Source organism: Periplaneta americana, chromosome 10 (assembly GCF_040183065.1).
Source record: "Periplaneta americana isolate PAMFEO1 chromosome 10, P.americana_PAMFEO1_priV1, whole genome shotgun sequence".
NCBI classification, from domain to species: Eukaryota; Metazoa; Arthropoda; class Insecta; order Blattodea; family Blattidae; genus Periplaneta; species Periplaneta americana.
Window position 1 is genome coordinate 154805913 of NC_091126.1, and position 144179 is coordinate 154950091.

A 144179-nucleotide genomic window follows, 5' to 3' on the forward strand; every position below is an offset into this window, starting at 1 on the left:
AATCTATGAATAACTTGCCATATTTATTCTGCGTTTAATTTCTTCCCGAGTGGCATTTATATTTTTTACTGTTCCTCCAAGATATTTAAATTTTTCCACCTCTTCGAAGGATAAATCTCCAATTTTTATATTCCCATTTCGTACAATATTCTGGTCACGAGACATAACCATATACTTCTCTCTTTTACTTATTTTGCTGCCGTTTTTACAAATTAAGATTTTCTTTTTCTTTTCCATTTATTTTCAGGTCCGATTTCGTTAAATAAATTGAAATTTCGTTAATAGCATTTTGTAGATTAATATTTATTACAGATGAAGAACCCGGTCGCTAAGAGAGGGCTGCAGGTAAATTTCGTCGACCATTTCTCGCCCACGTTGAATTTCAGAGCTAATATCGCCCGCAGCTGAAAGCGTCGTGAAATAAAATACTCGTATGATGTTGTTAAAAGAAGCAGCGCAGCGTTGCATGGCTGGAACCACAAGTCCCGGCGTGACAGGTGATTAGTGAGTAGCACATCCATCCAGCTGGCGAGCGAATCCAGGCGGCCGCTTTGCGGCACGAACAAAATATGCTGGAAAGTGATTTTGGTTATTCGTCCACTTGAAGCAGGATTTATGAGGCTGACCTGATGTGCTGCTGTTTCTTGTTTCTCTTGTAGAGCAGGTGACGGAGCGTGCTGCGTTGCGATATTATTCAACCAGTTTGAGAGAGAACTTCTCTTTCTTGAGCATTTCTTTAATGTTCCGCTTTCAGCCTTAGAGAACCGTATTTACTCGAATATTTCACGCACTTTTTTTCCCGCAATTTCGATCTATAAATTAAGGGTGCGTGAATTAAGCGAGGAATTTCAAAAGCTGGTATTTTTAAGGGTAAAAATCACAAAACTACGCAGTTCTCTTACATATCCTAGTAACTTGTCTTCAAGATCAGGGAATTCTCCACTTTTTGGCCCACGAAATGCTTTCCTTGATGCATTTGTTTCTTGAAGAGCTTGTTTTTGTTTCCTCCAGTAGCGAATATTAAATTCTGGAACTGTGAATTCACGCCCAGCTGCTCTGTTGCCATGTGTTTCTGCATACGCAATAACTTTTAATTTGAAGGACGCAGTATGACTCATATCGGGATTTACCATTCATTGCTAAAACTTTAACAGACGGCTTTTGACAGGTTTCCCTTTTCGAGTCTCAAACTCAACTGATGCGATCCAACACAAAGCTTTCAAACCACCACCATTCAAATGGTAGTGGTAGGTCAATACCCTATACCGGTATTTTTTAAGGACTATCATAGACGAGAAGGGTGCGCCTGTAACAGGTAGCTGTCCGGTCCCAAATACCGCTGTGCACTCTCTCGTTACGGTATTTAAGAAACCATACATTCAGGGCTCCTCAACATAACACACCTCACTACTTCAAGCTTCAGTATGTACTTGTTACAGTATTTCACGAATATTAAATGCGTGAAATATACGAGGAAATTAATTTATTAAATTATATAGTAAATAATTTGGGTGCGTGAAATATGCCATAGCGTGAATTACGCGAGTAAATACGGTATGTAGAATGCGGGCCGATTCCGGGAGGTTAATAACTAGGAACCGGATTTTTATGTAATATCAAGGTGTGAAATATGTACATATTTATGTAAGAAAAATAAGCTGAATATATACCAAAATATGTGAAATCATGAAAATATTTAATATCAATATCTGGCAGGTGGATAGGTAAGACTCTCCAGTTGTGATTTCATAGAGCACCCGACTTTTTTACCGCACACTTGACACATTACTATTTTTCCATCTGTAGGGAAAGCTCCGGCCATCGCAATCCATGATTTAATTTTTGTCATTTGGTTTGAATATACAGCGGCCATTTTAGTTAGTTAAAAACAGTAGATAAAATCACTTGCACTTTATACTTAAACTAGAGAACTGAGTGAAATGAATGACACAACAGTACTGCAAGCACTGTTTCGCTTTACTGGATTAGGAGGAAATAAGAGGAGATGTGGGACACATGCATTTAGCTGCTCCCTGTAAGAAACAATGTACCTACTACAACCTCAAACTATAGGCATTTACAAACTGTTGTTTGAAAAGTGACATTCCTGCCTATTCAGAAGGGTAGGATTATTGCAGCCGAGAACCATAGTTTCTAATTCCTCGGAAAATTCCATTTCTGTATAGGTCTACTAAATTTAAAGTAAAGAGGTCAAGCAATAACTTGAAAAGCTATTTCTTTTAATATTTCAACATCTTTCCAATTTGTTACTTTACTCCAGCTTCTTTTCAAAAGTCGGCTACTTTATTGCGGCTCATGCCAGACTTGACACGGGTTTTTCCCTGGAAGGATTAGGAAGAGGGTGGGTAAGGTTGCAAATTGCATGGGAACGGCTTTTAAAGACGTATGCAGAACAATTATAGTTAGAGACAAATCATGTCATCCTCGTCCCACTCCACCGCATGAAGACAACGCTACTTTCTGAGTAATGATTACAATACAAGGTAGTTGTATGAGAAAAGTTGCCTTTTGTTTACTCGTGTTTTCAGTGGGCGGTATGGGGTGAGATCCTCTATTAATTCCTGGAACTAAGGACGTTATGTTTAGTCCCGAAATATGACCTTTCTTGGGTAGGTAGAAATGCTTTCTAAATCTGTGTATTTCAAATTGTAATCTTTCCCAGCAGAATTTTTTTTTCCTTTTAAAGAAGTGAAAATGAATAAAACTCCTAAATAAGTAGATTTATGTAATATCGAGCCATATTATGTAATGTGGGATAAATATGTAAAAATATGTAGTATCAAATTTTAATATATTAATGGCAATTACAAGATTCGCAAAGATTTGTTATTTATATACGGTTTGGTTGAAAACAATATAATATGTAATTACATAAAAATTAGGTCCCTATTAATAACATTGGGCAACAATTGAAGACATTTTATCTGGTTATTGAACGAGAGAATCTGCATGCATAGTACAGTTTAATATACTGAACAAGCAAATTAAAATAAGCTATATATATATATATATATATATATATATATATATATATATATATATATATATATATTGGCTCTTGTTTGTGCGATTACGGTATTTTCGTATTTCCCACCCAATGTGAGTGCATATTCAGCATTAACCGAAATTAATATCATAATTGTTTACTCACGTAATTCTCTTTTATTTATTTACATATTTACTTACTTATTAATGACTCTTCATTACACCACACGAACACACCCTCACAGGAAACAAAATAAGATGCGCCAAGACCAACAACGACCAGTTCTGAGGATGACCCATAATAGGTCGAAACATGTAAACCAGGTACGATAGAATTTAACACAAGAAAGTCTTATAATGCATATTCCGAATTGATACAGTGTTAAAAGTTGTGTAATCAAGATGAATAATTTTTAATTATTTTACTTATTTCCAGTAGCGTGCAAATTAATCCGAACAATGTAATTACTTATGCAAAAACACTCAAACGGGATAAAAAAAAAAGGATCTAAGACATACCTCAGTAATCTATGTGGCCTCCCTTGTTCCTAATAACAGCTCTGAGTCGATTTGGCATGGATTCCACTAATTTCCCACAAATATTCTTCATTTCTTCATCGCGAAACCATACACCAATGAGGGCAGAAATCATCTTCTCCTTTGTAGAACAATCCAGTTTTTGCATTCTTCTTTTGCAAATTGACCACAAGTTCTCAATGGGGTTGATGTCGGGTGAGTTGCCTGGTCAGAGGAGTACCTGAATTTTCTTCTTGTTGAAGAATTCTGTAGTTTTTCGAGACGTATGGCATGGTGCCAGGTCTTGTTGGAACACACCTCTGCCATCCGGAAATGATTTTTGCAGCTGGGGTACGATTCTGGTTTCCAAAAAGTGAATATATTTGTCAGAATTCATCATTCCCTTGATAGGTATTAATGCTACAGGCCCTTCATGTGTAAAACAACCCCGAAACTTTACTTTAGGGGGGGTATGTATTTGGGTGCTTGTTGGAGATGAGTTGCTGTTACTTTTCCGGATCCTTTCCGTACGTAAGAAACACGGTGGCCGTGGACCTCGAAATGAGACTCATCGGAAAAGTACATTCTTCCAGTCATTCACTGTCCAGTGTTGATGTAATTTTGCCCACATTAAGCTTTTTTTGCACATAACAGGGGTTAGCAGTTGCTTCTTAATAGGCTTACGAGCCCTTCGTCCAGCTTCCAAAAGCCTACGCCGCACTGTTGTGACGTGAATATTCGCCCCAGTGGTAGCCATTAACTCTCGGGTTAAGTCGACAGCAGTTAGTCTAGGATTTAATTTACTTTTCCTGACAATTAAACGATCAACTGCAGGTGAAGTCTCCCTTTTCCGGTCACAAGTTCCTGTTTTCTGGTGTGTGATGGATCCAGTCTCCCTGTATCGTTTTATGATCGAATTAACAGTAGCCAAACCGATGTGACATTCTGCAGCAATTTGCCTCTGTGTCGTAGAAGAATGATCTGCTAATGTTATAATTTTAGACCGTTTTCGTAGAGTTGTATCCATTTGTGAAGACGACAGAATGTAAACAGGATTTCAGTATTAAGCCTTCAACACAACTGAAATGCTTATAAGTACAAAACGACAGGCAAAAGTCACATATTATAAAAAAAATAACGACATACCTTCAACAATGGAATTACACGTACTACAGATGTCAATTAAAGCTGTATGAGCAGCTGTGAGGCCAACAATGGCAGAAAATGTAAAAATATGTCGTGTTCGGATTAATTTTCACGCTGCTGAACTTATTCATTCACTTATTTATGAATTTCTTTACTTATATTTATGTACTTAATTGTTCACTTATGTAATTATTTACACATTTACTTATTTATTGGCTTATTATTTTTTATTGAATTGCTCATTTTTTAAATTTTTTTACGTACGTATTTATTTACATATATGGCTCCTTAATCGTTAATTAATTTGTTTATTATATATAGTCTGTATTTAGGCCTATATACAAGGTGATTCACGAGGACTTACCGTATTTTACGGAGCATAGTTCCGAAGAAAAAATGTCATATAAACATTTGTCCTAATCTCAATATTTTCAAAGTTAAATTAACTTGAAGTTGTTAGTAAAATACCTTTTATCTTTAGTTTTAAGGATAAAAAATATTACAAATATAGAATGAACTATTCAGAAGTGTCACTTCTTTAATTTTCTAGTACTCAGAAGCTAAAATTATTTTGTCGTAATTGTTTTGCACAGATTTTATTTTTCAAATTTTTACTAAAAAATACATAATTATTCTGCACTTATTAAAATTGTTACAAATTATACGACTGTAGGAACTTGATTCTTTACAGTTTCATTATGCATCCTAATATACAATCTTTAAGAATTTACAATAGTGGTGTGATTTGTAATAATTTTTGTGATAAATGCGTAAGGAAATGCAATTTTGTAATTAAATTTAAAAAAAATCTGTACGAAGCAACTCTAGGATTCACAACACATTTTTATCTTCTGAATATTAGCTAATTAAAGAAATGATAGTCCTGAATTGGTCATTCTTTACATGTAATATTTTTACCCTTAAATCTCTAGAATAATGGCATTTTACAAACAAATTCGGATTAGTGTAATTCAGAAAATATTGAGATTAGGACAAATGTTTATGTGACATTTTTGCTCAGAATGTCTTCGAAAATAAGCTCCATAAGGGACGGTAAGTCTTCGTGAATCACCCTGTATAGCAAATGGACAGCTCCAAATACTATGGGTGTACTATAAGCAGTAACATGAGCTGCTGCCAAGAAGTCAAAAGTAGAATAGCAATGGGATAGGAAGCTTTTAATAGAAAAAGGAGAATCATCTGCGGACCTCTGGAGAAAGAACTAAGGAAGACACTAGTGAAGTGCTTTGTGTGGAGTGTAGCATTTTATGGAGACATTACGACGAAGTTAAGAGAAACGACTAGAAGCATTTGAAATGTGGATATGGAGAAGGATGGAACGTGTGAAATGGACAGATAGAATAAGAAAAGAAGCTGTGTTGGAAAAGAGTGGGTGAAGAAAGAATGATGCTGAAAGTGATCAGAAAGAGGAAAAGGAATTGGCCGGGTCTCTGGTTGAGAAGAAACTGCCTTCTGAAGAATGCACTAGAAGGAATGGTGAACGGGAGAAGAGTTCGGGGCAGAAGAGGATATCAGATGATAGATGACATTAAGATACATGGATCATATCAGGGGACAAAGAGGGAGGTGGAAAATAGGAAAGACTGGAGAATGCTGGATTTGCAGTGAAAGACCTGCCCTTGGGCAGAACACTATAAATGGATATGAGTTGTGTGGATATAAATGGAAAAGTTGAGACAGTGTCGGGTGGATTTCCCGGGTAGGTCAGTTGGCAGAGCGCTGGTACGTTCAACCAGAGGTTCCGGGATCGATACCCGGCCCCGGAACAATTTTTCCCTTAAAGTTATTCAAATCTGCTTTACAGGAAGCTTCACCTGAAAGACTAGATTTGCATGATATATACGTCACTGTGTACGTTAACAGAAAACCACAATTCCAAGTCACACAGAGATTGTGTGCACTCGATGTGGGTCTCTGACGTTTCGTCAGCCCACGCGAGTTGTGTGGATATAAAGGGAAAAGTTGAGACAGTGTCGGGTGGATTTCCCGGGTAGGTCAGTTGGCAGAGCGCTGGTACGTTCAACCAGAGGTCCCGGGATCGATACCCGGCCCCGGAACAATTTTTTCCTTAAAATTATTCAAATCTGCTTTACAGGAAGCTTTACCTGAAAGACTAGATTTGCATGATACATACGTCACTGTGTACGTTAACAGAAAACCACAATTCCAAGTCACACAGAGATTGTGTGCACTCGATGTGGGTCTCTGACGTTTCGTCAGCCCACGCGAGTTGTGTGGATATAAAGCGATAAGTTGAGACAGTGTCGGGTGGATTTCCCGGGTAGGTCAGTTGGCAGAGCGCTGGTACGTTCAACCAGAGGTCCCGGGATCGATACCCGGCCCCGGAACAATTTTTCCCTTAAAATTATTCAAATCTGCTTTACAGGAAGCTTTACCTGAAAGACTAGATTTGCATGATACATACGTCACTGTGTACGTTTACAGAAAACCACAATTCCAAGTCACACAGAGATTGTGTGCACTCGATGTGGGTCTCTGACGTTTCGTCAGCCCACGCGAGTTGTGTGGATATAAAGGGATAAGTTGAGACAGTGTCGGGTGGATTTCCCGGGTAGGTCAGTTGGCAGAGCGCTGGTACGTTCAACCAGAGGTCCCGGGATGGATACCCGGCCCCGGAACAATTTTTCCCTTGAAATTATTCAAATCTGCTTTACAGGAAGCTTTACCTGAAAGACTAGATTTGCATGATATATACGTCACTGTGTACGTTAACAGAAAACCACAATTCCAAGTCACACAGAGATTGTGTGCACTCGATGTGGGTCTCTGACGTTTCGTCAGCCCACGCGAGTTGTGTGGATATAAAGGGAAAAGTTGAGACAGTGTCGGGTGGAGTTCCCGGGTAGCTCAGTTGGCAGAGCGCTGGTACGTTCAACCAGAGGTCCCGGGATCGATACCCGGCCCGGGAACAATTTTTCCCTTAAAATTATTCAAATCTGCTTTACAGGAAGCTTTACCTGAAAGACTAGATTTGCATGATATATACGTCACTGTGTACGTTAACAGAAAACCACAATTCCAAGTCACACAGAGATTGTGTGCACTCGATGTGAGTCTCCGACATTTCGTCAGCCCACGCGAGTTGTGTGGATATAAAAGGAAAAGTTGAGACAGTGTCGGGTGGATTTCCCGGGTAGGTCAGTTGGCAGAGCGCTGGTACGTTCAACCAGAGGTCCCGGGATCGATACCCGGCCCCGGAACAATTTTTCCCTTGAAATTATTCAAATCTGCATTACAGGAAGCTTTACCTGAAAGACTAGATTTGCGTAATATATACGTCACTGTGTACGTTAACAGAAAACCAAAATTCCAAGTCACACAGAGATTGTGTGCAACTCGATGTGGGTCTCTGACGTTTCGTCAGCCCACGCGAGTTGTGTGGATATAAAGGGAAAAGTTGAGACAGTGTCGGGTGGAGTTCCCGGGTAGCTCAGTTGGCAGAGCGCTGGTACGTTCAACCAGAGGTCCCGGGATGGATACCCGGCCCCGGAACAATTTTTCCCTTAAAATTATTCAAATCTGCTTTACAGGAAGCTTTACCTGAAAGACTAGATTTGCATGATATATACGTCACTGTGTACGTTAACAGAAAACCACAATTCCAAGTCACACAGAGATTGTGTGCACTTGATGTGGGTCTCTGACGTTTCGTCAGCCCACGCGAGTTGTGTGGATATAAAAGGAAAAGTTGAGACAGTCTCGGGTGGAGTTCCCAGGTAGGTCAGTTGGCAGAGCGCTGGTACGTTCAACCAGAGGTCCCGGGATCAATACCCGGCCCCGGAACAATTTTTCCCTTGAAATTATTCAAATCTGCTTTACAGGAAGCTTTACCTGAAAGACTAGATTTGCATAATATATACGTCACTGTGTACGTTAACAGAAAACCACAATTCCAAGTCACACACAGATTGTGTGCACTCGATGTGGGTCTCTGACGTTTCGTCAGCCCACGCGAGTTGTGTGGATATAAAGGGAAAAGTTGAGACAGTGTCGGGTGGATTTCCCGGGTAGGTCAGTTGGCAGAGCGCTGGTACGTTCAACCAGAGGTCCCGGGATCGATACCCTGTATATATATATATATATATATATATATATATATATATATATATATATATATCGACGGGAATTGAACTCGAAGGGCACTAGGATGAGGGCTAAGGGTACTTGGTCGCGCCGAGCGATCTTAAGGACGGGGAGGTGGCTGTCCCCTTCATTAGCGCGCAGAGTCTTCCTAATCCGCGACTCAGACTCCTCCATTTCAATATGACACAAATGCGCCATTTGTGTTTGAGATGAAGAGGGGATTATAAGGGGAATGTTGGTCTAGAATCGCTCCTCCAGCCTCTTCTTTGCCAGCACGGCGATGCGAGACTCCTGATAGGAATTTTTATGTCAAACTGAGTTTATTTTTGGACGAGCAGTTGCGGTACATTCTCAGGAATTATTCTGTAACCCACGTACGAAGTCTGAAAAGTGAAATCGCCTTTGAAGCTCAGTAGACAGAATGATAACTTACGACTACCGTGGACCTGACTACAATTTCCAATCTAGGCAACGACGGAATTATACGTACAGGGTTAGTCACAAGTCCGTGAAGCATTTAAAAAATGCACAATTACTAAACTACACAACGAATAACATTTCACTTTACACTAGAGTAAATACAGGGGCATTATTTTATTTTTACTTCAATTTTTTTGTACCTGAGTTTTTTAATGTACTTCACCCCCACCCCTTCTACTAATGAAGTTCAACCGTCCTCCACACAGAACCAAGACCGCATTTACAGTCATAGTAGCCTTACGGTTATAGTAAACGGTAAAGTTATCCCCGTAACATGCCATGAAGGCACTTGGGGGCATGGAGGTAGAGCCCCATGCTTTCCATGACCTCGGCACTAGAATGAGGTGGTGTGGTCGGCACCACGCTCTGACCGCCTTTTATCCCCGGGAAAGACCCTGTACTCAATTTTATAGGAGGCTAAGTAAACCTCGGGGCCGTTCTGAAAGTTTTGCAACGAGAAAAAAATCTATAGTAAACGGTACGTTTCAAAAATATGTTCGCGTTTTCCAGTGACGAAAGAGCTTTCAATATTGCATCATTTTCCATTTGCCTACGTCGCATCCCGGTTTCCCCCACTTACTTCTATTCGCCTCTCTGTAAATTTTATTTTTATTTTTATTTTATTGGGTTATTTTACGACGCTGTATCAACATCTAGGTTATTTAGCGTCTGAATGATATGAAGGTGATAATGCCGGTGAAATGAGTCCGGGATCCAACACCGAAAGTTACCCGGCATTTGCTCGTATTGGGGTGAGGGAAACCCCTGGAAAAAATCTCAACCATGTAACTTGCCCCGACCGGGATTCGAACCCGGGCCACCTGGTTTCGCAGCCAGACGCGCTGACCGTTACTCCACAGGTGTGGACGCCTCTCTGTATATGCTAGTGGATGGGCTGTCTTAGCTCTTTTCTGAGAACAATAATTTCTGTTAGGAATTGCACGTCTACGTAATATTATACCCAAAGAATTCTTTAAAATAACTTAAATAAAAGGACCTCGTTAAGTAATTAACTGTCACGTGATTTCCTCCCTTTTGTACTACCCTGCGATATAACCACTTGGACGGACAGTAGATAGCATGTCTGTGTAATTTGATCTTTTCGGATCGGGCAGAAGTGAAGATTGAATTTACAGTACGTAAGGTCTCTTTTATAGAGTACGTACAGCATTATTTCAACATGAGTTACTGATACGAAATACGAACCTGGTAATTGGAATTACGTACAACTAGTCTATATTGAGATAATATGCACGTTAGAACCGAAGCCTGTATCGAAATGAACGGCCACTATTTTCAAAAATGTGTTTAAATATCGATATTATGATTAGTTTTCTATTTAACTTCATTCTCTATAGTGTACGCTAATGTGCTGTAGACAGTATACTATACACTGCATAATGAATACGTTCGCATGGATAACTCATTTCGTGAATAAAACAATTATTCTTAATACAGTACTGTATTTTGATTAAACAAAAACCCAATTAAAATTATCAAACTCAAAATCGCGATATTTCCTAGTTTACGTAAATGGATGAACTACCTTTGTTCCCTCCTATACCTAGTAAAGTGATTTGTTTGTATATTACTCCAGTATCCTCGAACTGCAGTCGTGGAAGGGGGTAGCAAACTGTGTTTCCGGTTCTCTAAATGTATAGCCAGGTTAATATTAAAAATGTTAGTAAAAATAAAATGATGTCCCTGTATAAACTCTCCAACTTTTGTTACATACCTCACAGATGCTCAGTGTTTCCATCTTTGCTAATACACCATACACCCATGCGGTAATCCTTTTCACTTTTCCGATGAGATGGAAAGTTGCTTTGTCGCCATGAGCAACTCAGCAAAACCGTCTACTTCGAATCTTTGACGAGTTTACCTCTCAAATTCACATATCACATAACGGAGTTCACTTTCCACAAACCACAGAAAACTGATTTGTTCTCTTTATCATACTAAACACAACCTTCATATACAAACTCAGTACGGAAACTACAACTGCAAAAGTACTACGGTCGAAACAGAAGACTGGCCCTTATTGTAATCGAATTACCAGATTTTAAAAAGAGAACGTAATTACGCTCTCGCTTGCACACAGTGTAGACATGGCCATTTTAAAAGGGATGAGGGGGACGAAACCGGAAAAGTATGTATTTCATATGCTAGGAAGACCATCTGACAAGGTGGTAAGTTTTCTTTGAAAACCAGAAAAATTAATAATAATAATAATAATAATAATAATAATAATAATAATAATAATAATAATAATAATAATAATAATGGCTTTATTTAACCTGGCAGAATTAAGGCCATAAGGCCTTCTCTTACACTCAACCAGGATTAAAACTTGCTTACACAGTTGAACATACAACTGAATCGGAATTAAGTAATTACATACTGGTACAATTTAGGTACATAATGAGATCAAAAGAGGTAGTTACATAAAAATTTACCTCATAATATAAAAATAAACATAGTGGAATACATATTAATGATGTTAGAATCAAATACGAATATCTTAAAAACAGAAGCCGACAATTCAATAAAAAATGTACACAGTAAAAACAAAAATAGACACATTAGTATACATATTAGTATTAGATTGCAATTAAGTAGAATTCACATAATTAAACCAGAAACCGACAATTTGAATAAAATGTACACAATTGAGTTTCAACTTTCAATAGAGGTAGACTTGGTCACTGTCCTCATATTTCCATTTCTTTCTGAAGTGTTTGTGCGAAGATTTTCATGCGATGGAATTATATAATTCAATTAATATATAACAAATTTATATTTAAATATTCTAATCTTGTCAATTCTAATAGTTCTAGTATTAAATTTAAAAAGTTATGTATGGATTTTATAAAAATTGAAAAATCGTAAATTTAAATTTATATACTATAATTGCACAGTAGACATAAGACAAATTGTATTGTATAATTATTAATTTCAATTCAGGAATCCGCCCCTGAGCACGAGTTCTACTCTTTCAGGGGCGAGCTAAAGTTTTTCTGTATATATTATATTTTATGCTCGACCATGCCGAAATGTAGTAATTATACACCTTGTAGCAGTCCTTTAATGCATGTCATTAAAGTATACCTACTCATTAAAGTACAGGTGTTTTCAGCCAATGACAACTCAGCTTACAGGTGTTCAGCCAATAACAAGTCAGCTTTGTACCGTTATAAAACCTCAAGTATCGATTATTCTCGGATATGCAATCGAAAGAGAATTACCGAAAAGTCGCGGAGGCTGGAAATCCAATACTGTCGCAGAAGGTTATGTTCTGTTACTATAATAATTAGCGTTAATTGTAAATAATATTCAAATAAATTCAATTTGTCATCTCGTTTTTCAATGTCGAATTCAATAATCAAGGTTATAATATTATAATATTTTCAAGTTTAACGGGACTACGTCATGGTCAATGACATTATTGTTCCTCGGAACAAATCAATACTTTCGCGTCTGCGCACATCTCACAATTCACGACCTACAACAAGGTCACTTCCGATCTTGTCAGATACAAATAAAACGTATACATCTGAATACCGGTAATTTCAAGTTAGAAATATGGTCGAGCATAAAAAGTCATATGAAACTCGCCTATAATGATAATTAAGAAGCTCGTATGAAAATTATGAAACTCGCTTGCGCTCGTTTCATAAATATCCATACTCGATTCTTAATTGCTATCATTATAGGCTCGTTGCATAATGTACTATTTTGTTTTCGTATATTAGTGTGATGTATTTTTTGTGTTCTTGTGAGTGTGTTGTATTCTTCTGTTTTTTTGTGTTTTTTCTTTGTCTTACGTATTATGTTGTCTGTTATGTTGGGGTTGTATCAGTTTTCTTGTGCTATATATTTATATATTTGTGCTATGTATTGTTAACAAGGTACGTTAAAATTTAACACAAAGTCTTATCATACATATTCCGAAGTAATACGATAGCATTTTGAAACACTGTTTACAAACATTTGTAATCTTTTACTTGTTATTTGTAAATTGTTAATTTGTAATTTGTTAGCATTGTGAAAAGGGCCCCTGGTCATGTCTGTTCGGAATTTTTTTTTCCAATTCGAATTCCTTCTCAGTACAGGAAACCTAAACTTTGTACAGCCCTGGCTCCGGACAAGAGCCGTGATGCGATGGAAAGCACCCTCGTGCCATCTTTCTCTCTCTACGCCATTCGTCTCTTTCTTTTTTCGCCCTCCAAAGTGATTTTGTATATATAAGCGACATATCAAATCTTCATATGACGTCATAGCGCTAGGTTGCCGTGGTTAACAGCTGTAATATAAAACTCGTTAACCGTAGAGACACTGGCGCGAGTGTCCGCCGCTGTCGACCTCGCAGATCGAACGTTACGGCACTCATGCCAGAGCGGACCGGACCGGACAGGTTCCGTTAAATTGTTAAAACGTTTCCCTCCGTGAAGTATGAACCACGCGGACGAGGAGACTTGTCAACGCCGGTTGCCGATCCTGTTTGGGTGGTCTGCCGTTTAGTGCTGCCTCGGGCGTCCCTGCCCAGGCGCGTTCCTCAATAAGGGATCGCAAGCTGTAATTTGCAGTAATGGGGGTTTCCAAACCATGCATGTTTCCCCCAAGTAAATTAGAAAGAATTGTTTTAAATAACATAGCGCTCTCTCCCTGAAGGTTGCTTTACACTGTAGATACGCTGACGCTCATGTCGTGATCAGGACACATTACTGAGAAAGTGGGGGAACTAAGAAAGAGTTCTCGCGACTCGTCTTTCATCTGTGTCACTTCCCTCCGCCCCGTTTGTTTTCGTAAAACTGAGAGACAGTGTTGTCAAATCTTGGATAAATATTTCCGGAGGTGGTAATGAAAAAAATCCTTAGATTTGTCCACAATTTCAGTGACACTCTCGAAAATCAGATGAACTGTTATTATAACCTTCTAACTATTACAATACATGATCCTATAATAAAAAGATTTTTACTTTAATTTTTCTACTCACCAATTTGATTAGTAGTCACCACCTTCCTCTCGTAGATGTTTCTGCAGACCAGATTATGTTCGTTTTTATGCGTAACATATTTTATATTTAGGGAAGCATTAGTAGTTAAGTTACAAAATATTAACAAAACTTTAACTATATAATGTTCATCTACCAGTTTTAATGTATGCCAGAGATTGGTTTTTCTAATAAATAAATAAATAAATAAATAAATAAATAAATAAATGAATAAATGAATAAATGAATAAATGAATAAATGAATAAATGAATAAATAAATAAATAAATAAATCCGGAGATTACAACTTTATTTCCTATTTTTCCGGGAAGTTAAAAAATTTCGAAGATTTCTGGAAATTTCCGGAGACCTGGCAACACTGGAGAGATATTAAAGTGATTTATTTCGTATTAAAAAATTGTGAGACTACTGGGACTCGAGATCCTTTGTCTTTTTTTAGTTTGTATTTTTACAAAGATTACAAAGATTTTATTGCAAGCAAAAATTACATACAATAACAAATATTTTACAATATTATTGTAATAATTGTATATGAATATTCTTCAAAATTCGAAATTGATTACCAATCTCAGAGTAAAATAGCCTACATATTACAATTTATTGTATAAATACAATGTAACTGGATCACACTCGAAAAAGCAAGATGCTTGAGGTCGGGTGTGACCAAGAATGAAAACTGGATAGAAGAAAAAAATAAATGAAAAATAATAATACTAATAATAATAATAATAATTATTATTATTATTATTATTATTATTATTATTATTATATTTAATTACTTACTTACTTACTTACTTACTGGCTTTTAAGGAACCCGGAGGTTCATTGCCGCCCTCACATAAGCCCACCATTGGTCCCTATCCTGAGCAAGATTAATCCAGTCTCTACCATCATAACCCACCTCCCTCAAATCCATTTTAATATTATCTTCCCACCTACGTCTCGCCTCCCCAAAGGTCTTTTTCCCTCCGGCCTCCCAACTAACACTCTATATGCATTTCTGGATTCGCCCATACGTGCTACATGTCCTGCCCATCTCAAACGTCTGGATTATATGTTCCTAATTTTGTCAGGTGAAGAATACAATGCGTGCAGCTCTGCTTTGTGTAACTTTCTCCATTCTCCTGTAACTTCATCCCTCTTAGCCCCAAATATTTTCATAAGAACCTTATTCTCAAACACCCTTAACCTATGTTCCTCTCTCAAAATCAGAGTCCAAGTTTCACAACCACACAGAACAACCGGTAATATAACTCGTTTATAAATTCTAACTTTCAGATTTTTTGACAGAAGACTAGATGACAAAAGGTTCTCAACCGAATAATAACACGCATTTCCCATATTTATTCTGCGTTTAATTTCCTCCCGAGTGTCATTTATATTTGTTACTGTTGCTCCAAGATATTTGAATTTTTCCACCTCTTCGAAGGATAAATCCCCAATTTTTATAGTTCCCTTTCGTACAATATTCTGGTCACGAGACATAATCATATACTTAGTCTTTTCGGGAATAATAATAATAATAATAATAATAATAATAATAATAATAGCCTAATAATAATCAGAACTATGATTAAACTGTTAAATGCAATTAAACATAAAGTTTAAAAAGAATTAGAATAAAAACAAAAACAAACAAACAATCCAACGGTACTATAGCCTACTGTATACGTAAACATACCAAGTTAAGAATACAATATTCTTAAAGTGACAGAAAAAATTAAATGAATTATAAGAATTTACATGATTATAATTTTAAAAACAGTTCAAGCACTTGTTTTTTGAATAATGTATTGTTTAGTAATTTTAGTGTAGGATTCCTCTTTTAAAATCATTATATAATCTTGGACCGTAATTAAAACTGTGCCTTAGACCTGCTTCTGTCTTAACGACGCTGTATCAAATAGAAGGTTATTGAGCGTCGATGAGATTGGTGAAAGCGAGATTGTATTTGGCGAGATGAGGCTGAGAATTCGCCATAGATTATCTGACATTTGCTGTACAGTTGGGGAAAGTCTCTGAAAAAAAAACCTAACCAGTTAATTAGCCAAAACGGGAATCGAACACTCACCCGAGCGTAACTTCGAATCTTCACGTAAAGATTAATTTGTGATCCTACCGAATTCATCTGTTATGGTAACAGTGATTATTAGTCCATGTCTTTTACTGTTCATGAATTTCTCGCATAATAAATTCGGGAAACTGAATAGTAAATGAAATTCGGGATCGTTGCTTCTGGAACTCGGCTTCGGGAAAGTAGCATTCGGGAAAACGTCCATTCGGGAATGCAGATTCGGAAAAATGGGTGGGAACCAGAGGTCTGCATCGGACGTTTTCTCTCGAGCGCCAAGTAGTTCATAGCATAATCCGATAGGTAACGCACATGCATGATGGGTAAAATTGTCGCAAGCGACAAATCCTCGAATGGTGTAAGCCGAACGTTAGACATTCGTTCTTGTTACAGTGATGAACTGTGTAGCAACATCATAGATGTTTATCATTTCAAAACTTTGCAGTGTTGAACTAACCTCTCCATAGTACAACTACAAAACTTGCTTCAAAATGTAATATAAATGCTGAAGGTAAATGTTTCCCCCCCTGGAGTGATTTTGTTTTTGCCATATCTGATAGATGTTATTGGATGTAAATATAATTATCATAAACGGAGGACAGAATCAAGATAATGCAAGAAATGTATCAAGTTTTCTAGTAATAATAATAATACTGACTTACTTACAAATGGCTTTTAAGGAACCCCAACGTTCATTGCCGCCCTCACATAAGCCCGCCATCGGTCCCTATCCTGTGCAAGATTAATCCAGTCTCTATCATCATACCCCACCTCCCTCAAATCCATTTTAATATTATACTCCCATCTACGTCTCGGCCTCACTAAAGGTCTTTTTCCCTCCGGTCTCCCAACTAACACTCTATATGCATTTCTGGATTCACCCATACGTGCTACATGCCCTGCCCATCTCAAACGTCTGGATATCAAGTTCCTAATTATGTCAGGTGAACAATACAATGCGTGCAGTTCTGTGTTGTGTAACTTTCTCCATTCTCCCGTAACTTCATCCCGCTTAGCCCCAAATATTTTCCTAAGCCCCTTATTCTCAAACACCCTTAACCTATGTTCCTCTCTCAGAGTGAGAGTCCAAGTTTCACAACCATACAGAAGAACCGGTAATATAACTGTTTTATAAATTCTAGCTTTCAGATCTTTGGACAGCAGACTGGATGATAAGAGCTTCTCAACCGAATAATAACACGCATTTCCCATATTTATTCTGCGTTTAATTTCCCCCCGAGTGTCATTTATATTTGTTACTGTTGCTCCAAGATATTTGAATTTTTCCACCTCTTCGAAGCATAAATCTCCAATTTTTATATTTCCATTTCGTACAATATTCTGGTCACGAGACATAATCATATACATTGTCTTTTCGGGATTTACATCCAAACCGATCGCTTTACTTGCTTCAAGTAAAATTTCCGTGTTTTCCCTAATCGTTTGTGTATTTTCTCCTAACATATTCGCGTCATCTGCATAGGCAAGAAGCTGATGTAACCCGTTCAATTCCAAACCCTCTCTGTTATCCTGAACTTTCCTAATGGCATATTCTAGAGCGAAGTTAAAAAGTAAAGGTGATAGTGCATCTCCCTGCTTTAGCCCGCAGTGAATTGGAAAAGCATCAGATAGAAACTGACCTATACGGACTCTGCTGTATGCTTCACTCAGACACATTTTAATTAATCGAACTAGTTTCTTGGGAATACCAAATTCAATAAGAATATCATATAATACTTCCCTCTTAACCGAGTCATATGCCTTTTTGAAATCTATGAATAACTGATGTACTGTACCCTTATACTCCCATTTTTTTCTCCATTATCTGTCGAATACAAAAAATCTTATCAATAGTCGGTCTAAGTAATAATAATAATAATAATAATAATAATAATAATAATAATAATAATAATAATAATAATAATAATAATAATAATCTCTAATAATTAGTGTATCAATCTTTTCGTCTGTAACAGTTGTGCAGCATGATTATTCGTTTTATTATATTTTCTGTGACGTTATCTCTGTACTAATATTATTATCAATCTACTGCTATATCAATTATATTTTGTAAAACGTTTCTATATTATCGCATTATATAGGCGGAACACTATGTATGGACCTATCATATTATATATGTGGTAAATCATATATTGAATAATTATTAATTAGCAATAATAAGTGTATATCGAACTTTTTCAGACTATTTTATTTATAACTTCATGTTCCTGTTTTGGTACGTTCCATTGACTGTTCCATTAAACGTTTGTCATAAACTCAGAAAATAAAGCCTTATTTTTACCGTGTGAATAAGACATATGTGTATCTTATCTATCGCCTTCCATACAAGATCAGACATGTCGGTGAGATGACCTTGTGCTGTGCTTCTATTTATTACGAGCGTATCACGACCGATCTCGAGCGTACGACATTCGACCGAGTTCAAGCGAGCGATTTAACTCCAATGCAGCACTCTGGTGGGAACAAAGGCGAACATATGGAAGACAAGGAGAACAAGGGGACTACAGGGAGAATAAGAGGTATACAAAAAGAAAAGGGAGAACACAAGGAGAATAATGGGAATGCAAAAAAAAGTTTAATACAAGTGAAGATGGGAATATAAGTAAAACAGGAGGAATACTAAATGAACATTTGGAATAGGTCTTTTACAGAAGAAAAAAAGGAGACAAGCGAACACGGGGATTGCAAAAAATGTGCAATAAATATGCTCCAGGATAGTGACTTCGTAGTAATTGTAGGAGACGGTTGTGCACTGAAGGTGCTCCACAATCGTTAAGTGATTGTCGTCGAATGTTCAATAAAGATGTTCCAATATTGACATGATAATCAATGTTGGAGCTGAAAATTCAATGAAGACGCTTCAGAATAGTGATGTGATAATCGTTAATGGAAGTGGATGTACTTTTAAGATGCTCCATAATCGTAACGTGATAGTGGTTACTGGAGCTGAATGTGCACTGGTAATGCTCCAGATTATTAACGTGATATTTCTTATTGGTGCTGAATATGTAGTGACGATTCTCCAAATTGGTGACGCGATATCCGTCATTCATTGGAGCTAAATATTCTACGATTATGTTCCGGAATAATGACGTGATTGTCAATATTGGAGATTGATTTGCACTGAAGATATTGCAGAATCGTGACCTGGCAGTCATTGGAGATGTATGTACACTAAAGATGCTAAAGAATCGTGACCTAACAGTCATTGGAGATGAATGTACACTAAAGATGCTAAAGAATCGTGACCTGACAGTCATTGGAGCTGAATGTACACTAAAGATGCTAAAGAATCGTGACCTGACAGTCATTGGAGCTGAATGTACACTAAAGATGCTAAAGAATCATTACCTGACAGTTATTGGAGCTGAATGTACATTGATAATGCTAAAAAATCATGACATGACAGTCAATGGAGCTGAATGTGCTCTAAAGATGGTAAAGAATCGTGACCTGACAGTCATTAGAGCTGAATGTACATTAAAGATGCTAAAGAATCGTGACCTGACAGTCATTGGAGCTGAATGTACACTAAAGATGCTAAAGAATCGTGACCTGACAGTCATTGGAGCTGAATGTACACTAAAGATGCTAAAGAATCATTACCTGACAGTTTTTGGAGCTGAATGTACATTGATAATGCTAAAAAATCATGACATGACAGCCAATGGAGCTGAATGTGCTCTAAAGATGGTAAAGAATCGTGACCTGACAGTCATTGGAGCTGAATGTACACTAAAGATGCTAAAGGATCGTGACCTGACAGTCATTGGAGCTGAATGTACACTAAAGATGCTAAAGAATCATTATCTGACAGTTATTGGAGCTGAATGTACATTGGTAATGCTAAAAAATCATGACATGACAGTCAATGGAGCTGAATGTGCTCTAAAGATGGTAAAGAATCGTGACCTGACAGTCATTGGAGCTGAATGTACACTAAAGATGCTAAAGGATCGTGACCTGACAGTCATTGGAGCTGAATGTACACTAAAGATGCTAAAGAATCATGGCATAACAGTCATTGGAGCTGACTGTACATTAAAGATGCTAAAGGATTGTGACCTGACTGTCATTGGAGCTGAATGTACATTAAAGATGCTAACGAATCATGACATGATAGTCATTAGAGTTGAATGTGCATTAAAGATGCTAAGGAATCGTGACCTGACAGTCATTGGAGTTGAATGTACACTAAAGATGCTAAAGGATCGTGACCTGACAGTCATTGGAGCTGAATGTACACTAAAGATGCTAAAGAATCATGGCATTACAGTCATTGGAGCTGACTGTACATTAAAGATGCTAAAGGATCGTGACCTGACTGTCATTGGAGCTGAATGTACATTAAAAATGCTAACAAATCATGACATGATAGTCATTAGAGTTGAATGTGCATTAAAGATGCTAAGGAATCGTGACCTGACAGTCATTGGAGTTGAATGAACACTAAAGATGCTAAAGAATCGTGACCTGACAGTCATTGGAGCTGAATGTACACTAAAGATGCTCAAGAATTATGACATGACTCATTGGAGCTGAATGTACACTAAAGATGCTAAAGGATCGTGACATGATAATCATTGGAGTTGAATGAACACTAAAGATGCTGAAGAATCGTGACATGATAGTCATTGGAGTTGAATGAACACTAAAGATGCTAAAGAATCATGACCTGACAGTCATTGGAGCTGAATGAACACTAAAGATGCTAAAGAATCGTGACATGATAGTCATTGAAGTTGAATTTACACTAAACATGCTAAAGAATCGTGACCTGGTAGTCATTGGAGCTGAATGTGCACTAAAGATACTAAAGAATCGTGACCTGACAGTCATTAGAGCTGAATGTACTTTAAAGATGCTAAGGAATCGTGACCTGACAGTCATTGGAGATGAATGTACACTAAAGATGGTAAAGAATCGTGACCTGACAGTCATTGGATCTGAATGTGCACGAAAGATGCTGAATAATCATGACCTGATAGTTATTGGAGCTGAATGTACACTAAAGATGCTACAGAATCATGACCTCATAGCCGTTATTGGAGCTGAATGTGCACTGAATTGTTACATAATCGTGTCCTTACAGTCGTTACGGAGATAGAAGTACTCTGAAGATGATCCAGAATAGTGACGTGGTATTCGCTATTGGTGTTGGATATACGTTGAAGATGCTTCAGAATAGGACATGATGGGCGTATGAGAGTTGGATGAGCACTGAAGACGCTCCAAAAGCCATAATTGTTATTGGAGCTGACTGAACACTGGAAATGCTTCCTAATTTTGACATGATATTCGTTATTAGACCTGAGTGTATACTGTTGCTGCTCCAGAATCGACACAAGGTACACGTTACTGGAGCTGACTAAGTTGTGAGCACTGATAATGTTCCACAATAGTGACTGTTATTGGAGCTGAAGGAGCACTGAAAGTGCTTCCTAATATTTACGTGATAGTAGTTATTGGATATGGATGTATACTGTTGGTACACCAGAATCGTCACAAGGTACACGTTACTGGAGCTGACTAAGTTGTGAGCACTGATAATGTTCCACAATAGTGACTGTTATTGGAGCTGAAGAAGCACTGAAAATGCTTCCTAATATTGACGTGATAGTCGTTATTGGACAAGGATGTATACTGTTGGTGCTCCAGAATCGTTACTGGAGCTGACTGACTTGTGAGCACTGAAAATGCTCCGCAATACTGAATGTTATTGGAGCTCAATGAACACTGAAAATGCTTCCTAATATTGAAGTGATAGTCGTTATTGGACAAGGATGTATACTGTTGGAGCTTCAGAATCGTTACTGGAGCTGATTGACTTGTGAGCACTGAAAATGCTCCACAATATTGACTGTAATTGGATCTGAATGAGCACTGAAAATGCTTCCTAATATTGAAGTAATAGTCGTTATTGGACAAGGATGTATACTGTTGGTGCTTCAGAATCGTTACTGGAGCTTACAGACTTGTGAGCACTGAAAATGCTCCACAATAGTGACTGTTATTGGAGCTGAATGAGCACTGAAAATGCTTCCTAATGTTGAAGTGATAGTCGTTATTGGACAAGGATGTATACTGTTGGTGCTTCAGAATCGTTACTGGAGCTGACTGACTTGTGAACACTGAAAATGCTCCACAATATTGACTGTAATTGGATCTGAATGAGCACTGAAAATGCTTCCTAATATTGAAGTGATAGTCGTTATTGGACAAGGATGTATACTGTTGGTGCTTCAGAATCGTTACTGGAGCTGACAGACTTGTGAGCACTGAAAATGCTCCACAATAGTGACTGTTATTGGCACCTGAAGGAGCACTGAAAATGCTTCCTAATATTGACGTGATAGTCGTTATTGGACATGGATGTATACTGTTGGTGCTCCAGAATCGTCACAAGGTACTCGTTCCTGGAGCTGGATATGCACTGAACACTTAACCACATGCGCTCACTGCATGCTGAGTTGGTTTTTTATTGTGACTGCAGCAGTTAGAACCTGGAGGGCAAAGACGAGTTCTTCTACCCCTCCGCCCGTCCGTCATGGGCTGGAACGACCTGTCACATTACACATCCTGCTGTTTCTTTCAAGCGTTTGGTCCACATCACACTCGACGTAACGTGCTTAAAATCAACAAGTCATATTTTCAAAGGAGCAAGATATATAGTCAATCAGGAAGGATATTCTTATTACATATCAAAAGGCCTATTCGTTCACTTTCTTTTTGTGGGACAGTTAAGCCTTGGTTTTTTCTGAACCAGCGCATGCGAGGTCCGCCTCACAAAATCCGGACTACACGAGAGATAGTGACGTAAGTGTAGTTCCTAAAAGACTAATTTCGTCGTCTCTTCAGTGTTGCCAACTAATACAAGATATCACCTAAAAGGGTAAAATCACAATGTCAAGTATAATAATAATAATAATAATAATAATAATAATAATAATAATAATAATAATAATAATAATAATAATAATATAGTATTAACAATAACGATGTCTTGCTTATTTACCACATCTCATCTTTATGTAGGGGAGGTGTTTTGTAAAAGGTTCAATAATTTCTGAAAGAGTGTATTTTCCTTCTGGACCTCTCTTGCACATTATGTTAGTAGTTAGTAGATTAGTGCATGATCTACTATTACAGTATAATGTATGTTGTGCGAGATCGTGCGTATTTGCTTGGTTTCCGCACAAAACCAATCCGCGGAAAGTATAAAATTCCACATTCAGTATTCCCAACCTAACACACATAACAATTTCCCTCTTCTTACCGCTTAAGTGAATATTGATTTTACTGCTTTAGGCTTTTAACATATTATTTTTAAAGACGTTCAATATAGTAATAATTATAAATTGGAAACTTAACATTGCAATTTCACCTAAATTGCACTGTTAATTATTGTTTTTAAATATTTGCAAAAATTAAGTAAACTCTACAACTCCCCTAAAGTTACTGCATTCGTGATAAAAGTAACATTAAGGAAGCAGTGAAAAAATTAACAAGATTCCAGACTCATCATAGACTGGGGAAAAAAAGACAGACGTATATCACGGCCTGCTGCAGTATAGTAAACACAGAAAACATTTTAAAGCAACAATGTTGAAGATAGATATTTTTGTTTTGCAAATTTGCCGTCATTGAACAGAAACCAAGATGGAGATTTCATTGCAACTAATTAGAAATTCCTCTTTCAGGTATGTAATAAACGATCTTCGGACAAAATAATGTACGATACACGAGCGGTATGTTTTCTTTCAATTCTCGGAAATTAAAAAAGCTCAACTACGTTTCGGTTTTTCAAACGTTTCCTCGAACATGAAAACTTCAACATACTGCTCTTGTAACGCATATTACTATTGTCTGTCAATATGAAATTCATTACTTTGATTAAACAGGTTACGATTCACGAGACCTAACCAAAAATGTATTTTGTTTGATCGCGTGAAATTGATTAGTACGAATTCCGGAAACGAATGGCACTTTGAAATGTATACTTAAGAATATTTACTCCATTATAGTAATAAAAGTGTAAACACGAAAGAAATTAATTAAAATGTGACATGGTATTTCTATCGATTACTCAAGGGCATGTATCACACCACATGTTATATTTATTTACACTTAGCCTACCTGACTATAATCTTGAATTGTAACCACAACACAAAGCAACACATAAAGTAAGTATTATGTATTAATATTAATCCTGATATTAATTAATTATTAGTATGTTCAAATTTCACTAGCTTCCAGTGATCTGCTCAGAAATATAGAGCAATTTGAATTTTCAGAATTTAAACTACCCAAAACTTGTGTCACTGCTACCAACATAACAATTATAAAATCACTACCAGTTGTAGTATTTGTCAGTACCGAAATTCGAAACAAAGTTGGCAGAAGAAAATTCAACCTGCAAACTAGAAAATCACCATAATCCACTAGCTTATGTAGTAATGGGGGAAAAATGGTTAGGTTTCACCTTAGGGTATGGAGTAGGCCTAAGCTGATCCGGACTATTGTCCGGATATGTGTGAGACGGGCCTCGCACCTCGTACGTCGCATGTGTCAGTTCAGAAAAATCAAGGCTTTAGAGGTGTAATCTTCGAAGAGATATTTTAAATACTATAACCTTGGAAAATGTGTATTTCAGTAATGGAAATGTGCCAGATAAGTTAATATATCTGATTTGACTTCATAATGACACTTGCAAAATATCGTTTTTGCGATTGTAAAGAGAAATAAGTCAACTTGGATTTATAGAAAACTTCAACTAATTATGAGTCTTTAGACTTTGACGGTGACTTTGATCAGAATTACGTTCTTGGGCATTCCACCATATCCTAGAAACTGACATATCCAACGTATCGGAACTACTTACAGGTTTCATCATTGGGACAAAATTACTGTGAAATTCCTCCCCATGGAAGCTGATTGTATGAGTTTTTAGGCTTTCATCGGGTCCTGTTGATGTTACATACAAGTAGTTCCGAAACGTTGGAATGTTAAATTCCTGGACACGATGGAATATTCAAAAACCTAATTCATCAATTTGTTAAAGTATGTGTGATGAATCTTGTCTCACTGTCAAAAGAGAGACAAAGGAGTTACGTCTTACCTCGTCTGTGTTGTTATTGCGATGAGGGGAGTGAAGCGATGCCAGTGGCGGAAGGGACTAGTTGATAAATTCTGTAGCGCAAAATAAAGTAACAAAATATCTCTCTTCGTACTGTATAGTTCAGTCACTGAGCTTGTCTTTCAAGAAACTGAGTTCCGGTAGTCTGTACAATAACAAGATTTTGAAAGGAATCCTGAAAATTAACAACCCTCCTATAATATCCACCCACATCTGAAGGGACTTGGTTTTATTGCTGCTGAGACAAGATAAACCTTACCAGGTATAGCTGAGGCTGAGAAGAAATGTATGTGTGTGCTTAAAGTCTGATAACCACTTGTCTCACTGCGATTTCCTCGTTTTTGATGCATTATTTTACGTCCATTTATCGACTGCTACAGTTATCTAACGTCTGAGTGAGATGAAGGTGACAATGTTGACGAAATAAATCCAGAATTCGTCGCCGAATGTTAACCTGCATTTGATCTTAATGGGTTGAAGGAGAACCCCGGAATAAATCTCAAACAAGTAACTTCTTCCAACCAGGATTTCAACGCGGGAATTTTCGTCTTTCCATACGAAGGAACATTAGAGTATTTTGAAAAGGAAAACCGAAAATTTACAGTAGTGGCAAAAAAAAAAAAAAAAAAAAAACCGAACCGACCCTTGTAGCTGATTTCAGAGCATTGTTCACAATGACATCAAGATAGACTGGTAACTAAGACTTTCGTGGCCCGAAGCCCTGTCTGGAAAGGAAACTTTTTTGTTCCCTATTCAAATTTATTCCCAATACTTTTCGATTGCAGCGATATTTTACTACTTAATTGACTTATTATTCCCAGAACATGAATTTTACCAGCTTATTTTCTAATGGCTTTCGAAATGGGCTACGTCAGCAGTCTAAACTACAACAATTTCAATAGATTGCTCGGTATCTTGTGAATGCGGGCGTGGCATGCGCAGTGGCTCATTTCGGAGACTTTGATTATTCCGTCGGTTCGGTTTTTTTGCCACTGCTGTACGTAACCTAATAACTATAACATGAAGGAGGAGGAAGAAGCACGGCAAAAGAGAAAGAGGGCAGGATCGCCGAAGTTGTTAAAAGTCTCCACAGACCGGGGTTCTTCGTGTGGTGAACCGCAACTGGGGAGACTCGAGGTCGACCTGTCGTGGACCGTGCCGGAAGACCGGGGTTCGACGTGCAGTGACCTTGAGTGAGTCCGAAAATGTGGCAGTATCCAGGCGAGTGCGACTCATCCGGAGGACCTGAGTTCGACGTGCAGTGAACTTAAACAGTAAGCTAGAAGAACTAGCCAAGGCAAACGAACTGTGAACTGAGAACTGACAGTTTTGTTCTGCACATGGTGCATTGTGAACATTAATTTAAATTAGCAATACATTGTTGTTCTTCTCAATAATATACGTTGTGCATTGTCATTGTCGTCATGTGGAGTGCAATAACGACTTTTGTGTTGCTGTGTAGAGTTAAATACTCATTATTGCCAGGTGAATTGTTAAAAAGAAAGTCACATTGTTGTCGGGTGTATGATGGCTAAAGAAGAATAAAAATTACAATATTTTTTCGTGAAAAATGACGTTATTTCACTTCTGTGTCCCCTTAAAAATAAAATAACTCGAAATCCAGTTTAAGTACTAAATTCAAAATAATTCTGTATTGAAATAGAATTAGAATATGGTATTAAAAACTATGGTGATTACTTCGTTCATATGACGTCATTCCATCTTCGGCCAAGTAATGAAATTTTGAATTCCAGTCAATCACATTCATAAATTGCGATAATTTCTGTAGCTCGATTTATCACTATCAATTTATCGCGCATGCTAATTCCTTTGTTAGATGAGTTGTTTTTTTTTTTCAAGTAAATCGATGAGCATGAATCCATTGTACTAAATAAAGTGTGAAATCCTACTTCCACATCTACATCTTCATCTTCTAATTCCATGTGTGCTGGGTAACTTTCGATGCTGGATCCTGGACTCATTTCACCGGCATTAATAATAATAATAATAATAATAATAATAATAATAATAATAATAATAATAATAATTTATTTTAGCTGGCAGAGTTAAGGCCGTAAGGCCTTCTCTTCCACTCAACCAGCAAAAAGTGTATATACATATGCATGAACTTACAAAAGAATTCAACAATTTCATTTAGATGAGAGTTACATGTATACAAGAGTTATTTACGAATTAAACAACAAAATACTATGAACTATTAATTAAACACTGAAATAAACTGTGTAGCAGAATTAAACTAAAAAAAAAAAACAGAATTTTAATATATTTCAAATGATATTAGATAATAGAAAGAGATTATTATGAGACAATTTTGAAAATACAGCACAATCAGGATGATGTCTAAAGAAAAAAGCAACAGTGTAGTCAGTGATAGTTAAAATCAGTATGATTGGGGTGAAATGCTAATAAGGTTATCTTTTAAGCTGTTCTTAAAGGTGTTTGTTGTCTTGCAGCCCCTGATACTTTGTGACAAGGAATTCCATTGACGCGAGGTGGATATTGTAAAAGATGATGAATAACAAGATGTTCTATGAAGAGGTATATTTAGCGTGCCACAGATAAGTGATCTGGTATTTACGTCGTGGTTAGAGTATAGATAAGAGAAACGAGACGAAAGGTAATTTGGTGTTGAGGTGTGCAGAATTCGAAAGAGTAAAGACAAAGAGTGTAAAGTTCTGCGTTCTTTAAGTCGGAGCCACGAGAGACTTGCGAAGGACGGTGATATGTGATCATATCGTCGGATGTTGCACACGTATCTGACGCACATATTCTCAGCTCGCTGTAACTTGACTGACAGTTCAGAACTTAGGTCACTTAACAAAACGTCACAATAATCACATTATCACCTTCATTTCATTCAGATGCTAAATAACCTGAGATGTTGATACAGCGTGGTAAAATAACCCAAAAAATAGAAAAAATCCATGTCCTTTGTATCTAAAGAAATAAAATGACACTCCTTCATAACGATTGTTCATTTAATTAATGTATTAATTAGGTTATTTGTAATTACACTATAAAATGTTTGAACTAAATTATGATTTCAGTAGATAATGAAAACGTATTTCTGTTATAATAAAAAGAGAAAAGCGCAATACATGTAATTAACCTTTTTAAACCTATATTTTGCTTTTCTCAAATCACATTACTGAATACCATTCAATTTCTTTATTGCAATAATCGTTATTCGTCTCTTTTGACGTCACAATATCTGAATAGTTTAAGTATTCATTTATATAAAATTATTAACATTTTGTGAGAGAATTTTAGGGATATAATATTTTCATTTTTTATTATATTCACGAAATAGTCCTAATAAATGAGGGGCTTACAACCAGAGTGGAACCAAGTCCAACTGTCGTCAGTTTGTATATTAATACAATCTCGGATGAAGAAAACTTAGCTTTATCCATTGCCGTAACAAACCAAGTCCATAACTCATTTGTTACTCCACAGAGGGCAGCATTTCCTATGGAAGGTGAAGGTTGCTAAGCGTGAGCTAGGAACTTTGAGACTCAATATCTCAGAACTATTCCAGATGGACTTGGTCCACTCTAGTTGTGAACCCCTCAAATGTCACTCAAGATCTGAGATTTCCCAAATATATCCACGATCTTCGCCTCTTGTGACATTAATAATAATAATAATCCGTGGAGCTACAGCTCACGAAGGGCGAAGACCGACGAGCTGCCCGCTGGCCTCACGGCCACATGCCGAAGCAGAGGTGGACGATCATCCAACCAGAATGAATGTACTGTGTGGTTGGCTCGATGAGCTCCCCAGCCGTTATAGCTGGTTTTCGTAACCGGATTTCGCTAACTATTGTTGCTCCCCAAGTGCATCACGATGGTGGATGGTCACCAGTCCCATACACTCGCCGAAATTTCATGAGAAAATTTTTCCCCCATGAGGACTCAAGTCAGCGCGTATTTCGTAACGCGAGTCCCAGGCAGGATGCCTTAGACCACGACGCCACGGCGTGGGACTGTGACATTAATATAGATAAATATTCTCTGGGCACTTTACATTAAAACTTCGTAAAAAATAAAATCGTTTGTGAAAAACAATAATTTAAAATAAATTCGTGGAAAAAAAAGGAAAAAAAAATTCGCGTATACGTACAATTTCGCCTTAATTCGCGAGTTTAAAATATTTTTAATCTAGAAAACATAAACTTTTTTTTAAAGAACAGAACAATTTATTTACATTAATTACATTTTACTTCTATCATCTGAAAAAAATTGTATTAAGCAAATCCTTTGTATGCGAAAACCAGGTATCTCTATTCGTGTCTCATGAGTCAGAGAGAGCTGCAGAATTCCACAGAGCGTCACCGTGGAAATTCTGTTGCGTTTGGATCGTGGGAAGGTAATCGGGCTGCACCTAAACCCGCCACTCTTTATCCATAATTCGCCAACACTCCCATCACAGATTCGAAATACACCGGGAAATTGCTGTACTGTGTCGCATACCAGTGGGATTGGTAACTTATAATACCGAAATTTGGGGAAAGCTTCTAGACAAGAATATTTTCGCGGTCTATTCTGAAGCTCGAAATTCGCAAAATTAGGCCTATATAGGGTGTTTCAAAAATACGGAGCATAATTTCAGGTATGTATTTCCCACATGTAGACAATAAAAATAGTTCATTACAACATGTGTCCTGAAATGCTTCATTTCCGAGTTATGGCCTTCAAAACATTGAAATTCATCGGAACGTTTTTCTTTCCGCAGATGTTCAAAATGTCCATCTCCTGCTTGAATACAGACCTCACATCGATGTCTCATTGACCTGCCAACACAATCCCAAACTCCAGGAGTATTGCGTATGTCCTCAGAACATGCCACAATTCGATTCCGGAGGGATTCCAAATCAGGCACCGGAGACTAATAAACCAATGATTTTAAATGGCCCCACAAGTAGAAATGGAGAGGGTTCAGATCAGGTGAGCGTGGAGGCCAAGCAATTGGGCCACCTCTACCTATCCATCGATCAGAAAACCTTCGATGCAAGTACCGGCGAGCCGTACGACTGAAGTGTGCATTGGTTTATTCTTCTCCGGTGCCTGATTTGGAATCCCTTCGGAATCGAATTGTGGCATGTTCTGAGGATATACACAATACTCCTGGAGTTTGGGATCGTGTTCGCAGGTCAATGAGACATCGATGTGAGGTCTGTATTCAAGCAGGATGTGGACTTTTGAACATCTTCTGTAATGACAACGACCTGCGGAAAGAAAAACGTTCCGGTGAATTTCAATGTTGTGAAGGCCATAACTCGGAAATAAAGCATTTCCGGACACATGTTGTAATGAACTATTTTGATTGTCTACACGTGGGAAATACATACCTGAAATTATGCCCCGTATTTTTTTAAACATTCTGTATATGACAGATGAAATAACACGTCTGGCTTACGGTAAAATGCAATAATTTTTGCTTTATAAATATAATAAAATAAATGTTATTAAACTACACTTTTATTTGCTAAATTAACTTAAGAAATCCAAATCTGATTTTTAGGTAGTAGTCCCCTGTAAAACAGGTTTGAATAATTTAAAGGAAAAATTGTTCCGGGCCCGGGTACCGATCCCAGGACCCTTCGCTTAGCGCACGAATGCTCTCCCAACTGAGCTACCCCAGGAACTATACACGACACCGTCACAACTTTTCCCTTATATACACACAACTCAAATGGGCTGACAAGGCGCCAGAACCAAAATTTGAATGCACACAAATACTATGTCACTTAAATTGTGGCTTTATGCCAACGTACCTCCAGTAACGAATGTGCAAATCTGGCTTTCAGGTAGTAGCGCCCTGTAAAGAAGGTTTGAATAATTTAAAGGAAAAATTGTTCCGGGGCCGGGTACCGTTCCCAGGACCCTTCGCTTAATACTATAGGCTATATATTCTTCTATGTGTTCATTAACTGGGTTACCTTGTTGACTAGTTTCAGCCGGTGGGCTATCATCAGAACTGGGTGGTCTTCGCGCCTTCTAATTTCGTTTCCTGTGGGGGTGTGTTTGTGTAGTGTAATGTGGAGTCAAAAAGTGTGCGTGTTCTGAAATTGAGTTGTGTGTTGAGGATTTGATACGGGTGTGTTTTTGTGTGTTTGTATATTTCGTATTGTTCTAGTGTGTTTATTTTCTGGTTTTTCGGTTCAAGATGCAGAATTTCCATGTCTGTGTTTATGTTGCTGTAGTTGTGGTTGGCATTTGTGATGTGTTCTGCGTATGTGAAAGTATTTTGTGATTTTGTTATAGCTGTGATGTGTTCTTTGTAACGTGTTTTAAATGTCCTATGTAGAAGTTGTTGGAGGTTGTATACGCCTGTGTGGTTGTATTTGTTTGTTTGTGTTGTTTGTGTGTTGAGATGCTTTTGTAGAGTGTTTTTTGCTCTGTATGCGATGTTGTAATTTAATTTCTTGAATGAGGTTGCAATCTTGTGTGTGTTTTTATTTTCGTATGTTAGTGTGATATTTGTTTTGTGTATATGTGTTTGTGTTGTAATCCTATGATTTTTTGTAATTGAATCGGTCATTTGTAAAACCACATCAGTCACAGAAAATAAGTTTTAAGAAAATTAGGAAGAACTATTTATAGCTAATGGATTTTATGTTAGCTCTATGAAATTTTTGCAGGATGACCATACTTTAGTATGTCTGAATACAAAATCATTGTATCTTAATTATCTCATTTCATACCATTTTAAAATATTTTTTAAGTTCTTGGAATCCTGTTGCTTTAACTAGTACCAATAAGAACAACTCCAGTATCCTGTTACAATATGTAGTGTATTGTTTGTTGCAGTGTTAAATACATTATTATACAGTTTTCAATCAATATATTTTGTTTTTTTTTTTACTTAAGATTCCAAATGGTTCATTTCATTCACAAATTAAATACGAAATATCATAGCTGATTAAAAAAAAAGTTATTTCTGAGTAATTTATTTTCAAAGCAGTGTGTCACATGTTTAATGGAAAGGTATCAGTACACACATATTTTTAGTTAACAATAAATAAATAACATAAATTGCATATTATCCCTCCAAAAAAGACGGTGTTTCTTGCTTTGGGATCTCTTTTTTAGGACGTTTCCTCTTACCATCATGCACTTCTACAATTCTCAAAGGTACAAAGCTTGCTCATTTTTGCTGTCATATGATGCAGTTTTGTTAAAAATGTCTATTCTATCTGGTACAGGTATTTTCATAGAACACTGTTCTTTGGACATGAAAGCAACAAAAATGACAATAATATTATCTGTGCCATGTTTCTGAACATAACTCTACATAATTTCAAATAAATGCTTCTCGTTGACAGAACTAACAACCAGATCTTGTGACAATGTAACATATTCGCATCAAAACTTCATACCGATAACATAAATTAAACATTCGTATTGTACTTACATGCATGGATCTTCTTGCTTCGTTGCAACTATATCATTCCCTCTGGTGGAGACCCTTCTCTTGGCAATGCTTTATCCTCTCTTTTATACACATCTCTGATAATGACATATTTTTGCGTATTTTTTCTTCTACAGAACTCTTGGAACTACACTCACTGTCCAATATATTGACAAAGAAGTGCATGGTAGCAAATGCGTCACGGGTGCATCATGGTGTTATTAGTTGAAACCATATGAGTCCGGGACTGATGTGGTTTTGAAAGCAATTCAATATTTTAATATTTTATAGACTGCTTAGTAATGATCGGACTCGTGTTGCTTCAACTTGAAATGATGCGTCTAACCGTAATGCTTGCTATAGTACCAGTAACTCATTTTCGTAAACATGTGGACTCATGTGGTTTTACAAATTACCAATTCAATTCTGTTTTGACTTTTCTGTTATGTTGTCGATTATGTTAGGTTGTATCCGTTTTCTTGTGCTATGTATTTGATTGTGTTTAACTCTTCTTTGTAGTCTTGTAGTTTTAAAAGGATATATACCGTAGAAGAGGGTAAAGTCGATCAAAATTTTGCAATTGTTTTTATGATATTGAGGTTATGCAATGGAGCGAATTTCCTCAGAAAATAGAATTTTGTAGTCATATCCTTCACTTATGAAGGCACGTTACAAGAAGTGAATTACAATCTATCAAAGACTGATTTTTTATTTGACTTGTGATCGAAGTTACCTGTTTAAATAGGGTAAAGTCTATCACCATTGAATTTTTAGTTTAAGATCGATTTTAAAATATTGCGGAGTAAAGTCGATCACTGTTTATGTTTTTAAACAAGAAATTAAGTGTATTACATATATTTTATTTGTTATAAGGGGTGTAGAAAACAATAATGCGCAATATATGCTTATAGGATTATATAGTGTATCTTTTGTTACTGTGATCATAAAATTCGATACAATTAGGCCTATAGGTCTCCACTGTACAAACGTGACTATGATTGCCAACTTATAAAACATAAAAACGCAAATTAATACTTCACATACCAACAAACAAAGATTTAGGAATTCAAAATTTACATTGAAATAGCACACTTCAATTATAAACTAAAATGCTATTCAACATTGCTTATATTTATGTCAGATGTTATTTGAAATCTTCCCCTCCTCATGCCACTTTAGAAACTACGTTGCTCCCTTCGTCAGGTACAGAGGGGTGTACAAAATACGTTCCTTTGGCAGTGCTTCTCTTACGCAAGAAATTCACTATCATTTCGTCTTCCTCTTTCCCCACTATCCCATCAATATAAGCTATACTATGACACTTTTCTGTTTATAAGTGTTATTTGGAAGTATTTCGGTGAATAATTTTTTCTTCCTGCTGGTCCTATCTGCTTCGAATAGATCGATGGCATGATCGACTTAACCCTACAAAGGTACAAGTTTTCTTAAAATAATAAGTTTTAATACTAACATTTACGAACTGCAAAACTATTATTTCAGAATACAATCTCTACGAAAAGTACTTACGTATACTTCCTGTGTCCTTTCACTGCTGACGATAATTTAGAGTTTGTAAGACTTTGTTTTCGTTTAAGAGAAGAAGTTGGGAATAACAGTTTTGACTTCAACGGTGATTACACCGTGTTCCCATTGTTGGCATTCGCAGGCTTTTTGTTGTCCCTCTCGCTTACATTTGCAATGTCAGGCAATGAAGATAGGATAACAAAATTTTAACAAGTAACTGAGAGAATATATAATTTTCAATAAAAATTGCAAATGATCGATTATCCACCCACTGATTGACTTTACCCACTTCTACAGTACTTTATATGTAGAAGTGATATAGTGTTAAAAGTTGTGTAATCAAGATGTATAAAAATAGAAGTTGTGAGTTGAAGATGCTGGAGAAATTGTGCAAAAATAATGACTGGAGAATTATATGAAGCACTGCAAATTATAGGTAGTGACAAAAGCAGAACCACTTCCAGCCAGGAAGTAATGGGGTGAATTAAATAGTTATGTCAGCTAATTGGGCAAGAGACAGACTAGAGTTAAAAGCGGATGAATAATAAATCATACACCGCGTTGCATGAAATTGCCATGGTGTATGCGGAACAGGAGCAGTAGACCATTCCTTACCATCGAGAACTGATGTCGATTACTAGCTTATACCTTCAGAGAATGCGATTGCAGGGCAATTTGTTTTAAATTTGTTTCTTCTGTCGACAGAAATTTTAAAACCGGATAGCATCAGCAACGAGAAACCCTTAATAGACATATGCCTTCATTAATATTTTAATAAATACCACCCTTTGAAATTTATATCGCCGCATTCCAATGCGGTTTAGATTTAATATGATGTGATATATGAATGGTGAATTTGCAAAACGACGTAAGTCCCTAGAAGAGGTTTTGAGGAAATTAAAGAAAACTGTTTTTGGCCTCTCTGAACCATATATTTTTAGAATATAATTTTTTTTATATGTAAGAGTGATGTGAGAGAAATACTTTTTGTATAAAAAATCACACTTCTTGTACTCTTTTTCAGGTCGTAAAAAATTTAATTATCTTCAGGACTTAAGTTGTTCTGCAAATTGACTTCAATCCTGGATCATAATTATTAGGTTACTGACACATAAACAACTTTAACTAAATGTATTTCGGAATATGTATGATAAGTCTTTCTTGTGTTAAATTCTAATTTACACAGGCGTATACAAACTCAAATGTAACCCCTGCAACAAATTTTACATAGAACAGACAGGCAGATCATTTGAAACACGTTACAAATAACACATCACAGGCAAAACAAAATTACAAAACACCTCCACATATGCAGAACACATCACAGATGCTAACCACACACACAGAGACATGAACACAGACATGGAAATACTGCACATCCAACCAAAAAGCCAGAAACTAAACACACTAGAACAATATGAAATACACAGACACACGAAAACACACCCCAACGAAATTCTCAACACACAACTCAATTTCAGAACTCACACTCTTTGACTCTACACTATACCACACGAACACACCCTCACAGGAAACAAAACAAGAGGCGCCAAGACCAACAAGGACTAGTTTTGAGGATGATCCATAAATAGGTCGAAACATGTAAACAAGGTATGTTAGAATTTAACACAAGAAAGTCTTATCATACATATTCCGAAGTGATACATTGTTAAAAGTTGTGTAATCAAGATATATAAATGAATTTATACCAAAATCATAAAATAACCTTATTGCAATTGTTGAACAACTTTATTTTGAACAAATTGTTAATCACAAGAGCACAGACCTCTGATGGAGAAATGTTTTTGAGTACTTATTGCCATTAAGAATTTGATTAGTGTGTTGTTCTTATTTTGTCCCGAACTATCTGCAAAACAAACACAATTTTTCAATATACTGGATGGGACACAGTTATTAACGTAGTGTGCAGGAGAAAATTACATACCTCATTAAGACTTTTCTTGGCCTGTCCCTCATGGTAGATACAAAAGGACATTTCAATAGTTTTCATGTTGTGCACAGAGAAATCTGCGACGGTAAGCTGGCCATAGTAGTACATATAGTGAACTGGTGTTTAGGCAAGCATACATTTTTCATGTATTCAAATTTGACAGCAAGAAAATCCTCTCTCTCGATGCCTAACTTGTCTCCATTTTGCAATAATTTTTACTTCAGCTACAAGTTTAACACGATTACTGAGCATATTGCTTTTCATTTTCATGCTCTGTTCTTCAAACGTAATAAATTTTCTCAACTAAACAATTACCAATGGCAACTGACAAAAACATTTTGTCAGATGATTGTATGATTAAAATTGCATATTATGTAAGTTTCTTAAGTACTTCACAGGCGAAACAACTTAAGTCCAGGACTAAAGTCGTTTTACCCCTTAACCAAATATTCTGCTGCCAAGAAAAACTGTACAAGAGCCGTGGACTAAAGTCATTCTGCTACTAAACGATGCCCCTAGCACACTGTGACATAATAATGCTCTCAACTCAAAACCCCCAAACTGTGGACTTAAGTCGCTTTGCAAATTCACCATTCATATGATATATCAGTTCTGTAGTTCCAAAACGTGTCTTATCTACTTTTGATGTTTTTTTTTTCACAAATCAAGAAAAAACATTTTTCCCCTTTTTATATTAGAATAAGAATTTGTTCAATATTTAAAATAAATATTTTATAGTATATAGATCAGGAATAGAAGCTCATTAGGTTACTTTGTCCAGTAAGGTTTATATTTAAATGTTAAAATTGGGGAAGACAAGTTTTGGAATTGTACCTAGGAGGAGACAAGTTTTGGAAACAACCTAGTTGGATAAGGCATGATTATAAAAAAACATAGAAATCGTCAACGTAAATTAAATTTTGTATTGCAAGACTACAAATCAGACGTTATACATTGTTAAGGAAATAGTTTAAAGTCAATGCTTATTAAAAAACTAACAGCTTATTACAAATTTCAAAATACTCTCATAATGAAACGGTTCTCAAATGTTCTTAAGCTCAGCATGCTTCGCAATTAGGTCGTTACAACAATTTCTAAACAGCAGTATCTTAAAGACAATATATTTTGCCTATTTTCATTCCATTATGTCCTACGGAATAATATTTTGGGGAAATTCTGTAGATAGTAAAAATATATTCTTATTACAAAAAAGAGCCATTAGAATAATAGTTGGAGCAAAGGCTAGAGAATCATGTACATTATTTTTTTAAAAAATTAGAGATTCTAACCTTAACAAATCAATACATGTACTCTACAATAAATTAACTCTTATGTAATAAAGAAAATTTTCCAACTAACTCAGCCATACATAGTATAAATACCCGCAGAAGGAATGATTTTCATACGCCATCATCAAATTTGTCGTGCTTTCAAAGGGGAGTACGTTATATGGCGATAAAATTGTTCAATAGTCTTCCTGAACACATTAAGAATCACAGCCAAAACCCTGCATTATTTAAGACAAAACTAAAAAATTACTTAATATCTCACACTTTCTATTCTGTAGATGAATTCTTGACATTTCACAGTACTGTGTAAATATTATAATAATATTAAATGGTAAACATATTACATTGTATAAAATATTATTGTTAATAAGGTATTAATTCTGTACATATTTCATATTTGCATTTTATATGTATTGCATTTTATTGTTAAACGTAAGAATTGGACATGTTCTTTATTCTATGCTGTAAAGCAAATGTAAGAATATTATGGAACAAATAAATCTATCTATCTATCTATCTATCTATCTATCTATCTATCTATCTATCTATCTATCTATCTATCTATCTATCTATCTATCTATCTATCTATCTATCTATCTATCTATCTATCTATCTATCTATCTATCTATCTATCTATCTATCTATCTACCTATCTACCTATCTACCTATCTATCTATCTATCTATCTATCTATCTATCTATCTATCTATCTATCTATCTATCTATCTATCTATCTATCTATCTATCTATCTATCTATCTATCTAAATCTAATCTAATCTAATCTGCCTGCCTGCCTGTCTGTCTGAATGATTCAACATTCTGGGCTTCATCAGCACGGTTTGCATTCAGGAGGTTCATGTAGAAAGATAATTCGACCAGATTTTTCCACCCATCACCGAAACGTTTTGTAAGAATTTTGTTAGTATTTAATTTTGCTTCTTTAAGATGTTCTCTTTCCGAATAACTTCAGGCTCAATATCCGAAATATTTTGCCCCTTTTTGACAACAATTTTATGGAGTGTTGGGTCTTGTGTTCTATGGTTCCACTTTTCTCCTAGCGTTATTGAAACATTTCTTCATAATTAAGTTTTTGTGAGAAATTCCTCTCATAATTCACAGCAGACTATCAAATCCTGATACACCAAATTTCTGCAATTTATGGCGGAAAAAATGCAAGGGGCAGTAAAGGAGCGGAAGAACATTAATTGAATAGTGATTTGAATGTTTTGTGGTCGCGGTGGGCCGGGTACCAATAAAAATCTCGAAGTAGTGAGAAATAGGCGTGGGCTAAGTAACTGAAGGAGAGAGCGAGAAATGCTGACAACTAAAGAGACTCAAAATCAGACAATACCGTAAGCATGAAGGCGCGGGGAATACAGGAGTAAAGATGTGATGGGGTTCTGGTTCTAATGGAATTTACTGATTCACTTTTATTGCCCAATAAACTTTTTCCGAGCGTTCAAAGCGCTCTGTCTGAGCAGACTACGGAATTCGTCACTCCTTTTCTCCGGCTGCGGTGACGCCAGGCAAGGCGACTGTTACGGATGCGTTGTACATCGAGTATTCAAGCAATCGATCTTTCTAGACACGTACACGCCACTTTTTATGGGCTCACACTTAGGAAAACAAAATTAATTACTCTACGTGCCGACAAGAGTATTTAAGATGGTTCACTTGGATCCTCCGTAATGACGGTCTTCACCGTTTTCTCTGCGGTCTCGACGAACTCGGTCCATATTAATGACTTCTAATCTACCAGGATTTGTCATCCATATGCAGGGATTCAATCCCACACCGTTACCGACACTGAAGTTGTCTTTGATCGCCCGGATGCTGCATGATTTTCTCAGTTATTACTCCGTTTTGATACGAAGACACGAAATTAATTCATTCAATTCAATTTATTTGCCCATTAGACATACAGTTTTAGGCTTCGTCAGAATACATTGAAAAGCATATAAATACATTTTAAAAACACTAATAAAAGAAACAGTAAAATTTAAACAATACAATGAAAACCTGAAGTAATTTGAAACTTTTAGATTAAAGAAAACTAATTAAATTGCAATTAAACTTATTTATTAAAATGCAATTTCATACAAATTTGTGTTGAAAAACTTAGCAACAAAATAAAAGGATTATTTAATAACCAATTGTAAAATCTAGTTTTGAAGCTATTGATTGGTAATTTATAATATTGACTGGGGAGCTTATTATACAATTTCATCCCCATAATTTAAAAGTTTGTGTTGCTCTTGTGTAATCTACAATATGGGATATTAATTTGTTCACTATTTCTAATTTCATGATCATGTATATTGGCCACTAATGAGTAATTGTCGATATTTTGTCGAGTGTAAAGTACTAGATCATATGAAGACATTATTACAAAAACAGCCCTAGTCATTTTAATGAAACTGAGTTAAGGACACATTTACTATTATTTCAATTGTTTATAAATTCCAAAAAGGACACATATCAGATGCAATAGCCTCAAGGATAAACACTAGTTGTACGGAAACAGTTGTTGTTCTATTTATTTTTATTATTCTCCTGAAAAATAGCAATTTTGACAAGGGTTGTTTTTGTAATAATGTCTTCATATATATACAAATTTATGATTGTTAAAATCCGTGATTGTCTGAAAAGTGGCCGACAATGTTCCAGATAATTTGATTTACATAAAATTCTAATGCCTTTCTTTTGTAAAATCAAGACGCTTCCAATTTCGGTTCCATTTCCCCAGAAAATTAGGGCATATCGGATTATCGACTGAAAGAAAGAAAAGTAAGCACATCTTAAATAATTTTGAGAAACGGAAGTCGTTAATTTCTTTAACAAGTATAAAACTCTTGATAGCTTTGTGCATATGTATTCGATGTGCTTATCCCTTGTTAAACTGGAGTCTACAAAAAGTCCTAGAAATTTTGTGTAGTTGAGTCTGTTGTCCTTATTTATTAGATAATTTAGGCTGAAAGTTATGTTGATAGTTTCTTCTTGATTAAGCAAGAAACCATTAGATTCAAACCATAAAGCCATCTGTGATAGAGTGTCGTTGTTGAGAGCATGTAATTGATTTAGAGCAGAGGAAGAACATAGGAAAGTAGTGTTATCTGCATACATAATTGTTATTGCTTTAATGAATTCTGGAAGGTCATTTATTGCTATTAGGAATAATAGAGGACCAATTATTGATCCTTGTGGATCCCCGTAATGTGTAGTGGTGAGACTTAACCAATTTTCACCTACAGCAACTAATTGACTTCTGCCATGAAGATAGGTTCTAAAAATATTTCGTGTGTTCCCTCGAATACCATGAAATTCTAATTTTGATAAAATGAAATTATGATCAACACTGTAGAACGCTTTGGTGAAATCACAGAATGTAGCATTAACTGGTGACCTATTTTCAGAATTTCTTAAGATTTCCGTTATTAAAAGCTCAATTGCATCATTTGTTGATTTACTATTCCTAGAGCCAAATTGGTTAGTACTAAGGAGTTTCGAATTTTCAAAATAATCATAATGTATGTATGTAGATGTGTATATACGGGGGACAGTCAAAAAGTAACCTTAATAATTGTTTTATTAATTGAATATGTACAGTAGTGGCAAAAAAACCGGACCGAACCTTCTAGCTGATTTCAGTCACAGATTCAAAATTTGCTAGTCACAAAACACATCCATCTTGTTTAATTAATTGTAACAATGAAATTTATTACATTTGTTCGATTCTTACCGTCTTTTGTTTCCTTCAGTGCCTCAAATTTACAGACGAAAAAACTTTGAGAGTTTTATTTTCATCTGGCATCAATATTACATTTCTACCTCTATTCGGCAAAGATAACTGCGTATTTTTACATTAAGTAGCAGTACATACCTCTGGCTTCACGATCCATATTGAAATTACCACAGTTTGACACAATACACAGCACAGGATTCTTTTGTATCAGCTACAAGGGTCGGTCCGGATTTTTTTTTTGCCACTACTGTACAACAAGAATACAAACATCACTTTTCAACATAGTATAACGGGAACACTTGCATTGAACGTAGTGGAGACTATGTTAAAAAGTGATGAAGTGCTTGTAGTCTTATTTTTAGTTGGTTATTTAACGACGCTGTATAAACTACTAGGTTATTTAATGTCAATGAAATTGGTGATAGCGAGATGGTATTTGGCGAGATGAAGCCGAGGATTCGTCGTGTATTATCTGGCATTCACCTTACGGTTGAGGAAAACCTCGGAAAAAACCCAACCAGGTAATCAGCCTGAGCGGGGATCGAACCCACGCCCGAGCGAAGTTTCAGACCGGCAGTCAAGCGCTTTAACCGACTGAGCCACGCCGGTGGCTTTCTAGTCTCATTGTGCATAACTTAATAAAATAATTATTAAGGTTACTTTTTGACTCTCCCTCGTGTATGTATGTATGTATGTATGTATGTATGTATGTATGTATGTATGTATGTATGTATGTATGTATGTATGTATGTATAGTGTATCGCGAAAAAGTGGGCAAAACTTCAGATATGAATTCCTCAAATGTATAGAAGGAAAATGGTTTTATCAATATGAGTCCAGAACTACATGGTTTGAGTAGAGCTTCCAAGTAAGAACATATTGCACTCCTGTACGTTTGTTTGCTGGAATTACTATGATGTAATCTGTTCATATTTTCATACATGACCTGTTAAAAATGTCCACCTCCTTCTCGAATACAGACCTAAGGTCTTTGTCTACTCGGGATCCCAACATGCTCCCAAAGTCCTGGTATAGTTCTTATTGTTTCACAGTCTTGCGGAATACGTCGACGAATTATTATCGTTATCCACAGAAGTCGGAAACACTAAGGACTTTGTCCCCCATGGAAAGAGTTCAATGGGTTGAAGTCTGGTGAGCGTGGAGGGCAAGCATGTTCAGATCTCGAGAAGGCAACAAGTGGACAATTCGAATAGTTCATCTATGAAAATATAAACAGCAAACCAACGTACTATGAACATACTTGCAAGCCCTACTCAGACACTAAAAATTTTCAGACACATGTTGATATAACCATTTTATCTTCTATACATATGAGAAATTCATACCTGAATTTTTTTCCCACTTTTATATTCGGTTATTATAAAAAACGGTAAAAATTCCTAAGATTACACAAAGGAGATATTTGAATTTTCTTAACCGTTTGAATTATATCATGAACATTTGTACACATTGCTGTGATGCATATAAATAGCCTCCGTATAAAATTTCATGTCATTTGGTTCAGAATTGTATGTACTATCCTTGTTTTACTTGTCTTTGAGGTAACTTGGGAAATCACCGTCACATTAAAATGTAAACTCCCTTATTTTTCTTGTATTTCTCTTATTCTCCTTACATTAACCTTACAAGTCTTGCATGCCCGTTGTTCTGCTTGTCTTTTTTTTTTCTCTTTGTATTCCCTTTGTTCTCAATGTGTTCTCTTTATTCAGCAATTTTTCTCCTTGTATTACCCTTTTATCCTAGTATTACTCTTTTCTCCTTTTATTACTCTTTTCTTCTTGTATAAATCTTTTCTCCTTGTATTACCCTTTTCCATTGAATTACCCTTCTCTCCTTGTATTAAAAGTTTCTCCTTGTATTACCATTTTATCCCTGTATTACCCTTTTCTTCTTGTCTTATCCTTTTCTCCTTGTTTTACACTTTTCTCCTTGTATTACCATTTATCCTTGTAATTAACCTTTTCTCCTTGAATTGCCTACCCTTTTTTGTATTATTCTTTATCTCTTGTATTACTCTTATTTTACTTCTATTCTCCCTGCTCTCCTTGTATTCTCCCTGCTCTCCTTGTATTCCCCCTGCTGTCCTTGTATTCTCCCTGCTCTCCTTGTATTCTCCCTGCTCTCCTTGTATTCCCCCTGCTGTCCTTGTATTCTCCCTGCTCTCCTTGTATTCTCCCTGCTCTCCTTGTATTCCCCCTGCTGTCCTTGTATTCTCCCTGCTCTCCTTGTATTCTCCCTGCTGTCCTTGTATTCCCCCTGCTGTCCTTGTATTCTCTCTGCTCTCCTTGTATTCTAGCTGCTCTCCTTGTACTCTCCCTTCTCTCCTTGTATTCTCCCTGCTCTCCTTGTATTCCCCCTGCTGTCCTTGTATTCTCCCTGCTCTCCTTGTATTCTCCCTACTCTCCTTGTATTCTCGCTGCTCTCCTTGTATTCTCCCTGCTGTCCTTGTATTCCCCCTGCTGTCCTTGTATTCCCCCTGCTGTCCTTGTATTCTCCCTGCTCTCCTTGTATTATCGCTGTTCTCCTTGTATTCCCCCTGCTGTCCTTGTATTCCCCCTGCTGTCCTTGTATTCCCCCTGCTGTCCTTGTATTCTCCCTGCTCTCCTTGTATTATCGCTGTTCTCCTTGTATTCTCCCTGCTGTCCTTGTATTCCCCCTGCTGTCCTTGTATTCCCCCTGCTGTCCTTGTATTCTCCCTGCTCTCCTTGTATTATCGCTGTTCTCCTTGTATTCTCCCTGCTGTCCTTGTATTCCCACTGCTGTCCTTGTATTCTCCCTGCTCTCCTTGTATTCTCGCTGCTCTCCTTGTATTCTCCCTGCTGTCCTTGTATTCCCCCTGCTGTCCTTGTATTCCCCCCGCTGTCCTTGTATTCTCCCTGCTCTCCTTGTATTCTTGCTGCTCTCCTTGTATTCTCACTGGTCTCATTGTGTTCTCCCTGCTCTTCTTGTATTCTCCCTGCTCTCCTTGTATTCTCCCTGCTCTCCTTGTATTCTCACTGGTCTCATTGTGTTCTCCCTGCTCTTCTAGTATTCTCCCTGCTCTCCTTGTATTTCTCCCTGCTCTCCTTGTATTCCCCCCAGCTCTCCTTGTATTCCTCTTTCTCTCCTTGTATTCCCACTCCTCTCCTTGCATTCTCCCTGCTTTCCTTGTATTCCCCCTGCTGTCCTTGTATTCTCCCTGCTCTCCTTGTATTCTCGCTGTTCTCCTTGTATTCTCACTGGTCTTTTTTTGTTCTCCCTGCTCTCCTTGTATTCTCCCTGCTCTCCTTGTATTCTCCCTGCTCTCCTTGTATTCCCCCTGCTCTCCTTGCATTCCCCCTGCTCTCCTTGCATTCTCCCTGCTCTCCTTGTATTCTCCCTGCTGTCCTTGTATTCCTCTTGCTCTCCTTGTATTCTCCCTGCTCTCCTTGTATTCCCCCTGCTCTCCTTGCATTCCCCCTGCTCTCCTTGCATTCTCCCTGCTCTCCTTGTATTCTCCCTGCTCTCCTTGTATTCCTCTTGCTCTCCTTGTATTCCCACTCCTCTCCTTGCATTTTCCCTGCTCTCCTTATATTTCCCTTGCTCTCCTTGTATTTCCCTATCTCTCTTTGTACTTCCCTTGTTCTTCATGGATTCCCCTTCCTCTCCTTGTACTCCCATTGCTCTCACTTCATTCCCCTTGCTTTCCTTGCGGATAAGTAATCGCACGTAAAGATATGCAACATGTAAGTCCATTCACCTGTAGGAAACTGATCAAGCCACACGTAATTAAATTTGTGTGACTCAAAATCTGTTCTTTACTTTTCGTTTTAATAGTTCATTATGTTTATTCCGTTATTATTATTATTATTATTATTATTATTATTATTATTATTATTATTGTGCGACCGACACTATGTCGCACTGATTGCTAGCAGGATGGCTACTGCGTTCGTCTTCTGCTCATTCTCGTCAGGATTTCTGACACCACCATTGTACACAACAATGGAAAACTACTTTTCGGGAATATCTGGAGCTCTCAGGATACTATAGGAAACTACATGGCTACTAAACTAAGTCTGAAAATGATTTCGTTATTGTACACTACTTGATTTATTCTATATTTACAAAAAAATATACAAGGTTACTTACAGGGTATTTCATCAGATGACGCCATGCCGCTTTTGAGTCTCTCAAATTCACACTCTCTACCAGTCTTCTCCAACTTCCCAACTGCCGCGTTTCCTTTCCAACACTTTTTATGTTTCGGTATCCGTTTCCCGCCCGGGGTACCGACCACGCCATCCACCAAGTGAGATGGTCTTAAAACACTTTTGACTTCACGTACTTACAAATATCGTCTTAATCAATCATTTCTTATACTTAATTTTAATTTAGTGCATTATAGTGACAAGTGACTATAATGAGATTACGCGCAAGAAAAGAGTCCGAACAATGCGTGATATAATTTTACCAATTAAAATGCATGCTTTGTCCTACTGGACCAATGGGATTGGGCCAGCAACGATCTGAAGCGTAAGAATACTTTCGTTGTAGGCAGTGATTTTACCACACGCCCGACAAGACTGTCTATACCGCTGGCTAAGTATCTCGAGACCGTGTATTCCGCTGACACTGTTCCTGGTTCCAATTTAATACTCCACAGGAAATCATGCTACAGGGCGTTCTTTAGCCCTGGGGCATAACATTATTATTATTATTATTATTATTATTATTATTATTATTATTATTATTATTATTATTATTATTATCATTATTATTAAACACAAATATGCATGTTTTCAAACAAATAATGAAAAGAAACACAATATACTTGTTTACTCACAGAATCTCGAGTACGTTTGATGATTGCAAGGACCATGTAGAAAATTAAGAGCATCAAGCATTCCCTTCAGAACGAACTTATGGAGAAGTTCAGAAAAGAATATTTTCTTACTAATGGGAGAAAAGCACTGAATTTTGCAAATTGCTAAAAAAAAGTATAAGGGCATATTGTACTCGATTCTTTCAAAAGCAGTGTAATAGCAAAAAGTACATGGAAAATATTTAATTATATAGTCAAATCTGGTATTCAAAATCAGATATTAAACATGGAACAGAATATCGTCGACATTTGTGTATAATGTTGGTACATACAAACATCCTTTACAACAATATTTCAAAGCGTTTCTTGGGGGGGGGGAAGTTGCGAATGTACCTTGTAATTCGGTGTATTGCATTGTATTTTATGTAAGAACTATATATATTTTTCTTTTCTGCTCACATACAAATGATTATTTCATAATGTTAACATTTGTAGAGTATAATGTAAATTGGAACATGTAATTCTAGGCAATTATTTTTTGTACTGAAAATGCACTGTATGAGCTATTCCATCTCAAATCGACCGAAATATAGAGAAAATTGACCTTACAATTTCTAAATACAATAAAACTTTTCTTGTACGTAGAGAACTGTGATACAATGCTTTGTGCAAAGTTTGAGGCATCAGAACTTCATAGGGTTTAAATTTAAAATATTTAAATTTACCGTATTTTCATAAAATTTGCAAATTTAAACTGTTGCAGCTCCGAAACCCTTTCACCCAATGATCAAAATCATGGTTTATTTTGATGCTGAGAAATTAAAGTTAATATTGACATATAAACAGATTTTCTTACTTTTCATGGAAATGGAGAAATTTAGATTTTTCTCATTAAGACGCCTTTGGTAAGAAAAAATATTTAAAAAATATACAGTTAGATTCCGCATTGAAAGTACAAATAAATACATATTTTTTTACTGATGGCACGTTAATAAGAAAGTATTGAAAATTTCAAATAAAGACAAAAAAATAGTACGCGCGTGAACTAACCAGCTGACTGTGAGGCGGGAGCTAGCCGAGGTAAGCAAGGCCAGGAGACATAAACACGTGATGTGTCGTCTAGCAGTCATTGCTGTGCTAGCTTTATCACAGGTTTTCATAAACACAGGAGTAAAATGACGCCCAGCGCTCGCTTAGCTTCAGCTCTCGGCCAGTGCGTGCGGTACTGCGCCGTTCAAGTCTAGGCGTGTGAAATTAATCTATTTAATACCCTCGAAACTTATTGCCGTACCACTAACCAGTCCACACCTGTGGAGTAACGGTCAGCACGTCTGGCCGCGAAACCAGGTGGCCCGGGTTCGAATCCCGGTCGGGGCAAGTTACCTGGTTGAGGTTTTTGCGGGGTTTTCCCTCAACCCAATAGGAGCAAATGCTGGGTAACTTTCGGTGCTGGACCCCGGACTCATTTCACCGGCATTATCACCTTCATTTCATTCAGACGCTAAATAACCTAGATGTTGATACAGCGTCGTAAAATAACCCAATAAAATAAAATAAAACCACTAACCAAACAATGCCGATTCCCTCTTAATAATGCAAGGTTTTTTCTCAATATTTTTTTACATTTTTACAAATTGGCAAAAAGCCTAAAAGTAAGTAAAATCAGATTATCTGTCTCTCTGTATACAATAAAAATAAGGATTACTTCTTATCATAACCTACCAAATGTCAGCTTCAAAATGAGTTCTCGTTCAATGTTCTGCAGTAAATGGTTCCAGAGTTCTGAGCGCTGAAAGAGGCTTGTTTTTATAAAATACGGTAAATTTGTCGCTCAATAACACGAAAACCGTTTGACTTTCGATGGTATATTTTTGAAAATGCACTCTCCTCAGCACCTTGTATAAATAGGGAAAAAATTAGAGTATAAAAAATGCGAGGTTTTTTGCTGATCGATTTCATATGGAATAGCCCGTATATAGCCTATTTTATTTGTAAGCGTAAAGATTTATTTTGTGTCATACTGTGACTGAATGTTTACATGTTAAGGCAAAGAGTAACTGCATTCTCAACCTCCCATTCCCCTCGATCTACACGACACAGTGGTCAATGCGTTCGTAACTTAATGCTTTTCGGTCCCCTTCGTCGCAGTTTGGTCATGACATGACTCACAGTTTTTATAGCTGCCGGCTGATAACAACGTAAAAATAAAGCTAACTAAAATATATGCATTAAAATTTTGTTTCAAATGGAATGACCGTTCTTTACATCACCTATATATCTCACTGCAGCTGTTAAACATGATCTGACAGCTCTCCGCTCACATCGTGGTCGGACAGAATTGAAAGACCAGTGTTTTGTTCCTGAAAAACGGTAATAGACGTGTAAACACGTATTTATCTCAAGTGGATGCAATGCTTGTGAAAGAAAATTATATCCAATTTCCTCATCTCAACCTCTGTTAAGGAAATTAATGTCTACAAGTAACATTTAATACCTTAAAAAAATTTAAGTCTCACACCTGTGCCTAAGATACGCGTGAAGAAGGAAGATTTCTGTAAATTCAAATGCCCGAGCAGTTCCCAGGAATATAGAGAACGGTGTGAGTTGTAACCTCTCTCTAAAGTTGCGTACACACTTAGCGAACGAACAACGAACGAACGACAAACGAACGCGTTCGCTGATTGAAATCGGAACGTGTGTATTTCGCAGCAAAGGCAAACCGATCGTTTGATTTGCCTTCGGAAGTGATCCGTCGCTTGTCGGTACATCAAAGGGAGTTGGTATTCGTTGTGGACGGGATTTGCCACTAGCTTGTAGTTCGTAACAGAATGCAGCGCTTAGTTCAATTTCACCAACAGGATGTCGAAACTGGAGTGGACGGAAGACGCTGTTATAAATCTTATTAATGCATATAGGGAGCAGGAAACTTTATGGAATCCCAAGCATCATACTTACCACAATAAAGTAAGAAAACATGATATTTGGGAAGCTATTGGATAGATGTTCAGCTGTAAGGTAGGCGAGTCAAACACGTGCAAAATTTGAAAATTATTTTCGTTTATATATTTTCAGTGGATACATGTTTGTTGTTTATTGTAGGGAGCAGAAGTCAAAAAGAAAATTGAGTCCCTACTGACATCATTCCGGAGGGAAATACAGAGGTCCACGAAAAGATCTGGAATGGGGAGTGATGAAGTGTACGAGTCACCTTGGTTCGCGTACAAACATATGTCGTTCCTTTTGGACAAATTCACGCCCAGAAAAAACAAAGTTCCAACATTGTGCACACAAAATAAATTATTGGCACTGAAAAATGCCTTTTCGTAAGCATGATGCTCATTCGGAAAACACAGACAAATCTCTCTTTTTAGAATTTTAAGATAATTATTGTCAATGAGATATCCGTATATTGAAACTTTCCCCTGTCTTGCAGTTGTACCTTAATAAAATCTTCCAGTTCCTCAATTATAGCTCTATACAGGTTGTTTCAAAAATACGGAGCATAATTTCAGGTATGTATTTCCCACATGTAGACAATCAAAATAGTTCATTACAACATGTATCCGGAAATGCTTTATTTCCGAGTTATGGCCTTCACAACATTGAAATTCACCGGAACGTTTTTCTTTCCGCAGGTCGTTGCCGTCAAAGGAGACATTAAGAGGGCACTCTGACAGTTCATTCCGAGGCGAAGGTTACATTCAGTGTTGTGTAGGCGTTAGACTGTGCGACATGTACTCAAATCAAGAACTGGCAGAGATACACTTCATATACGGTAAGGCGGACGGCAATGCTGCGCTGGCTCGTCGTTTGTACCAGGAGAGGTACCCACAGCGACCATGTCCAGATCGGGAGACATTTGTACGTCTCCATTACCGTCTGTGCGAGTATGGAAAATTTAACTTGATGGATAGGTAGGGGTGGCCCAATTGCTTTGCCTCCACGCTCACCTGATCTGAACCCTCTCGATTTCTACTTGTGGGGCCATTTAAAATCATTGGTTTATTCGTCTCCGGTGCCTGATTTGGAATCCCTTCGGAATCGAATTGTGGCATGTTCTGAGGACATACGCAATACTCCTGGAGTTTGGGATCGTGTTCGCAGGTCAATGAGACATCGATGTGAGGTCTGTATTCAAGCAGGAGGTGGACATTTTGAACATCTTCTGTAATGACAACGACCTGCGGAAAGAAAAACGTTCCGGTGAATTTCAATGTTGTGAAGGCCATAACTCGGAAATGAAGCATTTCCGGACACATGTAATGAACTATTTTGATTGTCTACATGTGGGAAATACATACTTGAAATTATGCCTCGTATTTTTGAATCACCCTATATACTTCTGAAACAATCCTGGTAATCAGCTGTTTCGACATTTTGAATAAATACATTAAACTTGTATACGAATCTCCTCTAGCAAGATATCGAAGTGTTAATGCTAACCTTTCCTGAATAGGTAATGCTTCTCGTCAGCCTGTGTCTTTCTTGGAAATGTTTGGCCCTATTTTGCACAGTTATATTTCGAAGTCTGTTTCTGACATGCGACAGAAATAGGTTACACATGTTTTGGCAATGTTTGTTTCTTTCATTGGAAGAGAAAACTGTAGAATTGTACATATACAGGGTGTTTCCGAGGTGGAGTTACAAACTTTCAGGGATGATGACGAAGGGCACATGTATCAATTTGAGATCAGGAACCATGGTCCGGAAATGACTGAGTCGAAAGTTATAAGTAAAAATAGCTGTGTGGAAATGGAATTGTAATTTGATACCACGTGCCCTCCTTCCCTTAACTTTTGGAACCGTCGTGGAAAAATGGTATGGGCCGGACGTCTCCTACGTGGGTACTTGCCCGATACAATCTGTGAGCTTGTCTACTGTTCCCATTGGCTCATCCGTATTCGAAAATCAGGTCTGCTTATTCCGCTCTCGTGTACTTCTCCATTTCACTAGGACTGATCGACTGGACACTGCAACTTGTACACAAACACTGCTGTCTACAGACATGCATATCAGGACCGACCATTTCCGTTAAACATTTCGCTATCTGCATTACTTTAGTGTAGTTTCCTGTTCCCATCCCTCTGACAGCGCACTGAATGGAATACTGTAGGTAGACAACGTAAACAACGTCAGATGAATACAGTATGTGTAAGATGTACAGATAAATTAATATAAATAAGGTGTACAGAGGAATAAAATTATTTCATTTCTACAGAACTATTTTTGCTTGTAACTTTCGACTCGGTCATTTCCGGACCAGGGTTCCTTATCTCAAATTGATACATGTGCCCTTCGCCATCATCCCTGAAAGTTTGTAACACCACCTCGGAAACGCCCTGTATATATCAACTAACATATTTGCATATGGTTTGCATATTAATAATACAATAAATTGGAAAAATCATATCAAAGAAATAACCCCCAAACTTAGCTCAGCATGCTTCGCAATTAGGTCGTTACAACAATTTCTAAACAGCAGTATCTTAAAGACAATATATTTTGCCTATTTTCATTCCATTATGTCCTACGGAATAATATTTTGGGGAAATTCTGTAGATAGTAAAAATATATTCTTATTACAAAAAAGAGCCATTAGAATAATAGTTGGAGCAAAGGCTAGAGAATCATGTAGATTATTTTTTAAAAAATTAGAGATTCTAACCTTAACAAATCAATACATATACTCTACAATAAATTTCCTCTTATGTAATAAAGAAAATTTTCCAACTAACTCAGCCATACATAGTATAAATACCCGCAGAAGGAATGATTTTCATACGCCATCATCAAATTTATCATGCTTTCAAAGGGGAGTACGTTACATGACGATAAAATTGTTCAATAGTCTTCTTGAAGACATTAAGAATCATAGCCAAAACCCTGCATTATTTAAGACAAAACTAAAAAATTACTTAATATCTCAAACTTTCTATTCTGTAGATGAATTCTTGACATTTCACAGTACTGTGTAAATATTATAATGCTATTAAATGGTAAACATATTACATTGTATAAAATATTATTGTTATTAAGGTATTAATTCTGTACATATTTCATATTTGCATTTTATATGTATTGCATTTTATTGTTAAACGTAAGAATTGGACATGTTCTTTATTCTATGCTATAAAGCAAATGTAAGAATATTATGGAACAAATAAATCTATCAAACACTAATAACTTTTGTGGAAAGGAATAGTAGTAATTTCACTTATAATTGAAAAGTCCACTGCAAGAATGATGGATGTCATTTGGAATAAATTTTGCAGGAGAAGCAATTGAAAGTTTGAAATGTTTAGCGCTCAAAGCTTAACTGTGATTTTCTGATCATTACTGGACAATGACTATCAGTGTTAATGCCATACAACTCTCTATGTACATTCTATATGTCTTAAGCTATGCGTTGATAGTCTTGGTTCATTTTCGACAAGAAAGTGACATCCATCATTCTTGCAGTGGACTCTTCAATTGTAAACATGGAATAATAATAATAATAATAATAATAATAATAATGATTTATTTAACCTGGCAGAGTTAAGGCCATACGGCCTTCTCTAACACTCAACCAGGAGTAAAGACTGCGTTACAAATACACTACAAATTAACAAATTACACTACAATTTTACACACAAAACTGAATAAGATAATAATAATATTAAAAAATAGACAAATAAGAAGAAATCAGACATAATATATAACATACAGAAAGAAAGAAAAAAGCATAATAAAATGTGAACAGCAGGTCAAAATAAATGAGACATACAAAAAAAAAGACAATTATTCATAATAATAATAATAATAATAATAATAATAATAATAATAAAGAAGAATAGTAATAATAATAATAATAATAAAGAAGAATAGTAATAATAATAATAACAATAATAATAATAATAATAATAATAGTAGTAGTAATAAAATAGTGCAGTACAAAGTATACAGTGAATACAATATTTCTAAGTACACACAATAAGGAAAATTAAGATTATATATAGCTCAACTTATCACATTAGAGATATAACATTATCGGAAAATATGAAAACAAAAATATAAAATAAGTTGAATATCATTAGAACATAACAAAAATGTGAATACGTGGAAACATGCAATACAATACTTGTCATAATAGTAAGTTAGTTTGGCAACTCGTCATAAGATAATTTTCTAACTTGGATTTGAAAGAATTCAATGTTCGGCAGCCCTTGACTTCAGGCGGCAGAGAGTAGTAAAATTATAAAACATACGTTTGTGAAACACAAGCCTCATTATTTATGCAAATAATAAACCTTTGCCTGGAATAACGATTTAGCGTATGTTTCGTCGTCCTTCCGTTTCCAGCATATATTGAAAAACACACCTCCCTCCTGACTAAATATTATCTCTCTCCAGTAAACACAGCGCCCTCTAGAAACATTTGAATGTTGTCCTGTGCAATGCTGATATACCAGTTTAAAAATGATTGATGCTCTGTATCAAATTCAAGGCTGCTTTGTTAAGTTCTTGTTCCAGAGAACGCGTCAATTGTAGGTGAATTTACTTATAATGTCTTACAGGTCTACAATACTTTCGTGGAATAGGATCAAGGACGGAATTATATCCGTGAATATTACAATTTTAGTAAATAAAAAGTACATGTTTTTATTTTAAACTAGCCGTACCCGTGCGCTCCGCTGCACCGGTTATAAATAAATATAAAGTAATTACGTAATTAAAATAGGACGTTTGATCCAGGGAACATTCGTGTTTGATAGAAGGATAAATCGTTTAATATGTTCCTTAATTTAAATTGTATTTAAATAATTAAAATGCGGTCATTTTGGTCCAGAGAGCAATCATTTGGTGCAATGACAATTCGTTTAACATGTTTCTTAATTGTTATTACACGCAACCATAGTTTAATGAAGATTGACATATCATTAATTGTTTTAATGTGTATACTTCATATTACTTGCTATATGTTTCAGAATTTACTGTAATAACATTGTAGAATTATGTCCATCTAGAGAACTACACTTTCCAATGCTGAAATAATAATTAAACAATTAAGTAGCTTCCGATATTACTTCATACAAACACAGAAACATTCTCTTAGCCTATGTTTAATAGCTTTCTATTGTTGTTGTCCAAGGCCTCTTATAGATGAAGTCATTTGTTTTTATTTCAGTACAGCGCCTTAGATGGCGTTGTTATTGTAATTTTAAAACTCATTTGTCTCATTAAATATCAGTCCTATCAAAATTTTGTATAGGATAACACTTATCGGAAATTATTTTTAAAGAAACTTTTGTTATGTAATATTTTTCATGAAAATCAATAATAAGCGAGATATTTCGATTTATTTAATTTAAGCCCCCTTATAACTCCCTTTTTAAATAAAGTATTTTGAATGACATATAGCCTAAAATCTAAGTTACAACGAACTTAATTTATATTCCAATTTTCATATAAATTGGTTCAGACATTATCGCGCGAAAAGGTAACAAACATCCAGATAGACAGACAGACATGCAAACAAAAATAAAAAACGAAGCGTTCTTCAGTTTTGGGATGGTTAATTATACATGTTAACACCAATTATTTTTGGAAAATCGAAAATTACCAGAAAAATTTTGGCTACAGATTTATTATTAGTATAGATGAAAGACAAAAATGGACACGACTTCTGATATTGAATTTGTGAAGGCGTACACCTGTCGCGAAATTTTTGTACTTCACAGCATTTTGCGTGCACTACAGCATCTTGGACAGACTGCCACATGCAGTGCGAAAGAGCTGACCAAATATTAATGGGAGTGGTTATCTCTACGCAACGAGACGACCGACCATCAAAGGAACCCTAATTGCAACTACCATCACGGTATTGAATCTGACACTGCAGGACGCCCATGTCCCGAACCAATTATCTGATTATACTGCACAATTTGTGACCTCAATGCCGGAATTATATCACACACTCTATCAAAGCACAGTAATCATTTTAGAAACGAGTTCTGGGAAGAGAGGATGCGTTGCACGTGGGTAAAGGGCATCGGAGCGTGGAGACGCCAAATCCACTCGTCTGTGCAGGAAGTTCTCAGCGGACTTTTCAAGAATATTTCGCGGCATCGCTTTGGAACATAATCGATAGTCGACGCTCGTTTACCTTCCTCCATATGACATCCGTCCTAATTTAAAAAAAAATAAATAATAATAATAATAATAATAATAATAATAATAATAATAATAATAATAATAATAATAATAATAATAATAATAATTTATTTCAGCTGGCAGAGTTAAGGCCGTAAGGCCTTCTCTTCGACTCAACCAGCAAAAAGTGTATACACAGGGACATCATTTTATTTTTACTAACATTTTTAATATTAACCTGTCTATACCTTTAGAGAAGCGGAAACACCGCTTGCTCCCCCCTCCAAGACTGGAGATCGATGATACTGGCGTAAAACACAAAGCACTCTACTACGTATAGGAGGGAAGAAAAGTAGTTCATCCATTTACGTGAACTAGGAAATATCGCGATTTTGAGTTTGATAATTTTCATTAGGTTTTTCTTTAATCAAAGTACAGTACTGTATTAAGAATAAGTGTTTTTACTCACGAAGTGAGTTATCCATGCGAACGTATTCATTATGCAGTGTATACTGTCTGCAGCACATTAGCGTACAATATAGAGAAAGAAGTTAAATTGAAAAATAATCATAATATGAATATTTAAACACAATTTTGAAAATGGTGGTCGTTCATTTCGATACAGGCTTCAGTTCTTTTGTGCATATTATCGCACTATAGACTATTGCATCTAATTCCAATTGCCAGTTTCGTCCTTCGTACTAGTAACTCATGTTGAAATAATTCTGTACCTACTCTACGTACTGTGAAGTCAATCTTCACTTCTGCCCGACCCGAAAATATAAAATTACACAGACATGCTATCTACTGTCCGTCCAAGTGGTTATGCCGCAGGATTGTAGAAAGGGAGGGAATCACGTTACAGTTAATTACTTAACGAGGCCCTTTTATTTAAGTTAAATTAAACAGCTGTATAATATTACGTAAACGTCCAATTCCTAAGAGAAATTAATGTTTTCAGAAAAGAGCTAAGACAGCCCAGCTTTTACAGAGGGGAGAGCAAAAGCAGGTGGGGGAATTCGGGATGCGACGTAGGCAAACGGACAGTACCTGTGCGAAAATATGATTCAATATTGAAAGCTCTTTCGTCACTGGAAAACCCGAACATATTTCTGGAACGTACTATACTCAGTAACTCAGTACTGCTTACTATCTGCGGTCTTGGTTCTGTGTGGAGTTGGAACTTCCTTAGTAGAAGGGGTGGGAGTGAAGTACATTAAAAAACTCAGGTACAATAAAAATTGAAGTAAAAATAAAATGATGTCCCTGTACATATGCATGAACTTACAAAGAATTCAACAATTTGATTTAGATGAGAGTTACATGTATACAAGAGTTATTTACTGTACGAATTAAACAACAAAATACTATGAACTATTAATTAAACACTAAAATAAATTGTGTAGCAGAATTAAGCTAAAATACATAGAATGTTAATATATTTCAAATAATATTAGACAATAGAAAGAGATTATTGTGAGACAATTTTGAAAATACAGCACTATCAGGATGATGTCTAAAGAAAAAAGTAACAATGTAGTCAGTGATAGTTTAAATCAGTATGATTGGAGTGAAATGCTAATAAGGTTATCTTTTAAGCTGTTTTTAAAGGTGTTTATTGTCTTGCAGCCCCTAATACTTTGTGACAAGGAATTCCATTGACGCGAGGTGGATACTGTGAAAGATGATGAATAACAAGATGTTCTATGAAGCGGTATATATAGCGTGCCACAGATAAGTGATCTAGTATTTACGTCGTGGTTAGAGTATAGATAAGAGAAACGAGACGAAAGGTAATTTGGTGTTGAGGTGTGCAGAATTGGAAAGAGTAAAGACGAAGAGTGTAAAGTTCTGCGTTTTTAAGTCGGAGCCGCGAAAGACTTGCGAAGGACGGTGATATGTGATCATATCGTCGGATGTTGCACACGTATCTGACGCACAAATTCTGAGTTCGCTGTAACTTCATTGACAGTTCAGAACTTAGGTCACTTAACAAAACGTCACAATAATCGAAGTGCGGCATTACTAGGGTTTGTACTAGGGTAAGTTTTAGTTGCTGGGGCAAGAAGTTTCTCAAGCGACTCAAACAGTGAATGGAGGAACAGATTTTATGAATGGAGGAACAGATCGCATCTCTAAAATGAAAAATACTTTATCGTTTAATTTTGATATGTTTTGTAAAAAATCAGTCATTTTTATACAACTAAAAAATTATATATTCCTCATCTTTCATTGTTGCTATCTCTCGCCACTGGAACTCTCTGCCGCCTGAAGTCAAGGGCTGCCGAACATTGAAATTTTTCAAATCCAAGTTAGAAAATTATCTTATGACGAGTTACCAAACTAACTTACTATTATGACAAGTGTTGTATTGCATTTTTCCACGTATTCACATTTTTTATGTTCTAGTGATATTTAACTTATTTTATCTTTTTGTTTTCATAGTTCCCGATAATGGTATATCAATAATGTGATTACTTGAGCTATATATAATCATAATTTTCGTTACTGCGTGTGCCTAAAAATATTGTATTCATTTTATGCTTTGTACTGAACAATTTTATTATTATTATTATTATTATTATTATTATTGTCATTATTATTGTCATTATTATTATTACTATTATTATTATTATCATCGTCCACACCTGTGGAGTAACGGTCAGCGTGTCTGGCCGCGAAACCAGGTGGCCCGGGTTCGAATCCCGGTCGGGCCAAGTTACCTGGTTGAGGTTTTTTCCGGGGTTTTCCCTCAACCCAATACGAGCAAATGCTGGGTAACTTTCGGAGCTGGATCCCGGACTCATTTCACCGGCATTTTCACCTTCATTTCATTCAGACGATAAATAACCTAGATGTTGATACAGCGTCGTAAAATAACTCAATAAATATAATAAAAATATATTATTATTATTATCATCATCATCATCATAATCATCAATAATTGTCTTCCCTTTTCATACTTTGTATGTCTCATTTATTTTGACCTGCTGTTCATATTTTATTATGCTTTTTCCTTTCTTTCTGTATGTTATATATTATGTCTGATTTCGACTTACTTGCTGTTTACATTATATTATTATTATTATTATTATTATTATTATTATTATTATTATTATTATTATTATTATTATTCAGTTTTGTGTGTAAAATTGTAGTGTACTTTGTAAATTTGTAGTGTTTTTTGTAACGCAGTTTTATTCCTGGTTGGGTGTTAGAGAAGGCCGTATGGCTTAAACTGTGCCAGGTTAAATAAATCATTATTATTATTATTATTATTATTATTATTATTATTATTATTATTATTATTATTATTATTATTATACTTACGTTTATAACTTATTCTCTTGCAGTGATATCCAAAAGAAATAAACATCAAATGATTCATTACCGTACACACGAAAATACAAAGTTAATCATTTTTAGTGGGTTATTTTACGATACTGTATTAACATCTCAGATTATTTAGCGTCTAAATGAAATGAAGATGATAATGTTGGTCAAATGAGTCCGGGGTCCAGAACCGATAGTTACCCAGCATTTGCTTGTATTCGGTTGAGGGAAAACACCGGAGAGAACCTCAACCAGGTAACTTGCCCACACCGGGATTCGAACCCGGGCTACCTGGTCAGACGTGCTAAACGTTACTCCAAGTATGGACGATAATTTTTCCAGTTCTGAACTGAATGAAGAAGCATACAGAAAGTGACAAAATAATATTTAAGGGAATTCATATGATTGCGTGTGGCGACTACCAGGAATCGGAGTAATGGAGTTACAGTAAATGATTTAAATAAAATTATAAATAGCTATATGATTAATGAAATAAGCTATAAAATATTCATTGAACAACAATAACAAAATAATAATAATAATAATAATAATAATAATAATAATAATCTAATAATAAAGGAATGAACGTAAAAAATAAATGATTTTTACTAGGGTATCTATTGATATGGACGAAAATCGGGATGCTATTTGCAATAGTTAGCGAATGAGAGGGTGATTAACATTTGAGAAGAAAAAGAATTTTTTAATATGATCTTTCGACCAATACAGTATTATAGTTTTCTTTCACAAATAACATGAGCCATTCGGTCTGAATATCTGCAAGGTTATTTCACTTCCAATTTGTATAGGCCTATCCTGGTCTTCCAAACTATGTATGTATGTATGTATGTATGTATTTATGTATGTATGTATGTATGTATGTATGTATGTATGTATGTATGTATGTATGTATGTATGTATGTATGTATGTATGTATGTATGTATGTATGTATGTATGTATGTATGTATGTATGTATGTATGTATGTATGTATGTATGTGTGTATGTATGTATGTGTGTATGTATGTATGTGTGTATGTATGTATGTGTGTATTGTATTGTATGTAATGTATCGTATGTATGTATGTATGTATGTATGTACGTATTGTTATGTATGTATTGTTATTTATTTATTTATTTATTTATTTATTTATTTATTTAATTTGGTGGAGATAAGGCCATCAGGCCTTCTCTTTCCCTCTGCAAGGGGATTAAAAGTACAATATTAAGAATACAATTGCAATTATAATTAGAATTAATATTAAATTTACAAATACAATAAAAAATCAAAGTACTAAAAGATTTACTGATTAATAAAAGCTAGACAGTTTATTGTAAAAGTTAAGAAGAGAGAGGCATTTCTTTTATTGATTAAGTACTGTTATGTATGTACAGTATGTACTGTTATGTACGTATAGACTACATATCTCTGGTGTTGTGGAAGAAAAGGCCTGTTGACTTTACTCCAGCAGAATAAATAAAATATTATTATTATTATTATTAATTACCATTATATATTATTACAATTATTATTATTATTATTATTATTATTATTATTATTATTATTATCCCTGTAACTATGGACTTTGAGAGCTTAGAAAATACCATTTGGCATATAGGCGTCTTTTTAGGGAACATCACCCCTCTTTGTAATGTAACTAAAATAAAGTATTTACGTATTTTATAACACATATATGAAATAACATAAGTAAATTTCTTCCATTTATTTGGTAATTTGAAATAAAATATACTAATATTTATGTCTATTTCTTGAGTAATATAAAACGTTTGTATTTCAAGCAATGTTTATTTACGGTGTTTAGATTTTTGTATGATCAATGATATTCTCTAAACTCCGAATGTTCTGTACAACCTGATGAAAATGTATTTGCAGTTAATAAATATTCTTTCTTGATATGAAATTTGGTCTTGCTCATGCCACAACCTGTCACACACATACAATAGTAATATACGTTACAAGAGCGGTATGTTGATGTTTTCATGTTCGAGGAAAAGATTGAAAAAGCGAAACGTAGTTGTGCTTTTTTAATTTCCGAGAACATGAAAACAAACATACCGCTCGTGTATTGTACATTATATTGTGCGAAGATCGTTTATTACATACCTGAAATACGAATTTATAATTAGTTGCAATGAAATCTCCATGTTGGTTTCTGTTTAATGACGGCAACTTCGGAAAACCAAAATATCTTTCTTCAATATCGTTGCTATAAAATGTTTTCTGTGTTTACTATACTCCAGCAGGCTGTTATATATGTCTGTCTTTTTTTCCCCCAGTCTATAAATGCGAACTTAAAACAAACGGATTTATTTTTTCATTTTAATATTTTAACAATATTATTTATACCGTATAACATATTGCAGTAATAACATCGGCATCTGGAATCTTGTTGATTTTTTCACAGCTTCCTTAATATTACTTGTATCAGGAATGCAATAAGTTTCGTGGAGTAGTAGACTTTACTTAATTTTTGCAAATATTTAAAAACATTAATTAACATTGCAATTTAGGTGAAATTGCAGTGGTAAGTTTCCAATTTATAATTATTACTATGTTAAACATCTCTAAAAATAATATCTTAAAAGCCTAAAGCAGTAAAATGAATGTCGCGCTTAAGCGGTAAGAAGAGGGAAATTGTTATGTGTGTTACTTTGGGAATACTGAATGTGGTATTTCACACTTGCCGCTTATTGGTTCCGTGCGGAAAACAAGCAAATACGCACGATCTCGCACAAAAATATAATCGAAATTATTGTCAATAAACTTATTTGTAAATAACTTAACGTATATTTCGATTGCCCCTGTATATTTCGATTGTGGAGTTCTGGGCCGGAATCGAACTTCAGACTCAAGTTTAAATGCTAGCAGTCACTGGAACTGACGCGCGCCTGTGGAGGAAGCTGTATTTCCAGCGTTTGTGATGTTGACTGTAGATTGCCTATTAATTTGCTAGTAAGTAAACATGCAGATGATGACGTAACCTGCCATACGAGCACGCTCAGGGTTTATAAAAAGTAAACTGGTAGTAGCTGCCGTTTTTAGGGCCCTAAGGATAAGCGAGAAAAAAATCAATTACAACAACCATTATTGTTACTGGTTCAGTGTTTCGCCTCCACAACGACGGTGTGGAAAAATGAGAAAGCAACGTTGGGCGACGCGTGTTCGAACTTTTACCTTCTGTGCAAATGAAATCGTAATTTCTGTTAAAGTCTTACATATATAAATTATGTAATAATGGTATTAAGAAGTATTGTAACTTATTCCTACATAAAAATTCACAACTTAGCGTGTAAATTTTGTATCGAACGATTGACTCTAGTTAATGCATTAGTAATCAATAAGTTGATCAGAAAGTGTTATAATAATAATAATAATAATAATATTAATAATAATAATAATAATAATACTAACAATAATAACAATAATAATAATATAGTAATTATAACATAATGATAATCATAAAAATAATATTTGTTTATTATTAATTGTCATTATTGAGTGTAATTTGTTATCACTGCCATTGAGTATTTACCCATTTGCAGTGTAAATAAATACGTACGTACGTACATACATACATACATTACTTACTTACTGGCTTTTAAGGAATCCGGAGGTTCATTGCCGCCCTCAAATAAGCCCGCCATTGGTCCCTATCCTGAGCAAGATTAATCCAGTCTCTGTCATCATATTCCACCTCCCTCAAATCAATTTCAATATTATATTCCCATCTACGTCTCGGTCTCCCCAAAGGTCTTTTTCCCCTCCGGCCTCCCAACTAACACTCTATATGCATTTATGGATTCGCCCATATGTGCTGCATGCCCTGCCCATCTCAAACGTCTGGATTTAATGTTCCTAATTATGTCAGGTGAAGAATACAATGCGTGCAGTTCTGGGTTGTGTAACTTTCTCCATTCTCCTGTAACTTCATCCCTCTTAGCCCCAAATATTTTCCTAAGCACCTTATTCTCAAACATCCTTAACCTGTGTTCCTCTCTCAAAGTGAGAGTCCAAGTTTCACAACCTAATAGAACAACCGGTAATAGAACTGTTTTATAAATTCTAACTTTCAGATTTTTCGACAGCAGACTGGATGATGAAAGTTTCTCAACCGAATAATAACAAGCATTTACCATATTTATTCTGTGTTTAATTTCCTCTCGAATATCATTTATATTTGTTACTGTTGCTCGCAGATATTTAAACTTCTCCACCTCTTCAAAAGATAAATTTCCAATTTTTATATTTCCATTTCGAACAATATTCCCGTCACGAGACATAATCATATACTCTGTCTTTTCGGGATTTACTTCCTAACCTATCTCTTTACTTGCTTCCAGTAAAATTCCCGTGTTTTCCCTAATCGTTTGTGGATTTTCTCCTAACATATTCACGTCATCCTCATAGACAAGAAGTTGATGTAACCCGTTCAATTCCAAACCCATTCTGTTATCCTCGACTTTCCTAATGGCATACTCATAATAGACTAATAAAATAATGATAATGATAAAGATAATAATATTTGTTTATTGTTAATTGTCATTATTGAGTGTAATTCTTTATCACTGCAATCGGGTATTTACGCATTTGCAGTGTAAATACAATCATACATACATGCATGCATACATACATACATACATACATACATACATACATGCATGCATGCATGCATGCATGCATGCATGCATACATACATACATACATACATACATACACACACACACACACATACATACATACATACATACATACATACATACATACATACATACACACACACACATACATACATACATACATACATACATACATACATAACATACATAACATACATAACATACATACATAACATACATACATACATACCATACATACATAACATACATACATACATACATACATACATACATAAATACATACATACATACATACATACATACATACATACATACATACATACATACTTGAAGGTAAACCTAGGCATGTAGTATTACTTTCCATTTGTAATGGAACATGCTGCTCAAAAAAGGAATACATACATACATACATACATACATACATACATACATACATACATACATACATACATACATACATACATACATACATACATACATACATTAATGACAGTAGCGATGTCAGTCATACATGCCCGCTGTCTCTACCACCAAGGAAATATCCTTAGTACTCAATTCTGTTATGGACTAAATAAACCCCAGGATCATAGTCCGACTGGGAGGACGAGATGAATGGAAAAAAATCCATGATCTATCGGGAATCGAACCCGCGACCTTCCGGCTTGCGCATTACGCAATAATCGCGACGCTACCGCACGCCACTACTGTAATGTGCTGAGTTAAATTACGAGATTATTGTATTTTATCTTGCTCAAGACATTCAAAACATTCCTTGAACTTCCTTGTCTCGAAGATGCAGGCGTATTAGGCCTAATTGTTTTCCACGTGTGCAACATGCTGGATGCCGCCAGCACAAGCCGTCTCTATACGACAGATGGCGATATTTCACGTTAGCCCTACATGCTTTTATATTAACGGAAATAATACGTTTTATTTAGGCACCTGGAGAATGTTTCTCTCCACTCGGGATCTTAGTTTGGGTGTATGGGCTCAGTCGCCTTTTCGTTTTGTAACATGGTCCTCTCAAACTTTGAGTGAAACAATGATCCCGCCAACGAAATTTTTATTTATGCCATCCTAGCGTTATAAACATGTTCTTACTACATTCAATATCGTGAGTAATCGGCTTATTATGGCACGCGTGCCAATAATAACAATAGTATTCACTGTGACGTAATACCGGAACGCTTGGGTGGGGATGCATGAAACTCGTTTGACTATCTAGCTTACCGCTTCTAAGCGCCACGTAACAAGAAATGAAATACAGGGCAGTAGGTAACGTATCATTTATTTTTAATCTTTAACGACTTTGTATCACTTTTGTAATATCACATAAAGCAGTTCTGTGTTCAGAGAAGCTACATTAACAAAATAAAGTAACATTTGTAACATAAAATTTGATACGTAAGGTATAACTATACTAGAGTTTGTAATACCTGCAAGGTCATCCATTTCTCTCTATTCAATGTCAATACCAGGCATAACTAATCGATACGAACATATGAAGAATTTGCCAGCTATGGATGCCGAATTATTTCATAATTTATTTTCTAAAATTTATCATACTAAGATGCCATAATAATTGTTTATGCAACAAGTGAATAATCTTGATGATTATGGCATGGTTGAATGCCATAAGAAGATTATTCACTAGTTGGATACAACACTTTATAGCATCTTAGCATTATAAATTGTAGAAAAGAAATTATGAAAGAAATTCAATTGGGGATTCATATTTGACAAATTGTCTTCATATGTTCGTATCGATTAGTTGACCTTGGCATTGACATTGAGTAAAGAAGAATGGATGACCTTATAGGTTATGTCACAAATATTCCTTTGTTTTGTTAATAGAGTTTCTCTGAGACACAGAACTCTTTTATGTGATATTGCAAAAGTGATACTAAATTGTTAAAGATTGGAAATAAATGATACGTTACTTTCTGCCCTGCATTTCATTTCTTGTTACATCGCGCGTAGAAGTGAAAACCAAGGTAGCAAGCGTTCCGGCATTACGTCATAGCAAATTCGTCGTTGCTTTTATCGGCACGGGTGCTATAATAAGGCAATTACACACGATTTTTAATGTAGTAAAAATCTTTTTTTATAATGCTAGGATGGCGACAAACATCCACTCATCAATATTATCCACTTGTTTCATAAATAATTATAAAAAGTTATTGTTATTTTTTTTAAGTATCGCACTGTCCACATTATGAAAAATCGCTAAGAAATAAGTAAATTAAGTTTAGTAAAGAGTTTTTTCAGTTGACTGTTATACTTTTATACGTCATAATACTTTTGACCAATAAAACGGTACGAAAGGACGACTTTCAATCAATCAATCATGGCTGCTTATCGCACAATTTTATCGCGTCCCTAGCATTTGTTTAATTTTATCGCTTCTCTAGCATTTGTTTGTTTTTATCACTACCCTAGCATTTGTTTCTTTACCAACATTTTAAGCTGCACTGGTCTGGAAGTCAAAAAACAGAAAATTACAAACCACGCCAGTCGTTGCGCAGCAGTTTGAAATATGACTTGCATTGGCAATGAAGAACAAGAATTAATAAAGGTCACTGGTCATAGCTATGCATCTTCCCTGAAACCCTATTTACAAATAAATGAAGAGCACCATTCGGAAATCCTGAATAAGTGCAGGAATAAACCATGTACAGTACATCAACGAGTTCCACTTTTACGCACACGTCCAATGTAACATCAACTAAGCCACAAACAACTAAAACATTCAAATTTAAAAATTGTACTTTTAATAATTCTTCATTTTAAAATTATTCATGTTTCTTTTTTTATCTCATCATCCCTAATTAAAACTTTCCTAACACTTGTTTATATTATTTAGGTTATATTATAGCTTCTGCTATATGATATTATGGATAGTCACTTATCAGAGATTGTGTAATATTAAGATTTATTGAAAATCACTTGTCAGGTGACTTTGATTACTGGGATCCGGATAATTGAAGTGGAATGCAACTCTTTTAATAGAAATGAAAGTGAATCAGCAAAGCCTTCTTGACTAGTAACACTGTCATCGAGATCTAGATCGAGAAGGCATTGCTAGTAATCGTCTACAGAGTTCAACGAAGATTCCATAGTTGGAAGAACTGATAGCAAGATAACAGCTAATCATAACCCACTACTGCCATCTAGCATGCATCTAGCGTAATATTTGTAACGTTGCGATGGTACTATAATAGATTTGAAGACAGTTGTATTTTCGTAAGTCAATTAATATTTTATTGTATTGGAGTACTTCGTTATTTCTAATCTTTATATACTTTCTTCTAATCGTGTAATAGTCAATTAAATCCCACTCGAGTTTTGATTTTCTCTGGATAAATCAAAACCTCTAGTGAGATTACTGTTGTTAAAATTATTTCACAACTAAGGAATCCAGTGTGCTTAAATTCCGGAAATTTTAATAGTAGCTAGTCAAAATGAAAGTTTAGACGTAACATGAAAAAGTTGAGATTATTCCAATGGAGAAATATTTAAAATTTCGTGGTGCCTGGAAATAACTCACGTCAGCCGAGTAAACAACATGACAATGATCCTCTTGTAAATCAAGCAAGAGGACTGAAACCAGTTCTTGCGAATCCATTGAAGACTGACACGTTGCCGCTGCAGAAACCGTAAATATTGAGTTCTTTTGTCTGACTTCGTCCGTTGAGATGTGGACGGCTCTTTACATATCTTTCTTTTTATTTCTCCATAATAACGATTCTGCCGAGGTCGTAACCGTTTTGATTTTAAAGCGGGTCGGTGCTTATAATTTTTTCCTGCATCGTTGGCTTTATTGAGGACTAGAGATCTGGTTTGGACTGGCATTTCGACTATGTTTGTTCCTGATGGACGATCAGACGTATGAGGTCCCTCTGCGTTCTTGTCATGCAACAATGTGTAACTGATCAAATATGAAACCCATAAATATTGTTAGTGTCTTCTTACTTGATACCATATGCGTGAAACTTAATAATTTCCTCCCCTATTACTACATATCCTAAAACAGCGTTTCTCGAACTTTTCTGAAGTGGGGACCAATTTTTAAGTCAGAACATTTCCGCTGAGAATTGTTACATATAAATTCCCTTTGAGAGCAAATTTATCATTTATGTAGCATATTTTAATACCACTATACTTATATTTTAATTTAGAAATAATTGTACATCTTGATTACACAACTTTTAACACTGTATCACTTCGGAATATGTATGATAAGTCTTTCTTGTGTTAAATTTTAACGTACCTTTTAACATGTTTCGACCTATTTTGGGTCATCTTTTGAACTGGTCGTTGTTGGTGTTGGCGCCTCTTGTTTCCTGTGTGGGTGCGTTCGTAGTGTAGAGTCAAAGAGTGTATGTGTTTATGTGTTTTGAAATTGAGTTGTGTGTTGAGAATATCGTTGGGGTGTGTTTTCGTGTGTCTGTATATTTCATATTCTTCTAGTGTGTTGAGTTTCTGGCTTTTTGGTTGGATGTGCAGTATTTCCATGTCTCCATATATGCAGAACACATCACAAATTCCAACCACACCTACAGAGACATCAACACAGACATGGAAATACTGCACATCCAACCAAAAAGCCAGAAACTCAACACATTAGAACAATATGAAATATACAGACACGAAAACACACCCCAACGATATTCTCAACAAACAACTCAAATTCAAAACACATACACTCTTTGACTCTACACTACGAACGCACCCACACAGGAAACAAGAGGTGCCAACACCAACAACGACCAGTTCTAAAGATGACCCAAAATAGGTCGAAACATGTTAACAAGGTACGTTAAAATTTAACACAAGAAAGAGTTATCACACATATTCCGAAGTAGAAATAATTAATTACAATTAATTTAATTCAATTAATTTTATATTAGTATTAACTAATTAAGTTAATGTTAATAGAAGAAAATTTGTTATATTGTCATTTCCAAAACAGAAATAAAAAAAAAATAATTCAGAAACATGCCCGATTTTCAACAGGTAAAGATGCAATTTTGCATGCTCTGTTATTGGTGTACGACGTACAGTATGTGACCATTTGAATGTGCAGACTGGTTGTCAGCAAAACTATTAAGAAAGTCATAAATACATGAAAAGGTTCGGTACTTTGGTCCTGTTATGAATTCGGGTGGTCCCTAGCTGGGTAACAGGCACGGCGTCAGATTTGAACGAAAAGATGACGAGAAACATTACGTTCATAATGTTTTAAATCCCTCTTTGTTGCTGAGAGTAGAGTGGGAAGACGACAGACGGACGGGTAGGGTAAATAAATTTCACAAAATATCAGTACTAGGAGAAAAAGTGAAAGGAGATTACCATATGTCATTTACGAACTCTGAGATTTTCAGCTGTAGTGTGGTACGCAATTCCGTTGAATTTTATTTTTTCTTCTGTCTTTTTTGAAGGACCGCAAGGGCAGACCTCGAGGACCACAGGTGGTCCGCGGACTATAGTTTGAGAAACGCTGTCCTAGAGGATTGTAATGATTTTCTAATTGTGAGGTTGAATATCCTTTTTTTTTAATTTGTTTCGAAGTTCGGTAATGACAAATAATAGGGGAAACTCGGCTAATTCCGCAGTACGGGTAATTCCGCAGTAGTGCATATATTATTTTACTGCGGCTTTACAATAACGTGAACGTAAGTTTTGAGAGGTTGTCAACAGGAGGCATGTCCTCTGCAGAACTATAGAAAAAAATCAAGGATATTGGTCGACAACTCTGTCGGCAATACAGTGAAACATCGAAAGTTGGCTGTTTTTCGTGTTTGCTACACAGCTGTGAAGAAAGTAAGCATTGTTGCATATAAATTGTTCCTTTTATGTTACTTTCATAATGTATTTCATAATTATTTACTACTGCGGAATTAGGCAAGTCTTATTGCGGATTTATCCGCACTGTTGCGGAATTACCCGAGTTGTCCCTTTTTAACTGTAATGTATGTACAACTAAATATATTTGCATTTTAATAGGTCTCTTTATCTCATTTGGTAATGAAAGGTTTCGTCCATGTCTACATACCTTGATAATATTTTTCAATAAACATTTTGATAAAAATATTATATATTTACTTCTTAATATTGCGGAATTAGCCGAGTCTCCTCTACAATTGGGAGTTACATTCTAACTGTTACATTAGAATCATTGTTTGGTTCTGTCGATGCTACCAACGTTCACGATAGGAAAGTTACTAGCGAGTGTTATTTGAAATTTGAACTTTATTAGTGGGGGAGGTACAGCATTGGCTTGCAAAATTTAGTAAAAATCATTTTTTATGTCAGCTACTATAAAAGCGAAATGAACAAAATTCTTCATGCTTAATATATAGGGTAGACCAGGGTAATTGTAAACAAATGGTGTGAGAAATACAGAACTGCCAATATAAACATTTTAATTCGGGGAATATTTAAATTAAAATGTTGGCTAACCTACAAAGCAGTTTGGCGCCAAATAGGAGTAACTGCTTAGTTGTGAACGAATGTTTTATAAGAGTCTACAAAAAAAGTTGAGAAAGAATTTTGCTTCACCTTCATTTTTGGCATTGTAAATAAGCGTACAGTGCTATTTTTTTAAGAATATGTTGTTTTTATGAGTAATGTATAGTAGTTAAAATATATTACAATGGTTTTGAGATCTCCCATAACCTCAGTTCATTAAATTATGACGTTTTTACATTTGCCCCATAGTTTTAATTGTTTGGGGGTAATTGTAAACAAGTTTTACTATGGTCACATTTCGTACTTTCTAGTAATCAAAATGCCAAGAAATTATAGTAGAAAGAGACCCCCACCCAAGTACACTGTAGAGGATTTAGAAAGGGTTGTCGCAGATGTGAAGAATAGTAACTACAGTTATCGTGAAGCTCAGGAGAGGTACTGAGTTTGCTATATCCGTCATATATCATAGGTTAAAGAGATGACATGTGCCAGTGACCAAAATTGGAGTTGAAAGGAGTACAGCTCTTCCTTCTGAAACAGAACAAGAAACGTTCAGTGTCTGATAGCCCGGCATTTTATTTTTGCCTGGCCGTGGCGTCACTACTTCCGCGCTATCAAATTGCAAAATTCGTATCTTTACTGGTTTATTTTACGACGCTTTTTCAACTGCGATAGTTATCTATCGTCTGAATGAAGGAAGGTAATAATGTCAGCAAAATGAATCCAGGGTCCAGCGCCGAAAGTTACCCAGCGTTTTCTCTTAGTCGGTCGAGGGAAAACCTTTGAAAATAATGCAAAGACAGTGTAACTCTGCATTATTTATGGCAGTATTAAGATGTGTTATAAATTATAACATAAATTTTCATATAACAGTTATATGACAAATTCAAGAGGAGTACAATTAATTTCCGCCAAGAAAGAAGTATATATTGCCAGAGGAAAATTAAAAAAAAAAGTTAGTCAAATGAAATTATAGGTACCGTCTACAGCTCGGGCTTACGTTCTATTCCTGCTTTGGCTATTCCCCTGTCGGCTTTTTTCCAGAGCATTTTCTAACGGTAGCTAAGGCGAATGTCAGGTAATCTATGGAGAATCCTCGGCCTAATCTTGCATAATTGAAGGGTTGATAGGAAAAACAACCCATGTCAAAAAAAAAAAAAACACTTTTTTCAGAGGAGCGAAAAAACATTATATCTCGTTATGTAAAAGGATAAGAAACTTAAAGTATAGGTATAAATACCCGAATGCTTTATAAATATATTGCTTGTATTTTAAGCATACAAAGACGCCACATGATTTTAGCTTTCCGTCAGTACCAATATCTCATTTTCGGCTAAAACTGACATGGGTTGTTTTTCCTATCTACCCTTCAATTCTATCTCGCTATCACCAATGTTATGGACGTTAAGTAAACTAGAAGTTCATACAGCGTCATTAAATAATCAATAGCGCATCCTACTATCAGTTATTATTATTATTATTATTATTATTATTATCATCATCATCATTTCACGCACCCATTACTTTATTTTTCCGCTAACACTAATATCTAGGTAATTGTCATTGTCTCAATGTAACACGTGCTGTGCTGATCATACCAATTGTACTATTCCTTTAGTTGTGAGATTATATTCATATGTATTAATTCTTTTTTTTTAAGTTAATACTTGTATACTATAATGTATTTTCCTGTTTGTGATTATATATTCAGTCTCTTTTTTATTATATTTATTTTCATTATTTTTATTTTAAAGTTAATACTGATTGTGTATATGTATTCAATCTCTATTTGTTTACTTTATTATGTTTATTACTATATTTAAGTTAATATTTGTGTACCGGTATGTATTTTTCTGTATGTGATTTGATCCCGGTTGAGTGGAAGAGAAGGCCTGATGGCCTTAACACTGCCAGGGTAAATAAAACATTTATTATTATTATTATTATTATTATTATTATTATTATTATTATTATTATTATTAAAACTATTATTGGCTGAAACGTAGATGGGGAAGATAATATTAAAATGGATTTGAGGGAGGTGGGATATGATGATAGAGAATGGATTAATCTTGCTCAGGATAGGGACCAATGGAGGGCTTATGTGAGGGCGGCAATGAACCTCCGTGTTCCTTAAAAGCCAGTAAGTATTAAACTATTATTATTATTATTATTATTATTATTATTATTATTATCATCATCATCAGTTCCATCGACAATAAATAACGTAGAAATTGATATAGAATCGTGAAATAACAGACTTATAAAAGAAAGAAAGAAAACTCAGTGAATCAAAGGAGTTCCTTGTCTGACGGAAGCTGGAATTAGGATTTTCCCGCTAAAAAATTCAACGTCTTCTGTTTTCTGAATGTGCGTGTCACATTCTAGTACACAAATGTGACATTTCGTCCTTGAAAACTTCGTGATCTCTACTTCAGTGGTAGTGGAAGAGGTCCATTCCAGTCCACACAGGTGAATAATGCTATTTACATTGCACTGGCCTGCTTGCTGTTCCGAATTATTGCGGCCAACAGGTTTTACCGGGGGAATGATTTTGAATCCTGAACGTTGAACCGCAACGCCTAGAGACCTTGAGAACCAGTGACAAGGAGAAGGACTTGATGGCCTGGTAGTTGCTATGTAGACCCAAAGATGGCGCGGCAGGTACAGATCTTTGTATTCTTTTCAAAGTGCATGAACTTCGAAGGCCAACCTGTGTTCATTGTGATACAGTTTTTTCAGCCGTGTAGAGTAAGGCTGTGTGAGTTATGTGCAAGGTTGCGTAAAATGCCTTCTTGATTATACAGTCCTAAGCCGGGAGGCTACACTGTTTCAAACTGAAGATATATGACATTAACACTAGAATATGTACATAGCGAAGTAGGAAAGGATAAATATGACACACAAGAGTTTTACTGTTTCTAACGAAGAAATACTTTTTAAGAAATCGTGATATTAACACAGTCTAGTATCACAGTCTACTATATACAGTCGCGAAGCTCAATATGTACTAAAAATGCAAACATGAGTAGTTGCTCACCACTAGGATCTCTACTATCGCCTCATCATCGCAGATCTCTCTCCTAGTAGACGACAAAATATGTTACACATTCGTTGTGTTCTTTTGGAAAAATTAACACCTTCCTTCCATTATTGAAATATTAAATGCATAAAGTTAATTTATTATTTTAATGAAGTATATTAAATTCCACCATAAACTCGAAGATACCTGCAAGAAATAGGTTAATATTATTTTTGTTTGTGCAAAACGAACTGAAATTTACTATAATCGCTTCACTCATTCAAGATTATAGCAATGATTAACTATGAAACCAATAAATATTAATTTGCATTTCCCTTTACAACCATAATAATGGAAATATGAATTAATGGAGTAACTTACGTGTACCGGTACTTGTAGTGTAGGCTTACGTAGTTAACAAAGTGGGACGAGGTTAAGCAATAATAATCACACCAGAATTGGAAATAAAACGTGATCAATAAATTTTATTGTAACAGACTTTTTCTACGTCTCTAGTAAAGTAACAAATAAAAATAACAACAGTTATAATTAAAAACATATCCTTTGAAAAAATGTAGGCCTAAGCAATAATAATCCCACCAGAAATGAAAATAAAACGTGATCAATGAATTTCATTAAAACAAACTTAATTTTTCTACGTCTCTAGTAAAATATTATTATTCCAATTATTGTATTTTAGTCACTAACATTTTCATTACAACCAATAACGAACATTTCACAAGCATCAATGTGAAACACGCAACGAGCTAGCAATCGATGGAAATACGACACAGTCCAAAGTCGACCGTGGAGAGTGTATTGTTTCTAGTTGCTAACCGCTTGGAGCGCTTTATCACGAGATTTGCAAAAAATCACCTCAAGCTTTGCGATTGTATATAGTAGACTGTGCTAGTATACTGTATATAGTCGCGAAGCTCAATACGTAGTACATATGCAAACATTAGATAGTTGCTCACCACTAGGATCGCTAATATCGCCTCATTACAGGCAATGCAAAATAGTACCGTCACAGTCTATTGTTTCTAGCACCCTCAAAACTCAAGTTTCGTGACTGTATATAGTAGACTGTGATATTACTTACTACTGTACACTTTAGACGCGTCAGAACTGAAACTTCTTAGGTTGTAAATGTGTATTTACTATTTTAAGGGGAGAGGATGGTATTTTTTTTTTTTACTTTTTTCCTATTTGGTGTAAAATATTAATTTTTTGTAGGCCTATGTAGACAGCTCATAGCTGTGGCAACTCAAGCAAATAAAAATATTTAAAAAAATATTTGGGTGCCCAAATTTGAAAAAAAAAAAATATACCCATTGCAAGATTGTACTAAAACCAATATATCTAAACCGTTTTTAAAGATAAATTCAAACAGTTTTTTGCAATGTATTTTCAAAAGCATGTTCTACAAACTGTCCGTAACAGAATTTTGATATTAGTCCCTACGTTTGTAAAATAAACAATTTTCTGATTTCCTTTCTTACAAACAAACAGACGTATTTTTAAAATGAAATCAATTAACAAAATTCTGTTACAGGGAAAAGTTTCCTAATAGTCTAAAGAATGTGTGTTCTAAATTTCATGCATGTATCTTTAATAGTTCAGAAATTATATCCATTTTTGTCTGGCAATGTATAAAAAAATGAAGTTGCTGGAAACCGATAAAAGCGGGCGTGTGATTTAAAAATCCTTAGCGCAGGAAGTTTAAAACTGACGTCTCAACATCCGATAAGGGCACAAATACCCACAAAATGTTATGCAATGTGTTTCACACATATCAAAGGGTATTTTAAAGTTTTTTTTTTTTTTTTTTTTTGAAATTTAATTTACTTGAAACAACAATAAAGTGGGCGAGTAATTTGAAAATCCATAATGCAGGAAGTTTAAAAATGGCGACTGAACATCCGATAAGGGCACAAATACCCACAAAATGTTATGCTATGCATTCCACACATATCACAGACTATTTTAAAGATTTTTTTAAATTTACTCATTTTTCACCAAAAAATACCATCCTCTCCCCTTAAATTAGTTGAATCAGTTGTGATATTCGTTTCATTCATATTTTCTCCCCAATAGCAGGTCTTTCACTCCAAACCCAGCATTCTCCAATCTTTTCTACTTTCAGCTTTCTTCTTGGTCTAGCGATACGATCCATATGTTTTAATATTGTTTATCATCTGATATCTTCTTCTGCCCTAACTTTTCAGCCATTCACCTTTCTTTCCAACATATCCTTCAGTACGCAGTTTCTTCTTTGCCAGTGACCAAGCCAGTTTTTTTTTTCTTCGTGATCAGTTTCAGCATAATTCTTTCTTCACCCACTCTTTCGAACACAGCTTCATTTTTTTATTTTGTCTGTACATTTCACACGCTCCATCCTTCTTCATATCCACATTTCAAATCCTTCTATTCGCTTCCCTTCACTTCTTCGTCATGTCCATGTTTCTGCCCCATACAATACTACACTACTACACTACACTATACTGCGTTGCACAAACAAACAAATACAACCACACAGGCGTATACAAACTCAAATGTAACACCTGCAACAACTTCCACATAGGACAGACAGGCAGATCATTTCAAACACGTTACAAAGAACACCTCACAGCCATAACAAAATTACAAAACACTTCCACATATGCAGTACACATCACAAATGCTAACCACACATAGAGACATAACACAGAAATTCTGCACATCCTACCAAAAAGCCAGAAACTAAACACACTAGAACAATACGAAATATACAGACACACAAAAACACATCCAAATAAAATTCTCAACACACAACTCAATTTCAGAACACACACACTCTCTGACTCCACATTACACTACACAAACACACCCCCACTGGAAAGAAAACAAAAGGCGCCAAGACAGCAACGACCAGTTCTGTTGATGGCCGATAGCAGGCTGAAACATGTTAACGAGGTAAAATAAAATTTAACACAAAGACAAATAATACGCTTTCCGAAATAAATTATAAGTACGGGGAGGATGTTGATGAACTGAAATCTACTTAAAATGATCATTAAAATGCCCTTAAACTAATGGAAAAATGACATAAAATTAAAATAGACGATATTTAAATATTACTCACCGTACTCGCACCACAACTTCTTAAAAATTAGTCACCTTGTTTCAATGACTGCCCTGCAGATCTCGGAGAGAGGAGGCAACTTCCTGGAATTTGACTAAGATAAAGGAAAAAACATGCAACAAAATGAAGGTTGTAATGGAAAACTGAGATTTTAATGAGGGTTTACAATGTGTTTCAATCAGGGGTGTTCCATATCAGTGCCTTCATTCTCCGTCTCCTCCTCTTTCCGTGCTTCACTTTTGTTACCAGATCTTTCAGATGAAGGAGTGTGAATGACAAAAGAAATTGTGGACGCATTATTGCAATCTTTGTATTAAAAATCTGTCTACTACAGTAGATACCCTTCCGAACCATGTTGAGAACACAACGTACTGTTCAGGACATGGTGAAAATTTCCCCCTTCCAAACATAAATTCTAAAGACGTCCTCGTACCGACAAAAGAACAGTAGCGGTCAAATTTCTCACTTAAAATAAACTGCTGTCAAGCATTTCTACTTCCGTTGTGTGTAGTGAAGCCTTCAGTGGAATGAGGGATGGACTTTAGAGTCTGTTCCAAACTATAAAACTCAAACTTCACTGTTATTCACTTATTCAGTAGGTAATTACTACGGAACTTTTCGGTTAGAAAATGAGTTAACAGATCTATCGGTAAAGAAGAAAATAAAATGAATACCAAATAATCTATTTACCAGGTTAAGAGGAGAGGATGGTGCTTTTTTGGTGCAAAAATAAGTACATTTTCAAAAAAAAATTCTTTAAAATACCCTGTGATATGTGTGGAATGCATAGCATAACATTTTGTGGGTATTTGTGCCCTTATCGGATGTTGAATCCTCATTTCTAAACTTCCTGCGTTATGGATTTTTAAATCTCTCGCCCACTTGTATTATTGTTGTTTCCGGTAAATTAAATTTTCAAAAACATTTTTTTTTTCTTTAAAATACCCTTTGATATGTGTGGAATGCATTGCATAATATCTTCTGGGTATTTATGCCCTTACCGGAAGTTGAGACGTCATTTTTAAACTTCCTGCGCTACGGATTTGAAATCACACGCCCGCTTTTCTCGGTTTCCAGTAACTTCATTTTTTTGCTACATTGCCAGACAACAATGGATACAATTTCTGAACTATTAAAGATACATGCATGAAATTTAGAACCCACATTCTTCAGACTATTAGGAAACTTTTCTCTTTAACAGAACTTTGTTAATTGATTTCATTTTAAAAATACGTCCGTTTGTTTGCAAGAAAGCAAATCAGAAAATTGTTATTATATTTTAATTGTTTATTTTACAGACGTAGGGACAAATATCAAAATTCTGTTACAGACAGTTTGTAGAACATACTTTTGCAAATACATTGCAAAAAACTGCTTGAATCTATCTTTAAAAACGGTTTAGATATATCGGTTTTAGTACAATCCTGCACTAGGTATATTTTTTTCAAATTTGGGCCCCCAAATAGATTTTTTTATATTTTTATTTGGTTGAGTTGCCACAGCTATGAGCTCTCTACATAAAAAAATTAATATTTTACCCAAATAGGAAAAAAGTTAAAAAAAATACCATCCTCTCCCCTTAAATAAATCAATTGAATGAATAAATAAATAATAAATAAATAAAAGTTCTTCAAAGTATTAAAAATGATCAAAAATGCCGAAAAAAATATAATAATATCCTAATAGTTCAAAGACGTCAAAAAATGCAAAACATGCACTATAAGAAATTATTTTTTTTCGTTGATATTAACATACAAAGGATTTATATATTAATAGGCATCGTCCTAATGTGAGAAATATGAAGATGACTTTTCATCAACATCCGCTCTCTAATTATAAGCTACTAAATCCATGTAAATTCCTTTTTTTTGTGAAAGTCTGGCAACCCTAGGCATCATGAATGTGTGCAAGATAATCTTTTTTCTTTAGGGAAATAGGTAGAAAAAATTTTAATCGCCTAAACGAGTGAATTTTGTTGTTGAAAAATGACAAAATTTCAAATATCTCTTATAAACGTCCAAGTTCAGAAGAAGAGTTACTTGAAGAAAATCTCGGGACGACCCCTTGGCTGCGGTTGGGCGCATAATCAAGATTGGGAGCGCACAGTCTCTTGGTTTTGCAGCCGGTACACAAAAGAGTGTGTTTTACATGTCACCAGTATAACAAATAATCGTTATTAATCCAGTGTAAGTGAAACCCGCCGAGCCGCTTATCAGCTATTCAAGACGAGACGGTTCTTAATTACTTAGGAAACAAATGGAAATTAGTTGAGGCATATTACGGATATACAAGGACACGAGATAACTGCCGAGGATTTATATCGCTGCGGAAACAAAAGATTGCAAGGATGGAGTGAGTTAAAAAATGAGCTTCAGAAAACGAGACCGCGGGAGAAAAGAAAAAAAAAAGCGAATGAGCGACTCGTGACTATGGTGAAATGTGTGATGGGCCCGATAATGCCGGAGGAACAACCGAAGCTTTGATTACCCACTTCCGTTTTTTTATTCCGGTCTACCCGCCATGTTGGGCGCTCATCACTCACGGCAGCTGCATGGTCGAGACGTCAGAATAGCCTAAATTGAATACTAATCTCGTGAGAAAGAGGGGGACGACAAATCTGTTGAACACTGCAAAACAAAGGACGTAATGACGGAGATATTTAACTGATTTCTTTCCACATCGTCTTCTTGAGGAGGCTGTAAGGCCTAGGGCACAGTGAGTTTAGTATATATAGTAACGAAGCTCGAGTTTTGAGGGTGCTAGGAACAATAAACTGTGTCGGTACTATTTCGCATTGTCTGTAATGGGGCGATAGTAGCGATCGTAGTGGTGAGCAACTATCTATGGATGCATATTTACTACGTATTGAGCTTCGTGACTGTATATATAAGACAGTAAATTTAATTTTTTTTTACTATTTGATGCACAGTTTTAATTTTTTGTACGCAGAATTAGTCTATCAATGAAGTTACGATTATTCGTCCCAAGATATTCGTACCAGGACTATTTGTCCCAGGCTGTTGGTACCATGATACAATTAGTACCCACACTATTTGTCACCAATAAGTATGTCGTCACATTTTTAAGTATGTCCGAAATTTATTTAATCAAAATTTTAGGTTACATCACAGTCTACTATATACAGTCAAGAAGCTTGAGTTTTGAGGGTGCTAGGAACAATAGACTGTGCCGGTACTATTTCGTATTGTCTGTAAGGGGGCGATAGTAGCGATCCTAGTGGTGAGCAACTATCTGTGGATGCATATTTACTACGTATTGAGCTTCGTGACTGTATATATAAGACAGTAAATTTAATTCTTTTTACTAATTGATGCACAGTTTTAATTTTTTGTACGCAGAATTAGTCTATCAATGAAGTTACGATTATTCGTCCCAAGATATTCGTACCAGGACTATTTGTCCCAGGCTATTGGTACCATGATACAATTAGTACCCACACTATTTGTCACCAATAAGTATGTCGTCACATTTTTAAGTATGTCCGAAATTTATTTAATCAAAATTTCAGGTTACATCAAAGTCTACTATATACAGTCACGAAGCTTGAGTTTTGAGGGTGCTAGGAACAATAGACTGTGCAGGTACTATTTCGCAGTGTCTGTAATGGGGCGATAGTAGCGATCCTAGTGGTGAGCAACTATCTATGGATGCATATTTACTACGTATTGAGCTTCATGACTATATATATATATATATATATATATATATATATATATATATATATATATATATAAGACAGTAAATTTGAATTTGTTTACTGATTGACGCACAATTTTAATTTCTTTGTACGCAGAATTAGTCTATCATGAATTTACGACTATTCATCCCAAGTTATTCGTACCAGGACTATTTGTCCCAGGCTATTGGTACCATGATACAATTAGCACCCACAATATTTCTCACCAATAAGTATGTCGTCACATGTTTAAGTATGTCCGAAATTTATTTAATCAAAATTTCAGGTTACATGATACAGTATATCTTACTATCATCAGGTGAACAAATACTGTGTGAATGTAATAGTGTATCTCGTATGTGGCACATAATATTAAACCCATGATTGTTTACAAGAAAATGTTTCATTTCAATTTGTCCACACCTGTGGAGTAACGGTTAGCGCGTCTGGCCGTGAAACTAGGTGGCCCGGGTTCGAATCACGGTCGGTGCAAGTTACCTGGTTGAGGTTTTTCCGGGGTTTTCCCTCTAACCCAATGTGAGCAAATGCTGGGTAACTTTCGGAGCTGGACCCCGGACTCATTTCACCAGCATTATCAACTTCATCTCATTCAGACGCTAAATTACCTAAGCTCTTGATAAAGCGTCATAAAATAACGTAATAAAATAAATAAAAAAATCAATTTCAATTATAGTGATAGCTAGGAAGTTCATATCGTCCAGAAAGTGATTTTCCCTGGGGCCGTTTACAGAAAAAATGCGCAATTACATGGAAAGATTTATTGAAACAGATAAAGGTATTTCTCAATATATTCCCCCTGGAATTGTGACATTTTTCATACCATGGGATCAATTTTTGTATTCCTGTGTCGTAGAAGTCAGCCGCCTGGGATCGGAACCAGTGTGTGACAGCCGTTTGCACCTCTCTGTCGAACCCATGATGTGACAAATGTCTCAATTCCAGTGGGGATAATGTTGAAAAATAGCTCAACAATTTCTGTTTGTTCCAATAAATTTGTCCTATGAAATTGTGTTTTCTTTCTATTAACGTCCCTGGCGAACTTATCTTTTACGGCCCTCGTAATTGCGGTCGAGTGGCCAAAATTTGTATGAACACTTCTTTTGACATAATTAACATGGTGGAAGGAAAAAATGTAACTTTGTTTATCTGCTCCCATCAGAATGTGTGCTTGAGAGTTTCTGTCTCTTTTGCTGCCAGTGCCACTTTCCTCCCGGTGTAGTATAAATCCTCCCCGGGGGAAAGTTCTTAATCCAAGACTGATTGCACATCTTAAGAATCTCTAGGTTTACTGATACGATGCGTCAAGTTACACAAAATACCCAATCACATTAACAAATAGACTAAGTTTCAAATAACAACTACAGCAAAAGATACAATTCGTATTCTAGTTCATTCAAAGCGCAGCAGAAAGTACAGATAATAGGTGTAGTTGTTCAAAGTACATTCTTTGCTGTTATAATGAGCTCATTATATTATAAAAGCGTGTTGTATTATATTCAACATTCTTGCTACTTTAAATTGATATTGCTGCTGTTTGCAATTGAATAAGCAGTCGCGGACAGTCGATAATGGTAGTCCTCCAGCTTGGGGGTTTAGCGAAGGGCTAACAACCCATCACTGTAAAATCAGCTCGGTACGAAACCCCAACATAAGCCTCGGAATGGAACTGAGTCTATGTTTTTTATTTAACGACGCTGTATCAACTACTAAGTTATTTAGCGTCGATGAGATTGGTGATAGCGAGATGATATTTGGCGAGATGAGGCCGAGGATTCGTCATATATTACCTTGCATTCACATTACGGTTGGGGAAAACCTCGGAAAAAAACAACCAGGTAATCAGCCCAAGCGGGGATCGAGCCCGCGCCCGAACGCAACTTCAGACCGGCAGGCAAGCGCCTTAACCGACTGAGCCACGCCGGTGGCTCTGATTCTATGGTACGACCACAGCATAATTATAAACATTAAATCCAGGCGTTTGAGATTGGCAGGGCATGTAGCACGTATGGGCGAATCCAGAAAAGAATATAGAATGATAGATGGGAGGCCGGAGGGAAAAAAAAACTTTTGGGGAGGCCGAGACGTTGATGGGAGAATATTAACCCTTTCCTTTCGAATAAGTCCATTTGGAATCACTAATATTCTGTAATCTCTGACTCCTATGACTTGCCTGATGATTTCATTTGATATCCTCAGAAGTAGTTTCGTTCTATACCGGTAGAGTGGAGCACTCGCCAGTTCGTTAGCCAGTTTATATTAGGAAGAGGATTGTTTTATTTTTTTGATCTTCCATGGTGCCTCTATGATCTTGTTGACCCATAATTGTGGAAAATCACAAAATATATGTGAAAATTCAGTTCAGGAAGGATTAAAATGGTTTTGTGGGAGATGGGATATGATGGTATAGACTGGATCTTGCTCAGGACAGGGACCGATAAGCCCTCCTTGGGTCTCCAGCTGGATTTCAGGAAATGTTATGTAATTTATGTTGATGCGTAGTATGCGGAAACGGGAGAACCCCGAGAAAAACCCTAATTGCGACTTTGTCCGCCACAAGTGTCACTATTGAATTTTCAATGAAAAATCCCAGGCCTAACCGGGATTCCAACCTGCGTTAAAGGCTCAAAGTCCAACCACTCAGTGACTACAGGGGTTGTGGTGTGGGAAGCAAAGCAAATTATGTCCAATCAAAGAAGCCTTTAAAGAAAACAAAATAAATTTAAGCATAGCGTCTCTTCATAACATCTGTAACGATAACTTGCATATGTAAAATGTTCGGCGCACGGTTCAATAGATGACCACTTTCCTCCATTAGGTATTATTAAATAAAGACTGGAAGATTTAAAGTTCGTAACGTTGTAAAACACGCTTTCTCAACCGTAATGTACGACACACCTACCAAATTATAGTCGTCCTTTTTGGCTTATAGTGCATAAAATTTCTGTGACTACTAAATAAAAATTATTACATTCATCGTTTCAATAAAGGTTACTTTTCGAAATACATCAGCTATTGAAAAGTATGTTCAAATAAATACTAAAAAAAATATTAAATGAAAGGCAAGATAATTTTACAAAAAAATGCTACAAATTCTAATAAACTCGTAAATACTTAAATGTGAAAAAAAGTAAGCACAATGAGGAAACCGCCTCCTGGCAAAACGTTACGGGAAAAATATAGAGTGATTCACGCGTCTACATTTAGGTGACAACGTTAAAACATCCAGTACTTAAAATCGGATTAAATTACTGAAATGCTCTTAATATGTACGTAAACGTGAAAGAAATATTGTACGAAACATGTGTTAGAACTGGGAACTCTAATGTAAAAAGTTAATAAAACGTGTATTTATAATTGCGTTTAAAAGGTAATGGGATCAAATACGTAATATATCGTATAACATAATTATTTCATACTGTGTCAAGGATTCGTCCCTTAAAAGGACTTTAATTAAACAATTTCGACTCTATAATTATACGTATAATTTGACCAACACTAGACAGCCACTCTTTGCGTTCCCCACTAATTTGTGGTCAGCATGACACAGGCCTCTGCAGGGACAACACAGGACAGTACATGACCAGGACAAACACCCACTCCCATGAATGGAATATAACTTTTTTTATTGTTCATATTGGGAATCTAACCCAGGACCGTTTGTTTGGGAAGCGAATACGCTATGGAAGGAACCAAGGCGACGACGGTAATGCCACAGTCTAGTACAGGGCCGGGCATGAGAGCGGCTCCATTTAGTCGGCCAGAGCTGCTCTCGCTCCGAAAGGCACTTCAAATCCAAGCCAGAGCAGAACGCTCACGCAGTGGCGGACTCGCATTACAGCTACCTTCCCTGCATTAATATAACAAGAGCCACGGTTGTTCTAGTCATTCAGTCTGTCAGTACGTAATAGTTTATAAGGATATTACATCAATCCATTGTACATTACAGAATTTATAACACTCTTATTAATTTAATGAAATAAACTTCGCTCTATGCACACACACAAATCATTAGGCTTATTTACATAACCCATACGCACATACTGCAATCTCCTCACCACGGTTCTACGAGACAGGCGTATGGCTCCCACTTCCCCTACTTGCTGTGGACAGAGTTCATCTGCCAATATAATTAAACATCGCTTGATGAATTCACCTTCGTTGAATGTTTTCAATTCCTTTGCAATTTCGTGGCAAATTTTGTAGCTAATTCTCATAGCCGATTCACTAAGTGTATTATTGTCATCCTGTTAATACATAATATATAATGTAATATGATGATATGATATGATATGATATGATATGATATGATATGATATGATATGATATGATATGATATGATATGATATATGATATGATATGATATGATATGATATGATAAATGATATATGATATGATATGATATGATATGATATGATATGATATGGTATATGATATGACCATAAATTAATACAACTTAAAGAAAATGTTTCTCAGGTACATTATATTAGAGTAATTATTCGATATTTATATTACATTATAAGTTATTATAGGACATTTAGTAATATATAATTTTAAATTATACAAATATTATGATATATCATAGTATAGTATATCATAATACTTGTATAATTTAAAATTATGTATTACTAAATGTATAATAACTTATAATGCAATGTAAATATCAAATAGATAGGCCTACTCTAGTATAATGCATCTGAGAAATATTTTCTTTAAGTTGTATTAATTTATGGCGTTCATTACCAACATATTTGTCATATTCATTAGCATGTTGTAAAGAATAATGTCGTTGGATATTGAACTTCTTAATAAGTTGGAATGTTTTATGCCAAATTAAACACTTTGCTAATCCACTGCTCTCTACCAAAAAGAACTCCTCCTCCCATGATACATTAAAAGCATTGGGAATAGCGGGACGCTTTAGTGTATGAGCGGAAGCTCCGTCTTCAAAGTTCGCCATCATACTGCAGAGTCACCACTGCACCGACATTGAATGACGTACAGTATGCATACGTCACAGCACTCGCAGCGCTCATTTCTCAGTATCACGTAATGTGCCCAGCCCTGGTCTACTGGGTGTTCATTTCAAAGTGTGTCATGACGTCACTGTTGTAAGTCAGCGATTTGAAGCGAGTTTCAGCTTTTATGTCAGAGAAGTTGCCTATTATTCTAGGCGTTCAATCTGAACTTGAGAACGTGTACGATATAACTTGAACGTCGTAGCAACAGATGGCGGTCTGTACGGTCTGTGTGCTACCATAATCTCTTTCGAACTGTGTTTTGCGCGGGCAAGTCGTACGCAGGGTATTTGTTATCATTGTTTGCGTACGGCAACATTCCACAACACAAATCAAATGCTCCATGATCATGTTGACCGTCGAAGTTAATGTCAACAAATACGTAAGTAATCGTCTTGACCCTCTCCCCATGACCCCGATAGTAAGAAAAAAACTCGCCTCAGTATGTGTTTCCAAACAGTTCACATTCCTGCCGCTACTGGCGTTACCGTACGTATCGGTACGTACTCTTCACAATGAACGCCGTACTTGCCAGGCAACTTCTCTGGCACATAGATAATGCGCCTCTATGGACGTGTAGGAAGATTGAATTCTCTAGGCTCATCGGCTAGCCACATGACGGCATACAGCGAGCCATGACACACTTTGAACTGAACACCCAGTAGTAAATACAGCCATCATGAAGCTTGAGTTGTGAGGGTGCTAGGAACAATAGTCTGTGCCGGTAGTATTTCGCATTGTCTGTAATGAGGCGATATTAGCGATTGTAATGGTTAGCAACTATCTATGGATGCATATTTACTACGTGTTGAGCTTCGGGACTGTATATACTAGACTGTGGTAACACGTCGAATTGAAATTAAGAGTTATATTTTCGGGAATGGAACATCACCAGATTTTTTGTTCTTAAATGAATTCGACATTGTCAAAACTCTTCAAGGAAAGCAGCTATATGTCACATTTGTCTTTCTGGAAATTTATTGTTGAGTTAACCGGCTTAATGGGGCACATTTGTCTTTATTATTTGAACATTGATCCGTACGTTGCTTTTCATTACGGATTCCGAAACCTGCTCACACTACACTGGAGCTGCTAATTGGGGTACATGGAGGAATCTTCTTCCAATTCCTGTAAGAATTATTTAAGGGAGACATTTACAAGAGCAGCGAGAACTTGGCATTTATAATCACGTCTTTACAGAAAGACCAGTTCGACATCTCTCAATAAGAATACCTCAACCTGAACTATACTTACTTACTTACAAATGGCTTTTAAGGAACCCGAAGGTTCATTGCCGCCCTCACATAAGCCCGCCAGCGGTCCCTATCCTGTGCAAGATTAATCCAGTCTCTATCATCATACCCCACCTCCCTCAAATCCATTTTAATATTATCCTCCCATCTACGTCTCGGCCTCCCTAAAGGTCTTTTTCCCTCCGGTCTCCCAACTAACACTCTATATGCATTTCTGGATTCGCCCATACGTGGTACATGCCCTGCCCATCTCAAACGTCTCGATTTTATGTTCCTAATTATGTCAGGTGAAGAATACAATGCGTGCAGTTCTGTGTTGTGTAACTTTCTCCATTCTCCTGTAACTTCATCCCGCTTAGCCCCAAATATTTTCCTTAGCACCTTATTCTCAAACACCCTGAACCTATGTTCCTCTCTCAGAGTGAGAGTCCAAGTTTCACAACCATACTATGTATGAGGAAATATATTTGAATCAAGAATTGCAGAAACAGCACATGTCTCTATTTGTGGCGAAATGAGTTTATTCGAGTTTCATGGACTGTTGATATACAGTAGAGCTATCGTTCCATGTAGAAACCACATATTATGTCAGTAGGCCTATACCCGTCTCACATTTGGAGACCTGTGAAATCCTGGAAGCGCGCAGAAACAACTTCTGTCAAAGACATGTGCCGACACATTGGTTCCGATTCCAGACGGCAGACATCTACAACACAAGGATACAAAAATTGATCCCACTGAATGACAAATGCCTCAATTCTGGTGGCGAATACGTTGAAAAATAACTCAACAATTGCTATATGCTGCAATAAAACTTTCCATCAAACTTTGTTCTCTTTCTGTAAACGGCACCAGGGAAACTTATTCTTTTACGGCCCTCGTAATTGAGCTCGATTGGTCAAATTTTTTGTAAGCGCTTCTTTTGTTATTAAAATGATGGAAGAAAAAAGATTAATTATTTTCTCTGCCCCCCCCCATGAGAATATTTGCTTGTAAGTATAAAGGAGAATGCCATGTTTACCTTCTTCATTTGCATATCCAGACAAAATTGTGCCAATTCAAAGAGAGAAGCTTGATGATATACGCAAACTAATGCGTTATGTACCACATGAATATCAAGAATTTTACAATCTCAGGTTTGATACCGCTCAGAAACTACGGCGTGTTCATAACGCGTGCGTCCGCTTCATTTGTAATGTTCGATACTATGATCATATCTCACCTTCTTTCGAGAAGTTATCATGGCTTAGGTTACATGAGAGGAGAAATCTGCACTCACTTTCTCTCCTATATCGAATTATGCACACTTCATCCCCCTATTATTTATTCGCTCGTTTTCATACTCTTTCTCGCTATCATAAAATTAATACTCGATCACAACGCGATAACACGCTAGAAATTCCACTTCACACATCATCTCTGTATTCCTCATCTTTCACTCTTGCTACCTCTCGTCACTGGAACTCTCTGCCGCCTGAAGTCAAGGGCTGCCGAACATTGAAATCTTTCAAATCCAAGTTAGAAAATTATCTTATGACGAGTTGCCAAACTAACTTACTATTATGACAAGTGTTGTATTGCATGTTTCCACGTATTCACATTTTTTTTAATGTTCTAGTGATATTTAACTTATTTTATATTTTTGTTTTCATATTTTCCGATAACGGTATATCTCTAATGTAATAAGTTGAGCTGTATATAATCATAATTTTCCTTACTGTGTGTACTTAAAAATATTGTATTCATTGTATTCTTTGTACTGCACTATTTTATTACTACTATTAGTATTATTATTTTTACTATTAGGCCTGTTATTATTATTGTTATTATTATTGTTATTATTATTGTTATTATTATAATAATTATTATTATTGTTATTATCAATAATTGTCTTATTTTTTATACTTTGTATGCCTCATGTATTTTTGACCTGCTGTTCACATTTTATTATGCTTTTACCTTTCTTTCTCTATGTTATATATTATGTCTGATTTCTTCTTACTTGTTGTTTACATTTTATTATTATTATTATTATTATTATTATTATTATTATTATTATTATTATTATTATTATTATTATTATTATTATTATCATCATGTTCAGTTTTGTGTGTAAAATTGTAGTGTACTTTGTAAATTTGTAGTGTTTTTGTAACGCAGTTTTTACTCCTGGTTGAGTGTAAGAGAAGGCCGTATGGCCTTAACTCTACCAGGTTAAATAAATTATTATTATTATTATTATTATTATTATTATTATTATTATTATTATTATTATTATTATTATTATTAATCTTCAGTGGCCTATTGTGGAAAAAATAAGTTCATTTATATGCTGAACTTATGTATTGAGTACACAGTATGCCTATGTATATATTATATCCCTAATTTGACAATAGTACATTATGCAACGAGCCTATAATGGTAGTAATTAAGACGCAAGTATGTTTGTTTATGAAACGAGCGCAAGCGAGTTTCATAATTTTCATACGAGCGTCTTAATTACCATTATAGGCAAGATTCATACGACTTTTTATGCTCGATCATATTTCTAACTTGAAATTATTCAAAATTAGGTCATGTTATGGTTATGTGCGAACTGACCTGAATTGTGAGATGTGCGCAGACGCGAAAGTATTGATTTTTTCCGAGGCCGAATGTCATTGACCTTGATAGAGAATAAGATGAACATTAGTCTGATATAACCTGGAAATTGATTTAGAATTGAAAAACGAGATGACAAATTGAATTTATTTGAATATTATTTACAATTAACGCTAATTATTATAGTAACAGAACATAACCTTCTGCGACAGTATTGGATTTCCAGCCTCCGTGACTTTTCGCTAATTGTCTTTCGATTACATATCCGAGAATAATTGATACTTGCGGTTTTGTAACGGTTCAAAGGTGACTTGTCATTGGCTGAACACCTGAACTTTAATGAATAGGTGTACTTTAATGAGGTGCATTAAAGGGCTACTACCAGGTGTATAATTACTACATTTCGGCATGGTTGAGCATAAATAAACTTTAGTTGAACTGAAATTATTTTACTACAATTTTGATTCCTTGCAGAAACAGCATATGTCAAGCTAATGTATATTGATTTATTTCATTAACAATTCATTAGATTGCAGTAAATTTGGTACAAAGCGACACATCTATTAGACTTCTGTCTGAAGAAGCCAGTACTATAACCAATGATGTGGTCTACCACCAGTAATACCGTTCTTTGTGTCTACTGAAAAATTTAGTTTCCATGACATGTGCTGTTCCTGCAATCCCCGATTCATTTTTATTTGCTGTTGAAAGATTTACAACACGTGAAATAATGTGAAATATTTTTCCACACAAAGATTTATGTGAGATTTCAAAAAATGAAATTCACACTTTTACTACTACAATTTTTTCCTCATCTTCCTCGAACGAAAGACGTTTTCAATGCAGCTGATTCAATATAGAACTTGAATTTACACACTGAATAGTAGCCTACAATGTTGAAAACTGTCATTTTTCACAGAAATAGCTCTATTATTATTACTATTATTATTTTATTATTATTATTATTATTATTATTATTATTATTATTATTATTATTATTATTATGACGTGAATATGTTAGGAGAAAATCCACAAAACATTAGGGAAAGCACGGGAATTTTACTAGAAGCAAGTAAAGAGATAGGTTTGGAAGTAAATCCCGAAAAGACAAAGTATATGATTATGTCTCGTGACGAGAATATTGTACGAAATGAAAATATAAAAATTGGAAATTTATCTTTTGAAGAGGTGGAGAAGTTCAAATATCTTGGAGCAACAGTAACAAATATAAATGATGCTCGAGAGGAAATTAACCACAGAATAAATATGGGAAATGCCTGTTATCTTTCGGTTGAGAAGCTTTTATCATCCAGTCTGCTGTCAAAAAATCTGAAAGTTAGAATTTATAAAACAGTTATATTACCGGTTGTTCATTATGGTTGTGAAACTTGGACTCTCACTTTGAGTGGAACATAGGTTAAGGGTGTTTGAAAATAAGGTGCTTAGGAAAATATTTGGGGCTAAGAGGGATGAAGTTGCAGGAGAATGGAGAAAGTTACACAAAACAGAACTGCACGCATTGTAATCTTCACCTGACATAATTAGGAACATTAAATCCAGACGTTTGAGATGGGCAGGGGATGTAGCACGTATGGGTGAATCCAGAAATGCATATAGTGTGTTAGTTGGGAGGCCGAAGGGAAAAAGACCTTTAGGGAGGCCGAGACGTAGATGGGAAGGTAATATTGAAATGGATTTGAGAGAGGTGGGATATGATGATTGAGAATGGATAAATCTTGCACAGGATAGGGACCAATGGCGGGCTTATGTGAGGGCGGCAATGAACCTCCAGGTTCCTTAAAAGCCGGTAAGTAAGTTATTATTATTATTATTATTATTATTATTATTATTATTATTATTATTATTATTAATATTATTATTATTATTGTAATTATTATTATTATTATTATTATTGTAATTATTAATTTTATTATTATTAGTTTATTCCATTGTTTTCTGTGTTGTTATTTATATTTGATGAGTAATATGGGAAAAACATGATAAGTCATATCGTACTGTTTTCACAGGAGAGCAAGTTAAAGTTTCAAGATCCATTATAGCTTGTTGTCTTTGGGTTATCTTTCTTCAAATTTCTTTAGACCTATGAGGTTGTTATTCTGTGAAGTGAAGCTACACAAATCTACACCGCCTGATCTATTACATGACTAGAGACGAGAATTTCATGCACTATAAACTCCCAAAATATGCATGCATTCATGCACTATCAGACTATGAAACATGCACAAACAAGCGGAAAATGCATTAAAATGTGCATTTTCATTTTTGTTCCAAATTTCTTATTTCACTACACTTCACTTTTTTTTTGCACAGTTAACAACCAACAATATTTCTATATTGGTTTCTGTCAGGTTTCTGCGTTTGTCAATGAATATGTTTTGTAGGCAGAGAATGTTCTCTCTAATCGCAAGAAGTTATGGGTGCAAACTTGAATGAAACTTTTTCTGTTATTTATTTTTTTCTTTCTTTTCCTTCATTCCTGATTCCTGAAGCTAAAATAAGGAACATAAAAATGGAGACACTTAAGTGTCCTCTCAAAACCAATAAAAAATGCATTTAAACTGAATATAATGTCTATTATATGCATGATTAAGCAAAAAATTGCTTAAATATGCATTATGCATGTTTTTATCCCCAAAAAGACCAAATCATGCAAATATGCACGGAAAAAGTACATATATTTGGAATAGGAGGGTAATGAAATGGATACGTAAGGTAGGTGTCCCTGATATGTCCATGCTAAGGTTTGAGAATTTTTGTAGCCGCCATTTTGAAAAAAAATGTAAGCCACTTTTTTCTTACTCGTTCTCAATCTAATGGACTATCTTAAAACAATTTCCTTTTCCCACAAAAATAGCTTTAATTGTCCAAAAAGTCCCAAATTCCAAAAGTCTATCTAGTGGCCATATCAGGAACATGTGCACGTGATATGGCCACCTTTGTTCCATGTTCTACAAATCGTGATTGTTTTCAGTTTGATAGCGCAGTCGTGCTAAAATTAAATAATTTTGGTGCAAAATGAATAAACATGACAATAATCTTTTTTATAATTCAAAAGTGTAGTCAAAACAGGTTTTTCCGTAAAAAATTAAGTTGTTTTTCTTAAAATACAAAATTTTTGCGTAATCCCAGCTACAAGGCATGTAAATTTGTCAGGTAAAACAATAAAAGTGAAATGAAATTTATATGGCTATGGTGCATTTGATATGGCCATATCAGGAGCAGGTAAGCTTTCACGAAAATCGTTTGATTATGAACAACTCGTAAAAGATACGCCATCAACGACAACACCAATCAACAGAACATTAAAAACTTAATGGAATACTATGGTTTTCATGAAACAAGTCTTTGAAAAACATGCATAAAACAAAGGAGACTTACCAGAGAAAAATAAGAAGAGGTCACGTGAAAACCGCAAAACAGGCAACTGACGCCATATTGCTCAACCTGACTGGATGAAAAACGATCAAGTGACATACCAGGGTGCCCTTTCACTGGATGCTGCTGCAATTTAGCGGATTTTTGGTTAACTAACTCACAATAGGGGGGGGGGGTTTGCCATATCAGGATCATGGCCATAACAGGAGCACCCACCTTACTAAATTTGAGCTATGTCCTATGTTCCTATAAAAATATGCATTTGCATACAATTCTCGTCTCTTTACATGACATATGAAACAGAAAATCGATAATTTTGGACTTACCACGTTCTTTCTCTGTGCTCTTCATTTGTTATGCATTTTTATACTGGTTTAGTAGAAAAGAAGGTCTTAAAGTCTTAACCCTGCACAGTGAAAATAAATGAATTAAATAAATGAAGGAATAATTTAAATTCTAGGAAACAGTCTATGAGGTCTAGTTTTTAATCCTGAATAGAACGTCAACTTGAGCACAAACAAGATGCTGTGGCACGCGTCAAATATGACGTCACGTCAATATAGTCTACGAACAGCTAATCTTATCTCCATGCGCCCTGGGACAGATTGCGGTCCCAAGTTATGAGTAAGGGTGGAAATTCGGACACCGAACCTATGAAGTAACTTCGTCTCGTGTTGTACTAGGACATCATTTTATTTTTACTTCAATTTTATTGTACCTGAGTTTTTTAATGTACTTCACTCCCACCACCTCTACTATGTAGTAAACCTCACCCATCCTCCACACAGAACCAAGGCCGCATAGGAAGTACTGAGTGAGTGAATATAGTACGTTCCAGAAATATGGTCGCATTTTCCAACGAAAAAAAACATCCAATATTGAATCATACTTTCGCACAGGTATCAGTTTGGCTACTTCGCATCCCGGTTTCCCTCACCCGCTTCTGGTCGCCCCTCTGTAAAGGCTAGTGGCTGGGCTGTCTTAGCTCTTTAATGAAAACATTTGCCGTTAGGAATCGAACGTGTACGTAATATTATACAACTGTTTAAAATAATTTAAATAAAAGGGCCTCGTTAAATAATTATGTCACGTGATTTCCTCCCTTTCTACAACCCTACGACATAACCACTTGGATGGACAGAGTAAATTTGTCTGTGGGATCGGGCAGTATTGAATTCACAGGACGTAAGGTACTCTGTTATAGAGTAGGTATAGAATTATTCCAACATGAGTTACTGTTTTTAGGTACGAAGGACGAAACCGGAAATACGAATTAGGTTCAATATAGTGCAATAATATGCAAAAAAGAAATAAAGCCTGCATCGAAATGAACGGCCATCATTTTCAACAATTTGTTTAAAAATCCATAGTTTTATTATTTTTCAATTTAAATATATTCTCTATATTGTATGCCTGTCATGTCAATTGATACCAATAGGAGCAAGCGCGCGCTTTAGAGCTCAGGAGAGCCTGAGCACTTTATAGCGGAAAGGAAAGAGGCAGACGAAAGAGGTAGTATATGCCGCTTGATCGAGCTACAGTATATACAGGTATGGCCAGCACTAATTCAATAGATGAAGGGAAGAGAACTTATTAAAACTGTATCCATGTTAATTTTTAGATTTGTCTGAGATTTATAAGTGCATTACAAGAATGTAAGTTTTAATTTTAATGCTCATTTCTTCACAAGTTTCATTTTTAAATTCAAAAGAAATATTTTCTCAACTTTATTTTATAGAAAAGTGAAATTTTCAGATATAGGCCTATTTATTTAGTAGCCTTGCAGGTACTGAAAGAATGTTTTCGTAAATCTAATATACCGTAAATACGTATTACTGAAGATAATGTATTGAAAATTTCGAAAATATTCCCATGGAAAGTATTTGTAAGGAAATGAATTAACAAAGGAACTATTGTTACATCATAAACAGAATATAATTATGTGCTCTTGTGTTGCAAAAATGTCAGCTATATAGCTTCAGCAGATTTCGAGAAAATAATTTAATATTCTGATGATAGGAAGTTGCTCACCAATATCACTTTAAAAGCATAATGCGATAAGAGTTTTGTTATGGAATATTAGTTACAATTAAAACATATACAGCATCTAGGTAACTTTGCTTTGTACTGTAATATTGTTTTCATTAGTTTATTGATTACTTTTATAAGGCTGAAGATACCATCAAAATCAATTCCGACTTATCACGTCATACTCAATCTCTTTTTTTTTTTCTTTGGGATATCACTTTCTTAATGAATTATGTGTGTCATCCATTTAGTACAATATAATTATACTACTATGGAATTTAAGTGAATATTCCTTCTTAACTCTTTATTATGTTATTAACGTTTAAAACATAACTGCAATATTAAGAAATTGGTGTTAGTACTTTTGTTTTACAGACAATATAGATAATATCAAACAGAAAGAAGCCATATAAAAATAACGACATAAAATTTCACGTTCCGTTTGAAGTTTGTGCACCACTGTTTTCTTAATCCAACAGACTGCTTATTCATATACACAACCCTTCCTCTTTCCATACTTAGCGTTTGATGCCCGCGCTCGACGTCAAGGTCAGAAAAATGCGCTTGCTCTGACATCACTCTTGTACGCTAATGTGCTGTAGACAGTATAATATACACTGCACAATGAATACGTCCACATGTATAGCTCAGTTCGTAGCACTTATTGTCAATACTGTAGTAGATTTTGATTAAGTACAAACCTAACGAAAATTATTAAACTCAGAATCGTGATATTTCCTAGTTTACATATATGGATGCACAAATTTTCTTCCGTCCTGTAACCGATAAAGTGAATTGTTTGTATTTTACGCTAGTACCATCAAACTCAGGTCGTGGAAGAGGGTAGCAAACAGTGTTTCCGGTTCTCAACTGTTAATCCAAATGTATAGCCAGGTTAATATTAGAAATGTTACTAAAAATAAAATGTTCCGGTACAAAATGGAAACGGCATGCTCTTTTTCAACCGATGCAGGAATTGTTTTATTTGTGCCAGACGGTAGCGACGGAAAGTGATTTGTGGCTGCGAATGCCATCATTAGGTTCAGGTACTAATGCCGCCGTCTACGTCAAACTCGAGGAATTACAAACCTGTGACAACGCAGGTCCGAGGCTTGTTTCTTGTTTCTCACGATGGGGGATAAATGCTCCTCATATTTATTACTTGAAAACCGCATGATACCCGTAACGTCTGCCGTGTGTCCAGCAATCCAAAACCCACAAAAGACCTCTGTAAGAAAAGTGGCCTTATTTATCACCCATAACGAAGAAATAATTGAAAATTGGACTTGCCGTCTTTATGCTTTGATTTCCAACGAATTGAATCCCACAATAAAACATTGTAAAGGCATTCGTTCTTCAATGTGGGATCGTTCCTTGAGGAACCCACGCTGGGAATTAAGCACGCTGGAGGTCGCGGATACCACCTTCGCTTTCTCTTGCCCGTTGAGTGGCGGTTATTAAACGTCTGTCCTTTGTACTAAGCAGATCCATCTTAAAACTAGGGTAGGAGGACGCCAGAATTTTTTATAGTTCCATACTCATTACTCCATTCTTTAACGTTGATCTATGAGTCTGTGCTAGACGGAAAATTTAAGAAGCTGACCAGAATATTGTACGGAATGAAAATATAAATATTGGAGATTATTCCTTCGAAAAGGTGAAAAATTCAAATATATTGGAGCAACAGTAACAAATGAAGAGTTCGCGGGAGAAACGACGAATGCCACATTTCTGTTTAGGATTAGATAATAATCTAATTGAGTCTATAACTGCAAGATGTAGTGCTGTTTCTATAGAAAATAAAGGAAAGCATTACTGTATTCGTGGTGATAATTCTCCTTTTTACCATTTTTCATACGAACAACATTAAATTTCGCAGTGATCCATTGAATTAGATAATGACACAAACCTTAAGAAAACTGTGACATTCATCGTTTTTCCCGCGACTTTTCAAATATAAATTTATTTATTTACTTATTTACTCACTCGCTCACTCACTCACTCACTCACTCATTTATTTATGTATTTATTTATTTATTTATTTATGTATTTATTTATTTATGTATTTAATTATTTATGTATTTATTTACTTATTTACTTATTAACTTATTTATTTACTTATTTATTTACTTACTTTTTACTTATTTATTTACTTACTAATTTACTTAATTATTTATTTATTTACTTATTTATTTATTTATTTATTTACTTATTTATTTATTTATTTATTCATTTATTCATTTATTTATTCATTTATTTATTTGTTTATTTGTTTATTTGCTTATTTTGGTGTAGTTAAGGCCATCAGGCACTCGGGAGGAAATTAAACGCAGAATAAATATAGAAAATGCCTGTTATTATTCGGTTGAGAAGCTTTTGTCATCTAGTCTGCTGTCAAAAATTCTGAAAGTTAGAATTTATAAAACAGTTATATTACCGGTTGTTTTGTATGCTTGTGAAACTTGGACTCTTACTTTGAGAGAGGAACAGAGGTTAAGGGGTTAGGTGCAGCTTATAATAGTAAAATTTTTGGACCCTTGCCGCTAATTTCGGAGCCTTGTTCACTCCAGAGCACGCTACACTGGTAACTAAGACTTTCGTGGTTCGAATCCTGCCTGCAAAGGAAACTTTTTTGTTCCTTATTGAAATTTATTCCCAATACTTTTCGATTGCTGGTAAAATTCATGTTCTGGGAATAATAAGTTAATTAAGTAGTAAAAGATATCCCTGCAATCGAAAAGTATTGGGAATAAATTTGAATAAGCAACAAAAAAAAAAGTTTCCTTCCCAGACAGGATTCGAACCACGAAAGTCTTAGTTACCAGTCTATCGTGCTCTGGAGTGAAGAAGACTCTGAAATCAGGTACAAGGGTCGGTCCGGTTTTTTTTTTGCCACTACTGTACATAATTTACTTATTAATAGTTTGGTATTTGGACCTGTCTTTGTATTTACAATGATATTCGTAAACAAATTCTTTTGATTCGTTCTAGACTTTTGTTGAATTTTATTTTTGTGTTTGAATTTGTATTCTTTTTGTACTCGTGGTGTGGAAGAGAAGGTCTGATGGCCTTAAATCCTTCATTGTCAATGTAGAAGTTAAACTCTTTGCATAACTTAGGAAATATTATAGATCAGCATTTACGTTGGGATAAACAAATTGATTTCATGTGTACAAGTATAAGAAAGACAATTTATAAATGCATAATACTTCGAAATTTTATCACTAAGGAGGTATTGAGAATAATATTTTTCATTTGGTACAATCATTAACATAATATGGTATAATAAATTGGGTTGGAGTAGCATCATCTGTATTTAATCCATTAATTTTATTACACAGAAGATTAATAAAAATTTCTCTGACCAAAAATATGGATTAACCAACAAATTTAATTTATACAGATTTTAATGTATTAACTATTGAAGAAATTTATAATACTACCACAGAAATAAAATAAAACATAAATCTAATCGACATGAATATCTTACTCGAAGACAAAATTCTACTTTCCCATTAATTGAGCCTAAATATCATACAAATGCAGCTCTTAAACATGGTGCTAGTTTCGGCCCAAGACTTTATAAAAGAATTACAAACCTTTTCCAAATTTTGAAATATCTTGAAAATGATGCTTTTAAAAAAGAAATTTGTAAAATTATCCGTGCTATATAATATTAACAAATGTATTTTTTTACTCTTTATTTATGTCGAATATATTCATGTTTTTTATTGAATATCACTGGCTTCTGTCAGATTGTCAATTTATATTAAATGTGTATTTTTCTCTTTCTCCTCTATTCTTGCTCTTGTGTTGTATTTATTGGTTTGAATTAAGTTACTGTGTTTAGTAAACTGTGCTTATAAATTTTATGTTATATTATTGACTAAGACCACACCGTATACGAGAATGGCTCTTACGGTAGTGGCTAGAAACATTTTTCTTTTATAAAGTTATTTGTACTCGATAACTACCTAAATAGATAGATAGATAGATAGATAGATAGATAGATAGATAGATAGATAGATAGATAGATAGATAGATAGATAGATAGATAGATAGATAGATAGATAGATAGATAGATAGATAGATAGATAGATAGATAGATAGACAGACAGACAGACAGACAGACAGACAGACAGACAGATACGAGATAGATAAATACGAGATAGGTAGATAGATAGATAGATAGATAGATAGATAGATAGATAGATAGATAGATAGATAGATAGATAGATAGATAGATAGACAGACAGACAGACAGACAGACAGACAGACAGACAGACAGACAGACAGACAGACAGACAGACAGACAGACAGACAGACAGACAGACAGATAGATAGATAGATAGATAGATAGATAGATAGATAGATAGATAGATAGATAGATTAAATAAGTAAGTAATTAAGTAAGGTAATAAGTAAATAAATTAATAAACAAATAAATAAAATACGTCTGAAGAAATCAGCTCTGCATAAAGAAATGATCCTAGACTCTCAATGAAAACGTGAAATAATTGATAACAAAGGAAGAGCAGGTAAGCCATCTGGTGATTGAAAGAGAGACCCGTCGTTTGGCGTTCCTCCCTACAGCTGTTGTAACTTGTTATCAGAATGTATGAGGGTAATTAGGAGAACGCCATCGCCTACATTTTTAATTAACTGCGTCCATCGTGCCTCTTCACCCACACAGTACGGCCGGCCGGTAAATATAATTACGAACTTCACGCTTGAATTAAGATAAACATTCGTTACTTGTTATTGCATTCGGCACACGAACTTCGGGTCCTACGCATTTTTCTTTCTGATTTTGATTCTTGTATAAAAGAGGATATACTATAAAGTTAGGCGGAAAGGCAACCGGCGTAGCTCAGTCTACTAGGGCGCAATTCACACAGAGATGACGTGGCTCGGACATCGGACGGAGGCATGATGCTTTTCGAGTACCCCCCATGTAAACAAATCGTCATTGTTCCGGCAATAACTGCTCTGTAACATATATCGTTTTTCAGATTTTTGCTAGGATTATATTAAATAATTTAAACAGTGATACAGTAAATAATTAAAATCTCCTATATGTAATTATACAGGGACATAATTTTATTTTTACTAACATTTCTAATATTAACCTGGCTATACATTTTGATTGAGAATCGTAAACACCGTTTGCTACCCCCTTCCACGACTGGAGTTCGATGATACTGGCGTAATATACAAACAAATAAGTTCGCGGGAAAAACGATGAATGTCACATTTCTGTCAAGGATTACATAATGATCTAATTGAATCTATAACTGCAAGATGTATTGCTGGTTCTATAGAAAATAAAGGAAATGATTACTGTATTCGTGGTGATAATTCTCCTTTTTACCATTTTTCATAAGAACAACATTAAATTTCGCAGTAATCCATTGAATTAGATGACATCAACCTTAAGAAAACTGTGATATTCATCGTTTTTCCCGCGAACTCTCCAAATCACTTTACTAGATGTAGGATGGAAGAAAATTAGTTCATACATTTACGTAAACTATGAAATATCACGCTTTTGAATTTGATAATTTTCATTAGGTTTTTGTTTCATCAAAATACAATACAGTATTAACAATGAGTGTTTTTACTCACGAACTGAGCTGTCCATGCGGAAGTATTCATTATGCAGTGTATATTACACTGTCTACAGCACATTAGCGTACAATATAGAGAATGAAGTTAAATTGAAATATAATCATAATATGGATATTTAAACGCATTTTTGAAAATGTTGGCCGTTCATTTCCATACAGGCTTCAGTTCTAATGTGCATATTATCGCACTATTGTACCAATTCCAATTACCAGGTTCGTACTTCGTATCAGTAACTCATGTTGAAATAATTCTATACCTACTCTATAAATAGTACCTTACGTACTGTAAATTCAATTCACTTCTGCCCGATCCGAAAAGATAAAATTACTCAGACATGCTATCTACTGTCCGTCGAAGTGGTTATGTCGCAGAGTCGTAGAAAGAGAGGAAATCACATGACAGTTAATTACTTAGCGAAGCCCTTTTATTTAAGTTATTTTAAACATTTGTATGGTATTCTATTACGTAGACATCCAATTCCTAACAGAAATTAATGTTCTCAGAAAAGAGCTAAGACAGCCCAGCCACTAGCATTTACAGAGAGGCGAATATAAGCAGGTGGGGGAAACCGGGATGCGACGTATGCAAATGGACGACAGTACCTGTGCGAAAATGATTCAATATTGAAAGCTCTTTCGTCACTGGAAAACGCGAACATATTTTTGGAACGTACTGTTTACTATGACCGTAAGACTACTATGGCTGGATATGCTGTCTTGGATCTGTGTGGAGGACGGTTGAACTTCATTAGTAGAAAGGGTGGGAGTGAAGTACATTAAAAAAAACTCACGTACAATGAAAATTGAAGTAAAAATAAAATGATGTCCGTGTATATCTTTTGTTCGAAAATGTAAGAATTCACATTTCCCTATATACTGCTGCCATAGAAGAATAAGTGTGTTCTTTCTTCCTGCTGAAAAATTTGTTATTTTGCACATAGGAGTTATTGCAGGAATAACGACGAAATGTATCAATGCACCTAGAGAAGACGGGATGGGGGCGCGCCAATCCTAAGCCAACGCTTCGCCTCTTTCGAGTCACGAGTGGTCCTTCAAAGCGACACGTAGCGTCTGACTGTAAAAGAAAATTCGCGGCGATTTTGAATTTCGTATTAAATTTTGTGAGGAAATGGTGTAATATGGTATAGAAACATTGGTGGGACATTATATAAAAATTCTGGAAAAGAACGGGTTACATGTTCAATTCTTTCATCACATCTACTCCAAAATATCTCAGAACTCGCATTGAATATCTTATAATATCCGACTTTATTATCTATTCCTCGTCACCGTACCTCTTTCTATTCCTTAGCTTTTACCGTGTCAGTTTGTCGCCTATGGAACTCTTTACCTCGTCATGTCAGGGATTGCCGAACAGTTAATCAATTTAAATTGATAATTAAAATTACATACTTTTACATGAAATTGATTTGTGTGTGTTAGCCGAATTTAATAGGTGTTACATGTGTTTGTATAAATTATCATTTAAGCCTATTATAAAGTGGAAATAGGATATAAATTGTAATTAATTAATTATTAGACAATGGATGTGGGATGACTTAAGGAAAAGTGAAGTTGTTTCGTATCAGAGTATATGGCACGTGCCGCGTCGTTCGTCTTTTGTGTACCTGGCGAGTACAGCAGCGTACAAAATGAATGAACCCCGAACTCTTCATAATAACATTGCAACGCAATGTGTGCAGTTGTGTTATCCTGCTCAAGTATTTAGTACGCGTGAATATGTTGTGCTGATCCATTCTTAATGGCAAAACGTTAAATTCGCTCAGAGATACGAAACGCAATTAAGAAGTATGAGAGTGATATTTTATGTAAACTTATTAACGAAGACAATATCGTGTGTAATGTATGTAAACTTGAAATAAAAACCAGAACAACTCAGGCTATAGAGAAACATTGCAACAGTACATCGCACAGGAAATGCGTTGAAATGAAATCTTAGGAACATCATCATCATCATCATCATCATCATCAACAACAACATTTAGTTGTGCGAATCTAACGACACGTGCAACATGATTCTCAGTACATATATTCCTCTAAAGAAATTGAGTGATCCCCATTTTAGAGGTTTTCTTCAGAAATTCTCTCGATACAAAAACTGTTGACGCGATAGGCGAAGACGATTCAGCTTCGACAACTTACGAGAATATATCGTCGTTTACTGCAACGCTGGTAATTGCATCAATGATGACGAGGACTGAACCTTGCAAGCTATGAACTACAGTACGTTATTTTTCTTTTCCTTCTGACTATACGGAGATACAGTATCATGTTGACGTCGTCTGTTTACGTTTAAAACCTGTTCAGCCAATGGTCCGAATGGAAAAAATGTAACATATATTAAATGTGTACATACATTCAATGATAACTCATCCCGCATCCACTCTCTATTAATTATCTATCATGTTTAGTCAATATTTCGTTATACAGTATGTAAGCTCCTTAATGTGCATGATAACGATTTTATATTTAAATATTACTACACTTTATTGTTTCAAATTATATTTCTTCTGGTAGTGTGAAAGAGAAAGCCCCATGGCCTTAACTTTACCAGAATAAATAAAGACATGCATAAGTGCATAAATAAATAAATAAATAAATAAATAAATAAATAAATGGATGAATGGAAATAATGAATGAATGGATGAATGGAATGAATGAATGAATGAATGAATGAATGAATGAATGAATGAATGAATGAATGAATGAATGAATGAATGAATGAATGAATGAATATGTAAGATATGCCATACATTCTTCCTATTTTCAACCACTAAGTGTGCACACAAAATCTTACATGTTTTTTAATATCAGCAAGTTATACGAGAGCCAGCGCATCCTCATCGTTTGAAAAAGACATTACCAAAGGTTGTGCGACTTCCTGTCTACGTCTTCTCTGTGTGAATTGCGCCTAAAGCCTTGGTTCCTCTGAACCGACGCATGCGACGTGAGAGATGTGAGGTACGTCTCGCACAAATCCGGACTACACGAGAGATAGTGGTTTCTATAACTGCGAGGTACGCAGACCTAGCACCTCGCAGTTATAGAAACCACTCACTATCTCTCTTGGAGTCCGAATTTGTGCGAGGCGGGCCTCGCTAAATAACGTAGTACTTAATACAGCGTCGTTAAAAAACCAAGTATAAGAACATGCGGAAAACATACGAACCACTACGATCAACAAGGGGCATGGGTGAGTTATAGAAACGAACAGACTTTCTCTAGCATGAGTTGGATGATGATTAAGTGTGGCGACTTTCGCAAGAAAGATAAATTGCGAAATGAATGTAAAGGCTAGTGCTCTTGTATTTTCATTTTTCACGACCTGTAGGCCTATATATCGCGTTTTAATTAATTGTGAGCATGCGATAAAATGCGAAATATATTAAAAATGCGAAATTTGTACTAAAGTACGATGTAAATGTAAGACTGACAATTTTTCAAATAAAATTAATTATGGCGCAAGACCATAAAAATAGTTTTGCTTGAAAATAATCTTCAAATTTTAAAAAATACATTACATAAAATTTAACGTGTTTTTATTGCCTTGCTAGTTTCTCAATTTCATTTTTAAAGCTCTGGGTAATAGGGGTTTTAAATGACAATAACATTGGTTTTTAATTTTCCATAACCGTGTATAAGAATTCTTAAGAATGACTTATTTATATTCGGAATTATTAATTTTACACGGATGATATTTGGAAGAAATTCTTTACGTTAATAGAAAAATTTTCTCTGGAATATAAATTTATTGTTTTGTTTCAATTGAAAAAAAAATATATTCCTTCAAATGTCTTTATGTATCTCTAAAATTCATTCTTAAAATGTAATCGTTCATCTCAAAATATCAAAATTATACTAGAGACATTTAATTTATCTTCAAAAATATCTGAGATATGTCCATTTTAGTGAATTAATCTATCCTTGTAATTTTTTTAAACAGAGCGTCAATTAAAAAAACACAAATCTCTAATTTATGTTGTTGCCGCAATAATATTTGTACAAAGAAAAAAATGAAGAAATAAAGTGCAACAATTAGAAAAAGATTTCAAATTATACGATCCTATCCCCTTAACTCTTTGATTTATCTCGAAATATTACTCCGGGCACGCCGAACTAAGGTCCCAAAAGCGCAGAATTCCGAACGTAATCGAACATTCAATTCTTGTTTTTTTTTTCTGAAGGACGTGCGAGGACCGCCTCGCACAAATCCGGACTACACGAGAGGTAGTGAGTGGTTTCTATAACTGCGAGAGACTAGGTCTGGGCACCTCGCAGCCATAGAACCCACTCACTATATCTCGTGTAGTCCGGATTTGTGCGAGGTAGTGAGTGGTTTCTATAACTGCGAGAGACTAGGTCTGCGCACCTCGCAGCCATAGAACCCACTCACTATATCTCGTGTAGTCCGGATTTGTGCGAGGTAGTGAGTGGTTTCTATAACTGCGAGAGACTAGGTCTGCGCACCTCGCAGCCATAGAACCCACTCACTATATCTCGTGTAGTCCGGATTTGTGCGAGGTAGTGAGTGGTGTCTATAACTGCGAGAGACGAGGTCTGCGCACCTCGCAGCCATAGAACCCACTCACTATATCTCGTGTAGTCCGGATTTGTGCGAGGTAGTGAGTGGTTTCTATAACTGCGAGAGACGAGGTCTGCGCACCTCGCAGCCATAGAACCCACTCACTATATCTCGTGTAGACCGGAATTGTGCCAGGTAGTGATTGCTTTCTATAACTGCGAGAGACTAGGTCTGCGCACCTCGCAGCCATAGAACCCACTCACTATATCTCGTGTAGTCCGGATTTGTGCGAGGTAGTGAGTGGTTTCTATAACTGCGAGAGACGAGGTCTGCGCACCTCGCAGCCATAGAACCCACTCACTATATCTCGTGTATTCCGGATTTGTGCGAGGTAGTGAGTGGTTTCTATAACTGCGAGAGACTAGGTCTGCGCACCTCGCAGCCATAGAACCCACTCACTATATCTCGTGTAGTCCGGATTTGTGCGAGGTAGTGAGTGGTTTCTATAACTGCGAGAGACTAGGTCTGCGCACCTCGCAGCCATAGAACCCACTCACTATATCTCGTGTAGTCCGGATTTGTGCGAGGTAGTGAGTGGTTTCTATAACTGCGAGAGACTAGGTCTGCGCACCTCGCAGCCATAGAACCCACTCACTATATCTCGTGTAGTCCGGATTTGTGCGAGGTAGTGAGTGGTTTCTATAACTGCGAGAGACTAGATCTGCGCACCTCGCAGCCATAGAACCCACTCACTATATCTCGTGTAGTCCGGATTTGTGCGAGGTAGTGAGTGGTTTCTATAACTGCGAGAGACTAGGTCTGCGCACCTCGCAGCCATAGAACCCACTCACTATATCTCGTGTAGTCCGGATTTGTGCGAGGTAGTGAGTGGTTTCTATAACTGCGAGAGACTAGGTCTGCGCACCTCGCAGCCATAGAACCCACTCACTATATCTCGTGTAGTCCGGATTTGTGCGAGGTAGTGAGTGGTTTCTATAACTGCGAGAGACTAGGTCTGCGCACCTCGCAGCCATAGAACCCACTCACTATATCTCGTGTAGTCCGGATTTGTGCGAGGCTGGCCTCGCACCTAGCACGTCATTTGCGTCGGTTCAGAATAACCAAGGCTTAAGATGAGCATTTCTCTGAGGTAGTGAAGTGTACCAGTCTGCAGGCGTGTTATTGTACTGAAAAATTTGTTTGTTGTTATTTCGTATCACACAGCGCACTGGAATTAATTGTATCTCGCGTAGAGCAAATATTTTGTTAAAATTTTTACGATTAAACTCCACAAGAAAATGTTTGTTTTCCTTGCATGGTGGTTTGACTGATTGTTCGTTGTAACGTTGAAAATGGATATTGTAATAGTGAAATAGTTTTAATGTGATGTCATGCTATCCCGAAGGCTTTTGTTTATCTTTCCCTGGAGTGGAATACCCGCATGAATTACGAGTTGAATTTATTCTAGTTACAGTCAACACACCTGACCTGATTAATAAGCGTCGATTTCCCACGAGAACGCACATTTTAGCAACTACATTGCGATCTAAATTGATGTTGCTAGTCAGAGATCTGAATTTACTCATTTTTTGTATATGAAGAGCTTTGTGGAAAATTTCACCGAAATGTTTCCCCCCCCATTAAATGTACGATTTCATATTATGTGCTGCCCTCTGCAAGATGGTTCACGAAACATTTAAGCAGTTAAAAAACCTTCTACCTTTAAAAATTTATGTTTATAAATTCTATTCTCCCATGCACTTAAGCCATATTTTGATGAAATTAATAGCTTAGTGACTAAAAATTTTTCTTCAATGTAAAAGAAATATATTTACCTACATAAATAGACTTTGGAACTGTGAATTTTCAAAATTCTTATTTTGAGATTCGTACCAAACTTACTTACAAATGGCTTTTAAGGAACCCGAAGGTTCATTGCCGCCCTCACATAAGCCCGCCAGCGGTCCCTATCCTGTGCAAGATTAATCCAGTCTCTATCATCATATCCCACCTCCCTCAAATCCATTTTAATATTATCCTCCCATCTACGTCTCGGCCTCCCTAAGGGTCTTTTTCCCTCCGGTCTCCCAACTAACACTCTATATGTATTTCTGGATTCGCCCATACGTGCTACATGCCCTGCCCATCTCAAACGTCTGCATTTAATGTTCCTAATTATGTCAGGTGAAGAATAAAATGCGTGCAGTTCTGCGTTGTGTAACTTTCTCCATTCTCCTGTAACTTCATCCTGCTTAGCCCCAAATATTTTCCTAAGCACCTTATTCTCAAACACCCTTAACTTATGTTCCTCTCTCAGAGTTAGAGTCCAAGTTTCACAACCATACAGAACAACCGGTAATATAACTGTTTTATAAATTCTAACTTTCAGATTTTTGGACAGCAGACTGGATGATAAGAGCTTCTCAACTGAATAATAACACGCATTTCCCATATTTATTCTGCGTTTAATTTCCTCCCGATTGCCATTTATATTTGTTACTGTTGCTCCAAGATATTTGAATTTTTCCACCTCTTCCAAGGATTGGTACCAAACTGCTGTTAAAAATTACTTCCATGATTTTTAATGTTGTCAGTAATTCTCCTTTGTCATGTTTTGGTTAATACAAAAGAAATCATAAATATAAGAAAATTTAAATGTTGTTTTCAGATAATGGTTTATTTTCCGATAATGGTATATCTCTAATGTGATAACGTGAGCTATATACTTTATAATCATAATTTTCGTTACTGTGTGTACCTAAAAATATTGTGTTCGTTGTATGCTGGTTGTAACTGAATCGATAGTTGGCACCAAACAATGAACCACGATACTCAGGAATGCGGTCCTATGGATTTAGAAAGTCATCCCTACGAAAAGGAGGGGTAAACACAATAAGCCTCAGACTGCGGCGCAAGTCTTGAAGGACCTCCTCCGTTAAAGAAAAAAACTGAGCCTGAACCGCAGCCTGATCCTAATACAGAGCCTGAGCTTGACCCGGAGCCTGAGGCTGATCCAGAACTGTGGTTGGATCCTGATGTTAAATCGCAGACTGAATTCAATCCTGATCTACAGCCTGAAATATGTACCTGAGTTTGAAACTAAGCCAGTGTTTGATTTAGTGCCGTGCATTTCATGCTCTATGTTCGGTTCAAGTTTGTCGAGAGTGACAAGAACCGAAGTCTGCTTTGAAGAAGCGGATCTGTCACAGCTCGCTCGGTCTTTCCCCTTGTATGATCTGGGCCCTTTAAGTTCGCTGGCCTCTCCTACATTCCTCTCCCAACCCTTCATGCTTTTAGATGAGTAAGGATTTTAGAACAAATCTTGTGAAGATTTATTTAGATGTAAGGACAGGTAATTTTGTTACAAAAACATGATTGAACTTCGACAGAAATATACCTACATATAGGTACATCACATTATGTTTTTAAAATACATGACAGTTGTTACTGTACCAATTACGGAAGAAAATAGCTATAATTACATTTTTCACATATTATTCAAATAAATCACAGTTGCTCGGTAACAATATTTGTGTGACTGTACGGATAATGAAAGTATTACAGACACTATGTTCAATTCAAGTTAGTCGAGTATGACGAAGTTTGATATTCGTCTATGTTCGCTCTGCAGAAGAAGGCCTGTCGTGTTTGTTCCATTTTGTTATACAAATATTCGCCGTCCTCCAATCCCACCCCTTCATGTTTTAGCATATACCTTACGATTAGTTTTTCATATAAAATAAGACGAAGTTTGTAATGTCTTGGTTCTCTCTCTCATGTTCGAACACTGCAGGACATTATTTTAAAATCGCTTAAGGATTTGAGCACAAATCTTGCGATTAGCTTTTTCATATGGAATAAGACGAAGTTTGCAATGTTTTTGTTTCCTCTCTTATGTTTGAACTTTGCACATACTAGTCGGTACTTTGAACATATGCGTTTTCTAGATATATTTTGTTTGATTTATTTATACGAATATATATGTGAAGGTTTAGTCATATTAATAACAAGAAAAATTACTTATACTCATTACTTTGCGTAACTTCGCAAGATATGTGCCTGACATCCAAGAGTAAAGGCGCAGGGAGAGGAGTAACTAAGAAGAAAGACGCCGAACATATTATGTAAAGAAGGGCAAAGATAGAACAAACGCAAAGAGAGCTTCAGTTCTACAAAGACTAGACAAATATGAACCGAACATAAGGCCTCTGACCTGTTTTCAGTGGACTTCGTTATTTTAGTTTACATGCTTCACTTCCACGTACTGTTGGGATGTCTATGGAGTAGGGCGAAGTTTGTAGTATCTTGATATCCCCTCTAATGTTCGAACATTGCACGACACTAGTTTGAGTGTTGGTCTGAGCTTCAACCTCAGCGTGAGTCGAGTCTCAGCACAGTCTAGTATATAGTCACGAAGCTTGAGTTTGTGAGGGTACTAGGAGCAATAGACTGTGCAGGTACTATTTCGCATTGTCTGCAATGAGGCGATAGTAGCGATCCTAGTGGTTAGCAACTATCTATGGATGCATATTTACTACGTATTGAGCTTCGTGACTGTGTATACTAGACTGTGGTCTCAGAGTGAGTCTGTGTCTGAAGTTTAGTCTGAGCCAGATCCTGATCCGGACTGCAAAAATCGGGGTGGAGGCGAGAATTCAAATAGTCATATATTCCGAATGAGTTGCGGGGTATAAGGGCTAATTACTGGCTTTTATTGGAAGCTGTGGAATAAGCTATCTCATATTCCACGTAGCACGGTGAGTGAGTGTGGTAGGCACGTGACTATTTGAACTTCCACCTCCATTATTCTGTACCGCAATGCTGCACACATTTTTGTAAGTTTATTTTGAAGCTTGTTTAAATGCTGTATGTGTTTGTTAAAGTTTGTATATTTTAAATTCTCTTTAAAATCAGTGGACAGTGAATTACATTCATTTGAATGTTGCAGGTACACATAAAACATTTCAGCGTTTGGAATATAAAAGCTCCAACCAATCAAATAATCATTCTGTGCGACCAGTGCTGGTTCGGGAATATCAATTGTCATAAGCTATAATTTATCCGACATTTCGAAAGTAAAAGATTCTGTATCAGGAACGTGCTGTCCCTAAGGTGACCAGATTCGTCTTGCTCCAAGATGGCATGCCGTCCGTAAATCTAGAGCAGCGGTGGCGAAAATGTAATCGTGCGCCGAGCCACTGTGTAACCTGCAACGTGCATAGCGCCTATGGAGGGAGGCGGACACCCGAGGGGGAAGTGAAGCAACTGTCTGACTTATTAACGGATTTTCATTTTCCTTACCTTAAGCACTAGAATATAATTTTATACAGTACAAGGCTACAAACTAATGTTTAGTAACGAAGAAAGAAAGAAATGAACAATAAATCAACAATATCACAACTTAAAATTAATTGTCTTCAGACTGTCTCTGCGATAAAGTTTCAAAATCAGGAATTACGTCACTTACTGCCAGTCGTACTTGATCACGAAGGTATTTGTCTGTCAGTCGTGATCTAAATTTGGGTTTTTACTATTTTCACTGTTGAAAATAATTTTTCACAAACGTAAGTTGTAGCGAACATGGCTTCAACAGAGCAAGCGAAAGAACGAAGCTTCGGATATTTATTTTTTGGCAAAGATTTGAAAGTTCAACATTTGTCAAGTCCTTACATCTAGCTTTCATTTGACATCACATAGCAAATCATTGAGTTCAAATTGAAGAGCTAACCGCATTATTCGTACATCTGCTGAAGAAGGGTCGACGTACAGAGATGATGATGATGATGATGATGATGATATGATGATGATGATAACAACAACAATAACACTTAACCTTTTAATGTTTCATCAGTAACATGTAGTATAATCCCGTTTTATGTTATACAACCGTTTTCCTCGTAATACTTGTGAACAAATCATACATTTAATATTCTCATCATATTGACAGAAAAAAATGCGTCCTCCCATCCTACTTGGAACTTTCGTACCTGGTTTCGAGAGAGACATATGCCACTCGCAGGTCAGAGACAAATACAAATGGAACGGAGTTTGACTCCAGTGAGTGAGAGGGTGGGGGTTGGCGGAGGTTAGAAGCAAGTGAAATTCACAGCTATCACTGCGAGCCACAATGTCTCGCGAGTCACATTCTCGCCACAGCTGATCTAGAGTAATGGCAAAAATTTCGACATCGTAGTTATAAAATACAATTATTTGTTTAGTCCAATGGCGGGTATTTGACTGTACGTCATCCACCTAAGCGTCCCCATCTAAGAGTAACGCGCCGAAACTTGTTAGTTTTGCTGCTATAACGACTGTATATAGAGTAGCCTATATCTTTTCCCAGTACTCGTCCTGATTATAAAAGCAGATATTTACGAGATAGTGTTCTAGTGGATTTTGGAAGGTAAATTTTCTTTTCTGGTCGCGAATTCTAACGAGCTCATGTCGAAATATCCCCTCAAACTAAGTATATTCTTAGAGATTTATGGCACAGGTAATGTAAATTCTAGCTGCTCATACTAAGACTAAGGTTGCGAAATTAAAGTTTTAATAAAAGTTTTTCAGTCCCAAATCGTTAATAGAAAGCACTCATTCTGCAGGTAGAGTGTGTTCAGTCCACAAAGTCAGCTCGCATTTGATATAAAAGAGTAGGCATTCTCAAATGATGCTAACACAGCTATTCTCTCCATGTATATGCCATTTTTTCTTAATGCAACATTCATTTATTTTCTTTGTTTTTGTAACTTTCTAGTTAGCTACGTTAAGGAAATATGAAAAAATTTAAACATCTACATTCGATCTAGAAACTGGGAAATTTGTAACACTTTCATGTAAGATGAAGTTACAAAGATAGCTTATAGGTGCCGCACGACCTTTTCGCTATTGTGTCAGCAGATAGATGGCAGTTTCCAAATGAAAAGTTTATAAAAGGAAATGATGACGTCATACGTTGATAAGACAACAATCGGCGTTGCAAGTACAAGCTACACAATTACAATTATTATTCAAGAAAAGTTGTGTGCTCAAATTGAAAAATAGATGAACCCATTATTTGTTATTTTTATTTAAATCCACCACCAACAGAAGCAGGCTTCCAATTACAGGTGGCTTATACAGATATATACACAAAATACATAATAAGAAAAAAAAACAAAACAAACAACACAAACGAAAGAAAGAAAATACATAAAGCTAATAGATGCTAGAATATAGTATTGCAGTTAATATAGTGCCAAATGTCAATATAATGATGCAAAATTATTTCAAAACTAAAGTAAAAACATAATACACTTCTTCATAATTTAAATGTGTAAGGAAATACAATTCTTTTTAATATTGTATGAAATTTTTCAACTGTTAAACTGAAATCTAATTGAGAATCACAGTTTAAAGACAGAGAGTTGTACTGTAAGTATTACACATAACAAACAATGGAGAGTTCTTGAAGAAAACAGTTCTAGGAATGGGAATAACAAAAGGTTGTCTATGACGTAATTCTGTTTTTTTTACATTGAACTGAAGGAATTTAAGAAAATCACAGTTATTCAATATACCGTTATAGCTGGCGCCAGCGTTTTTGGCGTGTGCCCTAGATATATGGTGCCCAGTTTTTGAGCATGTTGCTAGTGCAGCTGAGAATGGTGCCACTTCCTATACATGTCACATCAGCCATTTGTCAAACACAGTTCAGACTGACTGCGGCAAATGTAAAACACTCGCACTTAACGTTCTCTTACTTATTTCACACGCCAAAAACGGTGACGAGGACTGTAACAGACTTATAGAGTAAAATTTGGCTATTTATTAATCGTCGAGATTTCAAAGTTTTATAATTAAATTTAAAAAGTAACTGATTATATGAAATTTGCTTGTCATAAGACGACACGTGATGTTTTTTAAAATATAAATAATGTAAAAATCTTTTCTGTATCCTTTCTATTTGCATCTGATGGGAATGGAACTGAGGTGACCATATTACAGACGCATACTCTTGCTTACTCCTAACTAGAGTTTTATATAGAGTATCAATAGTATTTATATTTTTAATTCTTTTGTATTTCTGATTATAAATCCTAATTTTCTATATATGTGTGTGTGCGTGTGCGTGTGCGTGTGTGAGCGAAAAGGTAGCAAGCAGAATATATGCGTGCTTATCGCAAGAGAGGAAGAGATAATAATGAAAGTAAAAATGATGAACCAGTAAACCCAAAAAAACTAACAAAAATAGTGGAAACGAATGTGTGAGGGAGTTTAGACTAAGAAAAAATGAACGAAAAATAATTTGTCAAGACATTTCCCTTTTATGTAAAGAATAATGGGCCAAGTGAATAAAAAGTAAGCTTTAGCTGTTAGAATTAAGTATTAGCAAAAGCAATTGCTATCTAGCATTCAGTACTAGCATTAGCATTAGCTTAACATTGTGTGAATAATCTTTTGCTAATGCTAGGTAGAAAGTGCTGGAAAATCTTAGCTTTTGCTGGCTAGACACGTGTATTTACAGTGTGGCATGTATTGACGACAATACCATTATCGATTGTTGAAATTACTTTAATTAACACCTGTTTTCTTTATTTTGACTCTGTGTTGGGTTAATTCAGATGTTTTCTTTAACATTTATTTAGTTCGACTCTGGGTAGTTCAGGTGTGTAGTTTTAGAAATGTCTTCTTCGGAAAGTGAGTATCCTGATGATTGTGGAAGCGATTCCCGAGCAAGGCTTGTGACTATTTTGAGCAAGCATCCTATGATTTTTAATAAATCACAGATTCCTATGATCAAAGGTAAAAAAGAAAAAGCTTGGGGAGAGATCATGAATGAATATCAGCAAGAACTTGGGAAGTCTACTTCAGAGAAGCAATTAAAGAAGAAAGTCCAGAATATGAAAGCAGAGGTAAAAAAGAAAACGGACAAAACAGCGACAGGTAACAAGAAAATAGTCCTAAAGCCATGGGAAAAAAAGCTTCTACATTTACTGACTTCAGATCAAAATCCTGTCTTCAGTAAAATTCCAGATGAGTCAAAATAATTTTATTTACTTATTCAAACAAGTATGAGACATTAAAAATATGAAAGTTTACATTACTATTTTTTTTAATTTAGGAGTCCTAACTGCTGGTAATTGTTCTGAGGCACCTCAAGTTACTTCAGAATTTTCCCCACCATCGCCACCTAAAAAAAGTCCAAATTCTTTCTCACGAAAACAGAGGAAACGAAGAATTCGACGAGTGAATTACAAAGACTTCTTTTATTGGAACAATTACAGCTGACAAAAATTCAAAAAGAAAAAGAGATGTTAATATTAGAGGGACTGAAAAACGATAAGCTAAGTAATAGTGAGAGTAATGACTTAACTTATACAGTTTTGTGAACGGTCACAGAATGAAAACATCTCTTGCATTTAAATGAATAATAATTGTAAAAACAATGTAATTTTCATAAGTTTGACCACCTCTGGATTCATTCGTCGCACCAAGAAAATAATTAGCAATCCATTCCACATTCTCCTCATTAAACCTGTAGAAATCACAGTAGTCTTCTTCCCTGGTCCTTACTCGTTCCCTGTAGAACTTGGGAGACCTCAACTGCATAAATCCCGCCATTTCAAATGAAAGTTTAGAAAAAGACTGAAACCTTTAAGTCTGGGTTGACCCACACTTAAAATTTTTTAAGCAATTGCTAATAAAATCAAGACAATGCTTGGTTTTATTCACACTTTTTCTAGTATATGCTCGAAAATTTAGCTTTTACTAGTACCGCTAGATCTTTCTATTTAGCAAAAGCTTTATCTTAGATGTTATTCACTAATATTACTAGCTTTTGCCTAAAATGTACTAGTAAAAGCATTTGCTAGACTTTATTCACTTGACCCAATGGCTGTATTATACAGCTGTACACCGCGTTTGAAAATGGCGATAACACATTATTATTATTATTATTATTATTATTATTATTATTATTATTATTTTATTTTTTAATCCAATTTAATAAACCCTATTTCACCCTGAGGTACATTATAGTTATAGTTGGCATGAAAATACATATTTTATAAACAATAGTAAAGTGATAACAAAATAGTGGTCACAGTTACAATTTACATGAATTATGTAGAAGCTTGCACATTAGTGAAAGATTGGCTCCTGTTAAAGATTAATGAGATATTTGAGGAATAATCAATGTAAAGGATATACAAGAATATCTAACCGTTTCAGAGTAAATCACGATCTTAAAAAGATAATCAATAGTACCTAGATTAATAAAACCAAGTTTTACTTTCACTTTCAAATTAATACTTAATTCATGAACAATGAAACAGTTAAGAGTAATAAAGGGATATTACAAGCAATGATTTACAGTTACAAGTTACATACGTGATTCAGGAACAATTACAATATTGAAAATATAACACAAGTAATGACTTATAACTAACGAATAACGAAATTCTTGAAGGGCAATATATAATGGTAGGAGCAATAAAAAACATTTAAAAACAAATGTAAACAATACAGTAAAGGAATAGCAGAAAAAATGACTTAAGATTACAAATTAAACAAATTCTTTTTAAAACAATAGGTAACAACAAAGAGATACTAATAACAATACACTGACTGTAGTTACTTACTTACAAATGGCTTTTAAGGAACCCGAAGGTTCATTGCCGCCCTCACATAAGCCCGCCAGCGGTCCCTATCCTGTGCAAGATTAATCCAGTCTCTATCATCATACCCCACCTCCCTCAAATCCATTTTAATATTATCCTCCCATCTACGTCTCGGCCTCCCTAAAGGTCTTTTTCCCTCCGGTCTCCCAACTAACACTCTATATGCATTTCTGGATTCGCCCGTACGTGCTACATGCCCTGCCCATCTCAAACGTCTGGATTTAATGTTCCTAATTATGTCAGGTGAAGAATAAAATGCGTGCAGTTCTGTGTTGTGTAACTTTCTCCATTCTCCTGTAACTTCATCCCGCTTAGCCCCAAATATTTTCCTTAGCACCTTATTCTCAAACACCCTGAACCTATGTTCCTCTCTCAGAGTGAGAGTCCAAGTTTCACAACCATACAGAAGAACCGGTAATATAACTGTTTTATAAATTCTAACTTTCAGATTTTTCGACAGCAGACTGGATGATAAGAGCTTCTCAACCGAATAATAACACGCAGTTCCCATTTTTATTCTGTTTTTAATTTCCTCCCGAGTGTCATTTATATTTGTTACTGTTGCTCCAAGATATTTGAATTTTTCCACCTCTTCGAAGGATAAATCTCCAATTTTTATATTTCCATTTCGTACAATATTCTGGTCACGAGACATAATCATATACTTTGTCTTTTCGGGATTTACTTCCAAACCGATCGCTCTACTTGCTTCAAGTAAAATTTCCGTGTTTTCCCTAATCGTTTGTGTATTTTCTCCTAACATATTCACGTCATCCGCATAGACAAGCAGCTGATGTAACCCGTTCAATTGCAAACCCTGCCTGTTATCTTGAAATTTCCTAATGGCATATTCTAGCGCAAAGTTAAAAAGTAAAGTGATAGTGCATCCCCCTGCTTTAGCCCGCAGTGAATTGGAAAAGCATCAGATAGAAACTGACCTACACGGACTCTGCTGTATGTTTCACTGAGACACATTTTAATTAATCGAACTAGTTTCTTGGGAATACCAAATTCAATAAGAATATCATATAATACTTCCCTCTTAACCGAGTCATATGCCTTTTTGAAATCTATGAATAACTGATGTACTGTACCCTTATACTCCCATTTTTTCTCCATTATCTGTCGAATTAAAAAAATCTGATCAATAGTCGATCTATTACGCCGAAAACCGCACTGATGATCCCCAATAATTTCATCTACGTACGCAGTTAATCTTTATTATTATTATTATTATTATTATTATTATTATTATTATTATTATTATTATTATTATTATATTTCGAAAATGAAGTAGAAAATTTTTGAACCATGATTCGAAGAGAAAAAACCAAAGCAAACTCTGTGATTAAATTGGCTCAGGAAAGAGAGGAAACTTTCGAAATTTTTCCGCAATGTCTCTTTGAAGCCCACGCTGAGCCCCGCGCTCGTTGTCAGCCGTCTACGGACTATGCAGCTCGAGTTTTGAAAGGAGACAATTAAGTACATGCAACGTCCGCCCTCACCGCACGGCGCGGCGTGGCGGCAGGGGTTTATGCGTTGCCTCTCGAATTCCCTCCAGTCCCGTGTGCGCCTCGTGGAACAATAGTGCGTTGTGCCCCTGAAAGCTGAGATGGGCTGCTTGAGATTTTTTTCTCTGTCTGCGAACCAATAAGCACGCAGGTGGCCCCAACGGTGTGCAGAGAAATTACCACAGCGCCTCCTAGTTAGACCCGCTCACTTTTGACTGCTTCTGGTTAACGTATAATCGTTCTGCTTCTTTCCGTGAGCTTTGTCTGTGTTTCTAATCGGCTATTGAGTGACAATATATAAACTCAGAAGCTGTCTGGTATCTGTGTAGTACGTGATCCCTGTGACACGGCAAGAATTTTAAGGGTATATGAGCTATTCCATATGAAATCGATCTGTAAAAAAACCTCGCATTTTTATACTCTAATTTTTTCCCTACTTATACAGGGACATCACTTTATTTTACCAACATTTTTAACATTAACCTGGCTATACTCGGAAACACTCTTACCCCTCTTCCATTACAGGAGTTTGGAGTTGCTAGTGCAATATATAAACAAATCATTTTACTAGCTAGGAGGAGAGAAAAGTAGTGTATTCTGTTATGTTACAGGGAAATACAGTATTACGATTTTCAGTTTGATCATTACTTTTACAGTATTTTATCAAAAAACAGTAGAATAGTAACAATTTTTTTTTCACAAACTCAACTCTTCAGGCGGTTATATTCATTATGTAATGTCTACTTTATTCAGCATATTACTAATCTAATTTATTCCTGAGAATTTTGTGAGCATTTCCGTAAGAAACCCCAATTTCTACAGCTGACTTCTAGACCGACTTATTAGGACCTCGCTGCATCCTTTCTCTAGCATCTTCTACAGCATCTTCTGTCAACTTCCTTTCTGTACACTCTGTTGCTCTAAATTTATCTATCAGATTAATGACATTTATACGAAAATATTCCGTAATGATATAAGTTAATCAGGAAATTGTGAAAAAAACTGTTGTTCACATTCGGTTATATTGTAATTCCGGTTTCCATCATCGCCCTTCATACCTTACTTATTAACTTACAAATGGCTTTTAAGGAATCCGAAGGTTCATTGCCGCCCTCACATAAGCCCGCCATCGGTCCCTATCCTGTGCAAGATTAATCCAGTCTCTATCATCATATCCCACCTCCCTTACAAACAGTAAAACAAAACTCTTGTTTAAATAATACTGTTAAGTACCGTGCCATATTATAGGGTACCGTACTCTAATCTTCAGTTGTGCTCAGTCCACACAGATAAATTCAGTCATGCTACACACCGTACCTGTGTGAAAATAAACTTCAATAATATAAGCTCTTTCTCCTATAGAAAATGCAACATATTTCTGAAACACACTGTAATCTGTACTGTTTATTTCACTGCTAGCAACAGCGGTCGTAAGTTTGTGTGATTGACGTTAGCAAGGACATTAGTGAAAGGGGTGGGAGTCAAGTACATTTAGAAACGCAGGTACAATAAAAATTGAAGTAAAAATAAAATGATGTCCCTGTACAAGGTGCTGAGGGGACTGCATTTTCAAAAATATACTATCGAAAGTCAAACGGTTTTCGTATTATTGAGCGACAAATTTAGCGTATTTTATAAAAACAAGCCTATTTCAGCGCTCAGAACTCTGGAACCATTTACTGCAGAACATTGAACGAGAGCTCATTTTGAAGCCGACATTTGGTAGGTTATGTTAAGAAGTAATCCTTATTTTTATTGTACACAGAGAGACAGATAATCTGATTTTACTTGCTTTTAGGCTTTTCGGCAATTTGTAAAAATGTAAAAATTATTGAGAAAACAACCTTGCATTATTAAGAGGGAGTCGGCATTGTTTGCTTATTGGTACGGTAATAAGTTTTGAGGTTATTAAATAGATTATTTTCACACGCACTGGCCGAGAGCTGAAGATAAGCGAGCGTTGGGCGCCATTTTACTCCTGTATTTATGAAAACCTGTGATAAAGCTAGCACAGCCATGAATGCTAGACGACACATCACGTGTTTGTCTCCTGGCCTTGCTTGTCTCGGCTATGCTCCCGTCTCACAGTCAGCTGGTTAGTTCATGCGCATACTATTTATTTTCGTTATATGATATTTTCAATACTTTCTTATCAACATACCATCAGTAAAAATATGTGTTTATTTGTACTTTCAATGCGGAATCTAACTATATATTTTTAAAATATCATTTCGGTGGCAAAGCCGCCGTAATGAGGAAAAATCTAAATTTCTCCATTTCCATAAAAAGTAAGAAAATCTGTTTATATGTCAATATAAACTTTAATTTCTCATCATCAAAGTAAACCATGATTTTGATCATTGGGTGAAAGGGTTTCGGAGCTACAACAGTTTAAAGTGGCAAATTTTATGAAAATACGATAAACTTAATTATTTTTAATTTAAACACTATGAAGTTCTGATGCCTCAAACTTTGCACAAAGCATTGTATCACAGTTCTCCTCGTACAAAAAAAAAAGTTTCATTGTATTTAGAAATTGTAAAGTCAATTTTCTCTATATTTCCGTCGATTTGAGATGGAATAGCTCATATGTACGTGAACAACCACAAATTTTATCAGAAAATACAGGCTTTAAATTTCTAAAATTTTAAAAGAAAATGAACTCACAATTGGACAATAATTACAAGGTACCACAACAAGACTTACTGAAACTTAAATATCTGATAAAAGCATAAAATACTACTAATAATATTTTTCAGACCAGTTTTATCAAAGTATTAAAAAAACAAAAAAAGATCTGCAGTTAAATTTTTGGTAACCGTAACATTGTTACGTCTCTCTGACGACTTTAATAATTTTCCTGCATATAATAAACACTATTTTCTGAAAAGTAGACTACTCTCAGACATGTAGAGTTGTTCATTCTAATATAATTAATTTTTAATTTTTCCTATATAAAATATATTAAAATTTACATAATGTGTTGTGACCTATTTGGGCATTATTGTAGTCTACCTTTCGCATAAGTGCATGTTAAATCAGTGTACAAAATTTCAGAATTCTATCTCTAATGGTTGTGGAGTTATGAAGTAATACGTGTGAAAATTGTCCAATTTTGGAAAATGTAATTTAAAGTAAAAAGTGAATTCTAAAAAAATATTATTAGTAACCTTCTTTTATACTTTTATCAGGTATTTAATTTCTAGTAAGTCTTGTTGTGGTACCTTGTAATTATTGTTCAATTGTGAGTTCATTTCCTTATAAAATGTTAGAAATTTAGAACCTGCATTTTCTGATAATATTTGTGGTCGTTCACGTACATATATCCTTTATCTGGGGGTGCTGAAATAAGATGTGCTTAAAAGAATAGCGAAATAATTTAATAAATCACTACTATCAACTAGGATGGAATATAACAAAGTTATACTTGTTTGTTTAGTTTCCAGAATTCCTTTAAACCTCGCTCATTTTAATGAATAGTTGTTATTGTTATTATTATTATTATTATTATTATTATTATTATTATTATTATTAATACTATTATTATTGTTATCATCATCATCATGGCTAGGATTTATATGCACAAAAAGTCTGATATATGAAAAATCAAACCACAAATATGCAAAAAGATGCAGAATCAATTTATTTAACATGTCATGTATCGGTAACAATTTTGTCGAAGTTTCAGATACAGGGACATAATTTTATTTTTACTAAAATTTTTCATATTAACTTGCCTATACCTCTGGATCAACGCCGTTTGCTACCCTCTTCCACGAACGGATTTCGATGATACTGACGTAATATACAAACAAATCACTTTACTAGGTATAGGAGGGAAGAAAAGTAGTTCAGCCATTTACGTAAACTAGGTAATATTGCGCTTTTGAGTTTGATCATTTTCATTAGGTTTTTGTTTAATCAAAATACAGTACTGTATTAACAATAAGTGTTTTTACTCACGAAGTGAGCTGTCCATGTGGACGTATTCATTATGCAGTGTATATTATACTGCCTACAGCACATTAGCGTACAATATAGAGAATGAAGTTAAATTGAAAAATAATCATAATATGGATATTTAAACACTTTTTTTTAAATCGTGGACGTTTATTTCGATACAGTCTTCAGTAATTTTGTGCATATTATCGCACTATAGACTATTGTACCTAATTTCAAGTACCAGTTTCGTGCTTCGTACTAGTAACTCATGTTGAAATAATTCTGTACCTACTCTATAAAAGATTACCTTACGTACTGTAAATTCAATCTTCACTTCTGCCCGATCCGAAAAGATAAAATTACTCATATGCTATCTACTATCCGTCCAAGGGGTTTTGTCGTAGGGTCGTAGAAATGGGGGGAAATCACGTGACTGTTAATTACTTAACTAGGCTCTTTCATTTAAATTATTTTAAATAGTTGTATAATATTTCGCAGGCGTCCAATTCCTAACAGAAATTAATGTTTTCAGAAAAGAGCTAAGACAGCCCAGCTACTAGCTGGCGAATAAATGCTGGTGGGGGAAACCGGGATGCGACGTAGGCAAATGGACGACAGTACCTGTCCGAAAATGATTCAATATTGAAAACTCTTTCGTTACTGGAAAACGCGAAAATATTTTTGGAACTTACTGTTTACTGTGACCATAAGGCTACTACAACTGTATATCCGGTCTTGGATCTGTGTGGAGGTCGGTTGAACTTCATTAGTAGAAGGGGTGGGAGTGAAGTACATTAAAAAACTCAGGTACAATAAAAATTGAAGTAAAAATAAAATGATGTTCCTGTAGAACACTGCCCGCATGTACAGTGTTTGTAGTTAGGCAATATGGGAACACATGTTTAAATTTTCTTGCCTACATACAAGGAGTCGGCTCATATTTTGTTTCTAGTACTGTACATATATATATATATATATATATATATATATATATATATATATATATATATATATTTATTTATTTATTTATTTATTTATGTTTAAAATCGACAATGCACAATATTTAACATTAGCATAAACAACTGTCAAAACAACCTTTTCAATATGTTTAACAGCAAGTTAAATTTCGTATTAAGCCGACTTCATTTTATTATAAGGTCGGTACTAGACGGTAGGTTTCTATAATAAAGATAAACATTGTTCATAATTCGAACGTACTGCAGCATGTAGTACAGGGATTAAATTGAAGGCGGGATAGGAGCATGCCTTATGTCGATGTATTATTATTATTATTATTATTGTTATTATTATTATTGTTATTATTATTATTATTGTTATCCAAATATTGAAACCATATTTTACCCTTTGGTATATTAGGGTTTGTAATTTGTTACATGTGAAATACATTATGTAGACATAATACACGATTTTAAAGAAGTAGTAGTAGGCATGAGTCATAGTTACAATATAAATACACTAATTAATAGACAGCAAACAATACTAAATACATTATGCAATAATTAAACTCAGTTAAAACAAAATTAAATAAAATTAGAAATTATAATCGAAGGTGTAGAGAGATTGCAAGAATATGATATAAATTTGCGATTTTATAAATAATTTTATACTTGACCATGCCGAAATGTAGTAATTATACACCTGGGAGTAGCCCTTTAATGCACCTAATTAAAGTACACCTATTCATTAAAGTTCAGGTGTTCAGCCAATGACAAGTTACCTTTGTACCGTTATAAAACCGCAAGTATCGATTATTGTCGGATATGTAATCGAAAGACAATTAGCGAAAAGTCACGGAGGCTGGAAATCCAATACTGTCGCAGAAGGTTATGTTCTGTTAGTATAATAATTAGCGTTAATTGTAAATAATATTCAAATAAATTCAATTTGTCATCTCGTTTTTAAATTCTAAATCAATTTTCATGTTATATTAAGATTAATGTTCATCTTATTCTCTATCAAGGTCAATGACATTCGGCCTCGGAAAAAAATCAATATCGTGTCTGCGCACATCTCACAATTCAGGTCAGTTCGCACATAACCATAACATGACCTAATTTCGAATAATTTCAAGTTAGAAATGTGGTCGAGCATAAAAAGTCGTATGAAACTTGCCTATAATGGTAATTAAGACGCTCGTATGAAAATTATGAAACTCGCTTGCGCTCGTTTCATAAACAAACATGCTTGCGTCTTAAATTACTACCATTATAGGTTCGTTGCGTAATGTACTATTAAGCAATAGTAAAGAGATAATGCATAAAATTGACTTAGTTACAAATTAAACACTTAATATATACGTGGTTTGCGATAGTAAAGAAATAAAAATAAAATTACTTACGGTTACAAACTACAGTATATACCTGTCATCAAATACTGAATAGTAAAATCCATAATACAAACATAGTGATTGTTGTTATCACTATTGTTATGTCCCAAAGAGAGACAACTTGTTTTAGATAGTGCATTAGGATTTTATGTCATCATTAATTTACATACACTTAATAGCTACAGTCTTGCGTGGATGTGGTGTATAAACTCTGTGAATTGTTTATAACAACATTTTTTCCTAAGTAAATGGTAAAGGGGTGTGCGGTAATTTAAATTTATTTATTTATTTATTTATTTATTTATTTATTTATTTATTTATTTATTTATTTATTTATTTATTTATTTATTTATTTATTTATTTAAATTCAAATATACAGAATAAAGAAGTATAATTACAAAACAAACAAAGAGAAATACAAATAAAATAATACAAGCAATATAAAAAGAAGATACAGTAGTATTAACAAAATTTGAGACCGAATGAGCAGCGCTCGTGCTCGGTCGCAGTTCAGATATAATATTAAAATAAAAAATAATAATAATAAAAATAAATAAGTAAAATAAAATAGGAACTAAAATATAATTACAGCGGCAATGGAATTATATAATATAATATTAACACTAGAGAAGAATAATATCGCACGTGAAAAGTAGGACTAATATATATTTCAAAATTATAAAATACGAATATAATATAGGTTGATTAATTCATACACATAGGCTATAAATTTATTTAATCAAATTGAAGATATTAACACGTTTCTAATTTTCTTGTTATATGTTAGTGGGTTACATGTTAGAAGTTCTGGGTGTAATTTAGTTAAAGCATTGTACAACCGAGGGCCAAAATTTATGCTATGCTTTAGACCAGCAGATGTGAGACATTTAGGTTCTACTAATGTTGAATTAATATTTCGTCTTGTGTCATAATTGTGTATCTGTAATACAAACTTATTACGATTTTTATGATAAAATTTTAACAGCGTATACTTATAAATTTGTTCAATATTAAATACATTAAATTCAGAATAAATTAATTTAGTTGGATAATCGAAACGTTTCTCCAAACAAATTTTGATTATTCGTTTTTGTAGTAAATTTAACGGACTAAGATTAATTGTTGTACTTCCACCCCAAACAATTATACCATATTGAATGATAGACTGAATAATTGCCAAATAAACATTTCGTAGAACTCTAATAGGTAAGTAGCATCAAAGATAAACGAATTTATAAATTGTTTTACGAAGCCTCTTACAAAGATAAGTAATGTGATGAGGCCATTTTAAATTCTGATCAATAATGACACCCAGATATTTGACATACGTGGCTTCTTTCAAAGGTGGACATTTACAACTTTTGGGATCTAAACAATTTTCACTGTGTATTATTAGTCTATATTTATCGCTAAATTTTAAATTTTGAACACTGGAAGCTGTTAACGAAAAATTGCAGTCCGAGATATGATATCTTAAAAAGTGTCTTTTTCTTTCGAACACTGGACAGTGAAAAATAAAATGTTCAACAGTCTGATTGTCTTTGCATATGCATAGAAATTCTTCTGCACTTTTGATCCTAAATCTTTCAAATTAGGAACCGAATTTTACATGGCCGGTCATAAATTGAGTGAAAAAGAAATCGGTTCAGAACTGACTGCAACAAAGTCTGTCTTGTACATTGGAAAGAATAATTTCTTGGTCACAGAGCTTTTAACACTAGAGTTCCAGTATGTATTCCACTTGAGTGTAGTTGTGTGCTTGATCCTCTGCTTAATGTATGAAATAGGACAGGTGGAATATTTATATTCTGAGTTGGTTGAGGCTGCTTGCTTCGCTGATGTAACCGCTCTTTCGTTTCCTTCAGTACCTGTGTGGCCGCGCACCCACATTAAGCAAATACGACCTTCAAATTTAAGTAGTAGGGATCTAATTTCGACGGCTATGGAATGCAAGTTGTATTTATCGTCAATGGTTTGTTAGGGTACCTACCCTAAGGGTACGTACACGTTGGAGCAACGATAAACGATAAAAGAAATGACTTAGCGACGCTTTGGTAATATCAAAGAATCAAGTGTTCATATCGGAGCAACGAGAACGCGGAGCGAACATTTTGATTTATCAGTAGAAGATATTCTATGCATCCACTTAATGAGAGACGATATATAGAAAGTATCAGCTGCCAAGTTCAAGGTTAATATAACTTAAATACGTACAAAATTAAACCCGTTTCTCATCCCAAAGATAGTTTAAATTCGTTGTGTTGTGATGGGTTGTTGTGATCACATAACATAGGATGAATAAATACACAACTGATCAATTTGTCAATATCTACAATAATTAATTTAATAAGCCGAAATAATAATAAATCGATTAATATTCGGATATATTGATAACTACCGGTATTTATACATATTAATACTATCTTAATCAGAGATCATATGAACGACAAGAGCGAAGAAAATGGAACTTTGATTTTTCGTCGCTTTTATCGTGCATCTTCGCTTTTATCGTTACTCCAATATGCACACCTCAATGACAATGCATGCTTCAATTCTCCTTGATACAGCATCGCTGCTTCTTTTATCGTTTATCGTCACTCCAACGTGTACGTACCCTAAGGCAGACTGAGAGTCGCTATGAATACATGAGTCAATCCCGTTGGTAATGCACCATTTCACTACTTGCAAGATGGCAAATAGTTCTGCTTATGTCGATGTATATTTTGTTACTCTGACATTGAAAAATTAGAGAAGGGAAAACGATTATGGCTAAAAAGAGTGTTCAAATCTAAATAGGTATTTTTCTTTTTAATTCAAGAGAGGGTTCAAACCCGGTAACTCTCTCTTGCGTACGAACTGGTTGGAATGTAGAAGAAGAAGAAGGGTTATATATAAACAAACGAAATGTGAGAGACCATTTCCTTGGCATCAGAATGCAGAGTTCCATGAATGTCTCCCAAAATTTATTTCTGCAGTATCAAGGAACCTCCCCGCCGAGCCCCGCCGTCGATCTTGGACAGAACCTGCGGTGGTGATGCCTGAGCGGTTACAAGCAGTCATCATCGCAGCGGTGGGCGTTTGAGAAGGATCGTAATAAATCAAGACGACCAACAACACGACTGAAATATTGTTTTTTATGGATCCCTTTTCCCCTTCTTTCTTGGAGGGTGCAGAGGTTCGTTATAAAACACTCATTCCAGCCCAAAATTGAAATTTCGCAGGCAGCAGGCTAGCCGGCCGGTGGGTCAGGGCGGCACGTTGTAATTGAACGTACACCGTCACGCCAGCTTGAAATCGCCACCAGTGTCGGACTGGTCTTTTTTTGCCTTGTTTCTCTACTAGCCGTACCCGTGCGCTCCGCTGCACCAGTTAGAAATAAGCATAAAGTAATTACATAATTAAAATAGGACGTTTGATCCAGGGAACATTCGTGTTTGATAGAAGGATAAATCGTTTTAATATGTTACTTAATTTAAATTGTATTCAAATAATTAAAATGCGACCATTTTAGTCCAGAGACCACTCATTTGGTGCAATGACAATTTCTTTAACATGTTTCTTAATTTTATTACATGCAACAATAGTTTAATGAACATTGACATCATTTAGATTTAATGTGTATACTTTATTTTACTTGCTATATGTTTCCATTGAATTATGGTAATAACTTAATTTTAACTCTTGTTTTCTACGTATTCAGTAAGAGGCGCACATTCTGCTTGGCTCATTACCCAATTTTTTGCATTGCATTTAATGCATATGTATTTTATGTATTTTAACACGATTCAATTGAGCATAGTTAAAATTTGGATTATAAAATAATGGAATGCTAAGCTAACGTAATATTACTGCATACTAAATCAATACACTCGCGTTGTTCTTTAATTCTCTGAGATTAGAATGAATGTGTACATAAATATTATATTAAGAAATACAGGAAACGAATATACAGAATGGCATATCAAGTTTCCTGTGCATAAGAAGCTATTTTAATCTTATCTGTCCTCTATTCACTCAGAAGTTACTGTAATAACATTATAGCATTAGGTCCATGTAGAGAAACTACACTTTCCAATGGTGAATTAATAATTAACTATACAAATCTGTTAATTTAGCTTCCGATATTACGTCATACAAACACAGAAACATTCTCTGTAGGCTATGTTTCATAGCTTTCGATTGTTGTTGTCCAAGGCCTCTTATAGACGAAGTCATTTGCTTTTTATTTCATTACACTGCCTTAGATGGCGTTGTTATTTAATTTTAAACTCGTTTATCTCATTAAATATCAGTCCTATCAAAATTTTGCATGGAATAAAACTTATCGGATATTATTTTTAAACAAACTTTATTCATGTAATATTTTCATGAAAATTAATAATAAGGGAGATATTTCGATTTATTTAATTCAAGCCCCCTTATAATCCCCCTTTTTAATAAAATATTTTGAATGCCATATAGCCTAAATTCTAAGTTACAACGAACTTAATTTATATTCCAATTTTCATATAAGCCGGTTCAGCCATTATCACGTGAAAAAGGTAACAAACATCCAGACAGACAGACATACAAACTAAAATTTCAAAAAAGCTATTTTCGGTTTCAGGGCGGTGAATTATATATGTTAGGACCAATTATTTTTGGAAAATCGAAAATTACCAGAAAAATTTCGGCTACAGATTCATTATTAGTATAGATAATAAGTAGACATGAGAATTCCAAGCAAATGCATATTTTTATAGGAACATAGGACATAGGTCAAACTTAGTACTTATCCATTTCATTACTTTCCGGTTCGAAATATGTGTACCAGAGGTCTGCATCGGACGTTTTCGCCCGAGCGCCAAGTAGTTCATAGCATAATCCGATAGGTAGCGCACATGCATGATGGGTAAAATTGTCGCGAGCAATAAATCCTTGAACGGTATGAGCCGAGCGTTAGACATTCGTTCTTGTTACTGTGATGAACTGTTTAGTAACATCATAGATGTTTATCATTTCAAAACTTTGCAGTGTTTAACTAACCTCTCCATAGTACAACTATAAAACTTGCTTTAAAATGTAATATAAATGATGTAGATAAATGTTCCTCCCCCCACACACAAAGGAGTGATTTTGTTTTTGCCATATCTGATAGATGTTATTGGATGTAAATGTAATTATTATAAACGGAGAACACAATCACGATAATGCAAGAAATGTATCAAGTTTTGTAGCAGTAGCAGTAGCAGTAGCAGTAGTAGTAGTAGTAGTAGTAGTAGTAGTAGTAGTAGTAGTAATATAATAATAATAATAATAATAATAATAATAATAATAATAATAATAATAATAATAATAATAATTAGTGTATCAATCTGCGTCTGTAACAGTTGTGCAGCATGATTATTCGTTTTATTATATTTTCTGTGACGTTATCTCTGTACTAATATTGTTATTAATTTACTGCTATAACAGTAATATTTTGTAAAACATTTCTACATTGTCGCAGTATATACATAGGCGGAAAACTATGTATGGACCTATCATATTATATATGTGGTAAATCAAATATTGAACAATTATTAATTAGGAATAATAACTGTAGGCCTATATCGATGTTTTTCATACTATTTTATTTATAACTTCATGTTACTGTTTTGGTACGTTCCATTAGACGTTTGTCATAAACACAGAAAATAAAGCCTTATTTTTACCGTGTGAGCAAAACATATCTGTATCTTATCTGTCGCCTTCCATACCAGATAAGATATGTCAGTGAGATGACCTTGTACTGTGCTTCTATTTATTACGAGCGTATCACGACCGATCTTATCTCTTTCGAGCGTGCGACATTCGACCGAGTTCAAGCGAGCGATTTAACTCCAATGCAGCACTCTGAGTGTGTACATTTTCCGTACGTATTTGCATGTTTAGGCCATTTTTGGGGATAAAAACATGTATAATGTATATTTAAACAATTTTTAGTTTAACATGCAAATAATGGTACATTATATTCAGTTTAAATGCATATTTTAATGGTTTTGAGTGGACAACTCAGTTTCTCGATTTTTATGTCCCTTATTTTAGCTTCAGGAATCAGGAGTGAAGAAGGAAAATAAATAAAAGACTAAATAACAGAAAAAGGTTCATTCATGTGTACACCCATAACTTCTTGCGATATAGAGAGGTCATTCTCTGCCTACAGAAACATGACTGACAAGCGCAGGAATCTCACAGAAACCAATTTAGAAATGTTATTAGAAGAAAGAAAAGTGAAGTGAAGTGAAATAAGAAATCTGGAACAAAAATTAAAGTGCATATTTTAGTGTATTTTTCGCTTGATCGTGCAATTTTTCATAGTTCGATAGTGCATGAAGGCATGCATATTTCGGGATTTTATAGCGCATGAAATGCTTGTCTCTAATAATAAGGATATCTTATACGAGTCGACCTGGTTGGGGAGTTGGCATAGCGCTGGCCTTCTATACACAAGTTTGCGGGTTCGATCCCGGGCCAGGTCGATGGCATTTAAGTGTGCTTAAATGTGACAGGCTCATGTCAGTAGATTTACTGTCATGTAAAAGAACTCCTGCGGGACAAAATTCCGGCACATCTGGCGACGCTGATATAACCTCTGCAGTTGCGATCGTCATTAAATAAAACATAACGTTTAACATTCTTATGCGATATTTTACCGTTAGATGGCAGGAGCGTTCCATGCGACACAACATGTTGTAGGGCTATATTATGTCATATGGTACAGTTGATTACTCTACATTTTCCCGCTTCTTGGTTTTTCTGTGCGTGTTAAAATCATATTTATAATTATTTTGTATAGGCCAATTTAATATAATTCACTATTTTCTTACTTCATAATTTAATTTAATTTACAATAAATAATAGCGTGAAATTCAATAATACTGGGCGATTTCCCTGAAGAGGTGGATGAGTATATCTCCAGTATGCGGAATGTTAATGAACCTAAACAAGAACTTTGAGAACGAGGTGCACGAACAAAAAAAAAAAATGGTATCTCAGTCGAAGGTGAATATTGCCTCTTTAGCAGTGGTGACCAAATCGGGTGTCGTGATTACATCGTGTAATCACAGACATTCAAACCGGTGCGAGGAGTTTCCTGTACATTGCTGTGTGTTTCATTCACTTACTGAAGGCAAGCAGTGGCGGTATCATGTCGCTCTACAAACTCTGTCTCTATAAGCAGTAAGAGGTGGTTTCGTAAAGAATGAGGAGGAGAACTTTTTTTGTTGTTCTGTCGGACAAAATGTACTATGTTTACTTTGGTCAACGGTTCAATTAGGAGTATATAGAAACATTAATTGCCACGCTGAATAATGTATTATTATTATTATTATTATTATTATTATTATTATTATTATTACTGACCACTAAGTATGTGTTTCTATAATTCTCCTGTACGTGCATGAATATCGATATTTTTAGAGCTTGTCCATGGAAGGATAAAATTGTTAGGTTTTATCTCAATTTTAACCTTCTTAATTCTTAGATGAGGGTAACTATTTATTAGTTATTCATTTAATAATAATATTGCAAAAAAACTGATTCAATATTACGTGCCAACGAACTGTTAAACGCCAGGAATTGACATGTGTTAAATCATAGCCAGGAAGAGAAAGATGAGAAAAATATAAGGAAATCAGCCACCTAATGGGGTTTGAAATATCTCGTGCTCTAAAGCCTCTTAATAGAACAGAATTTCTCAAAAGAGTAATGATTAAAATAGCTTAAATAAACTTGTCCATAAGAAGTTTTTCATTTTGAAAAAACTACGGATTTCTCGACCAAGTATCGAGAGAAGAATTTAGAAAATTCCTGATTATATTCAAGAGGAAGGTTAAAAAAAGAAGCAAGGAAAATCGTATATTATTCACTGCTCTTGATGACAGCAGTGACATTACTGATGCAGCAAAGCTTGAGATTTTTATCCGCGGGATTAATCAAGATGTTAGTACTGGAACCACCACTGGTTGTAGTTTTCATGCCAAGTACCTTTCCTCCGTCTCCTCACTTCATAGGCTGTCTGTCGCATGTAATCACTGCAGCTCGAGTTTTGGTCACCGCTGCTTTTTAGTCATCAGTATTGTAACTACCGTATTCTGAAAACAGGATATGGAGCCATCCAATGTTTTCTTTTTTTATAGGGAAGGGACTATGGCTCGAATTCCTCAATTTTTTTTTCTCTAGTTGCAGAAAAGTGAAATGCAATTTTTAATGGGATGATATGATATGATCGCAGTAAAAAGGTTCAGCAGTTGAAATTTGCATTATTATGTGAGGTGGGACACGTTAGAATTTATTAATCTGTCTTCAGGGAAAAGGCCAGCTCATTGTTGATATGTTGAATGAATTACGGGATTTCAGTCATAAACTTACACTTTGCGTAAGTCACTTTCGGGAAGGTAATATGGCTCAATTTCCAACGATAGAAACTGCTCGTGATGAATCCATGTTAAACGATTATGTGTAAATATTAATTGAAATTCAAAACGAATCTAATTCTAGGTTCCAAGACCTTATCTTCATCTTAAATAAATTTGAAGTTATCATAATACATTCCTTCAACACCAGTTGAAACAGTGTCATACGATTTACAGCTTTAACTTATTGATCTTCAATGTGACCTAAGGGCTGAAGACCATTTGAATAATACTACTAGCCTGGTTGAGTTTTACAAGACTAAACCTGAGCAGTAATATCCACGACTACACAGGCTGGCTGTGAAAATGAATGCCATGTTTGATTCAACATTTATATTTGTGAGCAACTGTTTTCCATAATCAACTTTAATAAAGGCGGGCACCGAACATCTGTAACTGATGTTTCATTACGATCAGTACTGTTCCTTTCAGCTGCTAACAGCATAAATCCCCGTTTTGATGTACTGATAAATAAAAATATAACAAAATGATATTGTATATTTAAATAGCTAGGCTATAGAATTTCTATTATTTCTATAAAATAAATATTTCTCTATTACTTAATAATAGTCCAAGATAGTTTTGTAAACACTGAACGGGAATTCATTTCATGAACACTCGCACTAGTACGTTTGTGTACATTTTGTACGAGATCACCCCTTCTTCCAGTCCACCCTTATACAGAGCGCAGCCAATATCTGCATTCTGCTCGCGAGCTGTGAGCCGACTCGGAGAGCGTAAACCTTGTGCAGGCCTGCAGTTTAGAGATTCCAATAACTCGTCGAAAGATACGACGCTCATGTGTATGAAAGTGAAAGTAAAAAATTTGTCTGGATGAGTGCTGAAGATTAGTGCTGCTCATCGGAGTGACTACTACCGCGGAGGAATCGGAGATTACGAATAAAGCTCTCCACCGGTGATCTCCGGTACTATCGTAGGTGGAACAGGTGACATACGGAGGGATGCGGGGGTTCGGAGCGAAGCGACAGTTAGCTCAAGGACGACCGGCGCGTACAGACTGACGGTAGTTGTGAGGGGAATAAAATGGCACCAAATCGGATATCCGTCGCATGGATATTCTTTAATTTAGTTTAAGGTAATAATAAAGTCGTACGCTGTAAATTTTGTGGGCGAATTTACTCTAAGGGTGGTGGAAGCGATCGCACAATCGCGAACTTAACGAAAGCGCCGACAAAAACAATTACACAAAACATTTGATACGATTTCTTTTTAAATTGTTTAAGTTCTATTGTTCCGAAAGGCCCACAGTATAGAAAAAAAGTCTTGACATTTCTCTAAAACGTAACATTCGAGGCAATAAAAAACATACGAAATATTTAAAAAACAACTTGAGTTATATTTTACTGTTTAGATTAAAATATTGAGTTTCTGAATGAAACTAAAGAAACGTGTGGTAATAATATAATTACAATTGTCCTTAAGTTGACATCCGCTTAGGCTATATTTTTATTACAGGGAAAGAGTGGAGCGTTTTAGAAGAGGCAGTTCAAATACTGACACCCTTTAATGCAATGATCACAATCCTGTCCGGTGAAGAATCTGAACAAATTATTTTGGACGGTAAACTTTAATCCATTGAGAGCATACGTTTCTTTTGTTCCATTCTGAAAGTCCCTTAACATATTTTACGTTAAACTAAACCGATTAAAATAATAATTGACAAAAACTGTTTCCAGGTGAACTACAGTATAAATGTTTACGTTAGCTACTGAAAAGCTTTACTTCTGCGTTAGTTTTGCAGTGAGATGTAATGTTATTAATTTGATCAATGACATAAAACTAATACGCCTTCCCACGTATACTATGAATTTCAAAAATAGAAAAAAAAATCTGTCAGCTAACGTAGCACTTCAAGCAAAAGAAGAAAAAAAAAGAGTTGAAGAAAGAGGGAGAGATCAACATAAAAGGGAGAATAAACAACAACAAATTACAACTTATTTTAAAAGATACGCGGACGTCAGCGGACTCGAATCACTACCTGATCCGATTAAAGGAATACTCAGCGGAAAGTGTATGTCTGCGCCACAGCACATATACAAGCTGCGCGGCATCAATCGGAGGTAACCGGAGGTCTCCGAATGAAAGCGCGCAAAAAACTGCTCCGGAGAAAACCTAATCATAAGCAGCTCTACTGGGTGTTCAGTTCAAAATGTGTCATGGCTCGCTGTATACCGTCATGTGGCTAGCCGATGAGCCTAGACAATTCAATCTTCCTACACTTTCGCAAAGGCGTATTACCTGTATGCAAGAGAAGTTGCCTACGATTTACGGCGTTCATTCTGAAGAGTACTTACCTATACGTACGGTAACGCCTGCAGTGGCAGGAATGTGAACTGTTTGGAAACACGTACTGAGGTGAGTTCTTTTCTTACTGTCGGGATATGGGGAGAGGGTTAAGACGATTGCGTACGTACAGTATTTATTGACATTAACTTCGACGGTCAACATGGACACGGAGCATTTGATTTGTATTGTGGAATGTTCCGTACGCAACCGATGATAACAAATACCCTGGGTACGACTTGCCCGCGCAAAACACAGTTCGAAAGAGGTTATGGTAGCACACAGACCGTACAGACCGCAATCTGTTGCTACGACGTTCAAGTTATACCGTACACGTTCTTAACTTCAGATTGAACGCCTTGATTAATAGGCAACTTCTCTGACATAAAAGCTGAAACTCGCTTCAAATCGCTGACTCACCAACAGTGACGTCATGACACACTTTGAAATGAACACCCAGTAATGAAGATCAAAATACAGAGTATGAAATATATATTTTCTTGACTGTCTTTTGAAAGTGTATAAGTAAATGGGAAGTGCCTGTTTCTTCCACCTTCATTGTGACAAGACTGCAGTTGGCGCGACTGGTGGCAAGAACATAAATGTCACGCCATCAAGAGAATCGCCACTAAAGACACTGGTGGCGCAACCATGGTGGCTTCGTGTGAAGGAGCGCTTATAGTAGGGAAGGCGTCCACTGCGCCGGTGATAGTTCTTTCTTAAGTCCCTGCAGGCTATTTCTAAACAAATATCCGCCTCTTACTCACTTGAGTCTTCTTCTAGTTTGCAATAAAGAGTTAATAAGAACAGGAGCAAGAAACGAACTTAATAAACAAGTTGATTACATCCAGGTTTTGACGGGCAGACTTCCTGAATAAAATTAGTAAAAAAAATTCAATCTCTAGTACATCTGCTGTTGAAGGAGTCCAGTGGTAACAAGATTCTGGATATTGTGCTATTTGATGTATTGAATACATAAGAAAATGAAGATTGGTTCTTACAAAGTCAAGTTTCATTTTTTTAAGATATGATACTACAAACGCCTCATCTGCGATACATGAGCCAGCAACTGAAGTACTGTTTGAGAAAGGGCTACAATATGCTTTAATTAAGATATCTTCAGATTCGAATCGATACTCTTGTTCTTGGCCTTCGGATAATTAATGCTTCACCGCCGAGTGCTTTTCTGTACGGACCCAAGAAACAAAATAACTTTCAGATCTGAGCAGTCGATAGTTCATAACTTGTATTGTAAAGTGCTTCCTCCAAGCTAGGTCAATAAAGATACGTAGGCCTCTACTTTTACAGCATAAAAATAATGCAAAATTACAATGAAGTCAATTACATCTGAAATTAAGAACGAATTATGTTCCTCTCTTATCAAAAATAAATATTGATATTTGAATGAAAGGAGAGAGAAAGAAAGAGAGATACCTACTTTTCGCAAACCACGGATTCGCGAAATAGTGTTTTTTTCTGCTGGTAGAAACAAATATTTTACGTTTCAAGTCCATGCACATAAAAATATCGTAAGTGTAGCTCGTTAATTTGTGAAAACACCAAATTCTTGTTGTTAAAACTAGTTCATTCGAAAGCTATTGTTTTTGAAGTTAAATTTAAAATTTTCCGGAATTTCAATTTAATGTGCTCAAAAGTGACCCAAATTTTTCAATACATGTATTATTGAAACTCTATTCCAGAATAGAGTCTTGAAAGTAATATTCAAACTGGATTTTGAGTGAATATTTTTTAATATAAAGTAAAAATAGCCTTAACGTTTTCTGATTACTAGTAGTTTATATTATTCACACACTGGATGGGAGACTGTTTCACATATTTCTCTACATAACACGTACTGTAAGTGCCGATAGAAAAATGTGATTATTCTTAAAATGTAATAAAAAGAACATTAAGAATCACTTGATACAGATCTCTAGTCTTTGTAGGAATATATAAAAAGGTATTATGCAAGTTCCTAATCACACACACATATATATCAGATTGGTCATTCCCATATTATAAAATGACAACATATAAAAGAGTACAACCGCTAGGATCTCCACTGTCGAAAATGAATTTTATCTATCGACCGCTAGATGGAAGTACTGCTACAAGCTCCATACAATTCCGTCAGGGTTATAAAGTCACCTTGTTTTGCAGTCGCTAGATGGCAGCATAAATAAGCTTATAAAAGTAAGTTGTTGTCTTGAAAGTGCATTACGTTGATCAATCTGTTATATGTGATCAGGGTGCAAGTTTAGTCTGTTTTAACTTTTCCTCCATTCGCTTACCAATTTTGTGTCGCAATATAAGTTATATTTACTGTTGTGTATGATTTGATGAATGTGATATTATTTTTGAGGTTAATTGGTCGGAGTTATGCAATAATAGACCAACCGACAATTTGAAAAAAAAAATAGATATTTGCACAGATCTGTTGATGGCAGGCTAACTTAACTCGGAAAAAATCAAGAATTCGATATTTGAATTTTGCTGCTATTTATGAGCAAAAATTCGTTTAATGCATAAAATTCATTTATTTATTTCACTTCGAAATATTAATTCAACTGTTGGTCTCTTATTAAAAATTGGTTAGCCTTTTCTTTGGTATTATTTGTGCCATCTTTGTAATAGTATGAATGTTATAATAATTCTTGCATAAAAAATTAAATTACGATTTATTTAACGACGCTCGCAACTGAAGAGGTTATATCAGCGTCGCCGGTGTGCCGGAATTTTGTCTCGCAGGAGTTTTTTTATATGCCAGTAAATCTACTGACATGAGCCTGTCGCACTTAAACACACTTAAATGCCCTCGACCTCGGCCGGGATCGAACCCGCAACCTCGAGCATAGAAAGCCATCCTATACCAACTACGCTACTGAGAGGACGAATTGCATAAAATGTTTTATATAATACCTATATCCAACAGATTTATTTCAATGACCAAGATCTCGAAACAGGTTTTTGGCGCTTGAACTCCTATTGAATAACTCTGTCCAATCTTTAGTTAGTCCAATTTCTATGTCGATTCATTAAAGTTTATTGGTTTAGTTTAGTAAAAAGACGAACTGTTTTTCCATTAGAGACGTGAATGTGAACGGTGCATTTTATATAAAGGAAATTTAATTTACGTCAATAGCTGTATGATAAATACATCCTTCATCTTTGCTGGTGTTACATTTCCTCAGCACTAATGGCATTGCTGGCCAGCTGTTGAGGGTGATATATAAGCACGAGCATTATTAGCTCTTTTATTGAGGGTAGACCCTGCCCTTGCTCCAGGTAGGGTCCCTACCCACATTATTGATCTGACAAGTTGGCCGACACTTGTCATGTTTGGTCACAAACAGAAATATATGGTCTTCAAATCCATCTTCCTGACTGCTTCGAAGAGGAGGGGAGTGGAGTTTCGATTTTTTCTTAACTTCCGAGCAAGAAGAGAGTAATTTGCGTTGTGCTTGGACAATATTTAAGCCGGTAATCACCAGTGTACTCGTTTCACAATATCCTGAAACCATATTATTGTAGTAAATAATTTAATGTATTTATTGTCATTAAACAGCAGAATAATACATTTATGAAAATAGTTAATGCCGATCCTGTTACATTTTTGTGTCTAAGGTGGGTATACTCACCATAACTCTCGCCATAAAAATACATTTAAAACTTACCAATACATAATACTTTTCATACTAGTAGACCTTAGTAATCTCTCTTAATTCTAAAACTTTCTATATTACTCTAATTAGTTATTAGTCTGTTTTAATACGAAAACGAAACTTCTAACATTTTCTTAATAAACCAACAGCAATTTAAAGTTGATAACTTGTCTTCCTCACCCTATCTCAACTTAATTGTAAAGAAAAACTTCCCCGATTTGCGGCCAGAGATAGTGTTAGGTAAGCCACGATTCCCGGCCAGAGATAGTGTTAGGTAAGCCACGATTCCCGGCCAGAGATAGTGTTAGGTAAGCCACGATTCCCTGCCAGAAATAGTGTTAGGTAAGCCACGATTCCCGGCCAGAGATAGTGTTAGGTAAGTTAGGTAAGCCACGATTCCCGGCCAGAGATAGTATGAGGTAAGCCACGATTCCCGGCCAGTGATACTGTTAGGTAAGCCTCGGTTCCCGGCCAGAGATAGTGTTCGTTAAGTCACGATTCCCGGCCAGATATAGTGTCAGGTGAGCCACGATTCCCGGCCAGAGATAGTGTTAGGTGAGCCACGATTCCCGGCCAGAGATAGTGTCAGGTAAGCCACGATTCCCGGCCAGAGATAGTGTTAGGTAAGCCACGATTCCCGGCCAGAGATAGTGTTAGGTAAGCCACGATTCCCGGCCAGAGATAGTGTCAGGTGAGCCACGATTCCCGCCAGAGATAGTGTTATGTGAGCTATGATTCCCGGCCAGAGATAGTGTCAGGTTAGCCACGATTCCAGGCCAGAGATATTGTTAGGTGTGCCACGATTCTCGGCCAAAGATATTGTTGTATGTGCCACGATTCCCGGTCAGAGATATTATGTGTGCCACATTCCCGGCCAGAAATAGTGTTAGGTGTGCCACGATTCCCGGCCAGAGATAGTGTTAAATGCCTGACAAATAATTTCCCTTTCAAAACTTCATTCGTCTTAGGTCTGGATACGAAATTAAAAATTATTGGTCAACGCTCTTGTTCTGTATTGGTTAAGATGCTTTAGCGGATACTTTTGTCCATATTGATATGGACTTTATTACTATTTGTTAAATTTAGAACATAATATGTTTTCATAAGATGATTTAAAAAATCTGCTTGTGTTATTGTGTTTTCAGTGTAGACCAAGTGCTCATTCAGAATAGTATTAGCTTATATGTCACAGACCTCAGGAATTCTTCTCACTGGTTCTGAAGATGACCGATTTGTATTTTCACATATGATAAGATTTGCAATAAAATTCCAGAACGGTATCAATGAAGAGAAATGTGTTGTGATAGTTAGGATATGAGGATGAATTGAACTTTTTATGGAACAACTGGAGGAAAACTTGGTGCCTGGAGAAACATAGTCCTCGAATATGTATCACAAAAAGAATCTATTGTCTCCTCCAGGTTTCCAAGTCATCAAGTCATCTGTGAAGCAGTCGTCTTTTTTTCGGTTTGGAGACATTGAAATCCAAAACCTTAGCCCGAAAACTTACCGGACTCATGTCCATTTAAAGCAAATTTAAGTGCAATGGCGAACTCATATATTCTACCTGCAGTAATTGCTCTAGTCCCTAGACGCTGCTGGAATATTTACCACTGTCCGTTTGAGAATTAGAACCCCAATCGTGACGCACATGGTATACAACCCTCCCTCGCCATTTCCTCTGAAATTAACTATTTTCCATACTGTAAACTGGAGTAAACTTGACCGACGGAGTAAACTCGACCATAAAGAAAGGATTTAAACCATGATATCAGGTGCACTGAATAAATTACTTTAAGGTTCATTGATTTTCTCCATTTATTAAGCATGTTTAAGTAATAAATAGGGCCGAAATCATGGTTCTGTGATCAAGTTTACCTCAATTTAAGGGTACACGAAAAAAAAAACAATGTCACAATGCTGTTAAAGATGATGTCATTATCTAATTCACTGTATTACTACAAACTTTAGTGTTATTTTTACCGAAAGTGGTAAAGGAGAATTAAAACCACGAATACACTCATCATTTCCTTCATTTCAAGTAGGAACATCAATAAATTTTGCAGCAATATACTGAAATAGATCACTATCTCACCCTTAATGGGAATGTGACATTGTTTGTTTTTCCCGTGTACCCTTCAATTTTCAGTACATTTTCAGTTTCCGTATATATTCATATTTTTTAACTTCTTACTTTAATTATACCATACGTAATTATATGCACTTGCTCTTAATATGACGTAGGTGCAAACAAATGAACAGATAATTTTATTAAGAAAGAAATTTGATTTCATTTAACAAAAAAATTGTATTTTTATTTACAATAGGTAACAACCACTAATTGTAGCATAGGATAAGACTTTGGTGTCATTTGAGAAAAGTGTATTATTTCTTAAGCGTTAATAAAAGTAGAATACAGTGGAAGCTCTCTTAAGTTCGACATACTATAGTTCGACTGCTTACATAGGAGAATTAGATATTCCCCTATACGGGCACTAAGAATTGGGTTTGCCATTTGAATGGAAATTGGTCCTGTGTGTTGTAGTGATACTTTCGTTAAAGGAAAAGATAATATTTTATTGATTAGGACATCCATATTTAATCACTGATTTTAAATTGATGAACTCTTCTCTTTGTACTTGAAAATTGTGTCGTTTGTGAGACGGAACTGTCGAAACCCACTGTGGTACTAGAAGCGCATACACAAGTCTCGGGCCGAGCAGGAAATGCAAGTACAGTACTGTATTCGTTGACGGATAACCAATAAGAATTTGTATTCATTTCACCTGCCGCACCTACTACCCTTATTGGTCAGAAATTTCAATTCTGTTCAGTCGAACTTAGGAGAGTCCACTGTGTTTTAATATTAAGAATACAGTTCTCATAAGTTTTTATTCAGTACTCTTACTCAGTTATTATTTTATCTTAAACTCAAGGGCGATTGCCTCCCTGCCCGCCTAAATGACGCCTGTCGTTTTTACGAATTTGTTAGTGTTTCACTGAACTCCTTTATTAGCAATCAAAGCCCTGTTGCTTTGGATGCAAGCCGCCAACTGCAGAATTTCATTTTAATCTGTACAACGCCCTTAAGGGCCGGTATTATAAACGCCGTTTAAACCTTACGTTCAGTTTAAACTGAAATTTTTCGTTCTGATTCGTATTATAAATCTTAACTACCAGTTAATCTCAAGTTAACTTGAATTTAACTTGATCGGCAGTTCTCTGCCGTTTAAACTGCAGTTCAAGGCTCAACAGTGCAAGATGGCGGTTCCCGCAATACACATGAATATTGCAGATGTTTTCCAAGAACTTATGAGTGACGATATGTGAGTGATCAATATTATTGAACGACCACGGCGGCAAAGAATTGTTTTAAATAGAGTGCACCACTTTGAAATATACATAAATGAACATAAGTTTCAAAACAGATTGAGGTTTTCGAAGCAGACAGTCCTCTACCTTCAGAATTAAGCTTATAGTCCTAACCTTGTTCCGAAAAATCGAAACTTGGATACAACATGCAACAGAAAAATGGGAAAGTGCAAAAAATATGTGTTTAAGGGTTTGAATTTATAGATTGAAAAGATAAATTATTTATTTTTTATTTTTTAAAACATTCTGTTTAATCTCTCATCAGTTACTAGTTACGCTGCGCTATTTTTTCCTCTGGTAGTAGATATACTGAAATCGATGGAAGAATTCGGAGATGTCCGTAAATCTACTATAAACCTATTGCGCATTGTACTGTGTGTGGCAGACAGTCTCCTGGTAAGATTTATTATGGGGCCTGATTTATAAACACACTAATAATATTACCTAATTTTAGTACATTCGTAAAAATAATTTTGTTTGAATGAATTCAGTTTCATAAATATTCCAGACAACTCATAAAATACGCACAGCAATATCACAGTCTAGTATATACAATCGCGAAGCTCAATACGTAGTAAATATGCAAACATTAGATAGTTGCTCACCACTAGGATCGCTAATATCGCCTCATTACAGGCAATGCAAAATAGTACCGTCACAGTCTATTGTTTCTAGCACCCTCAAAACTCAAGCTTCGTGATTGTATATAGTAGAATTTGGTAATATTATTACTTCATTACTCAGTTGATTCTGTATGGAGTTACGCCGCGGATGATCATTCAAGGTTTAGTTTGGTTGCATTGTGTTTGGGAGTATAACGTTGGTAGCCAGCGTTAAGAAACTAGTTGAGGTTAAGTCTGACAAGCATACTGAAGTATGCAATATTGGTCCCCCTTAGGTTTTTTATGATACTCTCTCTGATACCGAAGAACAAAGATGTTTCTTAATGAAGATTCTCCACGAGCGTCGGCTATTTTAAATCAATAATGTACATCAATAATATAATTAAACAGTTGCGAGCGTCTTCTTTTTTTTCCTAGCAGTAATACCAGTCGTATTCCACTACGGTTTAACTTAACCGAGACTCTGTAATACTGCACGTTAGTTAAACTCGTGGTTAAGTTTAACTTAGGTTCTTTTTATGATACTCTGTCTGATATCGAAGAACAAAGATGTTTCTTAATGAAGATTCTCCACGAGCGTCGGCTATTTTAAATCAATAATGTACATCAATAATATAATTAAACAGTTGCGATCGTCTTCTTTCCTTTCCTACCAGTAATACCAGTCATATTCCATTACGGTTTAACTTAACCGAGACTTTGTAATACTGCACGTTAGTTAAACTCATGGTTAGGTTTAACTTAGGTTCTTTTTATGATACTCTGTCTTATATCGAAGAACAAAGATGTTTGTTAATGAAGATTCTCCACGAGCGTCGGCTATTTTAAATCAATAATGTACATCAATAATATAAATAAACAGTTGCGATCGTCTTCTTTTTTTTCCTAGCAGTAATACCAGTCGTATTCCACTACGGTTTAACTTAACCGAGACTCTGTAATACTGCACGTTAGTTAAACTCGTGGTTAGGTTTAACTTAGGTTCTTTTTATGATACTCTGTCTGATATCGAAGAACAAAGATGTTTCTTAATGAAGATTCTCCACGAGCGTCGGCTATTTTAAATCAATAATGTACATCAATAATATAATTAAACATTTGCGATCGTCTTCTTTCCTTTCCTACCAGTAATACCAGTCATATTCCATTACGGTTTAACTTAACCGAGACTCTGTAATACTGCACGTTGAGTTAAACTCATGGTTAGGTTTAACTTAGGTTCTTTTTACGATACTCTCTCTGATATCGAAGAACAAAGAAGTTTCTTAATGAAGATTCTTGACGAGCGTCGGCGATTTTAAATCAATAATATACATCAATAATATAATTAAAAAGTTGCGATCGTCTTCTTTTCTTTCCTAGCAGTAATACCAATCGTATTCCACTAAATTTTAACTTAACCGAGACTCTGTAATACTGCACGTTGAGTTAAACTCATGGTTAGGTTTAACTTAGGTTCTTTTTATGATACTCTGTCTTATATCGAAGAACAAAGATGTTTCTTAATGAAGATTCTCCACGAGCGTCGGCTATTTTAAATCAATAATGTAAATCAATAATATAATTAAACAGTTGCGATCGTCTTCTTTCCTTTCTTAGCAGTAATACCAATCGTATTCCACTACGGTTTAGCTTAACCGGGAATCTGTAATACTGCACGTTGAGTTAAACTCATGGTTAGGTTTAACTTAGGTTCTTTTTACGATACTCTGTCTTATATCGAAGAACAAAGATGTTTCTTAATGAAGATTCTCCACGAGCGTCGGCTATTTTAAATCAATAATGTACATCAATAATATAATAAAACAGTTGCGATCGTCTTCTTTCCTTTCTTAGCAGTAATACCAATCGTATTGCACTACGGTTTAGCTTAACCGGGACTCTGTAATACTGCACGTTAGTGAAACTCATGGTTAGGTTTAACTTAGGTTCTTTTTATGATACTCTGTCTTATATCGAAGAACAAAGATGTTTCTTAATGAAGATTCTCCACGAGCGTCGGCTATTTTAAATCAATAATATACATCAATAATATAATTAAACAGTTGCGATCGTCTTCTTTCCTTTCCTAGCAGTAATACCAGTCGTATTACACTACGGTTTAACTTAACCGAGACTCTGTAATACTGCACGTTGAGTTAAACTTATGGTTAGGTTTAACTTAGGTTTAACATAATCTTTAGATTAACCGTATTTATAAAACCGGGCCTAAATATGCTGTATGTTTGTATCTGGAATCCCACTGATTTTCTTTTGTTGGAAGTCTTTGCTAATCCACTGCGTTCAGTGACCAGTGCGACACTGGAGCTCCTCACTGACCTGGGAGAGCCATTATGAAGCTACTTACCACTTTGTTTTGACACTCCATGATGCCGTCTACCACGTGGAACTCCTTCCTAAGTATTGTTTCCCATGGCATTTCTTTAATTTGTATTGAGGGTGCTTCTACACACCTTGTGCAGATGTTTGTCAATTTTGTGACGAAGGTACTGTAACCTTCTGACAGCCTTCACCAGAGGGCGAATAATCGCAGACCTCGCTTTCGATGTGGAGAAGGGACCGTGCGTAAAAAACTTCTACAGACATGGGTCTGGAACACCGCTAGTTATTGCTATAAAGGCAGATTTTCTCCACGCTCTTTGTCACCGTTCAATTATGACTCATTTTTATGAACGGGAAATTTGTGCAGCCTTCCATTACATGAGACCCAACCTAGTTGACACCGATGCCTGATTATTTCTGTTCGTTTACTTTAGAAATCGCAGTAAGCACAATCAATTTAACCCTGCTGCTACCAAGGTTTATTATAACTAGGGCTAGGATTTTGATGAAATTGCATCATTTTTCTAGTAAGCCAGAAACATAGCTGCTTTAGTATTTATATGTTATGTAGTAGTAGTAGTAGTAGTAGTAGTAGTAGTAGTAGTAGTAGTAGTAGTAGTAGTAGTAGTAGTAGTAGTAGTAGTAGTAGTAGTAGGTTTATTTTGCCTGGCAGAGTTAAGGCCATGAGGCCTTCTCTTCCACTCAACCAGGGTTCAGTAATATACATGAAATACAAAATTAGATTACAAAACAACACAAAAGAAAATACCTTAGAAATTACATAAAATATAGTAGAAAATTACAATAGACAAGATCAGTTACATAGG